A 144179-nucleotide genomic window follows, 5' to 3' on the forward strand; every position below is an offset into this window, starting at 1 on the left:
ACTTCCAGGAGTATAGAGGGTAGCTACAGATAAGAGGGCCATCCTACACGCAACTCTCATTTCATCACACGCAAGATTGCGTCATCTCCTCCATGACTGCGCAGTCATTGGAGTGAGACTGTTTGGGGAAACACCATTTGGGGGAGTTTGGAGCTAGGAGACCATTTGGAGGGTGATTTGAGGAGGATTGCTGGAGTTGGGAGAGTAGAGATTGATAGGATCAATCACAACAATAGAATTTGAAATTGGAGGAGGACCAAGCTGTGAAGGGTCAATTTTTGAAGGTTGGAACCAAGGGAAACTATTTTTGGGTTTTTCTGGGTTTTGGGCAAGGATCACACTCCTAATTTTATATAATTTTCTTGACATGTCTAAAGTGTCAAACAAGGGTCCCAACTCAGCTAGCACCTAGAGGAGCTAAAGGGAATTTGGGCCAAAATTTCGAGGTTAACAATTGGCCAATTCTTTCGTGGGTTATTTTGGGTATTTGGTGGAGAGGCCGGGGCTAATTTCCTGTAATTTTATGAGCACCGAAGGTAAGGTTTCCAACAAAATCTTTGCAGTAGACAACACAATTTCACAAGGGTAGCGCGGGCATCATTGCAGCAGTTATTTGTGCCATCTGGGCTTGACATATTACCACTTGGGCTTGATCACGCTTACCATTGAGGCAAGCCCAGGTGCACCACTTCCACATTATTGTACTTTTCTCCCATATTATAATAAAATGGCTCAGTTATTGGTTATTCCTGAACTTTTTATGGGTGTGCACTGAATGTTTCAATTTTATGGTGTTTTTTTTTTTATTGTTTGCTTTGCATAGCACTATTTTTCCTAGTTTGGAACATTACAGTGGTATAAGAGCATGATCTTGGCCCAACTATGGGAAATTAGCTAGAAGATCATGGAAGATTTAGATATGAGTGCACAGTGACAGGTGAAACCGGAGACAAACCCATGGCTCAAGGGAAATCCAGTATGCAGAAATTATGGGGTAGAATTCATTGGGACGATGAGAGGTTGGCCCAGTTGAGGAGGGTGACATACCAAACCCATATTCACCCTTACAATAGAGACGTTAGAGGTGAGTAGGATGTGGGGGTGCAACCATCTACATCATGTGGGGAAAGTCGACCAGATAAGGGCACTAGATCTCCTGAAAAGGAGCAGGCAAGACAGAGACAATTAGAGTGTGAGACTAGGGGCACTTTTGCTGGTCGAGACCTGGCTTTAGATGTCAGGAGCCTCAGGAGGAGGTTAAGCATGATGGTGAGAGCCCATAAGATGGTGAGGAGCACATCGATATATGCAGTGTGGCGCAAGAGTCACCTTTATGAGAGACCTCTTTGATAACCCCAATTAACACCTTGGTGGAGAGGATAGAGCCTACACACATAGAGCCATCTGTTGAGGGGTTGCCAACCATGGACGAGATGCCAACAATTGCTGAGGTATCTGGAGCTATGACCGAGTTTACAGGTGATAGATGCCCACAACAATTCCACCAGTTTCAGGTCGACCTTCTAGTATTGCAAAGGAAGATCATGTTAGTGTGTGAGGCTATTCTGCAGCAGAAGAGGAGCTGTAGGGCATGAAAGCGGTTTGTGCTAAGTCCATGGCCAAATTGACTTGTGTTGGGGAGTGGTTGGATTCCCTATTGGTACAAATAGAGTGCACATTGGGGCATGAGAGAAGCCCTCTTCGGGCATACATGGACGAGGTTGGAAACACTGTTAGGTTACCTTGTCCCATGGACAGAGAGAGACAGAGCTACCTAGTAAGATTTCATGTATTGACCAGGATAATGAGATGAGACAACTTGAGTTGCACAGGGTGCAACACCCACATGTTGGGGTTGTTCTATGTGCAGGAGTTCGTGCATTCAATCCCTCTCTTGGGGTTGGATGGCAAGAGATTCTGAGTTGGTACCCTGTGGAGTGGGTTATGGAGAGGGTGGTGGACCTGGGTGTAGCTCAGTAGGAGCTTCCAAGCACTGGGGATACCGGCAGCGCAGACTGGCATTGGGTTCCCGGTGGGACTACCTATCATTTCCCAAGTATTCCAATTGACTACCACTAGGATGGTATAGTTGACTTAGCAGTTGAGCATGCACATTCGCTAGGGGAGTCCTAGTTAGCAGCAGTGGCCAACCAGTTTATGCACAAACTCTTTTGGTTGTCTTGGTATGGCATTTGTACACAGGATCATTGGGTGATCAACATACTCTGGTAGGAGTTTGTCAGAGGAGGTGGCATTGGCAGGCCACTAGACGGTGCCTTGTATGGAGCTGGGGATTCTTTGCATTTGTGTGGGACACAGAGGAGCAGAGCAGTGGTGGCATCGTTGTTGACACCTAGGGATATTCACTTCTTGGGTCCCTTAAGGAGGACTTGGAGGGGAGGTCCCCTCATCGGAGAGCATGGTGATGCGACTGTGGAGATGATGATACGGGTTGGATGCGGGCCGACACATATGGACATAGCTTTAGGCCATCTCATTCAGGGAAGGGTAGGAGCACCTAGCGTGGAGAAACGATCTACATATGGGCATGGAGACACATGGGGATGTGTCGTAGTATGTTGGATTGCGCTGTGGAGTGGGAGTGCCTCACATCACATTGAGTACATGGAGGTAGTGACATGTACAGTAACACAGGAGGGACACAAGCCAACACAGGATGGCATAGCCGTAGTTGAGGGTATCCAACCGTGTACAGGGGTAGGCTGCGATGTACAGTGGCATATCCAGGAGTAGTAGGATGATCGGTGGTATGCAGGGGTGTATAGTGCTGCATAGCGAGGTCTGGGAGTGTTGCCTCCAGGGAGACCCTTGGACGGAAACACCAAGCATACCTTTGGGTGTAGTTCACTGAGGATCAACAGGGACACAAATGAGCAATACATGATGGTATACGTGGGGACTCACATACCTGACCCTCTTCTACATCCCTCATTGGCGCAATCGATTTTGCTGTCAACTTTCTACACTCTAGGCATGAGTAGCGGGGGACGAGGAGCTCACCCGAGATATTTGGGTGACACTCAGTGCACCAGGGGGGAGACTTTTCAGCAGTGGCATTGGTTTGGTGCATCAATTCACAACCATAGGTTGGGGGATGATGTGATCATCTGCAAGGGTGGCATATCGTTCATCACTGAGCCTATGTCTAGGGAGCTAGTCATGAGGGAGACATGTGTCACTCTTTTCTCAGGGCATGTCGGGACCAAGCATGAGTAGAGGATACCGGGTACGACTAAGGTAGTTTCCCAGTATGTGTCTGGGATCCAGACCTTATATTAGCACATTATCAAGAGGGCGGATAACAAACCCAGGGGAAATGGTTGGCAGGGACAGGAGGGATCCACATACCTTGAGTCGATTATGAGTATCAAATACCCATCTTTTGGTTGCATTCAGGGATTATCTACTTGGCACACATGGCTTCCAGCGATCATCAACGCTACATAGTGAAGGCACAGGGCATATTAGCATGCATCAGATTAACCCACGATATATGAAGCCTATATATTGATCACATGCAGGGACTAGAGATGAGGCATGGATGGATTCCTGTAGTTGTCAGAGCTATGTTGCAACAACTCCCACTAGGGGATGCAGAGATTCTTTTGATTGATAGATCACTCTATCTCGTGATGGTCGGAGTCATGGTAGAGAGTGGTCTAGTTCACTCTAAGATTGGCTCATGGGGGTACACAATGGCCTTCATCGGATGGCGAGGCATGCTTTCTTTGTGGTTGCATTGGTTCAAAGTTAGATTTAGATGGGTAGACTTTGGCGTCATGGAGATGTTAGGGTAGGATGTGTCTCGCCTCTATCAATATTCCACCATCAAGTTCTTGGAGAGGAGGATACAATGTACGCACGGTGGGCAGTCAGCTAGGGCCAAAGTGGTGCAACGACAACATGGTGGCACCCTTCTATGGCTAGCATGGGACCCAAATATCAGAGTACTAGACAACTCAGCAACCATTAGGGGTTAGTTGGCTGCAACAGGGGGAGGTCACTCAGGTCTTCCTTTGGGCTTTAGCGAGTCACTGATGGCGTGGGGGGCTTTTGGTATTTATACCAAACATGATAGTGAGTGAAGCGAGGGGAGCTTCAGGTGGGACAAGATGGATTGAGATCCTGGTATTGAGGGATTCTTTCATGTCAGGACAATGCAAGGACCTAGGATGACTCAATATCATGTTTGGGACCCCGGTATTACTGATGGTGATAGGGGTAATCAACATACAGAGGAGGCACTTATTCAGGCATTGGTGGAGGATAAGTGATTTTTGGTGCATTAGAGGAACTTGCCAGATGAGGATACCACCTGGGAGGGTGAACACATACGTGAGCATCTGGTGTTGAAGTTGGTTGGCGAAAAACAACATTTGGGAGGGGAGGACTGTAATGTCCCTTCCAAAATTAAATTGTTATAGGTTTATTTATTCTACAATTTCGATACTTTTGGAGGCCATGGGACCCATGTGATTTTTGGAAAATACTTGGGAAGGAAAAAGGGGTCGAAATGTTTAGTTGGCATAGTGTGGGGGCCACCCACATGAGGAAATACGCACCAACTTAGAGGTAAGTTCAAATGACTAAGGAGGGAAAGACAAATTGCTAGTTGGAGGGGGCCCACATTAGAAAAGAGGCCCACGAATTATAAATAGAGGAGGCTCAACCTCATTTGGTATCTTTTGACATATCGAACTCAATCTTAGTTGCTTGAGCTACTTAACTAGGTTACCATGCTGTTTAGCACACGAGTGTCTCCGAGTAGAGATCTCAACCCTTGCTTTGGTGGACTTCAAGTGCCAGCCCTAGAAGGGAGTTCTCTTCATCTATGTTTGTAGCAACAATAGGGAGACAAGTTACAACAACTGTATGTTGAGTACCAGCAGCAGGTGGAGTAACAATAATGCAGGGATTGCACATTCATAGTGTGAGGAACTCGGGGAAGTTGGGGAGACAGGAGCACCCTTCATCATTTTCAGGAGTATACAGGGCAACTACAAACAAGAGGGCCTATCCTACATGCAATTCTCATTTCATCACATGTAAGATTGCATCATCTCCTCCATGACTGCGCAGTCATTGGAGTGAGACTCTTTGGGGCAACACCATCCGAGGGAGTTTGGAGTTGGATGGATGGGAGATCATTTGGAGGGACATTTGAGGAGGATTGCTGGAGTTGGGAGAGCAGAGATTGACATGATCATTCACAACAATAGAATTCGAAATTGGAGGAGGGCCAAATTATGAAGGGTCAATTTTTGAAGGTTGGAACCAAGGGAAACTCTTTCTGGGTTTTGGGCAAGGATCACACTCCTAATTTTATAGAATTTTCTGGGTAGATCTAAGGGGTAAAACAAGGGTCCCAACTCAGCAAGCAACTAGAGGAGCTAAAGGAAATTTGGGCCAAAATTCCGAGGTCAACATTTGGCCAATTCCTTCATGGGTTATTCTAGGTATTTGGTGGAGAGGCCTGGGGTTAATTTCCCATAATTTTCTGAGCACCGAAGGTGGGTTTTCTAGCAACATCTTTGTAATAGACAACACAATTTCACAAGGGCAGTGCTGGGCATCATTGCGACAATTATTTGTGCCATTTGGGCTTGACATATTACCACCTAGGCTTGATCACGCTTGCCATTGAGGCAAGCCCAGGTGAACCACTTCCACATTATTGTACTTTTCTCCTAGATTATAATAAAATGGCTCAGCTGTTGGTTATTCCTGGACTTTTTATGGGTGTGCACTAAATGTTTCAATTTTATTGTGTTGTTTTTATTGTTTGCTTTGCATAACACTTTTTTGCCTAGTTTGGAACATTACACACAACACATTCAAGCTCAAATATTTGGACGGGAGGCTTGAAACCCTACCCGTGAATGGACTAAATCTAAAGCATTATTTTTAATAACAACTACAGATTATTGTTCATGTACATATTGTTTTGATTCTTTTCTTTGTTTGTTTGTTTTGTGTTGTCAGTTCTAGGTGTCATGTCTTTTATGTTCTGTTGCGTTGGTCATTGTACATAAATAAGACATGTGTGTGAAAGTGCATGACCCAAGGACTTTGTAGTGCAATAAAAGAGGAATGTGACAACTTCAACGCTTGGCTATCTGTTTATTCTCCTTCTTTGTTTAGGAAAAATCCATAGGTTGAGTTCAGGACAAATGGAAATTATGATTCGTTTAATAGGAGAACCTATTAGACTCATTCTTATGCTAATGTTTAAAACACTCCACTTGGTATATGTCTACTTGAATGTTAACACTTGTCCAATCTAGTAGAGAAGGGATAAGGGGAAAATCTAAAGCGATCAAACCTAAATCAGAGGTCTTCAAATACTTATCTAAAGGGGAAACCTCCTCTACTCTCAATAATTTGGGATCCTTCTTTCGCCCGTAAAAAATAATAATAAGTGTCAATGCATAATTATACTAAATAAATAAATAAAGGGTGAAAGAAGAGAAAGGCTTCCTACGCAGGGAGGTGAAGCAAGTGACTTCACCGGGGTACTATCTCGGCTCACTGGCAGCGAAGCAATGTTTGTTCTGCTAAAGTGACTCCATCAAGGTACTATCCAGGCCTACTAGCAGTAAAGCAACACCAAATATGAAAAATCATACTCTGAATATCATAAACTTGTCGCGCACATTACCCTTCTCAAATCGAAACGATTGTGATATGGTGTATCTTTATGTGTGTTCAATCAAGTAGAGAAAAGTAAAATGTTATGTGTAAAGATGAGTAAAAAAGGGGAACTTGAGGTAATCAATATTTCCTAAAGGTATAACCCTTAGCTAAAAGTTATTCCCAGAGAGAGAAGCTAAAGTCCACCTAGTGTATCACCAAGTGTTGTCGTTGCTACAACACCCTCCAAAATTTCGCTACATTTGAATTTTGGAGCCTACGTCATTGTTGTATCGAGTGTCACCTTGGTCTTCAAGTGTCGTTTTGTGTTGATTCATATGTTTTGAGTGTTCTTAAGTGTCGTCACATTGATTTGAATATCCTTATATGCATTTCATGGTCACAACACCTTTCTTGTTGTAAAACAACACTTTTGGGGCATAGTTGCACACACTTCACTGTTTATGTTCGGGGAATGTGCATAAAGTGTATTGATGTATATTCATTGTTGGTTATGCTTGTCTAAGTTTCTGCGATGAGTTAGTATGTGTCACACTTGGTTTTATGTTCATAACTCATCTTGACAAATCATCCACACTTAGACTAATTTCGGTTGAAAAGTGAACCCATTAAGGCCAAGAGCGCATGAGCGCACTTTGAAGCCTTTATGAGAGACACTCCGTTGTTCATAAGTGCGCTCTATGCCCTCCGTGAGAGTTGAGTGCACTCTGAAAGCACGAGTCCACTTCGTTGTTTCGAATTGTGCCCTCTAAGAATGACTAAGTCTTCCTAAAGCACACTCCTTCTACTTGAAGAAGTGCACCCTCCTTGAGCGCACTCCTTAGACTCGAAGAAGTGTGCCCTCCTTGAGCATACTCCTTCGGCTTGAAGAATTGCACCCTCCTTGAGCACATTTTCGCATCCTAAAGACTAATCTCAACCCTTCAACCTTCCCCTGTGTGCCATGCGCCCTCCTTGAGCCCTCTTGAGAACATGAGCACACCCCGAACACATGAAGCTCCAACCTTCAGCCTTTGAGAGTGCGCCCTGTGCCCTCCTTCTCTCCCTTGAGTGCATATCACACATGGGAAGCCCAAAGCTTTTGCCTTCATCCTTCAGACCTGCGACATGTGCCCTACCTTGACTGGTTTGCTTTTTAGGGCGCATGAGAGCATCTCGAAGCCTCAAAGCTCCTCATCCTATGTCCTTTAGCCTTTTAGAGTGCACCTTTGCAACCTATAGGTTCCTTTACTATTTTAGGTGCACCGAAAAGGCATGAAGAGTAAAATTTGCATAAAAAACATGGTAGAGTAGGAGATTTTCAGACTGATGGCTTCTTGTCATGAGTGATTGCAGAAAAAGGTATTCTAGGAACCTCATGGTAAACACACACAAGGAAGATCGAGCAAAGTGGATAAACAAAGGAAGCATGAGAAGAACCAGGAACTCACTTGAAATTTGATGATCAAAGTACCATGAAGACTCCAAAATTGAAGACCCTTCGGAGGGTGGAAGCATCATGAGCAGATGATGATGAAAGGTCACTCCTAAAGTTATAAATAGATCCTCATTTCACATGTAAGGGAATTTTAACCTTGGTTTCTCCCATAAGGCGTAAGAGAGATAAGTTAGTACTTTTGGGGAGCAAGTAGTGGCTCCAACGTTCCACTATTGGAGCAAGTGATGTTCATTATATTCATGCATATTTGGACTTTTACTTAATATTTGAAGCCTTGATGGCCAACACGTTTTCATACATGGATTATGGATGTTTGTAAGACTATTATGTGAATGTTCATGGTTCATGTTTGCTTTCACCAATACTAAGGTAGTTGAACTATTTCAGTTATTTTAGTGCTTATTCTATTGAGAATGTGTTGTAATGGTTATAACATTCGTCGCATTCGTGTGGACTATTCTGCTGGATGTTAGACGAAACATTCTTGTTTGTGTGTGTCTTTATTAGGGTGGTACTATTACCTCTCTCTTAGAAGCTCACTTTCTTTCCCCTTTGCGGTAGAAGAACCTTGATGCACTTGGAACTGAACATTCATTAGGCACACTAGCTTGCTTTTCAAAGGCATATATGTGATTATCTCTCTTGTTGACAACTAAAGCCAAGGAAAATATTTAAGTAGATGGAAACCAAGCTATATTCCGGATGGGGCTCCTATCCCAAACTGTGTGAGGTCTAGTTGGGACTGCATATCGGGGAAATCCCCTTGAATGTTGGCAGGTCCAACACTGTCAACAATTGGTTAATTTTGTTTGAAAATAGAGGATTAATGTTTTAGTATTAGGGAAGAGATATTTCCTACAATTCAATTCAAGCACTCATAATTATAGAGAGGGAGAGATTCGAGGAGACCAATACAGACAATAGATTGGTTGTGGAGCACATTGAAGCAGAGCAAAGGAGGTATTCACCCTATAATTATTGAGTTTGTCACATAAGTATAAGTTATAATTGAGGACTTTGTAATCTATAAGTTGCCTTGAAAATATTAGAGTTGAGTAATCCATTTTGAGTTGGAGTTTTCCCATACTAGGTTTCTCCAATATAAATATATGTGTGTGATTGCTTGCATGATTGTGTCTTGAATAAACAATTATAGTCATTGGCAATGTAAAAAACAAAAAAAACAAGAACTAAATAATTAACATAGAATCTGTGTTGGCGAAACATGGGGAATACTACATAGAGAGAAGCATGGAGAATATGATGACTAATTGCATTATAGAAATTCCAGAGCCACACCAACTTAAACAAAGCTATTACATATCAAAACCTAGAGAGGGCCATTCACATTTTTTTAAAGAAGTGTGTATATGCCCAATTACTTAGATGTGATGCATGTATTTTTAGTTATTTTTTTTTTTCATGAAATACACTTATTGGGGAAGCTTATTGAGCACTTCCCCCCATTTCAATGACAACATGTAGGGGTAAACCAAATTCTATAGAAACTTGGGGCTTTGTTAACAATATGCTTGATAAGAGCTAAGTGTGCCATTTGTGGGAATTGAATCTAAGTAGGGAGAATAACACTCTCTTCTCAAAAACCACATAGGCTAAAACCAATTGACGAATGCAATGTATGTATATTGAAAGCTTCACCAAACAAGAAGTTCATTTTTTTTTTTGACAATAAACTTCTTATTACAATTGCAACAGTAATATACCCTTCACCATTTATGGAATATTAAAATAGAATAAGATTGGCTCACAACGCTCTTAAAAGATTCCTTAAGATGATAAGTTTGTAAATAACAATATTTATTTTGGTAAATTTGCATGGGTATTGCATCTTGTCCCAATTGCATGAAACAACCCACTTACACAAGCCAAACAATCCATAATAGGGGAAACATGCATCTTCAAGATGCAATGTTAGTATATTATTTGGATACAATGTATGTATATTTAAACGTCTTTTCTAATATTTTTTGACAAAATGCTTCCTATTATCACCTTGTGGCAATTGTTCCCTTCTCCATCTCAGGATCATTACAATGGAATGTGGTTGACTTACACTACTCTAACGAGATCTCTTGAATTGAGAAACCATAGGTAGGGATATCAATTATGCCAAATTTCCTTAGGACTTGCATCAAGATGCAATGCATGTATATTATTTAGATACAATGTGTACATATTTACAAGTTCGTTAGAGAAGAAGTCCTAATATTTTAGACTCAATGATGTGATTAATCTGAAAGACAATCTCTTTATCAATATGGATCACAAAAGTCTAAGATCTAACAAAATGCTTCCTATTATCACCTTGTGGCAACCATGCCCTTCTCCATTATAGGAGTATTACAATGTAATATAGCCAACTTACAATGCTCTAAAAAGATCTCTTGAATTGAGAATCCATAGGTGGGGATATCTAATTGTCAAATTTTCCCATCATTTGCACTAGGTTTCAATTGCATGAACTAATCTACATGTATGGGTGAGAGAAGCCTATAAGGGGTGAAATGTGTTTATGAAAATTTTGAACATTCTTGCTTTACGAACCAAAAAATGACAAGGTAATCTGCAAAGGACTAAGAATGTCTAAAGAATATTTGAACTTTAAACTTTAACATTGTGAGAGAAATTGAATTTTTAACATTGATGGGTTATGTACCACAAGCTCCTTACCAACTAACATGAGACCCTTTTTTTTGAAACTGGTAAAACCTATCATAACTCAATTGTCAATTAGGCAACCATAACTTATTGTTATTCACAAATGTGAGCTAACTGATTAACATTATTCAAGAAAAACACATGAAATGACACCTTGATGGCCTGTAAAAGACATAATCCCACTCCTTTGGATATTGAACCATTAACCTATTTCCTTATATTTAAAAAAACAATTAAAAACAACTTTAAATCTCTTTCGGGATCTTAAAGATAATTTTAATTAAATAAATCCACACTAAAACCAATATACTATGACTCCAATAAACCCAATATCCTATAACTCCAATATATAAATTCCAATATCATCTAACCCTAGTTCTATACATGAAACTAGATATTAATTGCAATTTAAGGCCTCGTCCAAGTGAAACTAGCCTTAGACCTCATTAAAGACATGCAATTATTACTTTTCTATACGAAGGTTAATATTTTTTAATGAGCGGACAATTCAAGGGTTCAATTTTTTGAATGCGCGGAGAATTAAGGGTTCAAATTTTTGAATGCGGAGAGAATTTAAGGGTTCTCCGATGCCTCAAGGGTTCAATTTTTTTTGAATGCGAGGAGGATTAAGGGTTCTCTGATCACAAACGTTTGAGTAGTTTTGAGCATATGGCAATGGCAAGCCCAATGGGTACCGCGTCAAATCCCATTAGCACCACCGCAGCTGCGCAGTCTACATCGTTGCAGCGCCTCTATCACGTCGAGAAGGTAGCCACTAAATTCACTAAAGTTTTGGCAGCCCGGCTGTATGTATCGGAATAATGGGAATCTTTCTGATTTGTTTGCAGAGGATAGTCCATGCTCTGGAGCTATCTGGAAATGTAATGGAGGAATTTGCAAATGCCTCAGGTCCCAGGTTGGACGCTGTTAATAATCAATGCCGTGAGTTCATGCAGTCCATCAAGGTACACCTTTCTTTGGAATTTTTAACACACGCAGTCCCTGCCAGTTTACTTTATGAAAAAATCACATTCGAAAGTATTTATGCAAAAATCATGTTTCCTCACAAAAATATATATCAATCACCAACAAGCTTTATTTTTGGTCAAACCCTTTTCACTTAAGAGGGTGCAATTCCTTACAATACTAGCTCTACAATAATACAATGACATTAAACAACAAAGTCATCAATGATGGTTATTTATTCCATCAAAGTTACTCAAGTGCAATCGCTAGAGTCCAAAGACTGCATTAGCACAGTGGCCATCATTAACAACACCTGCGCATTAACAGAAAACTAGTGTCACACTTCTGCATTAACATGCAACTAGTGTTTATTATTTATATTCAAACTCACACCATAACGAGGCGATGTCAACCACATTGTTAAGGAACCCGGGTCTTCATCACGGAAGGTCCTCCAACGTACCACCAGACCATAGCCCGGTGGACTAATTGAGAACAGACCCTAGATTCAGTAAAATTGTGTTCTACCTTCGTCTAAGCACTTTAGTGCAAAGGAATTATTATGTGAATTGTAGTGAAAGGAAAGGATAAGAGATTTTAAAGTTTTCGAAACTCTTCCGAGATGCCAAATGCAGTGTATAGAGTATTGTATATCACTTTATTTATCTTATATTTTCTCTTACTTAGACATTTAGCTTCTAGCTAAATACAAAGATCTTTCTCTTTTTGTTTTGTTTTGTTTTAAGCATTGATCGAGGAGTTGCATTTGCAATCATCCTATATATTTACATCGGTTGTACTGTTTAGTCCCATTGACTTATTTTTTGTTGGTTTTCTAGTAGCAAACAAGAGGAGCAATTTTCAAATTGACAACTACTTCCAATGTTTGACTTTGTTAGAGCATTCCAATCATTAAGCAGTTATACTTGAAAATTTCAACCATAAACTTCAGTGGAGCAATAGATCACAATAAGACAATGAAACAAGAGACACCAAAATTTCTTGGGACAAAATCCCACAAGGGGGAAAACCCTGTAATCTTTCCTTATGAGGGAGAGTTCAATTCATCAATTGTACATCAGAATATTCCAGTCAAAATCCTTATCTTTGACCTCAATAATTTCCAAGTCAAAACCAGTCAAAAGAGAGAGAAAAAGTCAACAAATTGATCATAGTCAAAGTTTGCACAAGAGGGCCGAATTTCGGCTTGAGGTTGCTGGTCAAAAGGGCTGAAATTCGGCTTGCAATTCCACAGTCAAACTTTGGTCGAACTGCAATTGTTGACCTATGGTCAACTATCGGTCAATGCCCACAAACAAAGATAGAATCTCGGTCAAAGTACAATCAACAAATCTCAATTTCGGCCTTCAATCCTTCATTCAACGACTTAGTCAAACAACAGAAGTTTGGTAAAGAAAACACTGGTCAATAGAAGTCAAAGCTCGTTGGTCAATGCAAAGATAATCCTTCTTCTTCCTCCTCGCACATGTGAACAAATTTTCTTGATTGGTCGAATGAATAAGATGTGATGATGATGCCAAATGAGGTCAACGGATGCCAATATATATGTGAGTCAAGAGGTGGGTTTTGACCTTGGGGTCAAACCCCTTCAATTGGTGGGGTTGACTTGTCCATTCGAGGCCAACTTGGACAACAAGAAAATAAATCGTTTCTCCTTTGAATTTGATAATGAAAATACTGATCGCAACTACCATTTTTCAACACTCCCTCTTAGTGAGAGAGGTGCTTTTCATTCTCTCTCAATATCAATCTCCCTTACAAATCCATTGGTCTCTCGACGATAACCTAAGGGAGAGATCATAAAATCAAATGTACAAGTTGAAATATGTAACTAGGTTTGGTCTTCATAATGACATATGTAATCATGATTTTATATATTTAATAAAAAGAGAAAAATAAATTTATTATTGTTGTTCTTGAGGCATGAGTTTCATGCTTAAGAAAAATTTATTTTTTAGGTCAAGCACCCATTGAGTGCTTCTAGGCCAATTGAGTCATTCTCATGTATTGAAGACCCATTTGGGCATGCTACATAGTGTAAAAGGAATTTATTTGAGTCAAAGTTGAGTCAAAAGACCCTCCAAGACCTTGTCATGGTGAAAGCAACAAGTCGACCTTCAAAAGAGCAAGTCGACATATTTAGAAGGACAAGTCGGCCTTATTGAGGTCTCAAGAAGACCTATATATATGAGTACTTGGCCTCCTTCAAGAACACACTCACCCAAGCATCAAGAAGTTCGATCAAGCTAGAAGAAGAAGCCTAATACCTAGTGAAGTAAAGGAAGGAAGGGCAAAGCACTTTTTGGGACTGTTTTTGGGCTATATTCCTTAACACTTGTGAAGGTTAGAGCAACATATCGCAACAACAAGTACCGAATTGCAATCATTCCAAGGGAGCTGAATTTTGGGTCAAAGAAAGTCTCTCTAGCAAGCTGAGTTAATAAGGAGAAAGATTCATCTCAAGTGAAGGAGAAATTAGGACAAAATCATTCTCTCACACGTGTCACCTAGGGTTTATGCAGAAGAAACTGTTGGAGATTGAAATTGCAGAAGAATTTGCTGGGAGGTCGAAATTGTAGAAGAATCTGCTAGGGGGTTGAAGTTGTAGAGGTTGCTGAGGTCAAAGTTGCTGGAAGGAACACTCATCAAGGAGGAAAGGTTTGACTTGGTCTTGGAGGGGTCTTGGTCAAGGTCATAGGTCTTGTGATTCGTCAATTAAAGTTCTATAAGAAGAGAAGAATTCTTGTGGGTTTTCCTCTCAAGTTGGAGAGGTTTTGGCCCTAGCTGATCGCCTATATCATGTGTCCTCTTGTCTTATTATTCTTTATGATTTTGTAGTTGTTTGATGAAAATAACACAAAATATAATCAAGTTGAAAAATAAGCTAATTTTCACAAGTAGTTATCAAAGTAAGAGAAATCACCTAATAATCTAGCTGCCTCTAGATTTCTCAACATGGTTTCAGAGCTAAGGTAACAAGGCAATGAAAGGCAACTTAAAGAAGGATACAGAAGGGCTGAAGCACAAGAAGATCATCTGGGAAACATCAAAGGCATCAATCATCAACAAGGACTAACCCTCTCGTCATATTGAAGAAATTAATTAAGGAGCATCAAAGAAGACCTCAAAACCCTAGCTCATTCAAAGAAAGGGTTTTTAATTGAGGCATTTTTGGGAAGCTTACACATTGAACAATCTTCATCACAAAGGAAAGAAGACCACAAGGACCCGACATCCACTCAATCAAAGAAAGACCCTACATTTGAAGCACCTTGGCAAAGCCACCACATTCTACTCTATAATCTGAAGAAGCAAGAAGAGGCGTTGTCATCATCATCAAGGAATCAAGGTGATCTCCCTCTCTTTGAGCCAAGGATCACTTTTGAAGGAAGACATCTTCTAGTACCAACATCATCATCAAAATCAAGAAGGCATCAAGTTGAAGATATCATCGTCAAGGAGTATCTTCACTTAACGAGTAAGTATCTTTATTTCTATGTTTGAATCTATCAAAATGACTTCATTTTGCAAGGAGAGCAACAAATTGGTTGGGTCATCATATTTCCTTGCATGGAAAAAGATGACAGATTTGCTCCTCATAGAAAATGAAGTTGTTGGACATGTTAAGGGTTCAATCACCAAGCCTCCAAAGTAAGAAGACCAAGCTCTAGCTAAGTATATGAAAGGGTAAATAAGGGCTCAAACGATCCTTATAGAATCCGTCAAGGATCCCATCATACCTTATGTGTCAAAGTTGGAGACATCAAAAGAAATCTACGAGAAGTTAGTAGAATTATTCTCCACAAGCACTACTAGAGAAGTCATGTCTTTGAGAACTGAACTATATAAGATGATGGCATCAAAGGAAGAAGGGATAGCCTCATATATTATGAGGGTGTCAGAAATAAGAGACCAAATGCAAGAGTTGGGGGAAATGATGTCTAATAAAGAAATGACCACGGTGGTGCTCAATGCACTACCTGATGAATGCGGCAACTTTGTAACAAGCATCCATGGAAAGTGTTGAGAAATCTAGGGCATGGATAGTTAAAAGATTTCTCTGCTTGATAATTGCTTGTGATATACTTTTATTTCTTAGCTTATAGTGTTTTCTTCATTATGTTTTTATTGTGTTCTTTTCATCAAGACAATTACCAATATGTACAATAAAAGACAAGTGACACAGTATGTAGGCTTGTCAGCCAGGGCCAAAACCTCTCACCTCTTGAGAGGAAAAACCGATCAAAATTATTCTTCTAGATCTTCAATTTATGAGTACCAAGACCATGACAAAGACCCTTGACTCTAGTATCCTCCCATGAACCTTGTGACTAACCTTGATGCTCTGCCTCTTCCCTTTCTTGACTTTCTTCTTGATCTCGAATTGCTCCCCTCGGCTCCTTCTAGAGAAACTCAGTCTCTATCCTTCTCACTGCTTCTTCTCTGCTTCTCCTAGAGAATCCTGGTCTCTATAATCTTGATCTCTAGCTCGGTCACCCGAAACAACTATCCCAAAAGAATCCTTCCTTCGTTGACCTAGAGGAAACTTCTCCTTCTCTATACCCAGAAGAAACTCTTCTTCGCTTGCCCAGAAGAAACTCTCGTTCGATTGCCCAAAAGAAACTCTCCTTTGCTTGCCCAGAAGAAACTCTCCTTCGTAATGTCCAGAAGAATGCTTCTTATCACTTCTTCGCACTTCTTCTTTGTGGCCTCTTCTTCGTACTTCTTCTTCACTGGATGCTTGTTGAGTTGCTTTTCTCTAAGTGAGGCCGAGTGTGGCTATATATACACCTCAACACATGTTCTTTAGGCCAACATGATCACTATTTGTTAGGTCGACTTCTTCTAGCAAGTTCTTCCCTTGTTGTAGGCCGACTTGAAGAGGATAAGTGACAAGGTCTTGGAGGATACTTTACATAGACAAGTTTGACCTTTTACAAAGTGTAACATGAATTCATTACATGACAATGACTCTAATATTTTATGACTAGATGACAAATAATTCCTAAAGACTCTCAATGGGAGTCTTGACTCAAAAATAAAATCTCTTGCTCATGAAATCCATGAAGCAAGCAATACAATAATTTTATTTTTCTTCTTTACATCTCATTACATAAAATCATAGTTACATGTCATTATGAAGATCGAACCTAGTTACACTTTTCAACACTCCCTCTTAACTAGGGAGGTATTCATAATGGTACTTGGTCATTCTCAATTTGAAGAATTTCTCATTAGAAGAATTTAGATTGGTAACTCATTTGTATAACGTCATATCAACCAACACTGTCACATAACAAGGCCTTGACTAACAACTCCATCTCTCCACAAGATCTGAGCTCAATGCTGGTGAGACCAATGATTTATAGACCACTCTCATCATTGTCTCTCTCGGAACTGTTGAAAAGTGTAACTAGGTTCGGTTTTCATGATGACATGTAATTGTGACTTTTGTAAATGATGTAATGAAGAAAATAAAATTATTATTGTAAGCCTTGCTTCATGGGTTTCATGAGCAAGTGATTTTATTTTTTTAGATGGCTCCCATTGAGAGCCTTAGGATTGGTCATTAAAAGTTAAAGAGTGTATGTCATGTATGAAGAACCCTTGAGATATATTAATGTATATGAGTATACAAAATGTCTAGATAGCCCTCCAACGACAAGCACTAGCCATCCTCTTCAAGTCGGCCTCCAAATGAATAAATTAAACTCATGTCGGCTCACAGTTAAAGGGACACATCCCTTCGATAGATCATGTTGGCTTATTTATGGAGACAAACTACTATATATATAAAGCTATGCTCTTCGCATTGACACACAAAAAAATTCGGATTTGTCTCTAAGATTTTCGGATGACAACTACAGTGAGAAGTTCGGTGGTATTTCTGCGATTTCAGAGGACAAAAGGTAGTAAAGGAAAGTTCAGATCTTCACACCTCTTTGAATGTTCTGTTGGGTATTACAGAGATCAATTCAGATCTCTAAACAGAGATGAACTCAGTTGGAAGGAGCAACAAGGAAGTTGATGAAGGGACAACGAAGAAGTCTAATAAATAGTGGCAGTAAGGAAAAATCAGATCGCCTTTGTTTCAGGTTTGTTATTCAGTGAAGAAGGCTACAATTATGTGATAAAGGGAATTCAGATCCCTCTTGAGTACAGTTCGAGTGCCTGGGTTCAGTATAGGAGATGAAACTCGGATAGAGAAGGTAGAGACAACTAGGACATCTTCAGTTCGTTGATGATGACAGTAAGAAGGTCCCACGAGAAGATCTAGATGAGATCTCAGTGATGTCATTGTTTCAATGCTCAGAAGATCAAAGAGGAAAAGGAGTCAAGAGAAGTGAAGACACTCAAGAGGACTTGTGGCTTGGTCTTGGAGTGGATAATAAGTCAAGGGTCTTAGTCTTGGTGTTTGTCAATTGGAATCTCTAGAAGAAGAATTTGTGTGGGTTTTCCTCTCAAAGAGAGAGAGGTTTTGGCCCTGGCTCATAGCCTACATGCTGTGTCTCTTATCTATTTATGTTCATGCATTCGTTACTGTTTGATGAAGAAAAACATTCATAATCTAACAAGAAGAAGATCCTAATCTAAAGGAGTAAAAGGCATTCACAAGCAGTCACTAATAAAAGAGAAATCACCTAATGCTAATGCTTTAGATTTCTCAACATGGTATCAGAGCTAAGGTGCTAAAGTCAAAGGAAGGGCATCTAATCAAAGAGACACTCAAGGATCGAGTTTCAAGAAAGGCATCTAAGCAAGTCGAAGGTTATCAAAGCAAAAGATCAAGATCTACATTGAAGAATAAAACCCTAGATCGAAGAAGCAACAACAAAAGTTTTTGGATCCTCTAGTCATCATCAAGTTATCTACAAGGCAAGGTAGCTCGAAGGACTTTAAAGATGAAGATCACATCATCTTGGAGAAAGTCGAAACCCTAGAAGCAATTCTGATCTGCACTCATTCACTACCAAAGTAGTTGAAGTATCTTGAAAGCAAGAAGGCATTATCATCATCTTCAAAGCTATGAGGCAAGTTCCCTCTCATTGAAGCAAGGATGTTATCCTTGCCCTTGAAGAAGATCATCCAAGGAAGCAACAAAGAAATCCTCATCAATCACCATCATCAAAAGGAGCTAGATCAAAAGGTGTTGTCTTCTTTATTGAAGAAAGGCTTTTTCATTTGGAAGAAGATCATCCAAAAGGGAACACTAATACATCTTCTTCAACCATCATCAAAGTGATCAAGATGAAGATTTCATCTTCACTTGTCAAGTAAGTATCTTTCATTCTTTAATCAAATTTGGTAAAATGACTTCATGTTTGCAAGGAGATCTATAAGTTGGTTAGGTCATCGAAATTCCTTGCATGAAAAAAAATGATAGACATAGTCCTCTAAGAAGGTGAAGTCATTGAACACATCAATGAAAAAGGTCTCCTCTGAATTCATGAAAAGAGATTCTTATGAAAGGACCCCTCATATAACAATATTGGAGACATCAAAGAGATGTATATGATAAGCTTGTAAGGATATTCTCTGAAGATGCGATAAAGAAGGTCACATGACTTAGATCTAATCTACACAAATTGAAGGTATCAAAGAATGAAGGGATATCTTCATAAGATCTCAACTGTGAGATCCGGGAGAGATGATAAGAAGATAATCATCATCGCTTTAAATGCACTAACTGATGAACAAGGTAACAAATGTCCACGAGGATAAGAAAATTACCTCATTCAACAACTTGTGGTTTCTATGCAAGATAAAAGAAGACAAGTTGAAGGTTAACAAACTCAAACATTTGCAAGAAGGAAAGGGAAGTTTGGAAAATTTGTTCATCAGAAAAGAAAGAAGACCATAGCTGAGATTCAATGCTGTGGATGGAAAAATTATGGACATTACAGGAAATATTATCCCAAAGACACAATATCAAAAGAGGAAGAGAAGAAGGCCATATCATCAAAGAAGTGGAGGAAGCTAAAGAGAAGAAGTCCAAGAAAGGAGGAAGTAAGAGATCTCTACTATGACTGAGATAGTCTCCCTCACAAAAGGTCTTGACATAGCTTCTAAATCTTATGTTATGGGATATGGCTATAATAAATAATAAGATGCATCATGGCATCATGGAAGCATTAGAAACAAGAGCTCGTGACATCACCATAGGAAACATGAAGGATGTCTAGAACAAAATCATGGCAGTCAAATATGAAGGATATAGCTCTTGGGAACCTCATTGCAAACTTAAGGAAAGGAAGAAGTCATCCAGGACAAGGCTCATCATACATCAAGTAAAAAAGGAAACATCTGCTGAATAAGGATATGCGAGATCCTTAAGATTCTCTGATGGAATCCTCATTGGAGGATTCACCGATCTAGAGTGGAAGCAAGTGTTTCATCAGAAACTCCAACTTGTGGAATTCATGGATGATGGTATGATGACATAAGAGATGAAGCAGATCAAGGGGTTGAAGATCTTTTCAATCAAGGAAGCTTCTGAAAGAAGCCTAGATGAGCTAAAGGTAAATGAGGTATGTATGCTTATATTCAATACTATAATGTCATGTCGTATGGTTGTAGGTAACATTGATCACTACTTCTATCTTGAGAAGCATGATCAAAGGAAAAGGAACTCCTCCTCTGAAAAGATAAAGAAAGGCATAGGTCACACTAGATGAAATCAACATAATATGTCATCATTTATAGTATGAGGTGGTTGACTACAATTGAGGAACTTTGATTGGAAGCTCCTGGGAATGTAATGTGAAGAAAGGGAGGAAGAAATCGTGAGATATGCAACCATGATAAAGGCAATCAACATCTAAAAGACCAAGAAGATTTGATTGGGAAATCTCCCAGAAAGATATGAAGACTCTGATGGAAGTCGGAAAAAGATGGAGACCCTTGACAATGGATATCTTTGGGAAATATGTCAACATGTATGCAAGATGCTGATGCAAACTGGAAGATGTCACGATGAAAGACCATCACAAGGGTAATTTAAGTGTTCGTCTTTTGCTTTTGAACTAATATTTGGATGGGCTTATGTAGGACTGCCAAAGGGAAGATTTGTGGATGACTTCCAAGAGGACCATATTGAAGAATGTGATATCCTTCTAGAAAATATGGCATGAAAGCAGAATTGCATGAAGCAAAGCCAGATGGAAAAATGACGGATCACTTTTTGATGATACGAGGACATGACTAACTCATGGATGAAAGTGATGGATGGTCTGTGCCCTATGAAGAAGTCCCCGAAAGATGAAGACTCCATGACAAAAGAAATTGATGACATCGAAGAAGAGAGGAGTTCTTCAGGCAGCTGGTTGTTTGACATGAGGAGCTGCTGTAGGTCCCCAATTAAGAGGGAGCCTGGAAAAGAAGTTTCTTACTTGGAAGAAACTTGGAAATTCCTAAGCCAAGAGGCAGCTTAGTACATTCCTTTTGTAGGAATGAGTACATTCCTTATTGGAGTATGGCCTCCCTATTTGAGAGGGAGAAATAGACATGACATTCTGGTCTTCACATGGGAAGACAAAATAGAGGATTGGGTAATCATTTGGCATCCTATGCTCTTTGAGGATGAGATAGGGCATCCAATAGAAGATTAGTTGTGGAGGACCGATATTCTTTGAGGGCTGGGGAGTCCGAGATAAGAATAGCCCTCATGGAACATACCCTGAGTACCTGGGTAGGGGATGTTCCGAGAGAGACAATGATGAGAGTGTCTATGAATCATTGGTCTTGCCAACATTGAGCTCAGATCTTGTGGAGATAAGGAGCTGTTATTCAAGGCCTTACTATGCAACAATGTTGATTGATATGATGCTCTACAAATGAGTTACCAATCAAAAATTCTTCTTATGAGAAATTCTTCAGATTGAGAATGACCAAGTACCATTATGAATACCTCCCTAGTTAAGGAGTGTTGAAAAGTGTAACTAGGTTTGGTCTTCATAATGACATGTAATTGTGACTTTTGTAAATGATGTAATGAAGAAAATAAAATTATTATTGTAATCCTTGCTTAATGGGTTTCATGAGCAAGTGATTTTATTTTTTAGATGGCTCCCATTGAGAGCCTTAAGATTGGTCATTAAAAGTCAAAGAGCCTATGTCATGTATGAATAACCCTTTTTGGGATATATCAATGTATATGAGTATACAAAATGTCTAGATAGCCCTTCAACGACAAGCACTAGCCATCCTCTTCAAGTCAGCCTCGAAATGAATAAATTAAACTCATGTCTTCTCACAGTCAAAGGGACACATCCCTTCGATAGATCATGTCAGCTTATTTATGGAGACAAACTCTACTATATATACAAAGCTAGGCTCTTCGCATTGAAACACAAAAAAATTCGGATCTGTCTCTGAGATTTTCGGATGACAACTACAGTTAGAAGTTCGGTGGTCTTTCTGTGATTTTGGAGGACAAAAGGCAGTAAAGGAAAGTTCATATCTTCGCATCTCTCTAAATGTTCGGTTGGGTATTACAGAGATCAATTTGGATCTCTAAATAGAGATGAACTTAGTTGGAAGGAACAAGAAGGAAGTTAATGAAGGGACAACGAAGAAGTCTAAGCAACCATGGCAGCAAGGAAAAATCGGATCCCCTCTGTTTCAGGTCTCCTACTCGGTGAATAAGGCTACAGTTCTGTGATAAAGGGAATTTAGATCCCTCTTGAGTACAGTTGGGGTGCCTGGGTTCAGTACAGGAGATGAAACTCAAATAGAGAAGGTAGAGACAGCTAGGACATCTTCAGTTTGTTGACGATGACAGTAAGAAGGTCCCTTTAGAAGAGGTCTAGATGAGATCTCAGTAATGTCAATGTTTCAATGCTCAAAAGATCAAAGAGGAAAATTGAGTCAAGAGAAGAGAACACAGTCAAGAGGACTTGTGGCTTGGTCTTGGAGTGGCTAATAGGTCAAGGGTCTTGGTTTTGGTATTCGTCATATGGAATCTCTTGAAGAAGAATTTGTGTAGGTTTTTCTCTCAAAAAATGAGAGGCTTTGGCCTTTGCCCTCTAGCCTACATATTGTGTCTCTTGTCTATTTATGTTCATGCATTGGTTACTGTTTGATGAAGAACACTAATAATCTAACAAGAAGAAGGTCCTAATCTAAAGAAGTAAAAAGCATTCACAACCTGTAACTAATAAAAGAGAAATCACCTAATGCTAATGCCTTAGATTTCTCAATAGGAACATCCCATACCCGGGTACTCAGGATGTGTTCCATGAGGACTATTCTTATCTTAGACTCCCCAACTCTCAAAGAATATCGATCCTCCACGACTACTCTTCTATTGGATGCCCTATCTCATCCTCAAAGAGTATCAGATGCCAAATAATTACCCAATCCTCCATTCTATCTTCCCAGGTGAAGACCAGAATGATGTGTCTATCTCTCCCTCTCAGATAGAGAGGATATATTCCAATAAAGGAATGTACTCATTCCTACAAAAGTAATGTACCTAAGCTCCCTCTTAGCTTAGGAATTTCCAAGTTTCTTCCAAGTAAGAAACTTCTTTTCAAGCTCCCTCTTAACTAGGGACCTACAACAACTCCTCATGTGGAGATCATGGAACACAACTAGTTGCTTGAAGAGTTCCTTCCTTTGATGTCATGAATTTATTCTTCGTTATGGAGTCTTCATCTTTCGGGGACTTCTTCATAGGGCACATACCATCCATCACTTTCATTAATGAGTTAGTCATGTCCTCATTCCTTTCATCAGAAATTGACTCATCAGTTTTTCCATCTGGCTTTGCTTCATGTCATGCTGCTTTCTTCATGCCATATTTTTAGAAGGATCTTACATCCTTCTATATGGTCTTCCTGGAAGTCATCCACAGATCTTCCCTTTGGCAGTCCTACATAAGCCCATCCATATATTAGTTCAAAAATACAAAATGAACACTTAAATCAAAATTACCTTTGTGATGGTCTCTTATCATGACATCTTCCTATAGGTATCAACATCCTGCATGCATGTTGACACATCTCCCAAAGATATCCATTGTCAAGGGTCTCCATCTTTTTCCGACTCTCATCAGAGTCTTCATATCTTTTTGGTAGATATTCCTGTCAACTATTCGTGGTCTCGGATGTTGAATGCCTTCTACCTTTGTTGCATATTTTACGATCTCTTCCTTTCTTTTTACACACTTCATTCCTAGGAGCTTCCAATCAGAGTTTCTTAATTGTAGTCAGCTTCCTCATGATTCATATGAGAACATATTATGTTGATTTCATCTAGTGTGACTTATGCTTTTCTGCAATCTTTTGGAGGAGGAGATCCCCTTTTTATTTGATCATGTTTCCCAAAATGCAACCATATGACGTGACGTTCATAATAATCTAGGTAGGCATACATACCTCATCTTCCTTTGGGTCATCTAGACTTCTTGTAGCAGCTTCCTTTGAACGAACGAGTTTTATCCTGCTTTGCTATTATGTCATCATACCATCCCTTGAATCCCATGAGTTGGAATTCTTGATGAAACACTTGCTTTCTTTCTAGATCGGTGAATCCTCTGATAAGGATTCCATCAAAGAAACTCGAGGATCTTTCATATGCTCACCCAGCATATGTTTCCTTATTGACAATTGTACAATCATCCTAGTCGATGATGTTTCCAAGAGCTCTTATTCTTTAAAATTTATTCCAGACATTGTTTTTTCTTCCCATGTCAAGAGCTCTTCCTTCTAATGCTTCTATCACGATGCTATTTTCTAATCTGATGCATCCTATCTTATTTACACTGCTTCCTATTTATAAATTACAAGTGGAAAGTACCTTCTAGTGAAGAAAATCATCTCAGTCATAGTAGAGATCTTTTACTTCTTCCTTCTTAAGCTTCTTTGTCTCAAGTTCTTTCACTTCCTCAGTAATATGGGCTTCTTCCCTATCTCTCTTGTCCTTCTTATGTTTAGGACAATCTCTTCTATAGTGCCCAAGTTCCTGACATCCATAGCATCTTACCTTAGCCATGTTCTTCCTTTTCTTTTGAGGACCAAACTTTCCAAATTTCCCTTTTCTTTTTGTCACTAATTGATCCCTTTTATCTGATCTTTTGTCACTTTCTTTCTTCAACCTGTCTTCTTCTGCCTTGCATAGAGACCATAATTTGATGAATGGGATAGCTTCCTCTTCTTTAGTAGATATGAGGTTACCTTGTTCATCAGTCAATGCATTTAGAATAACGAAGATCATTTCTTTATCAGATACCATCTCTCCTAGATCTCGTAATTGACCTTTTATTTGAGATGCTTTTGAAAGGCATGAAGATATCCCTTCATCCTTTGACACCTTCAATTTATATAGATCAAATCTAAGTGATATGGTCTTTTCTATCGTGCTTTCAGAGAAAAGTTCTATCAGCTCATCATACATCTCTTTAGATGTCTCCAACTCGGCTTCATAGGAAATGAGAGGAATTTTTGATAGATTCCTTAAGCATCTTTTAAGCCTTTAGATCCCTTTCCATGTATTTAGATAATGCTGGTTATTCGGATGGCTTGGAGACATTTCCATGGACATGATCAATGACTTCATTTACTTCGAGGACTATGTCTATCCTTCTTTTCCATACAAGGAAGTTTGATATCCCAATCAGCTTATGGCTTTCTTTGAAACATGAAGTCATTTTTTACTATATTATATAAGAAAAAGGTACTTACTTGTGAAGATAGAATCTTCAACTTGATAATGATGACGAACTTGTTGCTTCAGATGATCCTTTTAAGAAGGTTCTTACTTCGACGAGGGAAGATTGCCTTCTTTAGGATGATCTTCTTCCAAATGAGATCCTTGCTTCAATAAAGAGAAGATTGCCTTTCGATCTAGCCTTCCTTAGTTTTGAAGATCTTCCACTCCTTTGATGATGTATGAGTGATGATCTTAGAAGTGCTTCTAGGGTTTCAGTCTTTCTTCTTGCTTCCTTCTTGAAGATAATTTCAAGACTCTTGTTAGAGTATATTTCTTCGATCTAGGGTTTTGGTATGATTGAGATCTTGCTTGGTGTTCTTTGACTTGTTTTGATCCTTCTTTGAAGCTCGATTCTCGTGTGTCTACTTGCTTGAATGCCCCTTCTTGACTTCAACACCTTAGCTCTGATACCATATTGAGAAATCTAGGGCATGGATAGTTAAAATATTTCTCTGCTTGATAATTGCTTGTGATATACTTTTATTTCTTAGCTTATATTCTTTTCTTCGTTATGTTATTATTGTGTTCTTTTCATCAATACAATTACCAATATGCACAACAAAAGACAAGTGACACAGTGTGTAGGCTTGTCAGCTAGGGCCAAAACCTCTCACCTCTTGAGAGGAAAACCCGATCAAAATTCTTCTTCTAGATCTTCAATTGATGAGTACCAAGACCATGACAAAGACCCTTGACTCTAGTATCCTCCCAAGAACCTTGTCACTAACCTTGATGCTCTACCCTTTTCCTTTCTCGACTTTCTTCTCGATCTCGAATTGCTCTCCTCGGCTCCTTCTAGAGAAAATCGGTCTCTATCCTTCACATTGCTTCTTCTCTGCTTGTCTTAGAGAATCTTGGTCTCTATGATCTTAATCTCTAGCTCGGTCACCCAAAACAAGTATCCCAGAAGAATCCTTCCTTCGCTGACCCCAGAAGAAACTTCTCCTTCGCTATACCCAAAAGAAACTCTTCTTTGTTTTCCCAGAAGAAACTCTCCTTCGATTGCCCAGAAGAAACTCTCATTCGCTTGCCCAAAAGAAACTCTCCTTCGTAATGTCCAAAAGGATCCTTCTTATCACTTCTTCGCACTTCTTCTTTGTGGCCTCTTCTTTATACTTCTAAGTATGAGAAGAAGAAAAACGCTTTCTCAGAGACAATTTGGTTTGTAATAGATCCAATTGCTCAAGAAAAATCAATAAAAACCACAACAAAGAAAGCATGTTTTCCCTTTTGGGTTTCCTAGGTAGACAAATGTGTAAATTTGTTTGACGTGTTTTTATCTTTAGTGTTTTTATTTTGTTTCTTATAAATTGTTAAGAGACTTTGTATCTCGGTGAAAATAAATTAGGTTTCAGTTTTCAATTGCCTTGTTTTCAGTGATTCACTAAGTAGTTGTAGAGTTTCATGGAAATTTAAAATGGTATAAGAGTAGAGATCAACCTAAAGACCAGTGCCAAGTTGATTAGTTAGTGAGGAGCGCAGATTAGTCATGAAGGCTTGTGCTAGAGTTTTGAACAACGATGCTTTGGATAGTAGGATGGCATTCCAAGGACTAAGGGCAAATCACAGTTTAGAGGGAGCCTCGAAGTTTTGCTCATGGAATGAGCAAATCTCAATGGTGTTGGAGGATAATGGTGGAGAATTTGTGGCAAATGAAATAAATCCACCTCAAGATGCCTAACAATTGATCCAACATAACAAGAATGACACCAAGGCAAGGAGGATCATTCTTGAGGGGGTCAAAGACCATATTATCCCTCATCTCCATGGGAAGAAGACAACATATGAGATGTGGAAAGCCATCTTAGATTTGTATCAGGGTTCCAGTGATGCCAGGAAGCTTGCTCTAAAGGAGAAGCTAAGAAACATTTGGATGAGCAAAGGAGAGCCCATCATCACATATCTTTCCAAGTTCATTTAGGTTCGGGATGAGCTAGGTGGAGTGGGTGTGACTATAGCAGAGAATGACCTTGTGACTCTTGCGCTTCTAGGACTTAATAAGTGTTGGGAGAATTTTTAGGATGTAGTCAATGCAAAGAGAATATTCCCAGCTGGGAAAGGCTATGGTCAGATTGTGTCCAAGAAGAAACCCAGAAAGGGACGAGAGACGGGAGATCAATTACGAGAGAGGATGAGGAGAACTTTGCCATGCCAGGCAAAGGTGGCAAAGCCAAGGGCAAGAAGGGCCAAGTGTTGAGAAATCTAGGCCATTAGCATTAAGTGATTTCTCTTCGATTAGTAACTGCTTGTGAATGCTTTTTACTTCTTTAGATTAGGATCTTCTTCTTCTTAGATTATTAGTGTTCTTTTTCATCAAATAGTAACCAATGCATGAACATAAATAGACAAGAGACACAGAATGTAGGCTATCATCCAAGGCCAAAACCTCTCACTCTTTGAGAGGAAAACCCGCAAAAATTCTTCTTATAGAGATTCCAATTGACAAATACCAAGACCAAGACACTAGTTCTCCTTCTTCCTCTCGGTTCCTCTTTCACTTTGACCTTGAGATCATCTCCTCTAACTGTGGTATATATACCCTCATTCGAATTGTATCCTTCTGCTGTAGCATTGAGACTCTTTCTCAGACATTCGAACCCTTATTACTGTGATATCCTTTCATCATTGATCTGAGTTCCTTATGTACTTTGTCATTGCAACTGTGATCCGAATTCCTTGACCTTCAAAGATCCGAACTTCTTGTGATCCAAGCTTCTATGATCCGAATTTATTACTGCCTTGGTCCACCCGAAAATCTCAGAGATGTATCTGAGCTTCACTGTCCTTTGTCACCCGAAATATCAAAGAGATCCAAATTCTCTTCACTATGTTTATATCCGAAATGTTCACTGTACCCATCTGAGTTCCATCAGAACTTGTCACCGAAAATCTGAGAGAACTATCGAACTTTTTGATTGTAATTACAATCCGAAAATCTCAGAGGAATCCGAACTCTAAACTGTGGAAATGCGAAGTGCCTTCACGCCTATATATAGTTGTTTGCCTATCAATATAAGCTGACATAACATTTCGAATAGATGTGTCTCCATATAAGGTGAGCCAACATGAGTTTCTTATGCATTTGAAGGCCGACACGAAGATGAGGACTAGTGCTCATTGTTGGAGGGCTTCTAGACACTTTTATAGACTCATATACATTGTTATATTCCCAAGAAGGGTTCTTCATACATGACACTGATTCTTTGACTTTAATGACACATCCTAAGGCTCTCAACTAGAGCCATCTAAATAAAATCTCTTGCTCATGAAACCCATGAAGCAAGCCAATAATAATCTTATTTTATTCTTCACATCATTTACAAAAATCATAATTACATGTCATTATGAAAACTGAACCTAGTTACACTTTTCAACACTCCCTCTTAACTAAGGAGGTATACATAATGGTACTTGGTCATTCTCAATTTGAAGAATTTCTCATAAGAAGAGTCTGATTGGTAACCCATTTGTATAGCATCATATCAACCAACATTGTCACATAGCAAGGCCTTGACTAACAACTCTATCCACATGATCAGAGCACAATGTTGGTGAGACCAATGATTCATAGACATCATGATCATTGCCTCTCAAGGTACATACTCCACTTGGGTCCATTGGACTATTCTTATCTTGGGTAGCCAATCCTCAAAGAATATCGGTCCTCCACAACTCTTATTTTGGATGCCCTATCTTATCCTCAAAGAGTATCGGATGCCAAATGATTACCCAATCCTCTATTCTTTCTTCCCAAGTGAAGACAAGAATAATGTGTCTATCTCTCCCTCTCAATTAGGATCAATTCGTAAGCTTCCTCTTGGCTTAGGAATTTCCAAGTTTCTTCCAAGTAAGCAACTTGTTTCAGGTCCCCTCTTAATTAGGGATCTACAACAGCTCCTCAACCAACTGCTTGAAGAGCTCCTTCCTTCGATGTCATGAATTTCTTTGTCAAGGAGTCTTCATCTTTTGTGGCTTCTTCATAGGGCACAGAGCATCCATCACATCCATCCATGGGTCAATCATGTCATTATTCCTTTCATCAGAAAGTGATCCATTAGTCTTCATCTGGCCTTGCTTCATGTCATGCTGCTTCCCTTAGCAGACCTTCATAGACCCATCCAGATATTTGTTCAAAAATAAGAAATAAATGCTTAAATAAAAAATTACCTTTGTGATCATCGTTCATCATGACATCTTCCAGTATGCATCAACATCCCGCATACATGTTGACATATTTCCCAAAGATATTCATTGTCAAGGGTCTCCATCTTTTTCAGACTTCCATCAAAGTCTTCATATCTTTCCGGAAAATTTGCTAGTTAGATCTTCTTGGTCTTTTGGATGTTGATTGCCTTTACCATGGTTGCATATCTCATGATCTCCTCCTTTCTTTCTTCACACATTTCATTCCCATGAGCATCTATTTAGAGTTTCTCAATTGTAATCAACTACCTCATACTTCATATGAGGACATATTATGTTGATTTCATCTTGTGTGACCCATGCCTTCCGGAAACCTTTCATAGGAGGAGATTCCTTTCCTTTGATCCTGCTTCTCAAATCGAGTAGTGATCCATGTTACCTGCAACCATACAACATGAATTTATAATATTGAATACAAACATACATACCTCATTTACCTTTAGGTCATCTAGGCTTCTTTCAGCAACTTCCTTGATTGAAAAGAACTTCAACCCTCTTGAGCTGCTTTATTTCTTATATCGTCATATCATCATCCCATGAATTCCACAAGTTGGAGTTCCTGATGAAACACTTGCTTCCTTTCTAGATTGGAGAACCCTCCGATGAGGATTCCATCAGAGAATCTTGAGGATCTTTCATATCCCTATCTAGTAGATGTATGATGAGCATTGTCCTAGATGACTTCTTCCCTTTCTACCTGAGCTTTAAATGAGGTCCCCAAGAGCTATTTCTTCATAGTTGACTGCCATAGAATTTTGTTCAAGCTGTGCTATCATGAGCTCTTGCTTCTAATGTTTTTCCTCTTTCAACTTGCTCCACTTCTTTGGTGAAATGGAATTCTTTTCTATCTTCCTCGTTATTGCCCTTTTGAGCTTAGGACAACCTTTCCTATAATACTCATAGCATCGAGTCTTAGCTATGATCTTATCTCCTTTTGACAAATGTTTGAATACTTTTTGCCCTCAACCTGTCTTCTCCTATCTTGCATATAGACCACACATTGTTGAATGGGATAGCCTTCTTATCCTCATAGACATTTGTTACCTTGTTCATTAGTTAGTGTATTTGGAACAATGAAGATTCTCTCCCAAATCTTGCAATTGAGATCTTATGAAGATAAACCTTTATCCTTTGATACCTTCAATTTGTGTAGATCAGATCTAAGTGATGTGACCTTCTTTATTGCATCTTCAGAGAATAGTTCTACCGGTTTATCATATGTCTCTTTGATGTCTCCAATCCTGCTATATAGGGAATGACCTTTGATTGATTTTATAAGAATCCCTTTAGCCCCTTGATCCCTTTCCATGTATTCAGATAATGCTTGACCTTCGGATGGTGTGGAGACTTTTCCATTGATATGATCAATGACTTCACTTTCTTCGAGGACTATGTCTATCCTCCTTTTCCATGCAAGGAATTTTGATGACCCAACCAACTTATAGATCTCCTTGCAAAACGAAGCCATTTTACCATTATGAATACCCCCCTAGTTAAGAGGGAGTGTTGAAAAGTGTAACTAGGTTCGGTCTTCATAATGACATGTAATTATGATCTTATGTAATGTGATGTAAAGAAGCAAAATAAATTTATTGTATTGCTTGCTTCATGGGTTTCATGAGCAATATATTTTATTTTTAAGTTGAGACTCCTATTGAGAGTCTTTAGGAATTATTTGTCATCTAGTCATAAAATGATAGAGTCATTGTCATGTAATGAAGTCATGTTACACTTTGTAAAAGGTCAAATTTGTCTATGTAAAGTATCCTCCAAGACCTTGTCACTTATCCTCTTCAAGTCGACCTACAACGATGGAAGAACATGCTAGAAGAAGTCAGCCTAACTACTTGTGATCATGTCGGCCTAAAGGACATGTGATGAAGGGTTGCCACACTCGGCCTCACTTAGAGGCAAGCAACTCGACAAGAAGAAGTGCAAAAAAGAGGTGAAGAAGTAGTACGCAGAAGAAGCTAAAAGAAATGTGCGAAGATAGGTTTCTTTTGAGCAAGCGAAGGAGGATTCTTCTAGGCATAGCGAAGAAGGTTTCTTCTAGGGTCAACGAAGAAGAGTTTCTTCTGAGGCAGCGAAGAAGAGATTCTTTTGGGGCAACAATGGAGATTCTTCTGGGGCAACAAAGGAGATTTCTTCTGGGGCAGCGAAGGAAGGATTCTTCTGTGATACTTGTTTTGGGTAACTGAGATAGAGATCTAGAGACCGAGATTCTCTAAAGGAAGCCAAAGGCCGAGTTTCTCTAGGAGAAGTCGAGAAGGAGCAGTGTGAAGTATAGAGACCGAGTTTCTCTAGAAGGAGTCGAGAAGAGCAGTTCGAGATCAAGAAGAAAATTGAGAAAGGGAAAGGGTAGAGCATCAAGCTTAGTGACAAGGTTCTTGGGAGAATACTAGAGTCAAGGGTCTTTGTCATGGTCTTGGTACTCATCAATTGAAGATATAAAAGAAGGATTTTGATTGGGTTTTCCTCTCAAGAGGTGAGAGGTTTTGGCCTTGGCTGACAAGCCTACACACTGTGCCACTTGGCTTTTATTATGCATATTGGTCAATTGTCTTGATGAAAAGAACACAATAATAACATAATGAACAAAAGACTATAAGCTAAGAAGTAAAAGTATATCACAAGCAATTATCAAGTAGAGAAATCTTTTAACTATTCGTTCCCTAGATTTCTGAACAATTTCCCCTTTCATATACTTTGATAGTGCTTGAGCTTCCTCTTGTGATGGTTTGGAGATTGGACCCTTAACATGTTCAATATCTTCATTCTCTATGAGGATCAAATCTATCCTCTTCTTCCATGCAAAGAAATTTGATGACCCAACCAGTTTGTTGCTTTCCTTTCAGAATGAAGTCATTTTGGTTGTAGATTCAGACGTAAATAGAAAATACTTACTTGTCAAGTGAAGATGCTCCTTGATGATGATATCTTCAACTTGATGCCTTCTTGATGGTGTTGATTATTGAAGATGCCTTGTTAATGATGATTGCTTCCTTGATGAAGTCTTCCTTCTTCAAAGATGACAATACTTCGTCGAGGGAGATGCTCTTCTTCGAAGATGCTAGAGATGAGGTTCTTTCTTCAATGTGAGGGAGATGGCCTTGATTTCTTTGATGATGATGGCAATGCTTCTTCTTGCTTCCTTTGGCTGTAGAAATGTAGAATATGTAGACTTCAAGTTGCTTCAAATATGTAGTCCTTTTTTTTGAGTGGAGGTAGGGTCCTTGAGGTCTTCTTTTCCTAGTGATTATGTAATCCTTGAGATGAATACTCCTTCTTGGTGCTACTTAGTCCTCCCTAATAATTTACTTGTTCTCGACCCTTACGTGTCCTTCTTCAATGATGTGATCTTCACGCTACGTCGTCTTTTTGTTGTAGTCACCTTAGCTTTGATACCATGTTGAGGAATCTAGGGGAAACTAGAATGGGTGATTTCTCTTATGCTTGATAACTGTTTGTGATGTGTTTTTACCTCTGTTTTAAAAATCTGTCGAGCCGACTTCGATTCGGTCGAGCCAACCGAGCCATACCCCCGACTGGTCTTGCTCGGCAGAAAAATCGGTTCGGTGGGCGGTTTGTTACTGAATCGACCTAGCCAGTCACTGATTCGGCCGGTTCGGTAACAAACTGGTCGGCTCGGTTGAGCCCGAGTTAAACCGACCGGTTCGGCCAGTGACGCCCAAACACGCCCAACAAAACTTTTTTTTGGGGGGGGGAACGAACCCCAAAGTTCATTCTAATTGGGTTTTAGGTTATCTTGAAGGCCACTTACCTCTCCCAAGCCTATAAAAGCTACCCAACCCCCTCACATTTCCTCACAACTATCTCATTGCATTTGTGTGAGAATTTGTGAAGAGTTGTGGAGTTTGTTTTTGGAGAAACAATGAGGAGTCTTGGGCAATCATTGGAGCAACAGTGAGGAGCTTCTTGGGCAGCCATTGGAGCAACATTGAGGAGTTGGTTTGTTGGAGCAACATTGAGGAGGCGGTTTGTGCCTAGAGGTATTTTTTTTCACTTCTAAAATCTGTTTTTGCTTGTTTTTTTTTGTGCAAATTTGGAAATTGAAAAAAGTCTTTTTTGTAAAAGAAATGAACATTGAAACGATGTTTTTTTATTTTGTTTTCATTTTCAGATTTTTTTCCTTTCATTTCCAAGTACAAATATCAGAAAATGGCTCCTAGAGTGAAAGATGCTGCTTGGGCATATGCTGAAATGATTGATAATCAAATGCATTGCAAGTTTTATCATAGAAAAATTAAGGGGGGTGGAGGGGGCATTCATAGGTTGAAACAACACTTGGCTGGTGTTAGAGGCCAATTTACTACATGTGAAGCACTATCAACACAAATTGGGGAGATTAGGAAGGAGTTGCTAGATAACTTTGAGAAGTTTGAGCAAGAAAAAGTTAGGCAAAAAGAAATAGAGGCCGAAATTGGGAGGAAGAGGAGTATACAACAAATGATGGCTGCCAACCCCAATTTTGATTACAAGGGCTCTTCACCTATCCCTTGCATTGATGCATCCAACCCCTTTCGCTATGTTCCTCCCTCTTTGGAGACTATTCAAGAAAAGGGTAAGGGTAAAATGAAAAAGAAGGGTGATATCAAAAGTTATTTCACACCCTCCTCTCCATCAAATGCACATGGTCCTAAAGCTAATAGAAGCCATATGCAACCCACTTTAGATGACCATTAGAAGAAAGAATTGAGAGAGGCTGCCTGTGATTACATAGCTAGATGGTGGTATGATTCTGATATCCCCTTCAATGCTTCTCATTCACCATATTATGAACCTATGTTTGATGCCGTATTCGCTACTGGAAAGGGCTTCAAAGGCCCTACTATGCATGAGTTATCTCTTTTGCAAAAAGAAGTTTCCTCCATTGATGAGTATTTGAAAGATTTTAAAAGCTCATGGGCAAAAATAGGATGTATCATCATGTCAGATGGATGCACTGATCAAAGGAACGTACCATCATAAACTTTCTTATCTTTTTCCCACAGGGAACCATGTTTCTAAAATCAGTTGATGCATCTGATAGGGTGAAAGATGCACACTTGATGTTTCAGTGTTTGGATGAGGTTGTTGAAGAGGTGGGGGTGGCTAATGTTGTTCAAATCATCATAGATAATGTCTCTGACTATGTTCTTTCTAGTAAAATGTTATAGGAAAAACAAAACCATCTTTTGGACCCCATGTGCTGCACATTGCATAGACCTCATGCTTGAGGATATTGGCAAAATAGATTGGGTCAAGAACACTGTAGAGCATGCCAAAAACATAACAAAATATATCTACAATCACTCATGGTTTTTGAGCTTGATGAGGAAACACACAGGGTGTAGGGATATTATTAGGCCTGCCATCACTAGATTTGCAACTAATTTTTTGACATTGCAATCTATGCTTTCCCAACATAGAAACTTGCAAAGGGTGTTCTATAGTGAGGAATGGAATGAATGTTAATGGTCTCGCAAACAAGATGGCAAAGTTGTGAGAAAGAAAGTTAATGAAGAAATATTTTGGAAAAAGGCAAGAGAGATTGTGAAGGTTGCTGAGCCATTGGTTAAGGTGTTGCGGTTGGTGGATGGGGAAAAATTGGCTATGGGCTTCACTTATGAGGCTATGGATCAAGCAAAGGAGCAAATAAAAGCAGTATACAAGGATAGAGTGGCTAAGTATGGGTCCATTTGGGAAATCATTGATCAAAGATGGAACAATCAACTCCATTGCCCTATACATGTAGTTCGGTTTTTTCCTGAACCCATGGTATCATTATAAAGTTCTGGAGGCAGAAGCTTTGACTTGGGAGGTCATAGATGGATTGATTGATTGTATTGATTGCATGGTCCCTAAGGAGAGTGATCAGCTGGAGATACACCGACATATCATTTGTTTCAGCAGAGTCACAAGTACCTTTGGAAAGAACCTAGCAAGGATTGCAAGAGAAGCAGATGAGCCAGTAAACAAAAATTTCAAATTTCAAATTCTTATTTTGTTAAATTGTTTATAATTTGAAAGTTGGATATAATTTGTTGAGCTAACTCATTACACTAGTATGTTTTTTGTAGCACAATGGTGGGAGGCTTTTGGTAGCCATTTTCCTCAATTGCAGAAGTTTGCAATCTGTATTTTGAGTCAAGCTTGCAGTGCTACTGGGTGTGAGCGCAATTGGTCTGTCTTTGAGAGGATTCACACGAAGAAGAGAAACCATTTGGAACAAAAATGGTTAAATGATCTAGTCTATGTCCAATACAACCTCTGACTAAAACGTAACCAATTGTTGAACAAAAGACTTGATACAGATCCCATTGTGTTGGAAGATATTGATCCAACATCAAATTGGGTAGTGGAGAGTGATCCAACAGAGTTTGATTCTGATGTGGATATTCACCTTGATTTGGATTTACATATGGAGGCATTAGTTGAACCTAAGGTTCAGTTGAATGCAAATCCACTTGTATCAGGCCTAGCTCCAAGTCCTCCAGTTGCAGGCACTTCCTCTACTCAGCCACGACGAAAGCGCATATCTCGTCTATCTCAGCGTGCAGCTGCTGCGCCTGCTAGTGCTACTACTTCTACAATTGCAGTTGGAGATGGTGATGATGAGGAGGAGGAGCCATGGGTTTCCCTGTCTGACTCTGATTCAGAGTCTGAGCTAGATGATGTTGGCTTCTCTAGCAGTAGCCAATAGTATTGGTGACTAGTGATGTTTTACAATTTACTTTTGTTGTAGAGGCCATTTAGAGCATCCTTGGTTATGTGTTTTTGTTTTCATCTCTATATCATGTATGTATTGGACATTGCACTGGGTGCCATTTTGATATAATGGATATATTCATGAGACTACTTTGATCATATGTTGCCTTGTCTCTATATTATAATGCTTTGTGTTTAGAAACATGAATGAAAATCTTTAAACTTATTTTTTTCATAAAAAAATAAATATTTAATATATTTTTTACAACGACCTAGTCTTTGAAATCAAACCGGCCAAGTCGATACCGAGTCAGAGTCACAGTCGGAGACGACCCTCGGCCAGTTCTGAAACTGAGTCTGAGTTTTAACATGTTGAGTCCAATTGGCTTGAAAACTTTTCCACCCGCTTGTGTAATATGATGATTTTCACCTAGATTGAGGCTTCCAATCTATCCAAATCTATCGCTGAACTCCTACCATGTTGTGTCTGTCTGTTGTTGCTCCTAATGAAGACAAGGCAACATAAACTAGTGAATTTTCGTGGGCGTCGACATAGGAGCAATTGCGACTGCTAATTCTGTCAGACTTTTCAATTTTCAGGTGTTGGAGCATGGTCCCTTTGGTAAGGTTTGCCAAAGCAATCCCACAAGCTGAGGATAATTTTGTTTCTTATTTCGTTGCCTCTGAGCTTAATTGGGATTTGAAGGAGCTTGATCATTGAATAATTATTAAGCTCATAGCTCCTCTTGTACCTTCCCTGCTCCTGCACCATATTTTGCCTCTTACGCACGGGTATGTTGACCTTCTACAATCCTGAATAATGCTCATCGTTTTTGCACGAGAATCCTTGGATTAGGCATCCGTTTCTCTTGTGCCATTTCATTGCCAGTGGCTACATACCTCCACGAAGTTGAAGGAAGATGCGTTGACGCACAGATATCTCGAGGGGGTTTGCATTGTTTGCCCTTCAATCAACCTCTCTAAGTTTTCTGTTGTTGCATGCCAAACGAAACCAACACTTACTTCCTTGTACCATTGTCATATAATACTGTTTATGGAACTGGGACCTCCCTCAAGGTTCCATTCACTCCCATTCTTTTGGATGGCAAGTTTGCTTGCAGAATTGCCAATGAGTTCTCATAGCACATGCTTAGCGTGAAAACTAGCAAAGGAGGATCTCGCTTTGAAAACGATCAGCCATAAAGTCATTATGAATCATTGCCAAAAGTTGGATAGAAGTTGATCCATTAAAAGAATCTGAGAATCATTCGTTGTCATCAATAAAATAGAGAGCGATTATAATGTTCCCTATTGATTAATTATTGCCCAAGGGAGGACGGAGTAGCCTATCCAACCCGGTAGGCTATAGTCTTTGATAAAGGGGGAAACCCATTATCCAATATTTTAGGGCAACATTGGGTAAATTTGGGGTAGTTGGGGCAAAAAGCCCGAATTAGGGGCTGACTTGTAACCTCTCTCATTATAATAAGGAGAAAACCCTCCATAAAGAATCTATAAATAAGAGAGAAATAGACTTATTTTCTAATCATTGATTTTGAGTTGAGGCTTTGAGGGTTTTGAGACCCCTTTTCCCTTGATTAGTTTTGGTGGAGATGATCCCACTCTAGCTAGTCTTCTTCCCTTTCTCTATCCTATTGAAGCTTAATATTCTGAGGCAATTCTTATTTGGTTTTGGCAAAGGAAGGATGTAATTCTTTGTGGTTGTTTTATGTGGCACTGAGGATCATATCTTGAAGTAGTGACGACTAGTTTGTGGGTACGCTGAGGCAGTGAAGCTTTACGTGACCACCGAAAGTATGATCAAAATGCCAAGGTTTATTTTTGTGGTTATTTCGAGGCAACAAAGGTTATATTGGTCACCAAAGTCTTGGTTCAATGTTAGTGAAGAAGTGGGAAACCTTAGCAAGGGTAGTGCAGGTCATCTAAGGCACGATTAAGGCTAGTTCCCTTTCCTATAGCCATTTCACAGGGGTGTGCCTTCCTCAGTCCCTTCCTGAAGCAATGACACCCTTAAATGTTATTGCGTGGCAAACGTGGATTCCTAAGTGCACAAACAGGGTTGTGGATCATTTGATATAGGCAACGAGAGCTATTTATAGTGCGAAGAACCTTGGGAGGCATGCGACCTACCTTCTCCCGAGGATTCGTTTATAACGATTCAGTCTTGGGAAGTCGAGGACGAAATTGGCCAGAAAGTTAGGTTGGCATCAACAATCAAGGCAGCTGACTGCGTATTACTTCGTTAGCAGAGTCAGTGGAAGTCAAGGCTAAGTTGTTACATAGGATACATGTTGTAAGTGTTGGTGAATTGGAATTATTGTTGGAGGTTTAATTATTGCAATCATAGCTAAATTGCTAGGGTTATGCTGCAAGGATTGTCACTGATACGAGATCAGACCCTTTTGATATAATAACTTTGGAAGGAATTGCTAAATTGGTAATGATGTGAATTATTGAAATCTCCTGTTCATTGCATTATTGTGTAATCTATATTATCTTTGCTTGAAGTTGAAGAATAATGTGAAGTTAGTAGAGTTTATCTTGTGACTTTAAAATCTTAAGGGCGAAATGTTGATTTGGGGTAGCATCGGATGTGATCTAGCCATGAAAATTGGTGGAGAGGCTAAGGCACATGAAATCTCCAATACTCAGGAAGGGTTTGGGCAGATTCTAAACAGTTTGGGAGATATTAAAATAATTAATATTTTTAATGGAGTCCCTAAGTCTAAACTTAGGGGAAATAAAATATTAATGTGAATTAATATAAAACTGTGTTTTAATGGTCCAAAAGTCATGGATCAAGCCAGATCTAATCTTAGTCGTTGATTAGGGACATAATCTCGGCCATTGCTTTGTCAACGAGAAAAGTATAAGAGGAGGCTTGAGGGTCACTTGGATAACACACTGAAGGAGACCAGTCAGTTCAATTTTTGGAGCGGGGTTAGCTGAGGAATTGGAACTAGTGGTCTGGTGAGCAGTCAAGAGGCAGCAAGTACGGAACGGAGAGACGGAATTAGTCGTTGGAGACCAGCGTTGAGGCAGGAGAGGCAGACGCAGGGCATTTCAGGGAGACGCAGAGGCAACAGGAGACTGCACAGTCACTAGCAGGGCCTGCGTGGGTAACGTAGAGAGGCCCAGGGCTGACGCAGTCAAGCAAAGGCTGACTCAGAGTGTATGGGAGCCATGCAGAGGTCAGCCAAGCTGACGCTGGGACTGGGAGAGGTGCTGGGGAATTTTTCTCTATGTGGGTAAACCAGTTTGGCACCCTGTTGTACTGAAGCACTGTTGAATAATAAAATCCTCCCTTGCTGCACTGGTTTTCCCACATTGGGTTTTTCCGGTAACTGTTGTCCAAAATCACTGTGTCGATGTGTTGATTCTTGTGCATGTATTTGTTTCTGTATTACGGTGTGATATCTGCAGCAAAATTTATTTTAATGTTTATTGAAGGAATTTCATAAATAACTTATTGAAGAATAAGTAGGAAAAGTAAATCAGTTGTTGCAGTGATAGAATTTTCACATGGTATTAGAGCGAGTAATCAGAGACAGGAAAGGAAAATCAATTATGGGTCGAGACCACGATGCAGAGGCATCCGAGTCAGGGGACTCGCACAAATTTTTAGAAGATTGCACAAGAGAAAGAGACTTCGATTTCTCTATGTTGGCTTCCAGGTTGGAAGAAGTGGCTTGTATGACTAGTTCTGCATCATCAGAAGTGTGGTATATAGACAGTGGAGCCTCGTGGCATATGACGGGAATCAGGGAATGTTTCTTAGAATATTGAGAAGAGAAGATAAACTTTCAGATCACCATGGGGAACAAGGTAAAGTGTACTCCAATAGGGAAGGGTACCATAGTTTTTCAAACAGAATCAGGAGAACGGTTCTGTGCTACAAATGTGCTGCATGTACCACGATTGGGGATGAACTTACTTTCCGTGTCGCAACTTCAAGTCAAGGGCTATGATGTCTACTTCATCAAGGAGAAGGTATACGTCAAACACGTGAGCTGGAAAATGAAAGTGCAGATCGGGATCAAAAGTAATAGGTTGTATCTATTACAACTAGAATCACCAATGGCACTAATAGGCAGTCATGGAGACAAGGACTTGAACGAACTATGGCACAGAAGAATGGGACATTTGCACCATGGAGCTCTGAGAATTCTCAGGAGCACTGTAACAGGAGTTCCGGATCTGAGTACGGAACGAGACGATGTATGTAGGGGATGTGCTCGAGGAAAGTATGCCAAGGCAACATTTCCTAGCAGTAAACACAGGGCCAAGAGTGTACTAGGATTGATACACTAAGATATCTGCGGACCTATGTCCGTCAAAGCTCTCAGTGGTGCCGAGTATTTCCTTAACTTCATTGATGACCACTCAAGGAAAACTTGGATTTATTTTCTGAAAACCAAGGACGAGGTTTTCTTTCGATTCAAGGAGTTCAAGATTCTGGTGGAGAATCTGATTGGGAAGAAAATAAAAGTTTTGCGCTCAGATAATGGTGGAGAGTATGTCGATAAGGAATTCACTGATTTTTGCGCTAAGGAGGGCAATAGAAGAGAGTGGACAACTCCCTACAATTCAGAGCAGAATGGAGTAGCAGAAAGAAAGAACAAGACTATTGTAGAAGCAGCTAGGGCCATGATGTATGATCAGAATATGCCAAAATTCTTGTGGCGGAAGCATGCAACACAACAGTGTATGTTTAGAATGTTGAAATTTGGTACCGGAGGACAGGTGGTTCCCTTAGGCTTTGATCTTTGGCCTAGGGAAAAGTGTCCAAAAGAATTTAATTTTTCTCCTAAAGTGACTTTATAATTTTATAAAGTTAAATCTAATTTAAAAGTGACTTTAAGTGATAAAGTTATTAAGTCTAATTTTAAAGTGACTTTTATAAAGTCAATGAAAAATTAGAAAGGAAAAGTGACTTTGGAAATAAATGACTAAGTGGGTCTTTATTAAAGTGGGGTGAATTAAAAAATAGAAAGTGAGATTTAAATGAGCATTTAATCTCAACCATTGATCTAAATCTATTTCAGCCATTGGATTTAGAGATCACCCAAAAGTCACTTGGATCACCCAAAAGTCACTTGGAGTTATATTAAAGGAGGAAAAGGAGGAAAAGGTCATTCATTCTTTCATGAGCAGATTGGGAGAAGGAGAGCAAGAGAGCAAGAGAGATTTCTGAGCAGGAAAGAGAAGGAGACAACAGCTTGGCACACATTCCAAGGCAGCAGTTGAGCAGATTTGTACAGCTGATTCAGCACATAGTGAAAGGCAGATTTTTGCACAAAAATCGAGGAGCAGTTTGCTGATTTTTTTGCACACAAAACGGAGGTCGTACAGCATTTATTGCTGTCCTGTTTGCTGTAATTTCCAGATTGCTGTGAGGCACGGGAAATGAGATAAGTTGTAAATTTGCTTGCTGATTTTTTGCTGAATAATTCTCACTGTAAAAAGACAATTTTCAGAAATAAAGAAGAGCTCTCAAACTGGTTTTCCCCAAGAGTTGTAGGGGGTTTTTCCAGGGTCAAGTTGACCAAAAATATCAGTGTTTTAATGTGTTTTAATGGCTGTTTTTAATTGCTGATTTTTATTTCTGCAATTTCCAGCATTCTGAAAAATTTCCAGAATTTGTGTTTTCAACCATATTTATTTTTTTCAGTCTGTTAAATGTATGGTTATGGGAATGGGCATTTAACTACATGGGAGAAATAAGGTGAAACTGAAAACTGGGGTGGGAAAACAGAAATTTTTACATGGTATCAGAGCTTGAGTGCTGAAGGGCAGTTTGGGACAGCAAAAGGAAAAATTACAGTTGCTGATTTTTCACTCAGAAAATTCCAGCAAGCTGATTTTTTCATAAACAACAGTTTTATCTTTACTACAGCAGTGCTATTTTTCAGTTTTAGGACAGCAGGATGTCATTGGGATTGAGGGTGGAGGATAGGCTGGATGGGCATATAAATTACAGCGTTTGGAAGGAGAGAATGCAGAGTATCTTTGAGGAGGCAGAAGTCTGAGATATCATGGTGCATACCGCACAGAACCCTGTTGTTGTGCCCACTGATGTTACTCAGTTGGCTGAGTATAAAAAGAAGAACAATAAGGGTAAGAGGCTGATTCTAGACGGAATCAAAGACCATTGCATTCCTCATGTGAGAGGAAAGAGCAATGCCCATGAGATGTGGACAGCATTGTCCAATCTCTACCAGAGTACCAATGAGAACCGGAAGATGGTCCTGAAGGAGAAGCTGAAGAACATTAAGATGGGTAATGATAGTGCAGCTGGATATTTCACAAAGATTACCAATGTGAGAGATGAGTTGGCAGCGATTGGAGAGGCCATTCCATCCACTGAGTTGGTGCGTATTGCAGTGAATGGCCTCCCCCGTTCATGGTTGAACTTTGCTGATGGGGTTTGTGCACGTGAGACCCTTCCCACATGGGAGAGGTTTTGGGATGATTGTATTCAAACAGAGATCAGGAAAGGACAGCTTGGGGCAGCCAAGCCAGTTGAGCAGGATGATGACGTAGCACTGGTGGCAGGAGGCAAGAAAGGCAAAGGGAAGAAGCAGGCTTCCACAAGCGGTGGTGGGGGCAAAGGCAAAGGTAAAGGTAAACAGGGGAACACACAGAAGGACTATTCCAAGGTGAAGTGTTGGAATTGTCAGAAGATGGGACACTATGCAGTTGTGTGTCCGGAGAAGAAGAAGAAGAAGGGGAAGAACCAGGATGTGGCAGCTTCAGCTGAGATTGAGGACTTTGCGGGTCGTTTTGACCGGGAGTTTGCGTTCACTACATGTGAGTCCTCTAGTGCAGGATCACCTGCCACACAGGTTCAGAGGGAGCATGCTTTTCCCTCGATTAGCGGAGCATCTACAGGTATTTGGTATGTGGACAGTGGGGCTTCACATCACATGACAGGAGTCCATGAGTACTTCTCAGAGCTTTCAGAGAGTGGCACTGATATTGAGGTAGTACTCGGTGATGACAGAGTTGTTAGAGCAGTCGGGGTGGGGACAGTGACATTTCAGAGGGAGTCCAAACCTCCCTTGAAGGTGTCAGAGGTTCTTTATGTGCCAGGGATGAGGAAGAACCTCATATCCGTCTCAGCTTTGGAGGACAGAGGATATGACGTACTGTTCAGGGGAGGACAGGTGTTGATGTATCCCAGGGACACTCCAGCTGATTCAGCTAGAGTGATAGGTGTACGCCATGCAAAGGTGTACAAGTTTGCATTTCAGCCCTTTTTGGCATTGAGCAGTAGTACCGACAGCAGAGCTAGCAGTTCTGAGCTGTGTGAGATTTGGCACCGCAGGATGGGACATATGTATCATGGAGCCTTGAAGACATTGCGGGAGATCACTACAGGTGTGCCAGATTTCAGTACTGATCACTTTGATACTTGCAGAGGTTGTGCGATGGGCAAATTTGCCAAATCCCCTTTTCCCAGCAGTGACAGCAGAGCGACGGGGATACTTGATTTGATTCATTCCGATGTGAGCGGTCGGATGTCTCATGTTTCCTTGAGTGGGTATGAGTACTATGTTTTATTCATTGATGATCACTCCAGGAGGACCTGGATTTATTTCTTGAAGACCAAGAGTGAGGTCTTCAAGCGGTTTCAGGAGTTCAGAGCTCTTGTGGAGACACAGACAGGCCGAAAGATCAAGTCCTTGAGGTCGGACAATGGAGGAGAGTACACCCTTGGAGAGTTTGTTGACTATTGTGCGGAGGCAGGCATTAGGAGGGAGTTCACTGTTCCTTATAACCCCCAGCAGAACGAGGTTGCGGAGAGGAAGAACAGATCCATCATAGAGGCTGCCAAAGCTATGTTACATGATCAGGGGTTGCCATTGTTCTTGTGGGCAGAGGCCTGCAACACAGCTGTTTACTTGCAGAACAGGAGTCCGCATCGTGCCTTGGGGCACATGACTCCGGAGGAGGCTTTCTCTGGGAAGAAGCCTGATCTTGGTCATCTTCATATCTTTGGATGCATTACATACTCCTATATACCCAAGGAGAAGAGGACCAAACTAGAGCCCACCGCAGAGAAGGGTATCTTTGTGGGCTACAGTGAGACCTCAAAGGCCTTTCGGATTTACATTCCTGCACAGAGGAGAGTTGTTGTCAGACGGGATGTGAAGTTCGAGGAGGACAGGGCCTTTAGGAGGTCACGGGAGTTAGAGTATCTGGATCAGCCAGACCCTCAGCAGCAGTTGAGTCAATCGCAGGGATCCAGGGGGCAGGGATCAGGAGGATCCGGAGGTACATCTATGAGGATGTCAGGTCCGTCAGTGAGCAGTGGCTCATCGAGCTAGAGGGGTGGTGCTCCGGGCAGCATGCAGAGCAGTTCACAGAGCAGTTCACTAGGGAGTCCACTGATGGACAGTTCACACGGTACCTCAGCTTCTACAGGTTCAGGTGCAGGCAGGAGGACAGCAGACAGACAGTCAGGAGTTCAGGCTACTGATGATGATGAGGAGGAGGAGTTTCATTCTCCGGTGGAAGAAGTGCGCTCAGGGAAGAGGAAGCCCAAGTGGCTTCAGGACACCTTGAGAGATGCCACATCTGTTGCTGAGCCGAAGAGGCCGGTCAGAGAGAGTAGACCACCTGAGAGGTTTTGTAGTTATATGGCGATGGTTACCAGCATCCTTGACTCTGAGCCTTCTAGCTATGAGGAGGCAGCTAGCCAGTAGGTCTGGAGAGAGGCCATGCAGGAGGAGTATTCTTCTATCATGAAGAATGATGTTTGGGAGGTGGTGCCGAGGCCTGAGGGCAAATCCGTGGTTACTTCCAGATGGCTTTACAAGGTAAAGCATGCTGCAGATGGCAGCATTGAGAAATTCAAAGCGAGGTTTGTGGCTAGAGGGTTCTCCCAGGTAGAGGGAGTTGATTATGAGGAGACCTTCGCTCCCGTGGCTCGATATACTTCGATCCGCTCCATTATATCGATAGCAGCAGAGATGGGTTGGAAGATCCACCAGATGGATGTGAAGACCGCATTTCTCAATGGCTTCATACAGGAGGAGGTGTACATTGAGCAGCCACAGGGCTTTGAGGTGCATGGGAAGGAGTCCCATGTGTGCAGATTGAAGAAGGCCCTTTATGGCCTGAAGCAAGCTCCCAGAGCTTGGTACTCCAGGATAGATGCATACTTGCAGGGGATGGGTTTCACAAAGAGTGAGACAGATCCGAACCTTTACTTTATTGTGATTGGTGAGGAGCCTCTCATTCTGGTGCTGTATGTGGATGACTTGATCATTACAGGTGCAGAGAGACTCATAGAGCACTGCAAGAGAGATCTTGCAGCGGAGTTTGAGATGAAGGACATCGGCTTGATGCATTACTTTTTGGGTTTGGAGGTGTGGCAGGAGGAGGGGCATTTCTTCCTGGGGCAGGGGAAGTATATTGTGGACATCCTTAGCAGATTCCACATGGAGGATTGTAGACCCATGTCGACACCGATGATCACCAATTGGAAGAAGCTTCATGCTTCGGATTCCGAGTTGGTGGATCCCACATTGTACAGGCAGCTGATTGGTTCCTTGATGTATTTGGTCAACACTAGACCAGATATCTGTTTTGCAGTCAACACGATGAGTCAGTTTATGTGTGAGCCTAGGAAGGTTCACTGGGTGGCTGCAAAACACATTTTGCGGTACTTGCAGGGGACAGTGGATTATGGTCTGGACTACAGGCAGGGAGATGGAGTGAGATTGGCAGGATACACTGATTCTGATTGGGCAGGTTGTGCTTATGATAGGAAGAGCACTTCAGGGTGTTGTTTTGGGTTGGGTTCAGCAGTAGTGTCATGGTTCAGCCGGAAGCAGCAGTCAGTAGCACTGAGTTCAGCGGAAGCAGAGTATATGGCAGCCAGTCTAGCTAGTTGTGAGGCCATCTGGCTTCGCAAGATGTTGTTTGGCTTATTTGGTCAGCCGTTGAGACCTTCAGTGATTTACTGTGATAATCAGAGTTGCATTAAACTCACGGAGAATCCAGTATTTCATGACAGGTCAAAGCATATCGGGATCAGATATCATTTCATCAGAGACTATGTTCAGAAGGGAGCTGTGAAGCTTGAGTATATTTCCACTGATGAGCAGGTTGCAGATATCCTTACCAAAGCCTTACCACGGGGCAAGCATGTCTACTTCAGAGACAAGATGGGTGTGGTGAGGAACACCTTCCTCGGTAAGAGGGAGTGTTGAAATTTGGTACCGGAGGACAGGTGGTTCCCTTAGGCTTTGATCTTTGGCCTAGGGAAAAGTGTCCAAAAGAATTTAATTTTTCTCCTAAAGTGACTTTATAATTTTATAAAGTTAAATCTAATTTAAAAGTGACTTTAAGTGATAAAGTTATTAAGTCTAATTTTAAAGTGACTTTTATAAAGTCAATGAAAAATTAGAAAGGAAAAGTGACTTTGGAAATAAATGACTAAGTGGGTCTTTATTAAAGTGGGGTGAATTAAAAAATAGAAAGTGAGATTTAAATGAGCATTTAATCTCAACCATTGATCTAAATCTATTTCAGCCATTGGATTTAGAGATCACCCAAAAGTCACTTGGATCACCCAAAAGTCACTTGGAGTTATATTAAAGGAGGAAAAGGAGGAAAAGGTCATTCATTCTTTCATGAGCAGATTGGGAGAAGGAGAGCAAGAGAGCAAGAGAGATTTCTGAGCAGGAAGGAGAAGGAGACAGCAGCTTGGCACACATTCCAAGGCAGCAGTTGAGCAGATTTGTACAGCTGATTCAGCACATAGTGAAAGGCAGATTTTTGCTCAAAAATCGAGGAGCAGTTTGCTGATTTTTCTGCACACAAAACGGAGGTCGTACAACATTTATTGCTGTCCTGTTTGCTGTAATTTCTAGATTGCTGTGAGGCACGGGAAAGGAGATAAGTTGTAAATTTGCTTGCTGATTTTTTGCTGAATAATTCTCACTGTAAAAAGACAATTTTCAGAAATAAAGAAGAGCTCTCAAACTGGTTTTCCCCAAGAGTTGTAGGGGGTTTTTCCAGGGTCAAGTTGACAAAAAATATCAGTGTTTTAATGGCTGTTTTTAATTGCTGATTTTTATTTCTGCAATTTCCAGCATTCTGAAAAATTTCCAGAATTTGTGTTTTCAACCATATTTATTTTTTTCAGTCTGTTAAATGTATGGTTATGGGAATGGGCATTTAACTACATGGGAGAAATAAGGTGAAACTGAAAACCGGGGTGGGAAAACAGAAATTTTTACATAGAACAAGACTCTTCATCGGGCGTTGGGCAAGATTACTCTAGAGAAAGTTTTCACAGGGAAGACACCTGAAGTCAGTCATTTTAGGATATTTGGGAGTTTAGCATATTGCCGCATACCCGAAGAAAAGATGAAGAAGCTGGATCAAACTGTGGAAAAGGGATATCTGGTGGTATATAGCGAGAACGCTAAGGCATACAAAATCTATCTTCCAGGGAGCAGGAAGGTAGTAGTTCGACGAGATGTAAAGTTCATGGAGCACATGGTTTTTAGAAAATCACGTGAAATGCCTTCCGAGGAGCAGTCGAAAGAGGAGCCGCTGGTTAAGCCTCTTCAACCAACGGAAGTAAAGAATTCTTCCTCGGGTCAGGAAGATTCTCAGGATGAGGAGGAGGAGCTAACAGAAGCACCTGCTGGCAGAGGAAGAACTAGCAGGGAACTTCATCAGATTCTGCGAGATGCAGAGGACTTCATTGGTGCGCCAAGAAACAATAAGAGGGAGCGAAAACAACCAGATAGATATCAGGCATTAGTAGCTCAGGATGGAGAGCCTGCCAGTTTCAAGGAGGCAACTCAACATCGGGTTTGGCTAGACACGATGGTAGAGGAGTACAACTCCATAATGGTGAACGATGTCTGGAAGGTGGTGCCAAGGCCTCAAGACAGATCAGTGGTAGGTTTAAGATGGATCTACAAGATCAAATACACTGCATACGATAATGTTGAGAAATACAAGGCGAGGTTTATGGCTAAGGGGTATGCTCAAAAGGATGGAATTGATTACGAGGGGACCTTCGCCCCGGTAGCTAGGTATACATCTATTGGGACCGTGATATCTCTTGCAGCTCAGATGGGATGGGAGATTCAATAGATGGATGTCAAAACGACATTTCTGAATGGGGTAATAGAAGAAGAGGTATGCATAGAAGAACTAGAGGGCTTTGAGACTCATGAGAAGAAGTCTCATGTATGCAGATTGAAGAAAGCCTTGGGACCGAGAGCATGGTATGGACGAATAGATGGCTACTTGTAGAAGATGGGATTTGTCAAGAGTGATGCGGATCCGAATCTCTACCATCTGGTTTTAGAGAACGAGCCGCTAATCTTAGTATTGTATGTGGATGATCTTTTTTTGATAGGATCATCCAGGCTCATTGGGGACTGCAAGAAGAATCTAGCCACAGAATTCGATATGAAGGATTTGGGACGAATGCATTACTTCCTAGGGTCGGAAGTTTGGCAGCAAAAGGGAGAAATCTTCCTTGGGCAAGGGAGGTATGCTACAAAAATCCTGAAAAAATTCGGGATGGAGGACTGTAGACCCATGGCTACGCCAATGATCACCAATTGGAAGAAGATTGATGCATCAAAAGACAAGGATGTTGATCCCACCCTATACAAGCAGCTCATAGGGTCCCTGATGTATCTGGTCAATACAAGGCCAGATATTTGCTACGCTGTCAACACCCTCAGTCAGTTCATGGTGGAACCGAAGAGGGCACACTGGGCAGCAGCCAAACACGTTCTTAGGTATTTACAGGGAACAATCGATTATGGACTTTTGTACACCAAAGGTAAGGATATCAGTTTGAGTGGATTTACTGCTGCAGATTGGGCAGGAAGTTCAGTGGATCGGAAAGGTACCTCTGGGTACGTTATAACATTGGATCAGGAATGATCTCTTGGTGCAGTAGGAAATAGAAGCCCGTGGCTCTGAGTTCATCTGAGCAGAATATATGGTGACAAGCACAACTTCATGTGAGGCCATATGGCTTATAAAACTGCTTGTGAACCTATTCAGAAGGAATATGGAGGCGATCAGGATCATGTGCGATAATCAAAGTTGTATCAAGCTCTCTGAGAATCCAGTGTTTCATGATAGGTCGAAGCATATTGATATCCGATGTCACTTTGTCAGGGACTGTGTCCAATGAGGAGCTGTATAGTTGAGCTACACTCCCATAGGAGAACAGGCGGCGGACATCCTCACCAAGGCCCTTGGAAGGACAAAGTTTGACTACTTCAAGGAAAAGATGGGGATTGTAAAGAACCCGTTTCAGTAGCAAAAATGGGAGTGATAATGACACGAATGCAGAGGGAGTTGTAGTGTGGATGCAGTGTTGGGAGAAAGGACCAGCAACAACATGGATGCAGAGGGAGTTGTCGTACAGATGCAACAGTGGCAGTGGCAGAGCCATGGGCAATAGTGCAGAGGATGTTGAGTAGGGAAGCTTAGCATCAACACAAGGACCAATGCCAGATGATTAGGGTGACACTTAGTAAGGAGTATTGCTAGAGCACAGTCTTCGCTAAGAGGGAGTGTTGATTTGGGGTAGCATCGGATGTGCTTTAGCCACGAAAATTGGTGGAGAGGTTAAGGCGCATGAGATCTCCAATAGTCAGAAAGGGTTTGGGTAGATTCTAAACAGTTTGGGAGATATTAAAATAATTAATATTTTTAATGGAGTCCTGAAGTCTAAACTCAGGGAAAATAAAATATTAATGTGAATTAATGTAAAACTGTGTTAGAATGGTCCAAAAGTCATGGATCAAGCCAGATCTAATCTTATCCGTTGATTAGGGACTTAATCTCGGCTATTGATTTGTCAACGAGAAAAGTATAAGAGGAGGCTTGAGGGTCACTTGGAGAACACACTGAGGAAGACCAGTCAGTTCAATTTCCGGAGCGGGGTTAGCTAAGGAATTGGGACTAGTGGTCTGGTGAGCATTCAGGAGGCAGCTAGTACAAAACAGAGAGATGGGATTAGCCACTAGAGATCAACGTTGAGGCAGGGGAGGCAGGCGCAGGGCATTTTAGGTAGATGCAAAGGCAACAGGAGATTGCGCAGTCACTAGCTGGGCCTGCGTGGGTGACGCAAAGAGGCCCAAGGCTGACATAGTCAAGCAGGGGCTGACGTAGAGTGTCTGGGAGCCACGTAGAGGTCAGCCAAGCTGATGCTGGGACTGGGAGAGGTGCTGGAGAATTTTTCTCTTCGCGGGTAAGCCAGTTTGGCATGCTGTTGTATTGAAGAACTGCTGAAAAATAAAATCCTCCCTTGCTACACCAGTTTTTCCACATTGGGTTTTTCCGGGGACTGTTGTCCAAAATAACTGTGTCAATGTGTTGATTCTTGTGCATGTATTTGTTTCTGTATTACGGTGTGATATTTGCAGCAAAATTTATTTTAATGTTTATTGAAGGAATTTCATAAATAACTTATTGAAGAATAAGTAGGAAAAGTAAATTAGTTGTTGCAGTGATAAAATTTTTACACAAAAATCCCCTTGGGACATTACAGTGGTATCAGAGCTATGCATCCTTCTTGCTTGTGAGTATATGAGCCTAATACAACATCTGCATCACCCATTGGAATGACAAGCATTGGACTAATCAATACATATTCGCCCATTGTTAGATTGATATTATGGCACTTCCCTCGGCGATTTATAGTTCCTCCATTTGCAACCATCACTTGACATTTTGGTGCTGGGTATAAAAGGCAATTCAAATCCTTGGCTATCTTACAATGAATAAAATTATGAGTACTGCCTGAATCAGTGAGCACTATTAAATATTTCTTCTTGATATATCCTTCTATCTTGAGAGTTTGAGGAGTAGTAATTCTCTCCAATGCATTACAAGGTATGGTCGGATTCATTTCTTCATTTTCAGCCTCTGAGGTTGGTTCTTGGTGTGTATTCTTTTCTTTTGATGTTTCTTGTTCCTTTTCTTTCTCCTCTTCACAATCTATGTAAAATAATTTCTTGTCAGCACACTTATGACCTTTAATGTATTTGCTATCACAACTGTAACAAATTCCTTTTGCTCTTTTTTCCTCTAGTTGTTGTGGTGTCAACCTTGTTGGTTGTGGGAAGCTAGGAGCGACAACATTTCCATCTCTATAGTTGTGAGTGGTAGTCTTCCTTGTTGCCATAATTTTGCTTTCAACTTTTCTTGTCACCTTGAATGCGTTCTCCAATGACTTAAGTTCCCAAAGGCGAACCTCATGCTGGATGTTATCCTTTAAAGTCCCTATGAAGACATTAATCATATGCTCCTATGGAATATTAGTTACCTTGATATTCAATCTCTGGAAGTCCTCAATGTGCTCCCCAACTAAACCCTTTTGTTTGAGATTTATCATTTGGCTAAAGAAGGTATTGTTCTTTGTATCCTCATAATGTGCTATCAATTCCTCTGTAAAATTGTCCAAGTGACTAGTGCTTTACGAGAACAAAGCCATCGATACCATACAAATTGATTGGGTTCTAAATATAAAGATGCAATGCATACCTTTTGTGTGTGTTGCATGTCATGTAGATCATAGAACTGCTCCATTTGTAATATCCATGTTACCAAAACCTTACCATCAAACTTTCACATATCGATCTTTGAAATGTGGTTAGTCTTCAACCCACTGTTGGAGTCTCAAAAATCATAATTCATATTCCTTTTGTCCTCATCCTTATTTCTAGGGAATACCTTGTCACCACTACGAAGCCTTTCTTGCAACAATTTTGTCAAACCTTCCTTCAACCCTTCCAACTTGACATTCATTATCGCTTCCATGCTTGCTTTTAAACCATTCTTCAAAACTCCCATGTCTCGTTTTGTTATTGCTTTTAAACCATCTAATTCATTTTTGGTTGCTCTTTGCGAGAGTGAAATTTGTTGCACATGGTCTCATAATTTTGATATATCATGTTGCATTTCTTCCTCTTCTTTAGGCGTCATAGTAGAGATTTTTGTTGGTTTGCTGGATGTATTCATTTTCTTGTTGTGAGGCATATTGGAGCCAAATAATGATATCTTTTTTCTTGCTTTTTGGAGCTTTATCTTAAAACTTTTGTATCTCTGTAATTTCAGCCTCCCAAGGTCTGAAACTTCATCTTGCGGTAGCTTTTTGAGTCTTCTTTCCAACCCCACAAGTTAGACCGAAATTGGATTCTTCAAGGGAAGGTTATACCAAATCTCCCAAGATGACCTGATTATGGACTGGTTTAGGTTGTATTGAAACAAATAAGGTACTTTATCTCCTTCCATAAAGACTGATAGACTAGCTACTATTCCTACTATCAAGACTATTCCTACTAGAGATCCTAATGAACTAATTCATTTCTCTAAACAATCCCTTACTCTCTGCCTTACCATTAGGCTGGCAAGACAGATAAGAGAGACTTTGGAATAAAGACAGTAAGCGGCACAGTGGCAACACTGCCTTCAAGGTTGGTTGTTGGTAGGATATCAGACCTACAAAGGTGGCAATAGAAGCTGGCAAGAACTGGGTTGTACAGAACTGGGTCAAACTAGTACAGATAGGGGTGAACCAAAAGAATTGAGTGGCAACCAACAGAGTGAAACCGAACAACAGATTAGAGCAGTTAGATAAGCGCTATGGGAGAAACCCCCAGATTAGGGCTAATGAGAGAGGCGGGAAGGAATAACCGTACAGAAGCTATTGAGTTCAACCAAAAGATAGGGTGGTTAGAAAAGCTATTGAGTTCAACTGATGAAGGGAAATAATCTAGCTAGAAAAACCAAAGTAAATGAAGCTTTACGTCAAGTGAACCAAAGGGTATACATACCGCGGTCTTAGTCCCTTCCTCTCCTTATCAGTCCAATTACTCTACAGACGGAGGAAGCTACTCTAGTCTAAAGTGAAATTAGTACAACTACTATCAAGACTAAGGCTTGTAGTAGAGCTTGTAGTATCATGCAGTGGAATAGATTCTAGAAAATATTTGCATTTGCTGTTTTCATTTAGCAAAACCTCCTTTTTAGAGGGGCCGAGGAAACACAGCTCATCGCGGTACTCAAAGTCATCTTTTTATTACTTCAATAGGCCATTTCATGAACTTTCCCTATAACAGGCAGGATCACGTCGATTGCCTTTAGGTTCAGCGGGAACCTCGCTGTTTGCTATATTTATGACAGGCTTCTATCAACCTTGACAACTTATTGCTTACACCTGCCTGCTGATCCTACTTGCTGCCTTGCCGATGGTAGGTCTCCTGCTTACTTACGCTAGGGATCGAACAACTCAAGTACACAGTCATGCGCCATACTCACAGTCTTTACTAGAACCTCTGCTCAGTCTAGAAGCTCTAGTCATAGAATCACCTCTAGTCATAGAACCTCTAGTCTTTGCCAGTTGTCATTGCCGACAGCTAGCAGTCATAGCAAGTCGATCACAGCCAGGAGTAGCCTTAAGGGCATAGCCAAGTAGGTCCTATTCGATGCTGCCAATCAGAGCCGGCAGTAAATCTTAGTCGATCATTGCTGATAGCCGCTAGTAGCCGGTAGTCCTAACCAGGAGTCATAGACGATAGACAAGAGCTGGTTGCTTGTTGCTTGTTGCCGGTAGCTGGTAGTCCTTTTGCCAGGAGTCCTCGCCGATCATAGACAGAAGGTCATTGCCCCAAAAATAGATAGATGGGGGTCAGCCGAGAGTCAAGCATAGCCAGAAGGTAATTGCCAGCCGGTCTCATTTCCACCCAGCCGATAGCCTCATTGCCAGTCAGAGCCAACCAGTCATTGCCGAGTTGTTATAGCCAATTGTCAGTGGTCATTGTCAGCCGATCATCATCGCTGGGCTGGGATCATGGGCTGGGATGGACGAACAAGGATGAACGCTACGGAACATTTGAATGGACCTACATCCGCTGACCTATACCGCGGAACAATGGAATGTTCCTACCTGGGCTAGATTGAAGGAATGACGATGCTTACTTACATTGATTCACAATTCGAGGATCATATGCTACAGACAAGTGGCTATACAATTTCTTACAGAACTGAAAGCCAAGTCCACTATAATGCAATCAGTGAATTAGTACTGCTTTCATTACTTGCTTCGTTGCTTGCCGTCGGTTCGGGGGGAGCACCGACCTGCCTAGTTTGAACGATCTTTGAACGATCGCCAGATTCAAGAGATTGCCCATGTTCCCAACAGATGAGATTGAGCCATTGGGGCATGCTTGTTTACTTATGAGCATATCGATATTGATTGGATTGATTGCCTACCAGATTCGGCATTGAACAACTTCTAATTGCCCATTTTGGTCTAATAACAACTCGTTTTGATCGGGTCGGATGGAATATCTATTATTCTCATCGGGGCACATAAATGCATTTTCTTATTTAGTCAGAATGCCATTTCAGTAACTTGACCTAATGGATTGTCTTTGGAGCCATCCATGTTGGTTACTTAACGAGCATAACTACAGCAGGGCAGTCCATGCAGCTTCATGCTTGGACTAAGATAGTCTCTTAAGGCTGCCATTGACTAATCGAGAAGAAATCTATACATCAATACATAGAGATACATATGATACTCGCATATCTACGTGATACTCGATCCCGTGAAATCCATAAACGAGAAAGAAACATATGCTTTTAGGTTATGCGCCTTTGTTTGGCCCAGGCAATAAGTTGAGTTGGAACAAATTGACAACAACAAAACCTTCTCATTTGCTGGTTTTTTCTATTCAAATCTCCGAGCGAACTTGTACGGACTGCCACGTGTCACTATACCGACCTTCGGCCTTGAAATTCGTCCCAAAAAAACTACAATCAGTGCACTTTCAGTCACTTCTTCCGAATTCAAATCTGGTGCTCGAAGATAATGTTATGATGTTTTTCCCTAGGTCACCTGTTTGAGACTGAATTCTAGAGCATGCAAAAACCTTGAATTCCTTGGACTATATCTCCGAAAATATAGTGAACCAAGATCTGAAATTTTTACACGAAGGTCACCAAGATTTCGACTCCACGTGGTAAAATTTTTAGCTTCTGAAGCCTCGCATAAAAAAAGTTATAGCAAAAATGCCAAAATGACTTGTTTGAAGCATCAAAACTCTATTATCCAAAGCTCTGATACCAAATGTTATGTAACCATATTACAAAAAAAGAAGAAAAGAAGGTTTAACAACTTGAAAATAAGCCTCTTCGAGGGGGAAACCTCCTTTTACATCACGTAAATGAACAATTCTTGGATGATTCAAATGACAAGACCTCCTTGGTATATATAAGTCTAAGGGGTCAAAATATAATTAGGGCCTACATAACAATAATAATATAAGGGCACAACAATAAAAATAGTGGCCTTCTATGGGGCACATCGATAACAATGTGGGGGGTACACTAGTATTATAAGGACCTAACAATGTTACAATCAGAAGGAAGAGGATTACCCTCAGTTTAGATATGGAGGGTAGGGGAGGACAAGGAGAATAGGATCCTAGTAACCTCTTGCACCCGATAATCCAAGGAAAACAATAAATAGCGCAAATGTTAATGCAAGGGCAACAACAGATAGCTTAGGGACAACAACAAATGACGCAACTCATTGCCCAGGTCTTGGGAAATCAAAACAACACATGTAACCATGTTGCTAATGGTTTGAATGTTGGTAAGAGGACTTGTGCTGAAGGGAGCAACAACCATAATCATGGCTCTTTCATTATCTTTGCACATGCTAATGCAGGGGCAACTAGTGGAGGAAATCATACACCCTTACTCCCTCAATTTTTAAATAGTCAAACAACAACAACCCAAGGGACAACAAAACATAATGGGCTCTTTGATGAATATTTTTGGAGTATGTTGCACTAGGGGAAAATATACAGGCAACCATGTCTTTTCAAGAGTATAACAACATCAAATATAAGAATGGACCCTGGGGACAACATAATCTTGATCTGATGCGCAAGGTAGGTCAACTATCCATTCCCTCTTTTGATGGATCATCTAAATGGTCAACAAGGGCTTGGATACAAAAGTTGGATACCTATTTCCAACTTAATCCAATGTTGGAAGTAGACGCTATCAAATTTGCCACATTACACTTGGAAGGGAGGCACATGAACGGTGGTACCATGGACTGGTCACCCTGGGGCACTCTAGCATAACCTCTTATATGGACTTCACCCAAAGATGGATATAACGTTTGACTGGAAGGATCTTGATATACACTTTAGAGAGCTAGCACAAGTTATGCAGATTGGGTTTCCAGAGTCCTACATCTCAGAATTCTAGTAGCTAGCAGTCATGGTGACAGATATTTCTGAGTAGAGGTTGGTTATGCTCTCCGTAGAGGGTTTAGCCAAATTACTGCATGGGTGGGTCAAGGCTTTCAAACCTACCACATTGCATGATGCCATCATTAAGACACAAGATATGGGAGATGCAACACCAAAGGTGAAATCTCCTCACAAACCACTAATCCCTCTGAAGGACAAGGACAAGAAGTCATCTCAGAAAGATAGGACCAGGAAAGATCGGCTGGATGAAGAGACTTGAAACGAGTTCAGAAGGAAGAAACTTTGTTTCACTTGCAAGGAGCCATGGGAACTTGGTCATCGATGTTTGGGAAAGGGAAAGATTCACTACATTGAAGTATGCATTTACTGAGGATTTTTATGTGATAGCACTGGTAGATACCAATGTGGCGCTAAGAGTACAATAGTTGTACTCGATTGGAAGATTCATATTGAACTACTAAGTGATGGAAATGGAATTTTGAGACTAAAATGGCAGCAAGGTAGTATTAAGAGGCATGGCAAATGGTGGCCCTCGAGTTGTAACAGCTAAGCAAATGGAGGTCATACATAACCTTGAAGAGGTAACTTGTATAGCAGCTTGTATGAGGGAAAACCCCAGGTTGTCAAGTAGCATCCTGCAAGCTTATGAGTTGGAATGCAAGAACGTTGGATTTGGCATATGCACCCTCATGTAAGATTGGAGAGCCCATCTCTTAGTTGAGTACTCCAAAAATAAGTTTGCATGCGAATTGATGAACGGTCTCATCCAAGATGACAGGTACATGGTAGAAGACAAGATCATCTTCTATCAAGACTAGATATATTTTTTCCTTGTATCTATACTGAGGGAAAGGTTCCTTAGGACTGAATATGGTAGATCAACTGAAGTCACGTTGGAGTCCTTCCTTCAATTCAAGGATTGCACAACAGTGAATATGGAGCAGGCATTTTGTAGAAGTAGGTTGGACACTGTTAAGAGGGACCATAAAAGAAAGCAGATTACAAAAGTATATTTTCCTGAAGTTCATGGCAGTCCTATAAAAGGAGGAAGCACAAGATATGTTGGCTATAAGAAACGTCTTAAAGAGCGTGGAAAAAGGTATGGCAATAGGAAGTTCAATGATTTTCTAACATTTGTGATCGCCATTAATGAGCAGTTTCCTGGGACCCTTCGTCAATTTGTCAACAAACTGGAATTTTGCTGTAAATGTTATGAATTTTAGAGATGTTAAAACCAATGTTATCAGAACTGAACCGGTGATCGAACCGAAAAACCTTGTGGACTGGGTACCGATCAAAACCAGTTTACCAAAAACACATAAAATATTCATATTTTAAAGAAAAACGTATATATATATATATATATATATATATATATATTCATGTGCATCCATATGAATCCAAACCATTTATATACAAATATGCAAAGGTTTTCATTTACATAGCATGTAAGGGCGCAACCATTTATATACAAATATGCAAAGGTTTTCATTTACATAGCATGTAAGGGCGCACATAACCAAAATAGCATCGACTGTAATCCATCTTTGAATCGAAAATACATCAACAAATAGGCTATAGATGGCCTCTAGCATCCAAAAAAAATCGTGCTACAACAAATGCCTACATATCATCAAAATCATATCCTATATTGGGGTTTTCGCCATCAATATAACCATTTAGGCATTAAAATAAGATAGAAAAAATGTAGCATTTCATGTCAAGATTTTGTTTGAGTGATGGGTCATTTTTAGTAGAGTCATGGTAGAGGAGTTCGACAACCAATGCCACTATCATCAAGGTACATAGAGGGCTTGGTGCTTGTTGACCCTGTCGACTGCACTTACAAGTCAGTGAGAAAAGCCTTCAACCCCAGAAGGTGTGGTTGGTGGCAGGGAACTCAGAGAAGGGGCTATCATACTAATCTTGATTCTTTCCGTTTGAGCTATCTCCTAGGTTAGCTAAGGGGGGTGGTCCCTAATGAAAAGTTAAGTTAAAAATGATGTGAGTTTCTAGGAGAATTGTTAGAGTTAAAATAAATGATCTCTTTAAGATTTATAAGCAAAAACTGCTATGATTAATAACCATCATAAGATAAGCATGAAATACATAAACAACCAGTGCTTTCCAAGTATTTGCTCTTTAAGAAATGAAATTGTATTTTGCTTAAAATGAAGTGAAATGCTTTCAAATGGAAAGCCAAAATAACCCTGAAAAGTGAAACAATAAATTGTTAGCACAAGATATTATAAATGCTTTCAAGATGAATAAGTCTACAAATCAAAGCATGGAAACTATCTTGCTCAAACGTATACAAAAAAACCTCAAATGTTAGACCAAGATGACAACATGCGATTAAGTTTGCAACCCAAAATAATAGTACTTGAAAGTGAAATCAACCATTCATGACAATATGCAATTAAACCAAAAGATGAGTCAATTTCCAAGTACAAGAAAATTAAACTTGTTGCAAAATTAAAAGAAATTACAATGCTTGCATCCAAAGTGCCCCTTGAAATAAGATTTGCATGTGAGACTTTAAACCAAAGCAAATGTGATTGAATGTTGTTCTTGGTTCATTTTATTTAAATAGTGCTAAGGCAAAGTTACAATTGAACTCTAGTCCTCAGACCTCATCCTCGCCCAAATATTTGGATCAGTGCCTTCCAAGTATTTGCTCTTTAAGAAATGAAATTGTTTTTACTTAAAATGAAGTGAAATTCTTTCAAATGGAAAGCCAAAATAACCCTGAAAAGTGAAACAATAAATTGTTAGCACAAGATATTATAAATGCTTTCAAGATGAATAAGTCTACAAATCAAAGCATGGAAACTCTTGCTCAAATGGATACAAAAAAACTCAAATGTTAGGCCAAGATGACAACATGCAATTAAGTTTGCAACCCAAAATAATAGTACTTGAAAGTGAAATCAACCATTCATGACAATATGCAATTAAACCAAAAGATGAGTCAATTTCCAAGTACAAGAAAATTAAACTTGTTGCAAAATTAAAAGAAATTACAATGCTTGCATCCAAAGTGCCTCTTGAAATAAGATTTGCATGTGAGACTTTAAACCAAAGCAAATGTGATGGAATGTTGTTCTTGGTTCATTTTATTTGATTAGTGCTAAGGCAAAGTTACAATTGAACTCTAGTCCCCAGACCTCATTTTCACGCAAATATTTGGATCTCACAATGAGGAGTCAATAGAGGTAGAGGGTCCCTAAAAGTCTATTCAACCAACTTAAGTTGGAGGTAAGTTTTAGTGAGGCTTGGGGCCTTCCTATACTAAAATGCCTAGATGAAGTGCAAATTGTGTTAATTCCCCAAATTAAACTAATGCTTCATGCAAACGCCTCAAAGAGAAATAGTTTGCAAAACTTGAGAGGCTAGAATGTAAATAAACTCATATGTGTTTGCACCTTTGAATGGAAAATAAATAAGTAAAATGGAATAAATTTCTTTAAACTACAATTGTTTCAAATATATGATAGTGCTCCAATAGTTTTCATGACATATAACATATATTGACCAAATAGTGAAGCGTATACTTGAAGAAATTATTAAACAATTAAAACTTGCCAAAGTATGAAGTGTTTACACATAAGATGAGATTTTCTCAAGTTTACAATTTGGAAGCCTATGCATGTGGGAATTTAAATACAAGATTAGTAAAAAATTGCATGTGGAGTGAAATGTGTTGATTTTGAGTATGCACAATATGAAATTAAAAACTAGAAAGCTAAGAAAAACTAAAAGCAAGATTAGGCCACCCACAAGAATCCCTCCTCTAAATGAAGAAGGGGGATGCCATGGGAAAAATCACAAGCTCCTTCCAACAAATTTTTTATTATTTTTTATTAGTGCTTAAAGTGGGTAAAAATGCCTCTAAGAGGGCAGCTCACAATACGAAAGAGATCTTTACAAAGATGAGACTCTAGCAAAGCTAGACTCTCCCCAAAAATATAACAAAAACAAACTTGAAGATGGAAAAAACTCTCCAAAAGAAATTCACAAGGCTCAAAAGGCCCACGGCCTAGATGAGTTTGCAACCCTCTCCCAAGTGCTTATGGCCTTTTTAGAAATCAGTCTTGGGATAGCGTGAGGGGGTCTTGCATACACACAAGTGAGTAGTTTTCCAAAGCTTCTCCTCAAACTCCTTGCTGCCCAATGCTCAAGCCTATGGGTCGCAAATCACAAAAAAAATACCAATTGTCAGTGTGAAATTAGGAAAAAGAAACTAAAACTAAACTTAGAATTGAATTTACAAAGAACTAGCTCAAGTATTGGGAGTGAACCCCCATACTTGCATAGCTTTACAAATGACTCTTGAATAGGAGATATAACTTTGAAAGAACTAGAATCAAAGAAGAATTTTGAATTTTAAATGGATGATCAAGTAGCTATAAAGTAAGAAAACTCCATTTTGTTCTTTGTTGGATGGAAAATTTGAAGCGAAAAAATGGCTGAGTCTTGGATCGTTGTTGACTCTAGGAGTGAGTTGATCTAATTGAGATTTATTCCACTTCTAGATGGATTCCTGCACACAATACAAAAGATCTTTCCTACACACTTGAACACTTATTAGTTTTCACAAGATTAGAGCAATATAATGAATAAGATAAACCAAACATTCCTCCTAAAATGAATTGGCAAACTTATCCCTAGATTCTAGAATACTACTCTAAATCAATGATATGTGCAAGATAGCTTGCACACATCAATCCAAGTAAGATGACAAATATAAACTAATATTAATTCAATATGTGAAATAAATTAAACACAATAGCAATAGCATGAAATGACATCACCTCATAACGCTGAGAGAACACCAGTCAGATAGTCCCAAAGTCTTGATTGTATTAAAAAAAATATGCAAGTACAAAATGACAGAGTTTCCTCAATCCCAATAGCTTATTACATGATACAATATGAGAGCATATAGCCTCATTATATAGAGAGTTGGGAGTAAATCCCAAGGAAGAAGCATGTGAGAACTGAACTTGGAGCAAATCCCAAGGAAAGATAAATCAAGTTCGATGTGGAGAAGATAGAGATATCAAAGCAAAATCGAATTCCATATCTGCACATCAAGGGAATCGAATTCCATAAATGGCATAGTATACTCATCCATGTGTGAATCCAAGTACTGTGATGACTCCAGTCAACAAACGCAAACTCGAACTAAGTGATGCCACATATGTAGATGATCCCCAAATAGCTCTGTGTGTAGGTTTCTTGGAACTGCGTGATTTCTCCATGTGCAACTCGTATTCTGGCCAAGTGAACTCGTAATCCTTAAGAGTGGAGTGCTAAGAGTAGAAGAACCTGAGATAACTGTGAGATGAGGCCCCACCTAATCTTCAGTCCAAATATACCATAGAATACTCCTTCAGTGCATGAGCTCTAATAAATTCGATTTTCCACATGTGCAATTGTTGCTTTATCTCTGGGAAATTCGATTTTATGAAATAATGGTGTATCTATGATGTAGTGTGCTCAATTATCTTCCACATGTCTATTGACTCAAATCTTTGACTTAGGATAATTTCCAATTCATTTCCACGTTATTCTACCACATGGAATAATTTATTTCTCTCTATTTTATTTAATCCTAGCCTAATTAAATGCCACAATTTCCACTAAATTTAGGAAATGTGGGTTTTGAGGGTCCAAAACACATTATTAACCCTTCAAAGTGTCATAGTTGAAAGTTGAGGGTGAGGTGTAATTTTGATTACTCATACCCCATACAACTTCTCTAGACTACACTTATTACAATTTAAATACAATTTATTGCAATTTTTGACCTGCGGGAAATCTAAAAAATAAAAAAATAACTACCTAGACCTAACCAAATTCCACGAATTTTTTGTGTGAGCTAGTATGGTAATATACATCGACTCTAGACACTAAGATGTGTTAGGGGCTCAACCTTCAAACCGTCACCCCGACTTTGGGATAAAAAGTGAGTGAAAAAACCCATAAAATTATCTCTCTGAAAAAGAAGGGATAATTAACCAGATAAAAAAACACTCCAAGGTGTACTTGTTTGCTGATCGAGTCCCAACATCCTAGGCCTGTTACAGATTCAAAAAACTCATCATTATTAGTATCACTTATTACAATTCTCCACAAGATGTGGAACCTGGGTACAAGAAAGATGATGAGAAGATAGTAGAGTTAAAAAACTCTATTGACTGATGATATCTGATGGTACAAGTGTCCTATGGATCATCCTTGGGCATGGAGTCTTTATATAATCATCAAGTGCCATTCCAGTGGTCAACAATGCTCTTTATTAAATACTAGCTCCTTATCCTCGTACTTGACAAAATCCAATGGAAACGTTGCAATCCCCCAACCCTGAAATCCCAAAAAACTATTAAGTCTACTGGATTTTGAGTGAAATCTAAAATTCTACTTTCTCTATATGAAATAAAATGAGGTTGGAACCACTCTCAAACATCCCGAGTCATTTCATGGTAATGTTACTTTAAGAATTTAACATTACCATGAATTGCATAGCAATACTAGGGTCATAGGCTTGAATATTAGGCTGATCTAGGGGATAGTACGAAGTGTGCCAACTAACTAAAGAAAGACAATTTTTTTTGCACAAAACCGGTCTTGAACCGGCCGGTTCGGATAGGTTTTGCTCGAACCGGTTTTGTTACGATAACATTGGTTAAAACTTACGCCCATAAGGACACTTATGGATGACTGTGTGGGGAGCCAATTATCAGCTTCACTCAGACCACTTAATACAATGTCCACGCAGAGCCCTATGCATCATATTCATGAAAGAAGTCACGTGCCAAAGATGGAAGTAGGCAGCTACACATTACTTAAATTTTCTGAGGCTAATAAACATGAAAGGACTCTGACAAAATTGCATGTAAGACAGGCAGGCCAGGGGATGAGAAAGATGGCTAAAACAAGAGGAACTGAAGTGCAGGAACAGTTTTTAAAACATTTGTTTGCATATGTTTTTCAGAATGTCCTAGCGGCTGATAAACCAAGGCTGGGTGTTGATTATAGAGTCCCTTCTGACATAAAATTGATCAACATCAATATGGGCAATTTGAAATGCTTGACTACAGAAGCTGTAATAGGGTTGCTCAATGCTGCCTAAGGGTGATCATTGCCAGCAGGTGAAAAACACAATCTGGTCCAACAGTAGCTATCATTCAGTCCCAAAGGAAGGAGGTTCTATAGAGGCTGGTAAAGAATATGCGCCCCAGATGATTGATGAAGGATATGATAGTGATGACACTGTTAGAACAAGAAAAATGGAGGCTGAAAATGCAGTGTTGAAAACAGAATTTACTTCAGCAGTAGCATATGGTTGTACTTTTGACCCAGAATTCACCTATGAATTGGTGAATGAAAGCAGTGACTATTGTATGGTGGCATCTCCAACCAACATTATGATTATTGGGCTGCAAGAAATAAAAAAGGGTGATGGTATGGCAGCTGTAAGTATTGAAGGAAGTTTTTAATTCTTCAAAATTGAAGGAAAAATTATGCAGCACCTGAACATGCAATTGCTCAAGGACAAGCAATGTCAGGAAGGAGGGGCTCTAATGTTCCCTATTTATTAATTTCCCAAGGGAGGACAAAGTAGCCTATCCAACCCCATAGGCTGTAGTCTTTGATAAAGGGGGAACCCATTATCCAATGTTTTGGGGCAACATTGGGTTAATTTAGGGTAGTTGGGGCAAAAAGCCTGAATAAGGGGCTAAACTTGTAACCCCATTCATTTTAATAAGGAGAGAAGCCCCCATAAGGAATCTATAAATAAGAGAGATAGAATCATTTTCTCATCATTGATTTGGATTGCAATATCTCCGTTTTTTCTAACTGAGGCTCTAAGGGTTTTAAGACCCCTTTTCCCTTGATTAGTTTCAGTGGAGATGATCCCACCCTAGCTAAGTGTTCTTCCCTTTCTCTATCCTGTTGAAGCTTAATATGCTGAGGCAATTCTTATCTGGTTTTGGCAAAGGATGGATGTAATTCTCTGTGTTTATTTTCTGTGGCACTGAGGATCATATCCTGAAGCAATGAAGGCTACTTTGTGGATACCGAGGCAGCGAAGGTTTACTTGACCACCGAAAGTCTGATCAAGCTGCAAAGGGCTATTTCTGTGGTTATTGCGAGACCGCAAAGGTTATATTGGTCACCAAAGTCCAGGTTCAAGGTCAGAAAAGAAGCAGGAAACCTTAGCAAGGGTAGCACAGGTCGTCAAGGGCACGGCTGAGGACAGTTCGCTTTCCTGTAGCCATTTCAGGGCAACACGCCTTCCTCAGACCCTTCTTGAATGAGTGGCACCCTTAAAGGTTATTGCATGGCAAACGTGTATTCCTAAATGCACAAACAGGGTTGCAGATCATCTGTGACAGGCAGCGGGAACTGTCTGCAGCGCAGAGAACCCTGGGAGGCATGTGGCCTACCTTTTGCTAAGGATTCATTGATAATAATTCAGTCTTGGGAAGCCAAGGACAGAATTGGGCAGAAAGCTAGGTTGGCATCAGCAATCAAGGCAGCGGATTGTGTATTACTTGGTTAGCAGAGTCAATAGAAGTCAAGGCTAAGCTGTTACATAGGATACATGCTGCAAGTGTTGCTGAATTGGAATTATTGTTTCATGTTTGATTATTGCAATCACACATAAATTGCTAGGGTTATGCTGCCACGATTGTCACTGACATGAGATCAGACCTTTTGATATAATAGCATTGTAAGGAACTGCTAAACTGATAATGATGTGAATTATTGAAATCTACTGTTGATTGTATTATTGTGTAACCTAGATTATCTCTGCCTGAATGTGGCATGATTTCCTGAATAATGATAATAAACTCCATACTGAATGTGACATTCTCCAAAACTCCTCATGCTTGGCTGTTTCTAGATCCATTCTCTCTCTTGAGAATAGTGATAAAAATTTAAAACAGCACAATGGATCTCTTCAAAGTCTGGGCACTCATCAAAATAGTGAAAAGGTTCACAAATCTGTTTGAATGCCACTTGGCTTCCTTTGTGGGGCAACACTCCTCAACCAATATAACAAAACCCTCTCAAATCATGGATCTCCTTTAAGAATGTGCAATAAAACCTTGAATGAAGGGTGTTCCTCTGCTTGACTTCCAACCTGGTGCCATAGACGGTCGATCAGGATAATTGAAAACCCCTAAGGTTCGTATTAACGTGTATGTGTATTGAAAGGTTATTGTTTATTGGGGTTGTGTTTGTGCAGGATCTTTCCATGATAAAGTACGAATTTTTGGAAGCATGCTTGACTGATAGATATATATCTAATTTATAGGGAGAGATGTAAGCATCTGAGGCCGAGTGCTTGATGCTATCAATGATAACAAATCTGATAACAAATGCAGTTTCATACCTTATCAAAATAGAGCACTGTGGAATCACCAAGGTGAGCTGTCATTGCCTTCAGAATGATGCTTGTCTCACCTCATAAGCTCATAGTCTTCACAATTTGTAAAGAACAAGGTCTTTGTTCTTCTAATGGAGTCACCAAGTTGAGAAAGATTCTTAAAAATGAACATTCATTTAATGTTGTAGCTGATCTACAAATGTCTTCAGGGAAATGGACATTGTCCCCATTAGCGGCACCAAAATGTTATCACACAAACTCATACTTCTTGAGATAAATTCTTAAAGCTGAAATACAGTTTTGGTGTAACTAAGAGGAAGGCCACTATCACCTCACCAATCCTTTTCTTCACTTTAGGCCATCTTTTCCCTGGCTCAAGGGGGGCTTACCTAGTGTAAGATTTGATAACATTTAGGGTGATGTGTTTTAAAGTGATATAAGAGATAAATCCAGCAAAAATGGCATTTTGAAAGGATTAAGAGAATACAATGATGGGAATACTGGGGAACTAATGCCTTTACATTGGGTATATAGGGTCAAATAAAGTTTCTCATTTAGATTAGTATAAGTGAAACTGAAGTGATAATTATGGCATTCCACTACAAACCCTAAAAGATCATTCTAGTTGCTTATTAAATTTCAAGAAGAGCAAGGGAAAAATTCTCCACTAGAATTGCTCCAACATCTTTGAGAAGGGATCTATCTAATAAGGTAGAAGTGGGCGCACTACCACCATTAGAGAAGTACACCACATTTACAACCATGCAAGATAAAATACCACAAAGAAATGAAGAGACCACTTACTCATCAAATCACAGACAAAGCCATTTGTCCATTGAACATCCATTCATTGAGAAGCATCCACAAAATAACACCTTTATGAGGGTGCTCTAGCTAGCCATCCATTGCAGAAAGAAGATAAAAGTTTCCAACAAACTTTTCTAAAATGCTAAGGGATTTCCCCTCTAATCCAACCGAACACAATTGTGGAAGTGCATCTTTATTTATAGAGAGGTCTTCAACTTGCTTACAATAAAATATTATTATCTCAAAGTGAGATCCACAAATTTAACCTAAGAAGATGTAAAACATACTTCTCTCCTACTAACTATTCTAAAATACAATTAAAATAAAGTGGTCAAGCCATATGTATAATAACCTAACCCAAACAACCCCAAAAGAGAGAGGCATGTCCAGAGTCTATAAATGAGGGAAGAAAATAGCTCTAAGGTGGAAAGTCCAACCTCGGAAGGCTCTCCAAGGGATGAGTAATCAATAAACTCGACCAATTATGCAAGTAAATTACCCAATTTCCTAACCAATTCCTTGAATGTGGAACGACACCGTCAATAATGATAACAAACTCCTTATTGAATGGGACATTTCTCCAAATATATTTAAACGACTCATGCTTCGCTGTTTCGAGATCCATTTTCTCTCTTGAGAATAATTATAAGAAGTTAAAACAATGCAACACATCTCCTCAAAATCTGTGCACTCATCAAAATAGTGAAAAGGTTCACAAATCTATTTTGAATGCTGAAGCAACAAAACTGTAGATTTGTAAGTAATATTTTTATTAATATAATAAAATGTATGAGTGATATTGAATGTTACAATGAGGCCCTGCTTATATACCTAGGCAGGTGTCCTTTCATGATTGGGCATGTTTTTTAGACATGCCTTTTCACTTAATTAATGACTATTTAAGATAATCATTATTTTGATTATTGTTATTTACATTTATTTATATTTATATAATTTATATTCGTAACATTGCCCCTTCCTTCAAAAGCTTTGTCCTCAAAGCTTTAATGCTAACAATTTTCTTCACGTTGTGTTTGTCATCTTGATATATATAATTCGTCAATCGTCTCGACATGTAGCTCGTCAGTAATATTCCCTTGGATTCCCTCTTTTTTAAATTAAATAATAATAACATTTTTTTAAAATAATATATATATATATGTATATATATATATATATATATATATATATATATATATATATTATTTTAAAGTTAATTAAATTAATTAAATTGTAACTTTGTAATATATCGACTTTATAATTAAATCATGGCACGGGTTACTCAACCAGCGCACCTTATGATTTAAAAACATATCGTTGCCTGATGTGATTGATGGTCACGCTGTTTGACCGATTCAGTGATTAAGCGTGGAGGGTGGCCTAGCGGATAGGAGCAGTGGCGGACAGAAGTCACAGTGCAGGGTCCACAGTTTTGACACGGAGTTGCCTGTTGACCGTGGCACACAAAACTGTTCGCTGGGGTTCGATGACATGCGTGTTGGGGCAGGATATGCAGTCGAAGGGTGACGACAGAGACAGGGTGTGTTGGAGTCGCAGTAGGGGTTGTTGGGGTGCGGAGCGGACATGCGCAATGGCTGGGTGAGGACACAATGGGGGATGGAATATGGCATAGTGGCAGTGCAGAGGGGACGTCAGCCGTTGGGGTATGAAAACTGGTCGAAAGCAGACAGGGGGAAGCGATGGTCCAGCAGACGGTGGAAGGCACGACAACATTTGTGAGAATATAATAAAAAAATGTTGAGAATTACTCGTGTGCCATATTTCTCACACATAGCAAGAATGGAGCATACTTCTTCATTAGTGTAAATCAAAACTGTTGGATTGATCGTAGGACCAGAAATATAAAGCCATGGTCTTTTTACAAATCTGAAGTGTTGTTCAGCTATCTTATCAGTCAGTTTGAATTTACTGTTAATACTTGTCGGAACACTAACAATATTTTCTTTCTAGAATTCAGCTGTGTTAACATAATTTCCATTGCAACCAGTAAGAAAGCATAATGTTCCGCCCTCTTGAATGTAGACTAGTACTAACTTGGTGAACAAAGCCAGGGGGCTATCACCAAGGAAAATTTCCTTACATTGCTATGGTGGAAATCCATATTTGGTTTTAACTAAATCCTTAATACCTAGTCCAAGATTAGCCTCAACATCTGTAATATTTTGTCTTGAAAAACTTTCAAATACCGCTTCTTTCACAAAAGAGGGAATTGTAAGAGCAGTTTGATCTAGGTCCATATGAATTACATCCACGTCCTTCAGGTTGGGGTTTGAAAGTTCTACTTTATTGAGAACCGTAATAGTAGAATTTGCTACCCCATTCATGTTAGCTCTAGGTCCATATGAATTACATCCACGTCCTTCAGGTTGGGGTTTGAAAGTTCTACTTTATTGAGAACCGTAATAGTAGAATCTGCTACCCCATTCATGTTAGCTAACTTTTCCTTTGTACATAACCTCTTTGCAGTTTGATGGCGATCTGGAAGCTGAAAAGTTAGAAGCTCATGGAAAAGACAACCATAATAATACTGGCTAAATAGAGTAGTTCGACTCTGTAACAACTCCATAGTCTTTGCTAAGGCAGTAAGGATCTCTTCACTTTCAGAGATTATGAAGGCAACCTCCAGGTTTAAGTAGGCCCGATTCTTGACGAGCCCACAAAAAATCGCTGCATGTGAGGGTAGTCTATTTGTTGCTAGATATTTCAATATCCCATTTTTACTAGGTAAACTAGACAATTCAAGATGATTGGACATATCCAAGAAAATGCGACAACCGATTTGTCGGGTTTCATCAAGAAGTTTTTGCCTCAAAATCTGTGATACCTGTTACTACAATCTGTGGCTTCAACTTCCTTATCAATTCAATCATCAGATCAGATCTATGCGGTGCTTTTATTACAGTCATCACTTCAGAAGAACACTCTGCATTTGCTTGTTTCTCAATTGCCAAAGAAGTAAGCCACCTGTTGGGCAAGTTCCCTGTAAGATTTTCATTGACCATTACAAGTTTTAGTGAAAACAGTCGCAAAGCATTTTCAGTTGCCACAGACCTCAGTGGAAATATGACAATGTTCTTCCTCAACTACATAACAATGTTGATAAGGTTACAAACATTGTTTTTGCTAGGACGACCTTGAATGCTATCAAATAATTCAACCATGAAGATCTTATTCTTGATGGCCCAATAAAATGCTTGTTGGCAAAAGCTTAATGTGCAGCGCACAGTAACTTCCTTTTTGTTATGATATTGTTCATCTTCTTGTTTCTCAAGATAGTCCTCATCCACATCATCTTCATTTGGATCATCATCTTGATCTATATCATTCTCATCCACATCAAGACTAGCTTCATTTGGATCCTCATCTTGATCTATATCAGCTTCATCGGAATCATCATCTTGATCTAGATCATCCTCATCCACAACAAGATCAACTTCATCTGGATCATCATCTTGATCATTTTCTGCAACATCTTCATCTTCAACATTATAATCATCTACTGCTTCATCTTCTTCACCATCTTGATTGATATCATTTTCATATTCATCATTATCTATTACATCTTCATTTTCATTATCATCATTTTGATCAAAATCTTCTTCTCCTGCTTCACCTTGTTTCGTTTCTTCGCTGTCGCTATTATCTTCCTTATTACGGATTTCTGCGTAACTTTTCTTTAGACATGCTGTAACTTCTGCACATGATTTTTTTAATCGCTGTTATGCTTCTTGAATTTTACTAAACTGCTCAATGAATTCAGGGCGAAAACTTAACGACATATTGTGCGGCGGATAACGTTCAAAGACTTGCATGGCTTTGATACCACTGAAGCAACAACACTGTAGCTTGTTGACTTTAAATGTAAAATACACAAATGTATTTGTAAGTAATATTTTTATTAATATGATAAAATGTACAAGTGATATTGAATGTTACAATGAGGCCCTGCTTATATACCTAGGCAGGTGTCCTTTCATGATTGGGCATGTCTTTTTGACACGCCTTTTCACTTAACTAATGACTATTTAATATAATCATTATTTTGATTATTTATTATTTACATTTATTTATATTTATATAATTTATATTTGTAACAAATGCCACTTGACTTCATGGGGTAGCACTCAAATCAATATAATAAAACCCTCTCAAATCATGGATCTCCTGAAGAATGTGCAATAAAACCTTGAATGAAGCGTTATCCTCTTCTTGATCTCCAATCTCAAATAGTAGACTTAAGCCATAGATGGTCCAACCTTCCCTTCCATCATTAATTACACCTTGAAAGCACACAACTGAGCACTCGAAATAATTGCCATTTCTTCTTTATGTGGTTAAGGCATTCTTCCAAAGGTCAACTTACAAATATGCAGGTAACCTTTCAACTGCTTTAAAGAGTGCATCTTCAGAACAACCCAAAATTCTCCCTCCTTATTTGTAATAACTGCAAAACTCCAGCAATACTAACTACTAACACAAGTCCATACTCGAATACTAATCGACGCAAACTTGCAAGCCTTCTTTTACAGATCTGGCAGAAACCAACCCAACATAAATCACTGGCATAGCTTTGAAAATCATGAGTGAAATGACTTTTTGTGGCATGAATTCAAGCTTCCATCTTAAAGGTCTTGAAGACTTGTAACTGGGGGGTCAATACACAATTATATTGCAATTGATGACATAGAAATTCCACTAAATTGAATGATTTTATTCTGATTAAGTCCAATGCATCTCCATGAAACCATTCTTTGCAGTGTTCACAATACAATATAGATAAGCTTCAGGTTGTATCTTTCTCTGTACCAAAATCCTATCCACACTGGGATAATTTTGTACTGTAGTACTTGCATCAAATGACTGAGCTCCATTTGTGTTTCTCAACTTTGTACCTCAAATGATCATTTTCTCAATTGGCTTGAAATTGTGGTACTCATAACATGTAGAATTGCACTTGGATCCATCTAGCTAATCAGTAGCTACTGTCCATCCCTGCATATGCAACCCTTGCACAAAATGGTGAATAACGCATACCTCAATGAAGAAAATTTGCTTGCCTCTCAAAACGAAACCCGCATGTATTGGTGAATGAAGGCAAGGCCTCTTGTAGCTCCATTACAAGATGGAAAAGGGAGTGCCTATTTGAATTAAACTAGGCCAGTGACAATTGTGTATCTATGGGCACATTGAAGAACTAGCAAATGCTTCAACAAATGAATATAATTGTGTTAGCCTCATACTCACATAAACAATCAATAAGTCCAAGTATTCACAAAATAATAAAATTATGAAATTATTAATCATGAAAGTAGACTTACTCTAGAAGTCTACGTATGACCAAAGATGAGGATAATGAGAGAAGTTAGGGATGAAATCACACAAAATCAACTAAGATATTTGTGGAGATATTCATGGAGATATTGTGGAGAAAGTTATGGAGAAGGTTCAACCAATTAGCCAAATTGGTAATTTGTTATGAGAACCTCATTTATATAATATGAGGCCTCATTTGTGTGAATCATGTACCAATATCATCGTTATTTTTTTGAATATACAATCAGGCATAAAAGCTTTTTCCGCCAAAGATTTTTGTCTTTAATATTTTATTTTCTTTTCATTTATTATTTTCAAATCGTTTAGTATGTGTGAACAGGTTGCCCTCATTTAAATATTCGACACTTATATGCAAATTCATGCATGCACCTCTAAAAAATAAGTTGCAAATATTAGTTACCATTAGAGAGGTGATACTATTGCCTTGGTTCAAGTGGGTATTGTTTATGCAAGTCGCTACGTAGTTAACAAGTATTATATGTTAGCTTCAAAAACCAGTGTGACTATGTAATTGTTGTCAGACCAGGAGGTAACTTCTCAAATGTAATCGTATTATTCATTCAGGTTGTTCATTATTATATACAAGAGGGAGTGACTGTTCAGTTCATCTCTCGACGACTCTCCATTTTCTCTATTATTTATTTACACTAATTACAGTTCTTCACCCAATCCATATGATTAGGTGTCAACAATTGTTACCCCCTAGGCAAAACATATATTTAGCATAAGTGTCTTATGTTTCTTCACTAATATATCTTATTGCCAAATGGGTGTCTAATTGTTGAAATGTGTAACTAGGTTCGGTCTTCATAATATTCTATGTACTATAGATTTCTTGTATTTGATGTAAAAGACAAAAAATTTATTATTGTTATTTTATAGCATGGGTTTTATGCTCAAGGTCAATTTGTTTTAGGTCAAAGCTAATGTTCCACCAAGTCTCCGGGACGGGGAGACGCGGGTGCGGGGAGACGCACAAAGGGGACGTGTGGGAGTACCCTCAAATTTTAGGGAAATTTAGGGGAGACGGGGGGACGTCGAGGTATATATAATATAATTTTTCATTATATATATGTATATAATTTTGAAAATTTCATGTTCATATTCATTGTTCAATAATGATTCATGAAAGCATATTAAATAGATTAATTAGTAATAGTAATACCAATACATTGAAATTTCAAATTTGATCCATACATAAAATTTAAATTCATAATTGAATCAAATAATAACATATTGTAATTGAATCTTGGTCCGTCCTCATCTTTCATGAATTGATACATACATCATTCATATGACATACTCATTATAATGTTCTAAATGCTAATTCGTCAAGATTCAATACCATAAGATTCAATAATAAAATTCAATATGAAATATTCAAATACAATGTACATTGATCCATATCATTCATCATTCATCAATCATCATTCTATAATTTACATTGAATCATTGATTTAAAAATTAAATTGAAAATTGAAAATTCTGAATTCATCATTCATCATTCTAGTCTTCTAGATTCTAAATTGAACACTAAATTAAAATTTTCAATTTATATAACTCAAAGTTTCAAACTCAAAAATAGTTAAGAGTGAAGAGTCGGTCATCAATATCTAGTGTCACAACTCAAATGTTAAAACTTAAAAGTAAAACTGAAAAGTAAAAATGGAAAATGAACACTGAAAATAAAATCAACTTCAAGGACTCAATCTCAATGATTGGTCCTCTACATCCATCTGTTGCATGAAGTCATCAGGAACATCAATGGGAATGTCATTATCTGAGTCAGAGTCACTCTCTTGAGTAACCAATGGAACTCCAACCAAACCATGCTGCAACTCATCTGGTCCATCCTCATCATCTATCTGTGCACTATCCTCTGGATCCACATCCCATCGTGTCGCTGGTCCCCTCCGATACTCTAGTGTCTTCCTATGTGCAAAACGTAGAGAACTGTGCACTGCAACTAGCTTCTCTGCTCTCCTAGAGGAAAGTCTATTCCTCTTGATAGAGTGGATGAAGCTATATGTGGACCAATTCCTCTCTGCTGCAGAGGAACTAGCAATCTGAGACAATAAGCGAATAGCAAGTTGTTGGATCTTTGGAGCCTCGTCCCCATGCATGGTCCACCAACCAATGGGGTCAGTCTGGCCTAAATCATTGCGATCTTCCCTTGCATCAGGCTTGTTGAAGGGACCATCGAGACTTGAAAATTGCATCCATTGTCTCCTAATGGTTCTCCCTTCTTCTGAACTATACATCTTTGTAATCGCTGCTCGAAATCCTTTTCTGACCTCTGGATCTTCAATGGGAAGAATTCTACCACTTCTTGCCACATACCATTGTGGGTTGAGTGCATATGCCGCCATGTGCAAAGGTGTATTCATTCGATCCCAACTACGTTGAATAATGGGTCGAATCTGAGTCGTATAGAACTCTAAGGAAGGATCTTTCTCACGAATGGCCACCCTTACTTGATTCAACATACTATCAAAAGTCTCATAGATTTCTCCAAGAGCAGGAGAATCCGTGTCAGTGTAGTGAATGACCTCAACTACAGGACGTAAGAGTGACACCAAATAACCACAATCTGTCCACCAATCATTATCCAATATCTGAATCCTGATTTTCTTCCCTTCCTGTGTCTTGGATTCTGCCCATCTGTTCCAATCTGGAGTCACAACCATGGCCTGCAATGCTGACTGCACCTCCAACATCCTCTCTAATAAAAGAAAAGAACTAGCATATCTGGTATCGGTAGGCTTGAGGAATTCCTTCCTCGCATGAGACCTGTACATGGCTAAAGAGGTGTGGTGATTGGAAATAAACATTTGCACATTTCTTGCAGCTGTCACCAAGTTAGATACCCACTCAATTTTGCCAATGTCTTTCAATGCATTATTGAGTGCATGCACACAACAAGGGGTCCATAAAATATGTTTGTATTTACTCTCAATCATTAATCCTGTTGATCTACACACTGTTGCTGCATCTGTCACAACCTGTACAACATTTGTAGAGCCAACCTCCTCTATAGCATCACGAAGAAGCTCAAATTGGAACACTGCATCTTTGCGCTTTCCAGAACAATCAATCTCTAAGAAAGAAAGGCCCCTCTCAGCAAGTGACTATGATGTTGATAAGTGGACGTTTGGCAATGTCTGTCCACCCATCCATAACAATAGAACAACCTTCCCTCACCCATGTCTGCCTCAAAGTTTCCTTTTGCACATTAATATTGGCCACTTGCCTTTCTAATATCACTGTCCTCAACTTATGTTCACCTGGGGGCACATATGAGGGTCTTGCTGTTGCAATTGCCTTGACCATCTCCTTGTAGTAAGGAGAATGACTAACATGGAAAGGAATTCCATTGGCATCATCTGTATCATCACGGTTCAACTTACTGTACATCCCTGCAAGAGTTGGTCCCACAGCACAAGAGCGGGAACCCTTAGTCCCAATAGGAAATGGTGGAGGCATATCTTTCTTTGATTTTCTTTTTGAGCTTGTGGCTTCATTAAAATTTTCTTGAGGTGGGCCATGAAATTTTTGCTTGAGAACATGCCCTTTGCATCTGCTGCCATTTTCATTCTCAAGAGCTCTGATTTTTGCAGCAGTGTTAAATGTGAACATATGCTAACCCCTTTGCCACCTACACCCAAAAGATGCATCCTGAGATGACTATAACTCCCAGCCCAAGAATGGGCACAAATGTTGCATTTCCAATGGCGTGTCCCACCTCTTGTGCTTCCTGGTTTTGGTTGGGTTGAAGAGCCAGTGATTTTGGTAGCATATAGCAAAAGAGGTTTGCTTGGATTGAATGTCCCCTTTGCATATTCTGCCAATGACTTTGATGGGGTTGGAGTCGTTGAAATGACATCAGCACTAGCTGTACTACTGACATGGGTTTCATTCCTTGTTGATGGCGTTTCAGTTTGAAGAGGACTTCTTGTTTCAGTTTGAGGATCATATTCATTTTCAGTTTCACTGTCACTGCCACTTTGGTTGCTGTCACTCATTTTGCAAATAGTTTATTTTGCAGATTTTGTATTATTTAATGCCCTGCAAGAAGGGTTTCAAAATCTAAAATTTAAAACCATTGATAATTTATAAAAGTTTAAAACTGAATCACTGATAATTTAATAAATTTATAACACTGAGTAACCAATTTATAAAACTGATAATTTAATAAATTATAATTTTAAATTTATAAAACAGAATACTTCTAAGTTCACAGCAATTAAAATTCTTAATTTTTATTTTTTATTACTACTGGTATTGCTTAAAAAAATTTAAACGGTGAATTTAACAAACAATTTAAATTTTATAGTTCTGAGTTTTTAAAAAATAAAATTAAACAGTGAATTTGACAAACAATTTACAGTTTTGAGTTTTTTAATTTTGAATGCCATGTAAATGATAAAACTTTAACATTGAAACATGAAATTAAAAAAAAAAAATTGCAGCCAAACTCACTGTGTACAGTCTGGAGCAGCTGCGTGGATTCTGGACGGGTCCTGAGCAGCGGCGTGGTCCTGAGGGCTGGTGGACGCGGGGATGGGTAGTCGAGCTGCTAGTAGCCCAACACTCTGCAAATGCGTGGAACAACGTTACAGGCTTACAGCAAAGCTGCCGGCTGCGTGGAGGGCGCTGGTATAGCAGCAATGCTGCCGGCTGCGTGGAGGGTTTGGTGGAACCGTGAAATAAACACCCACCTAGCAAGCAGAGGTTGAACCCATGTTTTAAAGAGACAAACAGCACAGGGAAATCCGAAAAACAGTTTAATAATAATAATGCATGGCCTGAATCGGATTAAAATTTAGAAGGTAGATAAAATGTTAAGAGACTGGCATAGTAGATTGCAAAACAAAAATTACCAGCAGGCCGTTTCAGCTGTCGGCTGCGTGGAGGGCTGGTGGAACCGTGGTTGACTGTCTCACACCCAACGATCAAAGCATGTATGCCCAACAACAATTATAAATATGGTTTCGGTCACACTGAATTACTCGACCCTCCTATGTGATGCAGAAATTCAGCCTTGCAACCTTCTGCACTTCGTCCTTAAGTCTGGAAGAATTGGATTACGCTGATATGCTGCCGACTGCGTGGAGCAGCAAGGTAACCAGTTGGCAGTAACCACTGCAAGTTTGGAACGTAACTGCTAAGTGCTAACAGCAAGCCGCTGCGTGGAGAAGAGGGAGGATAAGGCGTGAGCTGAAGCTCTGAGGCTCTCGTGGGCGCAATGGGAGTAGATGGAAGAAAAAAATGCATTGAGGTAAGAGCATAATGAATGGCGGCAGAATGAAAAGTAGAGTTAACCCTAACTTTTCAATGTTCATGTAATTTTTTATTTGTAATTGTTAATTTAGTTTATTTTTATTTTTTATTTTCTTTTAATAAATTAATTTTCATTTTTTTATTTTTATTTTTATTTTTATTTTTTGTTTATAAAGGGTAATTAGACAAAAATGAAGGGGGGACGCCTAGAAGAACCCTGTTTTCGGGGGGACGCCCAGAAGAACCCCATTTTCGAGGGGGACGCCCAGAAGTACCCCTTTCGGGGAGTTGAGTCTCCCACACTGGGGAAACACACCCCCTTGCGTCTCCCCGAGTCTCCCCAAAAGGGGGACGTGGGGAAACGCACCCCCGAGAGTCTCCCCATCCCGGGTGCATGGGGTGCGCGCACCCCACCCTGGGGGACGCGTCCCCGTGGAACACTGGTCAAAGCACCCATTGTGTGCTTCTAGGGTTTTGTCATAGAGTCAAGAAGGAATAAGAGTCATTGTCATATGTAATAGACCTTATTGGGCATCTTGTATCAAGTCAAAAGAATTTATTTAAGTCAATATTGTGTCAAATGTCCCTCCAAGACCAAGTTGGCCTGCAAGAGAACAAGTCGGCCTCATGAAGGGTAATTCGACCTCCTAAGAAGCCTATTTATAAGAACTCAATCCCATTTGAAGGACCATCCAAAGCAAGTTCGATCATAAGGAGAAGAACAAGAAAGAAGAGCAAAGAGCAAGTCAAGGACTAGAAGATAACATATTTGAAAGTTTGGGTCAATCTCTCTCACATGTGTGAAGGAGAAGCTAGGGTTTCTGCAGCATCAAGGAAGGAATTTCAGATCTACAAGGAAGGATGAAATCAGTGGTCAAAGGGCAAGACATTTCATCCAATTGTCTAAGAAAGAATAAGCAAGTCAAGCGAAGGAGTAAGGAGGCCTAAAATAGCCTATCTATCCCATGTGCAAAGTTGCACTTGCTGCAGAAGGGTTGAAAAGTTGCAGATCTGCAGTGAAGGTTGAAATTGTTGCTGGGGGATGAAGTTGTTGGAAGGTCAAAGTTTGTTGCTGGAAGCTGTGCAAGGAAAGCTCATCAAGAAGGAAGGTTGACTTGGTCTTGGAGGTGTCTCTATCTTGGGTCTAGAAGGTCTTGGAATTCATCATTTGAAGATTCTATAAGAAGAGAAGAATTACTTGTGGGTTTTCCTCTCTAGGAGAGGTTTTGGCCCTGGCTAACAACCTATATCTGGTGTCTATTGTGTTCTATTGATCTTCATTTATTTGGTAGTTGTTTGATGATTAGAAAACAATAATAATCAAGAAAAGAAGAAGTTAATACCAATAATAACTACGAGTTGAAGAAAGAATACCACAAGCTGTTATCAAAGTAGAGAGAAGTCACACCAAAGCTAGCTGCCCTAGATTTCTCAACACTAATGTCATCTTATAAGTGTTACCATTGTGAAGTTCATTCAGATCACCACATCTCACGAATGGAGAGGATTGTCATTTGTGTCATCTTCAGGAGATTGATGTTAGAAAATCAGAAAGGCAGAAAGATACTCTTATGTTCTTATTACCTTTCTTATGTTCTTCTTTTTATCTTTGTTTCATCAAGCCATTATCAAAACAAAACATGAAGATTAGGGACACCAAATGTAGGCGGACAACTAGGGCTAAAACTCCTATATAGGGGAAAACCTAGTCAAGAACTCTTCTTTCATTTATTCAAATTGGGATGGACCAAGACCGTAGACCAACAGACCTTCCTCCTTCACCAAGTCAAACTTCCAATGAGATACTACAACCTTCAATAGTCTCTTCTTGTCTAGCAACTATAGCCCAACATCAACCCAGAAATTTCGGCCCCAGCTTCATCAGCAACTTCAGAATTTTGGCCTTCCTAGAAATTGCAGAATTTCGGCCCTTCCAGCAGCTCCACAACTTCACACGTGTGAGAGAAAGAGAGAGAATTTCGACTTCTTATGCTTGTGAGAGACCTTCTTTTTCGCTATCCTCTTTCCTCTTCTTCCATGAAATTCACACTTTTTCTTAGCCCAAAAACTGTAGATCGAACTTGTTGCAAGTGAGTGACAAATGAGGTTGAGTTGTTGCTTTTATATAGTGGTTCTGTTGCCCAATTTAGGTCGACTTGTCCATTTTTGAGGTTGACATGGTGGAGGATGCCTAATTGACCTAATTTAGAATAAAATAATTTTCTTCTTTGACAAATAAATCCCAAGAAGGGTTCTTTACATTATGACAAGGACAAAGACACTTGACATAAACCTTAGAAGCCTGCAATGGAGGCTTTGACCTAAAAATAATTGACCCAAGCATGAAACCCATGCTTTAATAAGTTAATTTATTTAATAATAAAATTTCTTTTTCTTTCTTTTGATGAATATATTACATCATGACTCAAGTACAATTATGAAGACTAACGCTAGTTACATTCTTCAACACTCCCTCTTAACTAGGGAGGTATTCATAATTACCTATCTTTATGGAGGTACATGGAAGATCTCCAAAATGAACTACGAAGGGTTCTGACACACTCAGTGCCTCAGTCTAGATACCTAACCAGGGTAATCTTTTCAGGTGGGACTAAGATGGACTAAAGCTTTTAGCCAGTCTAGGTACCATCAGGCATACTAACTAACCATCAACTCAGGGATCTAGGTGCGTATCCAAGGTCAGAGCTCCAGGACCAATGCCACCCTCCCTGTTCAGGATCTAGACATCAAACACACATAGGCCGACCAAATGTCCTCGCACGCTGTTGGAAAGTGTAACTAGGTTTGGTCTTCATACTGACATGCGTAATTATGATTTTATGTAATTGGTAAAAAGGAGAAAAATAAATTATTATTGTAATGCTTGTCTCATGGGTTTCATAAGCAAGAAATTTTCTTTTTAGTATGACTCCCATTGAGAGTTCTTAGGATTGTTCATGAAGTCTAATTGAGTCAATTTCATGTATGAAGGACCCTTCTTTGGCATGTTACATCTTATACGAGTCATTTTATAAGTGTGTAAGCCCTCCAAAACCAAGCACGAAACCTCTCCTTGAAGTCAACTACGAAATGGAGAATATAACTTACTTAATGGACATGTCGGCTCTCATGTACTCATGTCGACTCATATACAAGGGCAAACTACTATAAATAGGCTGCTCGGATTTCATATTTGTTACAGAATTTCGAAAAATTTAGGTTTGAAGTGCGAAGGTACTACAATAATTATAGGAGTGCGAAAGTGCAGCAGAAAGGACAATAGTGCGAAGGTACTAGGATAGTAGTGCGAAGGTATAAGGACAATAGTGCGAAGGTATAAGGACAGTAGCGTGAAGGTGCAACAATACAACAAGTGCGAGGTACAATAGTTTGAAGTTAAGTAGTATGAAGGTGACAATGAAGGATCTAACAAAGAGAGGAAAAGATACAAAATATTCCAGCATTAGTTTTGGGACTATTTTGGGCTAAGGGTTTTCTGAAGTGTAGTGCTGAACCAGAAATTCTCAAGAGTAGCCAAGAAGAACGAAGAAGCAGTGGTTTGATAATTGCAGGAAGAATGTCATCAAGGAGGATTTGTGTCTTGGTCTTGGAGGGGAAAATAGGTCAAGGGCCTTGGTCTTGGTATTCGTCAATTGGAATCTCTATAAGAAGAAGAATTTGTTTGGGTTTTCCTTTGAAAGAGTGAGCTTTTGGCCCTGGATGATAGCCTATATTTTGTGTCTCTTGTCTCTTTATGGTTTATGCATGGGTAACTGTTTGATGAAGAAGAACACTAATACACTAAGTAAAAGAAGATCCTAATCTAAAGAAGTAAAAAGCAATCACAAGCAGTTACTAATAGGAGAGGAATCACTTAATCTCTATGCCCTAGATTTCTCAACACAAGCATCTGCCATTAGATCCTTCATCTCTCCCTAATAAAGTAGATATATCTATTTGTCCAAGAATGCTCCTAGAGTGTTCAACCTGTTTATGGAGAGACAAGCACAAACCCCAATTACTAATACACTTTCAAATATACATACAAGTAAATACAAACCTTCGGGGTCTTCAATCATCTTGATGCCACTTATATCAAGTCATAAGCTTTTCTTCTTTCATTTCTTCAATAGCACCAAGACATCCTCAATACATTGTAGTACTTTCATTCATTCTTCAGTTTCTTCTTCAAGATATCCATTCATGACTATTATAATACGCCCTCCCTCTTAATTTGGGGAGATCAACATGAAAGAACCTATCGTGACTTCATTTCTTTTTACAACATCAAGGCCATCTTGATCATCTTCATTCTTCATCATTTTTACCAATATGATCAAGTCAACTTTACTTACGAGTATCTCCAACATCTTGAAGATTATGTACCTGCACAACTTAAACAACAAGTACAACCAAATACAAAAGCAGGTAGTTAACTATATCAGAATCATGTCAATACAATAATGGAAGCATTAAACTTTAGAAATCAAATACCTAAACTTAGTTAGTTTCATAATCAACAAGAAACACACTTCTAAACTTCAACTGCTTTCTAGGGTTTTGTTACAAATCCTAGACTACAACATAAAGTGACTTAATCAAGAATTGAGTCTCATTATATCTAGGGCTTCAATATTATTTTCAGAGATATATGACAAATTCTACTATGATCCATTACAAACCCTAGATTCCATCTTAGAGACACAAATCCTTAGCTATCAACAATTCAATCAATTAACAATTCTACTATACATTTTAGACTCTACTAGGGTTTGTTGCAAACCCTAGATTTTATCATCATATCAGAAACAATATCATCATATCTTAGAATATCAAACTTCTACTAGGGCTTTGTTACAAACCCTGGAATTGACAAACTATCAACAATTAGGTTAGCATACTCACACATGTCACATACAAATCTAGGAATTCATGCACTAACATTTCTCATCAATGCCTCCTAGGTAAATCTAAGACACAAACATCAAAGCATCGAAGAACAATACTTTCATTTAGATTAGGGTTTCGATCATATAGACGAATATATACCTAGGGTTTCATTCCTAGGACATCATCTTACCTAATATAAGGGTCTTGCTTATAAACCCTAATTTACCAAACCCTTAAGATCTAGGGCTTCAATACAGCAAACCCTAAAGGACTAGGGTTTCCATCAAAACCCTAAACATCAAAAGAACACTATTTTCTAGATTTCATCAATAACCCTAAGTAGACTATGGTTTCACAAATATTGATATACCATTAGGTTAGGGTTTTCCAGTGAACCTTTTAGGGTTCCACAAAAATGATAATATAATGAGGGTAGATTCAATATAATGATTAATCACCCTAACAATAATCTTTGTGATTCAAAAACCTAGACATAACGATGTCACTAATGTAAAGCAGATTTAAAAAGAAGAATGACCGTACCTTTTGAATGAAGAGAAATTTATAACAAAGCTTATAGTTTAAGAGATACCTCGAGTTGTTCCTTAACAAACCTTGTATGAAATCAATTCTTGAAGGACTTCCTTTGCAACTTAACTTCTTTCATGCTTCAAGTTTATCCACTAAAGTCTCCTCCATAACTTTTGTGTATTCTGCAGGCTTTCCTAACCAATGAAAATATAAAGAAAAGGTTATTAGCATACAATACAAACACATCTTGATAAGAGAGGGAAACCAAAAATAAAAGATAAGACAAGGAGTAAGATACTTATCTTTGGTAAAATGGTGAGGGCTCCCTCTTAATCCAATCTCGAGGGATACCTACAACTTTACAAAAATGAAAAATGTTCTAACAAGATATGTAAGACCTATAAACTTTAGAAATTAAAACATAAAGGAAAACAATAAATATAAAAGATTAAGAGGGCTATGTGAGAGAGAGAAGACTTAGTAGTATAAGTCCTTGACTTCTAATTCTTCAATCTTATTCTTCTTAGGTGGATCTTCGTTAGCAACATTCGCATGTTCCCTCTTTCTCTTCTTATTTCTTGGATTCTCTAGACAATGGCTTTTGTAGTGACCCATCTTGTGATAGTTGTAACATTCAATCTTGGATAGGGCCACTTTCTTCTTTGGTCCTTTGAACTTCTTGAAGGTTCCCTTTTGTTGAAGGAAATGTAACTAGGTTCGGTCTTCATAAATGTAATTTTGATATTTGTATTTATTCAAGAAAAGAGAAATTATTTCTATAATATTTGTCAATGAGTTTCTTCTTATTGAAAATAGGTCAAGCACATTTTAAAGTGCTTCTAGAAAGTCAAAGTCAAAATGTAATTATGATGAGACCCTTTGAGGGCATGCTACATCATGAATGTCAATGTACAAGGTCATGGGAACACCTCCAAGACAAGTCAAATCCTCTCCTAGCATCAACGAAGTCTCCAAGTAGCAAAATAATGAAGAAAAGATGAATTATAGCGAAACTGTCAAGTCGGCCTAATAGACAGTCAAGTCGGCTTGAAGAGGAGGGACAAACCTCTATTTATAGAGGCTATCCACTCCTCAAAAGCACAACGAATTCTCTTTGAAATCAGCGAGGGTATAAGGCAGGAAAAAGAGTACTAAGGAGGACGAAGAAAGCCAAGGTAAAAGGTTTACAAGGGCAACAAGCAAGGAGGAAGAACAATGAATAAGAAGAGACATTTTCTAGGGTTTCTGCAGCCACACGTGCGAAGATAAAGGAGGCTTCCTGCGGTCATTATAGCAGTAACAAGTATCTTGGTTTTGGGCTAAGAAACAAGGACCATAAGGCCTCCCCAACCAGCGAAGAAGGAAAAGACAACGAGGAGAAGGAGATTGTTTTAGGGTTTCTATCCACACGTGCAACAAATAAACCCTTGCAATTGACAGCAGAAGAAGGCAACAACATTTGATGTGTATCTAGGCCTACAAGGTATCCAAAGGAAAGCGAAGAAGACTCTCTCTATAACAAAGTAAAGAAGCCCTAATGTTCTAGGGTTTTCTATCTTAGACAAGCAGCAAAAGAAGGACGAAGTGCTAAGGAGCAAAGTGTCGGAAGACAGAGGTCCATGTGCCGGAAGTTATAGTGCAGAAAGAGGAAGGATTTGACTTGTGCTTGGAGGATATCCTAGTCAAGGGTCCGGGGTTTGGCAGTTGTTCAAATAAGAAGCTTCAATAAGAGAAAACTTACCAAGGGCTTTCCCCTCAAAAGTGGAGAGGTTTTGTCCCTGGCAGAGAGCCAAACTTTGTGTTCTTGTTATTTTGTTTTGGTAACAGTTTGATGAAGTACACACATATGCACTAATAATAAGAAGAAGAAGCATAAGCTAACAAGAAAAGTAAAAAGACTCCACAAATTGTTATCAAGTAACGAAGAATCACACTACACTACTTTGCCCTAGATTCTTCAACACCTTCTTCTTGTGATGAGCATAATAGGCATTCGAGGTGTTTTCTTCTTCCTCCTTGTTGTTTACTAACAATATTTTAGCTTCTTCTTAACTACATGCATTCCACATTTGTTGAAATGTTGGAGTATCCTTCCAATTGTTAAGTCCTAATACAAAGGCACTCCAAGATTTTGGTAGTCTTAGAAGGGCAATAATTACGAGCTCCTTTTTTTGGGACAACTTTATCTATTGCTTGGAGTTCATCTCTAATTCTAGATATCCTTATAAAATATGATGAAATGTTATCATCATTTGTCATCTTAATAGTTCTTAGCTCATTCTTGAGGCTTGCTATTTGACCAATGTTCTTGATTGCGAATAACTTGGAGAGATGCTCATACATTCCTTGAGCGGAATTTATGTTGGATATGTATGGAATTAGGTTATCCTTAACTCCATCCACTATTAGGTTCATTGCAATAATTTTGATTTCTCTAAACTTTGCTTTCTCTGCATCACTTGATTCATTAGTAGGCTTCTTGATTTTCTTGGAATGAGTTCCAACTTTGCTCGTTTCAAGAATGAGGTCTATCCTCTTTTTCCAGGCCATGTAGTTGGAGGCTATGTCACACGGTTCGAGTTCGAGTTCGAGTTCGACAACGATTAAGTTCGATTCGAGTTCGAATTTTCCAATCAGGTTCGAATGAGGTTCGGCATTAGGTTCGACTATACATATTTTTCAATATATATATATATATATATATATATATATATATGACAAAATAATAGAAAATTCAAAATCAATCCATAAACACATGAACACAAATCCTTATTAGTAAACATACATCAATAATGTAATCATTCTAAACATACATGTACCCCTAAACCCCCACAAAGTGTACAATGGGAAATGTGAATTCAGCTAGGTTCTGAGCACCAATTATGGAGATGGCAGAACTATGCAAATGGCAGGTAGGAGGACCATGTAGATGGCAGTGGCACCAGTTTAACCTTTTCAAGACACCGCAGAGTAGGACTATGTAGATGGAAGATGGCACCATTGCTACTTTCTCTGGACACACCAACATATTCATATAATAACTAAGGAAATTTGCTGAGCATAAATCTCTGAATATTTGCTAGCATTACTTCAATTCAGAATTGAAAATTATTCATAATTATTTATGAAGTACATCTTTTGAGTCACATATGAGATACATCTTTTAACTAAGATATGAGTGAATATAATGTCAGAGATGCCAAGGTCAGAGGCCAAATAAGACTTCCAATTTTTTTATTGACTAAACTAGTATGTGATATGCTATCGAAAAAATGAAATAACAAACTAATACTTTGAGTTAATTGTTTTTAATCGCTGTAAACGGCTTATATTTCAAAGCATATCGATTACCATAGTCACGATGTGACAGTGAAAGCAAAACTGCCGTTGCAAGCTGTGCTTGCTTCTGCTGCCTACAAGCTTCGGTTGTCAGGGTGTACTCGAGAGAAAACGCGTTTGTGGCTCAGTTTAAACTTTAATGTCGACGACAACGATTCGGCTAAAAAAATTAAAAAAATGTCGCGTGATGTCATTAACAGTCAATACCATTCACCGACATTTTAAAATCATTGTGATGGACAAGCCAACTAGTCGTCAGAATCTTTCCGTGCTTTCGAAGGCAATGTGACCGTGTTCATGGTGGTGCAAGGAGCCACGATGTTGATTCTGTACCAAAAAAATTCAACGGTTTAAACTTTAATACAACACCCTGCGAACATATTCTTCCAACTCTGAAAGAGATAGCGAGAGGGTATGCGGCCCGCTGTTTTCCTTCGAAAACCGTCCAGGAAAACCCTCCCGAAAACCATCGAACTTCAAAAAATTACATCAGGTTCGTTCAGGTTCGATCCGGTTCGTTCAGGTTCGAATTCGTCTTTAGGTTCGATTTGAGGTTCGGCTTTCAGGTTCGCCGAACCTGAACGAACCTTAATTTTTTTTACAGGTTCGGCGAATTTCGAACCTGAAGGTTCAGGTTCGCCGAACCCTGTGACTTAGGTTGGAGGTTCCTTCTAACTGTTTTCTCCCTTATTGAGTTTGTCATAGTTCTCGTAAATAGTAGGCTTGTCTCTTTATTTGATTCTTTTCCTTAATGACTTTTCTTTGATATCCTTTAACTTAATAAATATTCGACTTGCCTTTTTCCTTCTTCACCTTAGCTCCGATACCATGTTAGAAAATCAGAAAGGCAGAAAGATACTCTTATGTTCTTATTAACTTTCTTATGTTCTTTTTATCTTTGTTTCACCAAGCAATTATCAAAACAAAACATGAAGATCAGGGATACCAGATGTAGGTGGATAGCCAAGGCTAAAACCCCTATATGGGGGAAAACCTATTCAAGGACTCTTCCTTCAGTAATTCACATTGAGATGGACCAAGACCCTAGACTAACAGACCTTCCTCCTCCATCAAGTCAGCCTTCGAATGAGATACTGCAACCTTATAGTCTCTTCTTGTCTAATAGCTATAGTCCATTGTCAACCCAGAAATTTCAGCCGTAGCTCCACTAGCAGCTTCAGAATTTCGACCTTCCTAGCAAGTGTAGAATTTCGGCCCTTCTAGCAGCTTCACAACTTCACACGTGTGAGAGGAAAAGAGAGAATTTCGACTTCTTATGTTTGTGAGTGACCTCCTTTTTCGCTGTCCTTTATCTTCTTCTTGCTTAAAATTCACACTTTTTCTAAGCCCATAAACTGTAGATCGAACTTGTTGTGAGTGAGTGACAAATGAGGTCGAGTTGCTGCCTTTACACAGTGGTTCTGCCACCCAATTTAGGTCGACTTGTCCAGTTTTGAGGCCGACTTTGTGGAGGAGGCCTAATTGACCTATTTTAGAATAAAATAATTTTCTTCTTTGACAGATAAATCCTAAGAAGGGTTCTTTACATTATGACAAGGACAAAGACACTTGACATAAACCCTAGAAGCTTGTAATGTAGGCTTTGACCTAAAAATAATTGACCCAAGCATGAAACCCATGCTTTAATAAGTCAATTTATTTAATAATAAAATTTCTTTTTCTTTCTTTTGATAAATATATTAAATATATTACATCACGACTCAAGTACAATTATGAAGATCGACACTAGTTACATTCTTCAACAATTGAGACCGAGGACTACTTTGTCTTCAAATGTCTCATATATTGTGAGATCTGAGAGAGATATCACTACCTATTTCGCGAATCTAGAGGGTCTCTTGTGCCCGCCTTTCTCTCTCCCAATCCAAATTTTGTAATTTTATGAATATGCGAGTTGATCCCTCATAGACGTGAGACCTCGTGGATCCTTTCCAAAAATTGTGCCACTAGGTTCATCACCTCTTTTTTCCATCTTAGCTTAGTCATCAAAGGTACTAAGCACCATGCAAAATTACCAACAATGGATGCAAATGTCATCAAATCTGAGTTAACTCACATACTCTTACTTAATTGGTGGACATGTCACCTCCACAAGGTCAAGAGGCTATCCCCATTCCTTGTGTGGTGCTTGCCCTCAATGTAGGTTGAGTAGCCAAACACCCTGTTGTCGCGCAGATTGACACGACAACGCTCAGACCGGGGGCTGTCACTCTGATCCCCGATCCCTTCGTTTAAGCCTGTCTCTCGCGGCTAAGGGGGGTAGACCCTGTGAGATGATGAAGACCAACTGTCGACCAGCTGGTTGGGAGACACGGTAGGATAAGCATTAGATGGATTCAGAAGTTTAAAGACCAGTGCCTTGTGGAGTAAATGTTTAATCGTTTGATTACTAGATGCTGCAGAAATATGATCTCATTAGGAGTAATCATTTATCATCGAAGCCTGAGCTAAAATTAACCTTTATCAAATGCGAGAAAAATGCTTAACGACTTAGTGATACTCCAGCAAATTAAGATTTTGGGAGATAAAGTGCTTTGAATAATAATAACAAGAGACCACATTCATGCAATTAACCATCAGATGAAAATTTGAATCTGATTAAACACCAATTCCCACGTTAAAATTTTCAACCTCAGCATAAAAGATGAAACATAGGTAATTCCCGAGCCAAGACTGAAACTGTCAAAAAATATCCCACAATATTTTTTTTATCTTTTTTAATTTTTTTTTTTTTTATAAAACAAAATAAAATTTTAAAACTAAACAGAAGAACCTAGACTAAAAACAAAACTCAAAATTTAAAATTTAAATCCTAAAGTCAATATATATATATATATATAAAACTAAGCCTAAATTTTTTTATAAATAAATCTTTTTTTCATTTTTATTTTTTATTTTTCATATTATAAAAATGAAAATTAAAAAATCTAAAATTTATAAAACTTTAAACTTAAAATTCTAAATATAACTTAACAAATCTTAACTCTAAAATTAAATTACGCAAATGTATAAACCTAAATCTAAAACAAAGCTTGGGTGTAAACCAAAAACCTAAAAAAATAAAATCAAAATCAAATTTAAAAAGAAAATATAACGATATCGAATTCACTGTTTTACAAACAAACATGAAACTATACAAATGAAAAAAAAAAGGGCGAGGTGAAAAAAAAAGATAAAAAAAATATTGTGGGATATTTTTTGACAGTTTCAGTCTTGGCTCGGGAATTACCTATGTTTCATCTTTTATGCTGAGGTTGAAAATTTTAACGTGGGAATTGGTGTTTAATCTGATTCAAATTTTCATCTGATGGTTAATTGCATGAATGTGGTCTCTTGTTATTATTATTCAAAGCACTTTATCTCCCAAAATCTTAATTTGCTGGAGTATCACTAAGTCGTTAAGCATTTTTCTCGCATTTGATAAAGGTTAATTTTAGCTCAGGCTTCGATGATAAATGATTACTACTAATGAGATCATATTTCTGCAGCATCTGGTAATCAAACGATTAAACATTTACTCCACAAGGCACTGGTCTTTAAACTTCTGAATCCATCTAGTGCTTATCCTACCGTGTCTCCCAACCAGCTGGTCGACAGTTGGTCTTCATCATCTCACAGGGTCTACCCCCCTTAGCCGCGGGAGACAGGCTTAAACGAAGGGATCGGGGATCAGAGTGACAGCCCCCGGTCTGAGCGTTGTCGTGTCAATCTGCGCGACAACACACCCATTGCTAGCTTTTCCTTTTTGGCCCTGGATGATGTGAGATTTTTGGTGGATCACTCCTGGGTGCCTCCCAAGTTCACCCAGTTGAGCCCTCTCAGCGTTGGTATTTCCTCGGAGGACAGTATCAAATTTTGCATTGGCTCCTTCATAATATTAGATGATAACAAGGACACTTCTACTCCATCGTCTACATGTATGATGTACCTTTATCTCTATCTCTAAGGTTGCTTGTTTCCTAGGTTCGTCTTTTCAGTTCACCTTTTCTCATGTACTTATATTCTTTTCTTGGACATTTATATGCATTTTTTCATGTTTTATTATTTAGAAGTGATCTTGACTCTCCCATAGAACAATGTTATCTCATATTTTATAGTCCCATTGACTTATTATTTGGTAATTTATGGACATGACTAAAACTATCTAATCTTCTCTAATTCAAAATCTATTCCAACGATATATGATATTACACACTTTTGTTAAAGATCAAGACAATTATGATTTCCTAAAGTTTGCTCATTGTTTATTGTTTCTTAGAGGCATGGCCATATATTAGGGTAATTCAAGATTTATGTAATCATGGGTCATGTCTTTTGGCTTTTGTATCTCCCTCAAATAAATCATTTTCCAAGAGCAAGCATGTCATATCGCAGGATTTGAACTTGGGTTGGGGAGGAAAAACATTCTCTTTGACACTTGAGCTACACGAAATTGACAATTTTATTATTATTTATTTATTTATATATTTTTCTATGTGGTTCACGGTCCCTGAATATTGGTGACCGCTATGTCCATGGAATATTGTACCAAGCAGATCCACTCGAAGGTATCATTTCGTGTCAGCTCAACCATGGAGCTCAACCCCGGAGAGTGTCGAGAGAATTGAACTTGTGGTCTCTCAATAGCAGAGGTGATTTAACAATGAGAACTCAACCAATTGAGCTAACCCTTGGGGCTAATTTTATTATTATTATTATGGTTTTTTTTTTTTTTTTTTTTTTTTTTTTTTTTTATGTTACACCTAAACTTTTATCTCATTTTAGTTTATTAATGTTATAGATGTTACGAAATTACAATACACATCTTGTGCATATTGGCTGTAGAGTGCACCTCACTTTCTCAATGCAATACGCCAAAATGTATACTAATCATCATGATAGTCTTGGTGTTGTGTTTTCACACATTTTCTTATTTTTGACTTTGTTTAAAGTTCACATTATCACCCATTGGCACATTAGTTGGTCATTATTTTTGTATTCTTGAGTTTTTTTTGTGGATGTGGTTCATGGTGTAGAATTTCCATGCAATTCTGCAACTGCTACTATGAACAATCTGAAACTAATTTCTTTTCATATAGACACAAAATTTGTCTACTTATTTTGTAGCGGAATAGGAACAAAAATAAACACAGTCACACAATAATCAAGACACAAAATTATCTAGGGAGCCCAACCGGGAAAACCCTCTTCTTGTTTGAGAATTTTATTGATAGGAAATTTAGAGCAATGGATCGCTTACAATACAACTCTGTCTCAATAGAGACCAATCTGATTTCTCTGCTACAACTAAGCTTGAAACACTTGCAAGTAACCTTGATCTTGCTCCCTGAAATCTTGTGCACTTCTGGAGGCCTATTACTTTGCTCGAAAATCCCTTTTTTCTAGAGCAATAAGTGCTCCTATTAAATAGGGATGCTTCCTATTTCTGAACACATTCCTTACAATAATTCATCTCCTTAAATGATTCGCACAAGCTTGTTGAGAAATCTAGGGCATTAGCATTAGGGGATTTCTCTTTTATTAGTGACTGCTTGGGAATGCTTTTTACTTCTTTAGATTAGGATCTTCTTCTTATTAGATTATTAGTGTTCTTCTTCATCAAATAGTAACTAAAGCATGAACATAAATAAACAAGAAACACATTATGTCGGCTATGAGCAAGGGCCAAAACCTCTCACTCTTTGAGAGGAAAACCTGCACAAATTCTTCTTCAAGAGATTCCAATTGACGAATACCAGACCAAGACCCTTGACCTATTAGCCACTCCAAGACCAAGACACGGGCTCTCAAGACAGTCAACCTTCCTCTCAACTTATCTTCCATCTCGACCTTCTTTGATCCATAACACACAAACTGAGATCATCTTTTTCATAGCAATGAACTGTCATTTCACTGTCTCCATCCATATGAACTTCAGAGATACATCTAACTGTCTCTTATTCTATGGTCCGAATTCTGGGAGAGATCTGAACTTCATATTTTACTGTGATCACCCTTGAGACATATCCTTGTAGCCTTCATTATCTGAATTCATTTCAGTACTGGAGATCTGAACTTTTGTTTATCCTATCCGAAAACTTCAGAGAAATATGTTCTTACGGTCCCTAGATAGATCATCGCTTTCCCTTAGATGTCTCTTCAACCCCCATTTGAACTTACTTCCATACTGTGGTGTATACGAACTTATTACTGTCTTCAAGAATCTCAGAAATCTGAACTTGCTTTCTGCGAAATCTCAGAGATACACGAAATCTGAACTGCGCTAATGCGAAGAGCCTAGGCTCCTTTATATAGTAATTCATCAATATAATTATGAGCCGACTTGATCATGGAATGGACGTGGCTCCTTGAGTGAGACGACACGAGTTATTTTCTTTGATTTAAGGCTGACTTGAAGAGGAGTATTAGTGCTTGTCGTTGGAGGGCGATTTGACAATGCTATTGACTCAAATACATTTGACACATGCCCAAGAAGGGCTCTTTGTACATGACATTGTCCCTTTGACTTAAATGACAAATCCTAAAGCTCTCAATGGGAGCCATCTAAAATAAAATCACTTGCTCATGAAACCCAGGAGGCAAGGCTTACAATAATGATTTTATTTTCTTCATTACATCATTTACAAAAGTCACAATTACATGTCATTATGAAGACCGAAGCTAGTTAGATTTTACAACACTCCCTCTTAACTAGGGAGGTATTCATAATGGTACTTGGTCATTCTCAATTTCAAGAATTTCTCATAAGAAGAATTTCAGATTGGTAACTCATTTGTATAACATCATAAACCAGCATTGTTACATAGCAAGGCCTTGACTAACAACTCCTTATCTCCACAAGATCTGAGCTCAATGCTGGCGAGACCAATGATTTATAGACACCCTCATCATTGTCCTTCTGGGAACATCCTTGGCCAGGTACTCATGGTGTGTTCCATGAGGACTATTCTTATCTTGGACTCCCAATCCTCAAAGAATATTGATCCTCCACGACTACTCTTCTATTGGATGCCCTATCTCATCCTCCAAGAGTATCAGATGCCAAATGATTACCCAATCCTCCATTCTGTCTTCCCAGGTGAAGACTAGAATGACATGTCTATATCTCCCTCTCAAATAGGGAGGACATATTCTAATAAAGGAATGTACTCATTCCTACCAAAAAGGAATTTACCTAAGCTCCCTCTTGGTTTAGGAATTTCTGAGTCTCTTCCAAGTTAGAAACTTCTTTTCAGGCTCCCTCTTAACTAGGGACATAGAACAGCTCCATGTCTTCATTTCATTAGAAAGTGATCTATCAGATTTCCATCTAGATTTGCTTCATGTCATTCTGCTTTCATGCCATATTTTCTAGAAGGATCTTATATCCTTCAATATGGTTTTCCTGGAAGTCATCCATAGATCTTCCCTTTAGCAATCTTACATAAGCCCATCCAGGTATTAGTTCAAAAATACGAAATGAACACTTAAATAAAAAATTACCTTTGTGATTGTCTTTTATCATGACATCTTTGTGTAGGTATCAACATCCTGCATACATGTTGACACATCTCCCAAAGATATCCATTGTCAAGGGTCTCCATCTTTTCCAGACTTCCATCAGAGTCTTCATATCCTTCTGGGAGATTTCCTAGTCAAATCTTCTTAGTATTTTGGATGTTGATTGCCTTTATCATGGTTGCATATCTCACGATCTATTCCTTACTCACTTCACACATTCCATTCCCAGGAGATTCCAATCAGAGTTCCTTAATTGTAGTCAACCACCTCATACTTTATATGAGGACATATTATGTTGATTTTTATCTATTGTGATCTATATGCCTTCCTGCATCCTTTCAAAGGAGGAGATCTTTTTCCCTTGATCATGCTTCTCAAGATAGAAGTAGTGATCCATGTTATGTGCAACCATATGAATGACATTCTAATATTTAAATACAAGCATACACACCTCATTTACCTTTAGGTCATCTAGGCTTCATTCAACAACTTCCTTGATTGAAAAGATCTTCAACCCCTTGATTTGCTTCATACCTCATGTCATCATACCATCATCCCATGAACTCCACAAGTTGGAGTTCCCGATGAAACACTTGCTTCCTCTCTAGGTCGATGAACCCTCTGATTAGGATTCCATCAGAGAATCTTAAGGATCTTGCATATCCCTATCCATCAGATGTTTCCTTTTTGACTTGATGTATAATGAGCCTTGCCCTAGATGAATTCTTCCTTTTCTTAAGTTTGCAATGAGGTTCCCAAGAGTTATATCCTTCATATTTGACTTCCATGGATTTTGTTCTAGACATCCTTCATGTTTCCTATGGTGGTGTCACGAGCTCTTGTTTCTAATGCTTCCATGATGCCAAGATGCATCTTATCATTTATTATAGCCATATCTTATAAGATTTAGGAGCTATGTCGAGACCTTTTGTGAGGGCGACTATCTCAGTCATAGTAGAGATCTCTTATTTCCTCTTTTCTTGGATTTCTTCTCTTCAACGTCCTCCACTTCTTCGGCGATATGGGCTTCTTCTCCTTTTGATATTGCCCCTTTAGGACAATCTTTCCTGTAATGTCCATAATTTTACATCCATAGCATTGAATCTCAGCGATGCTCTTCTTTCTTTTCTGAGGACCAAAAATTTCCAAACTTCCTTTCCTTCCTGCAAATGTTTGAGTCCTTTAGCCGTCAACATTTTTTCCCTCAACTTGTCTTCTTCTATCTTGCATATAAATCACAAGTTGTCGAATGAGGTAACTTTCTTATCCCTATGGACATTTGTTACCTTGTTCATTAGTTAGTGCGTTTAGAACAAAGATGATTATCTTCTTATCATCTCTCCCAGATCTCGCAGTTGAGATCTTATGAAGATATCCCTTCATTCTTTGATACCTTCAATTTTATGTAGATCATATCTAAGCCATGTGACCTTTATCGCATCTTCAGAGAATATTCTTACGAGCTTATCATATATATCTCTTTGATGTCTCCAATATTGCTATATGAGGGGACCTTTCAGAAGAATCCCTTTCCATGAATTTAGTGGAGACCTTTCAGAAGAATCCCTTTCCATGAATTCAGAGGAGACCTTTTTCATTGATGTGTTCAATGACTTCACTTTCTTTGAGGACTATGTCTATCCTCCTTTTTCATGCAAGGAATTTTGATGACCCAACCAACTTATAGATCTCCTTGCAAACACGAAGTCATTTTACCAAATTTAATTATAGAATGAAAGATACTTACTTGACAAGTGAAGATGAAATCTTCACCTTGATCACTTTGATGATGGTTGAAGATGTATTAGGGCTCCCTCTTGGATGATCTTCTTCCAAATGAAAAATCCTTTCTTCAATAAAGAAGATTGCTCCTTTTTGATGAGGATGATTTGTTGCTTCCTCAGATGATCTTCTTCAAGGACAAGGAGAGGATCCTTGCTTGCTTTATAACCTTGAAGATGATGACAATGCCTTCTAGCCTTCAAGATACTTCGACTTCTTCGGTAGTGAATGAGTGCAAATTAGAATTGCTTCTAGGGTTTCGGCTTTCTCCAAGATGAGTGATCTTTGTCTTTAAAGTTCTTCGAGCTACCTTGCCATGTAGCTTGATGATGACTAGAGGATCCAAGAACTTTTGCAGTTGTAGACAACTTCTTCGATCTAGGGTTTTATTCTTCAATGTAGATCTTGATCTTTTTCTTTGATAACCTTTGACTTGCTTAGATGCCTTTCTTGAAACTCGATCCTTGAGTGTCTCTTTGATTAGATGCCCTTCCTTTGACTTTAGCACCTTAGCTTTGATACCATGTTGAGAAATCTAGGGCATTAGCATTAAGTGATTTCTCTCTTATTAGTGATTGCTTGTGAATGCTTTTTACTTCTTTAGATGAGGATCTTCTTCTTATTAGATTACTAATGTTCTTCTTCATCAAACAGTAACTAATGCATGAACATAAATAGACAAGAGACACAACATGTAGGCTATGAGCTAGGGCCAAAACCTCTCACTCTTTGAGAGGAAAACCCGCACAAATTCTTCTTCTAGAGATTCCAATTGACGAATACCAAGACCAAGACCCTTGATCTATTAGCCACTCTAAGACCAAGACATAGGCTCTCAATACAGTCAACCTTCTTCTCAACTCTTCTTCCATCTTGACATTCTTCGATCCATAGCACACAAACTGAGATCATCTCTGTCATAGCAACGAACTGTCATGTCACTCTCTCCATCTATACGAACTTCAAAGATACATCTAACTGTCTCTTATTCTGTGGTCCGAATTCTGGGAGAGATCCAAACTTCATATTTTACTGTGATCACCCTTGAGACATATCCTTGTAGCATTCATTATCCGAATTCATTTCAGTACTTGAGATCTGAACATCTGTTTAGCCTATCCAAGAACTTCAGAGAAATATGTTCTTGCTGTCCCTAGACAGATCCTCGCTTTCTATACTGTGGTGTATACGAACTTATTACTTTCTTCAAGAATCTCAGAAATCCGAACTTGCTTTCTTCGAAATCTTAGAGATACACGAAAGCTGAACTATGCTAATACGAAGAGCCTAGCCTCCTTTATATAGTAATTCGTCCATATAATTATGAGCCGACTTGATCATTGAATGGATGTGTCTCCTTGAGTGAGCCGACATGAGTTATTTTCTCTGATTTAAGGCCGACTTGAAGAGGAGTATTAGTGCTTGTCATTGGAGGGCTATTTGACAATGCTATTGACTCAAATACATTTGACACATGCCCAAGAAGGGCTCTTCATACATGACATTGACTCTTTGACTTAAATGACAAATCCTAAAAGCTCTCAATGGGAGCCATCTAAAATAAAATCACTTGCTCATGAAACCCATGAGGCTAGGCTTACAATAATAATTTTATTTTCTTCATTACATCATTTACAAAAATCACAATTATATGTCATTATGAAGACCGAACCTTGTTACAATTTATTACAAAGCTCCTCTTGGCAACATTTCTCTCACAAGCTCACACACAAACTAGTGTATACAATTATGATTACAATTGTGCCTTCGCTCCTTTTAAAGCAATCAATTCGAATGGCTAAAGTGAGCAAGTCTTATTTTTAGGAAAATTATTTTTTGTGACTAATGAGTTAACTGAGTTGAACTAACTCATGCAACTTGTCTCATCTCAATTCTAGAACGTGAGATTCAGTGACTTGTCATTTTCCCAAACTAACTCGCAGTAGAAGAAATTGTCCTAACTTATAGGAATCATCTCCTAATTTATGGGAATTGATTCCCAGCTTATAGGAATTCGAGCATGCTAAGGAAGAACTCGTTGAGGTCCTTTTGATTAAGGCACAAATCAAGGAACCTTTCTCGCTACTATTTTCAACACTCCCTCTTAGTGAGGAAGGTGCTTCTGGAAGAACCTCGTCCACCTAGATCTGTGTCCAACACTACCATGTTCTCTGTTGCTACAACTGCTCTCTCTGAACTAGAAGACTTTCCTGCTTTCTTCTGCGGAACCTGGTCTGAAGACCCTGTTCTTTCCAACCATTCTCTGTGAGTCCATCACTTCTCTATTCTGAGAACTTCCTGCTTTGCTGCTCAAGGCTGCTCCCTCTAAAAGCATGCATCTCCAGATCCACAATCTGCCACTATCAACGATCACAACTCCTTTTGTGTCACTGAACTTTGGCTCATTGATCTGCCTACTAGCAACCCTCTTGCTCCATTAAGATATCTGTTGATTGGGTCTTCTGGAACTTCCCTCTTATCAACCATATGCCTTCTTTCATCAGTTGAACTAGGGCTCCCAAATTCTGTCTCCTAACAGTCCATGTCTCCTTCCATGAATACTGTTACTTGAGGTTTTCAACAAGGCTGCCTACTTGTCAAGATTCTGCTGCTCCAGAATGCTGCTCCTAGGGCATAACGGATCTGCCCTCATATTATGACAAATCAACCCTTTTGTCACCACTCCTTAGGGCTTACAAAACTGCCCACATAGTCACTCCTTGACTGATCTAGGGCACATACAACTGCTGTTCAACACACAATGAACATAACTACAATACACCATCTATATCCTTGTTCTTAGGGCTACTACCAACCACTAACAGTCCTCTAATAATCTGTTCTTAGGCTGATCAATACTGCTGTTTAAACTCCTATGAACAGACTCCCAAGTCAACAAATTTGCTTCCTTCTTCACCACAAGATAGCTCCTACACTTTCTGCCCTATATGCCTTACTGTTCACACCTGGAAACACGCTTCGGGACAAAAATTTGAAAATTGTTCTTACTTGAAAAAACCCTCAACTAGGGTATATGATCTGTTGTCCTAAACCTTCAGACAACCCTCCATCACCTAGAAGAGTCATTCCTTTGCCCTTTCAAGATGCCAATTCTTGCAATTTGAAAGTCACGATTCTGGGCATCGCTTTCTAAGATTTTCGGCCTTCTATTAGGGCACCTGTACAAACCACATGTCTGCCATAATACGACCTGGCCAGACCTCCAAACTCCTGCTCAAACCTCATGCTTAGGATTCTGAACTTGCTTGTTGATCCTTTAAGGTTATGTGGCCCTCTTCCTGCAACAGACTAGGCCTTATGACCTTTTAGTACATACCTTACAGGGGTCTTGGCCCTCTCCTTAAGTTCTGAACAACGACAACCCAATTCACAGAGATTTGACTTGCATTCTTGTGTCCAAAACCTCATCCAATCACTCACAGCAACTCCTTCTACTCAGCCAAAATAGATCTTAAGAGAGCAAAACCAACCTCATCCTTCTCCAAACATTTGGTGTGACTCCTTAGGTCTTGGGCCTCATAGATTGCCTCTCTTCTCTTGGATGAATGCACTAGGATGGATAATCAGCTTGGTGCTGGTTTAATTCTGTACTTGCTGTAATACCATGTAGAATTTCTACGAAATTCTGCACCTGCTAATATGAACAATCTGAAACTAATTTCTTTTCATATAGACACATAGTTCCTCTACTTATTTTGCAGCGGAATAGGAATAGAAATAAACACAGTCACATAATAATCAAGACACAATTTTCTAGAGAACCCAACTGGGAAAACCCTCTGCTTGCTTGAGAATTTTATTGATAGGATCTTTATAGCAATGGATCGCTTACAATACGACTCTATCTCAATAGAAACCAATTTGATTTCTCTGCTAGAACTAAGCTTGAAACACCTACAAGTAACCTTGATCTTGCTCTCTGAATTCTTGCACACTTTTGGAGGCCTATTACTCACCTCGAAAATCCCTATTTTCTAGCGCAATAGGTGCTCCTATTAATAGAAATGCTCCCTATTTCCTACTGCATTCCATGCAAGAATTCATCTCTTTCAATAATTCGCACAAGCTCCTCTTGGCAGCGTTTCTATTACAAGCTCACACAAGCTCCTCTTGGCAGCCTTTCTCTCACAAGCTCACACACAAGCTAGTTCATACAATTATGATTACAATTGTGTCTTCGCTTCTCCTTTTAAAGCAATTCGGATGGCTAAAGTTAGCAAGTCTTAGTTTTAGGAAAGTTATGTTTTTGTGTTTGATGAGTTAACTGAGTTGAATTGACTCATGCAACTCGTCTCATCTCAATTCTAGAACTTGAGATTCAGTCACTTGTCCTTTTCCCAAATTAACTTGCACTAGAAGACAAGAGACTCGACCTTCCACTTCAACACATTACTTAACTGCTTCTTAACTTGTCCTAACTTTTAGGAACTCATCCTTAATTATAGGAACTCGTCCTAATTTGTATGGACTTATCCTAAATCTTAGGAATTCGTCCTAACTCATAGGAATTAGCTCCTAACTTATTGATTCCTAACTTATAGGAATTCAAGCATGCTAAGGAAGAACTCGTTGAAGTTCCTTTGATTAAGGCACAAATGATGGAGCTTTTCTCACTACTATTTTCAACACACGGACTCTGGAGATCGGTTATCGCTATGTCCACGAAAACATTGTTTGGGCAGATCCACCCAAATGGATCACTTCCTGCTGGCTCATTAACGAAGCATATCCTCGAGATTGTCAAGGAGTTTTGACCTCGTGACCTCTAAATAGCGAGGTGCTTTAATGAGGGGAACTCGACCATTGAGCTAACCCTCCATGCTTTTTTATTCTTGAGTTATTTTAGTTTTCTAGAGATATAACTGTAGCCTTTAAGCTTCTTGACAACTCTCTATTGCAGGGTTCATTATCCTAATTCTTTTCGAGGAAACACACAAACCAATTTTCTAATTGTCGTAAATGTTCTTGTTCTATCCTTAACATGTTGGTTCTCTAGCTGATTTTAATTGCATAATTCGTTGTATGAATCAATGTTGCAAACATCAACATTGGGATAAAATTGGAAAGGGTCTTGTTACCCACCAAAATGGGTAACTGTATAGGAGAAAACATTTCTCCTATTATTGACAGGCAACTGGTCAACCATGCAACCAACAACCCCTGACAACCACAACATTAGCTGATTATATGCCATACTTCTTCGCCACTTGCATCAACCATATGCTTCTCACCCATACGACATGAGCACATGGACGAAGTTGGGCTTCTTATCAAAAGGTACTTTAATATGTTGCAATCAGGTGCTTATGCTTGTTTGTATTTGAGCATTTGATATGGATTATGGTGTGACCTAGAAGGAGCGGTTTTGATCGTGATCTTTTTCTCTTACCTTAAATGGGGGGTTGATCTTTGATCCTAGTCCAGTGGGACCTCCCCTAATGGTCTAATGGGTATATGAGGGGCACTACTTGGGAAACCCTAATTGAGATAACATAGTTCCATCTATCCCTATGTCATACTTAACACTTTCAATCATACATTACATGCCCTTATCTCACATCCATTCTTTAGGTTCAACTGACCATTGGTTCTTTGTGATTTGACACCCAAACATCTACATACTTGGGTAGGGCCTGGAAACTTTGCCCTGAAATAGAAAGAGCATACCATGGCCACAAAAGAAAATTAAAAGAAAGAATGTCAAAATGCAAACGTTGGCTGGGACATACAAATTAGAATGTGGGAAAAAGCCTAGCATGAGCTCTACCTCACTCATTATGGCCATCACCCGGTTCTTGAGCACATGTTGCTCCACTACATCATAAAAAGATACCCTCGCATGTCCCAAACCCTATGAGCGAGAAATTGACTCATCATTAAGGGGTAATACAACCGTTATACATTCAAAACAAGATCTAACCCTTGAGCTATGAGTAGTAATACAAAGGAAAATCAAGAAAAAGTAAAAGGCACACAACAGGGGTAGAAAAAAAGGCTGAGTTGATATCTCATGCATCCACAATTGCTCTCTCCTCACATCTATACACTTAGGATGTGGATCCCCATCAACTAGTCCCTTTGACCATGGCACTTGGCCATGAAGCCTTATCCCCTCCGTATCATCATTATTATTCACTAACACCTATTAATTGAAGGGTGGACTAAGGAAATGCCACTTTCCCTTAGGGGTTGGAAACACCTAATAGGGTTGTCATTTAGCCACTCCTACCTAGGGAGGAAACACCGTTGTGAGCTCAAGGCCCTGATTTTGGAAGGGAATCCTTATTTGAAGTATTGAATAGCCCATTACATTCAAGCTTGGTTCACTTAGATGCAATAATGATTTTTGTCCCTAATGACTGGTTGCTTTCACTAGAATTTGTGTTTTGATTGTCAGGTGGTTTAGCAACCCATGTATGGGGCACCTTTCCATAGGTACCCAGGCCATTAGAGAAGTATATTGGCACTAACAGGTGAAGCGTTGAGAGCCTTAGACCTCCTAGCAACAACAACATGTTACACATGACCTTGGGCACCTCCTGCACCCAAGACGTTTTGCCACTTTGCATTGGATTTGATGATTCTTTAGGATGATAGACCTAGACCCAACGTGCCCCCAAGCCGACCTTAGCACCTTATGAGGGATGGAATCTGATTCAGGGACCAGATGAGGATGGCCTCGCCCTCAGAGACTTGGGAGGGCTAGTAGCACTTGGAAAGCCTTCAATGCTAGAGTAGAGATGGGCATTATGACCCGTTGGAGACCACTTTGTGGTGCCCCAATTGGATTTTGGGACCACAAAGAGCCATTGAGGTGAATTTGAGGGCCAACCCTCAAATCATGATTTTTACATACTACTGTACCACATTGGACACCTCATGGCGCTTGGAGATTCCACTTGGAACTTATTTTATTCATGATGTTGGCCCTAGAAGGCTAGCGGCTCACACATGTGGGCTTATTTTGCACTTTTGATCAAAAGTTAGTGGGTTGGCTTGTAACCCAAGGGTTTCTTGTGATTTAACTTGTTAGTTGGGGCTTTTAGGCTAATATTATGACTCATCCTCCTCGTGTGAATAGAGGAGAGGGCTTTCATTTCATTCATCATCACTTGGACTATTTCAGCCCTCGTTAGGAGAATTTTGGTCTCTTGTATCTTTGGAGAGATGTGATATATGGAGAATATTGTTTATTGGAGCTCTTGTCTTGTCCTTGGAGAAGTTATCTTGGATTAATGAATGGATTGTTCATGCATTTTATCTTGTAAGTGAGCCTTTTATTGATGAAATTTTGATCTTATGTCTAATGTATGGAATGTGTTGGTTATCTAGAGTTTTTCTATTGGAAGAATTATTGTTGAAGATTAATTGCATAGAATCTAGATATCATCATTGTATGCATTACTCATGAATGAAATGTTAACGGTAGTCCCCTTAGTGAACTTTTGAATTAACTCTTCCAAGTGAATATTGATCCCTCACAAAGGTAATAATTAGGGTTTTGTGCTAGGGCATCAAAATATTGTTACTCCTTTGCAAGATTTGGCTAATCTATCAATCCCATAGACTCCATCAACCCAAGGACTAGGCACTGGTCTTGTCTAATAGTTGATCAACCTTTATCCTATCCATAAATTGATTTTCTCTCTCCTAATATCTCTATTTTCAGCCCTCTTAAGGACAAGTGACCTCATCTAGGGCTTACTGCGAATTTGTCTATAAGGGGAGTTTTTGGCATTACAAGGATTCAACATCAAGAGTAGAAATGGTTGCCTCAAAATCATTTGTCTTCGTGGCTAGTCTCTCCACTTTTCTCCATAATTCTTTTTGCCCTAGCTATTTTTCCCTAGATGTTGAAAAGTGTAACTAGGTTTGGTATTCATAAAGACGTGTAATTGATGAAAAGAAGAAAAATAAAATTATTATTGTAATGCTTGTCTCATGGGTTTCATGAGCAAGGAATTTTATTTTAGTGATGGCTCCCATTGTGAGCCTTTAGGATTTGTCATCTAGTCATAAAAGTCAATTTGAGTCTATGTCATGTATGAAGGACCCTTCTTGGGCATGTTACATTTTGTATGAGTCATTAGATAAGTATAAATAGCCCTCCAAGACTTGTCACAAGTCCTCCTCCAAGTCGGCCTGCAAAAGGAAATGAAGATGGCTCTAGAAAGACATGTTGGCCTAGTCTTGAAGTAATGTCGGCCTATTGTACATGGACAAACCACTATATATAGAGGTTCTTGACCTCACTTGAAGGAGAGCAGAACAAGCATCTGAAATAGAAAAGAAGTGCGAAGGAAGCAACCTATATTCCAGCGAAGAAGTGGAGGAAGAGTAGCCGCAATATCTTGGACCTGTTTTGGATGATTCCTCCCACATGTGCAAAGAAGAGGAGTACAGTCTGCAGTAAAAGGAAGTTGAATTGTTACAACTGTGTTTCAAGACCGAATCAAGGAAGAAAAGAAGATAATCATTAGGCTGAGTTGTAGTAGAACGTTCTTCTATCCAAGCGAAGGAGATCAAGATATAAAACGAGGTCAAGTGCTGCAACTAGGGTTTCTAAAGGAGGGCCGAAAGGAGCAGATCTGATCTAAGGGCCGAAATCTGAAGATTAGCTAAGGAAGGTGGGAGGAGGAAGGAGTTTGACTATCATTGACTCAAGGAAGCAGAAGTTAAATAAGGAAGCCTTGTGACTTGGTCTTGGAGTGGCAAATAGGTCAAGGGTCTTGGTCTTGGTATTTGTCAATTGGAATCTCTATAAGAAGAAGAATTTGTTCGGGTTTTCCTCTCAAGAGTGAGAGGTTTTGGCCTTGGCTGATAGCCTATATTCTGTGTCTCTTGTCTCTTTATGGTTTATGCTTGGTAATTGTTTGATGAAGAATAACATTATAATAACATAAGTAAAAGAAGATCCTAATCAAGAAGTAAAAAGCATTCACAAGCAGTTATCTAAAGAAGAGAAATCACTTAATATTGATGCCCTAGATTTCTCAACAGGAGAAACCCTAGTTTGGTTAAGCTTCTACTTGAGGGCTTCTTGAAGGTTTCATGTGCTATTGTCTTGCTAGAATACATTGTTGGAAACCTTTTCTTGGTACCTTGACCTTAAACCATTCCATTTTACACAGTATTACTCAAGCCCTAGGTCTAGTGTGACTTAGATTGGCCTCTCTAAGGGATGTGAATTGCCTCCTCCTCATTGTTTGAGCCTTGTACTTAGGTTGTGACATCCTTTGGAAGCCTATTGTGTCACCTTAAACCTAAAAGCCTAGAACTATCTCTTGTAGGTGACCTAATACTGGGACACCTCCCATTGGTGAAAATCTATAAAGAGCATTTAAAAAAAAACAAAAATCTATAAAGAGCAGGGGGTATTGGCTATCGTGATAGTGGGCCACTACCTCATTGTTGTCACTTGGTCTAGTGTTTGCCTTGTAGGATACCCCTCTACAAAACTTGCTAAATTTTGCCTCAACATGTCCAAAAAACCAAAAAATTGTAAAAATCAAGAAAATATCAGTAAAATCAGTGAACATCGGCAAAATTAAGATACCACCAAAATATCGATAAAAATTGGCAAACATTGGCTAGGCGAAAAAATAGTGATTTCGTGATAAAATCGGGATGTTTGCAACACTGCTGTGCATTGGGCTGCAGACACATCCCATGATGTTCACCGTCCTTTATAACTTAAATAATACTGGCTGGATGTCTTCTGCTTGCGTGTATAGGCTGTAATGGCTTATGTTTGCCTGTTCTATTTTTGTTTCAGATACTGATATAATTGCCGCCTTGTCCTTTCCTTTGGCAGTCTTGTCAGTTGGTTGCTTAGCATAATTTCCAATTTCATTCTGTGAGATGCAGACTATTGTGTGGGTCCCATGTTGGTAAACTGAAATGGATAATAGTTGAAATCCTGATAAATTCAAATTTAGTCACTAATTAGACGCTAAGAAATTGTGCCTGGGACAACCATTTCTGCACTGTTTTTATTCATAATACTTCTGTAGTTGATTTTAGAATCTACAATATGAGTAAGTCAGTATTCCCATTGGATGATACAACCTTTTTCCCCTAGTGTGGGAAGGCATTTGATATTCTTAGATATAAAAAGGCTTTTGAGTAATAATAAAATACACTATTGGTGATAGTCTTGCATTAGTTGGAATGTTTTTTTTATTAGATAGGACAATTTTTTTGTTGCTTCTGGGAAAGAGCTTTTAATTTATTCATGGCTGTGCTTTTGGTTCAACTAGGACATCCAAGTGACACTGAGGGAGGAAATCAAGAACATGTGTGAATACCGTCCATTTGAGTATTGTGACTATGCTTCTCGTACAGCCGCTGAAATTAGTTGCAAGAAACTTGATTGTGTAACTGGGCAGTTGGATGACATGGAAGAAACCATCAATCAATACAATGGGAAATGATTGGTAATATCTTAGGTTGCACTGATCCATAATGATTTTGTCCCTGCTTCATTTGTTTTAATATTTTGAATATAATGTTACGTTATGCATATCATGTGATGCTTTTTGGGGAATGGAAGTCATTTTATAACAAAGCTAGTGATTCCGACAAAATTTAACTGGTTACTACATGTTTATAGTATATAAGATCTACATACTTATGCCTAATTATGTTCGTGTCACATCATATTGATAGTAAGTTGTGGGTGGAGAATGGTTTCTTTGGCAAGTGGCATGCTATCTAATACCATACTACATGAGCAAATTCACTTGGATGAAGGCTTGGATATCAGCAACCACAAGGAAAACATATCCTTCAGTCAGTGATTTTGTCTCCTGTTGATTGAGTGGAAAAATTGTCCTATATCTATAAAATTCTGATAGAAATTTTATCCTCTGCAAAAGTAAAATTGAGTAAACTTGTTATATTCCTTTATTTATTTAGTACCGGATTTTGAGTTCATAGTTTCAACTTTTAGCAACAATAATTGTTTGGCTAGAAGTCAACTAGTATGTTTTGTAGTGTTCTCGCTCAACTGTATTGGCACTGTGACTTTTGTTTGAAGAACTACTAGCTTTATGAAGATAGCATGAATGCTGGAGGACATCTTTGTTTCAAAACCATATGATGAAAACTATTAGGGTATTTTGATTATCAAAACCCATTTCACATATTGTAGATGATTTTATATCCGAGAGAGATGTGGTGATTAGGTTGTTTGCATGAAGATAATGTAATGCCCTTTATGTTTATTCCCTCATCAGGGCTTAAGCCTTGGATATATCCCCTGAGAATGATGTATATATCACGTTAGGTTTTCATGGATGTTCAGGTTGTGACCGTTGTTTTGAAATTTGGTTTCCTTGTACAGAGCAGCATAAGCAGATCATCTTTTTTCTCTAATGTGTCTATTTGCTTTTGTTACTCCGTTTCTCTTGCCAATGAATATACAGACAAACAAAAGGAGTGGCATCCTCCTGCTGGTTAATAATTTCATTTATATCTCATTCTTGTTTTGACTTCACCAATCCTCGGCAGGTGCCATTCAACTGCAATTTCTCTTGATATGTGCCAATCCTATAACGAAGCACTAAGTAATTTGCTTGGTAATGGAAACATGCAAACAATCAGTTAACAGATTCCAATCACTTGTAATTAATAAACTGATATTTCTGTAAATATGTCCCTTGCATTCTAATTAAATAACTTGGAATTAAAACAACAACCTTGCGTTCAAGGCACATATGTAGAAATAAGATTATCCAAAGATGGTTTTATAGTTAGAGAAAAAGAATAATAAGATGATTCAAAGATTGTTTTATGGTTAGAGAAAAAGAGAACATAATTAGAAAGTATGTTGAATGCATTTATTGCATAGAAAGAAAGTGTCTTTGCGTGTCTAGGTCATCAATGCAATGATCACACTGTTTAGAAATTGCACTTACATTGTAGTCCTGACTGGACTGTCAATTTGCATGTCAAGTTCAATGGAAGATGGGCTTCAATTTTACACTTGGTTCCATTCCCATCCAACATGGATTAGGTCTTGTTTCCTTCTCGGGCTCCATTTATATTAACCCAAGGGGCATTTAGATAAACAACATTTAAACCTGCAAGCACAATGGGATATGGGCTTCAATTTTGCACTTGGTTCCTTTCACATCCAATGCAGATTAGGTCTTATTTCCTTCTCGAGCTTCATTTATATTAACCCAAGGGGCATTTAGATAAACAACATCTAAATCAAATCTTTGGATTAAGTTGTAGAGTTACATAAAGTGATGACTTGGGTACCATTTATCAAGGCTTTATATATAGATATATTCACAGGTATAAAGTTGTATATTCCATGTGAGGAATATACATACACTATCAATATTGTCAATATCCATCATGTCGCTTGTGGGAATTGAACTTGGGTGGGGAGGATTGCGTTCCTTCCTCACAACCACTCAAGATAACCACAATATATATATATATATATATATCTCCAATTATGTTTTCTCTATATGCTCTCTAACTATTAAGATAAGCTAAGTATGTTAAGATAAACATAGAGGGAATTTTACAAAAAAGGGGCTTCACATGTATCTGTTGGTTTTTCAAAGGACTTCTAATATATGATTTCTTAAGTTAATCTTTATTGTGTTCACATCAATCATAAAACAATTACAAAAAATCTCAACAATATAAACAATAAATGACAGTAGGATTGTAAAGAGATAGCCAAACACATGAGACACATAATTTTACCCTAGGAAAAACCACTTGGGGGAAAAGCCTAGCAACCTTTTCCTTGGAGAAATTATTGAGTTCAACAAGAGATACATCTAATCCTTCTAGTCAAAATGAATGTCACACTGACCAACAAGAGAGCCCTGGTCAAACTTGGTCAAACTGCCCTCTTATCAAGTCATATAGCTGCCCAAAAGACTCGGTCTAGTTTGCTTTGTTAGGGCGAAATTTCGACTTTCTTCTGCACCCAAATAAACTTGGACCTGTTGCCAGATACGCCTAGAAACTTTGCGACACGTGCGAGGTCAACAAAGAGAGAAGATGTTAGATTTGTCTTCGTCCTTCTTGTCCTTTACTCCATTGCTTAGATCAAAAGATACTATGTCTTGTGTGTGTGGTCGAATGGTGCCAAGAGGTGGAGGTTAAATATCATATATATAGACTTCTTAGAAGGCCAAATGGGTGCCACAACAAGTTGGGCCGACTTCATCATGTTGAGGGTCAACTTGACTTTCTTGGTGCCAAAATATTCAAATTTAAAAAGTCAAATTCTTTCTTTTGAAAATGACATGAAGAACATGCCTTGAATTTAATATTATTTGGAGGGCTAAAATAGTAATTATGAAGACTGACCATAGCTACAAAAATCAACACTCCCTCTTAGCTAGGGAGGTATTCATAATGACTTCATCAGATGTTCTCTTGTTGAATAATTTCTCTAGGAAAATGTTGAATGAGCTAGCTATGTTGATGTATCTATCCACTAACTGTAGAAAGCATCCTGCATCAACATCATGCTCAACAAGTTGTCACTTGGAGCCATTCACCAATTATCCAAGTCGTCACTTGGAACCTAGTCAACACCTGTGACCTATGGTGAAACCCTAGGCTATTACCATTCCTGCATGTTAATTGAATGGTAACTCTCCTGCTTGATGCTAGAGGCACTCACTCGCCCACTTGGGGAGCACTTTGGGCCTTGATGCTCTCTGGGCCATTCTTCCTAGCCACATTTTGTGGCCCCTGGTCAATACTTTGACCTATCTATATTTTGACCTAGGGAGAATGTTTGCCCCTTGATGCAACAACATCAACACTCCCTCTAACCGAGGAAAACATTCTCAACCACTCCGGCTTGTCCCTGAAGTATACAAACTTCTCAAGCTTGTCCCTGAAGTATACAAACTTCTCAAGCTTGTCCCTGAAGTGTACAAACTTCTCAAGCTTGTCCCTGAAGTGTACAAACTTGTTCCTGAAGTATGTAGACTTCGCCCTGGGACAAAGGCTTTGTGAGAATGTCAACAACCTGCTCGAATGTAGAAATGCATTGGAGGCTCACTAATTTTTGTACCATGTCTTAGTGCTTTATTTCCATATGCTTCGACCTGTCATCATGGTCGTATCCTCCACTCGATCAAACAATCCCGTGAGCAGTTACTTACTCCACATTGTTTCACAAGTCACTAAACTAACTACAATATACTCAAGCCTCTGCGGTCTTGAGTGCGATAGATGTCTTGCTAAGCAGAATCCAAATTGAATCATCATCTTGATGTGCTCTTCCTGTCTTCAACACTCTTTTCCCAATCTAAATTTGTATATCCCTGCAGCTGTACTTCTTAATTCACATCTAATTGTACCATGCAGGTACCCAACACATGCCACAACCACTTTATGGTCACTCTGATTGGGTGCTTCCTCTGACACCGAAACAAATCCTGTTGTGGTTGTTGGAAATACTGGGGGGGGGTGAATCAATATTCCTTTTCAGTTGTTACTTTTACCAGTTAGATCACTTATAATTAGGACACAAAATGAATAATAAGAATAAATACTTTTATTAATCTCAATAAATCAAGTACAATATTTGTGTAGGGCTCCAACCTTAGATGAAGACACCAATCTTCAATCTCCCAAGCTCCAACTTGTATTTTGCCAAGCACTGACTTGGACTTCCCAAGGCGCCAACCTTGTCACTTTGAGACGCCAACCTTTAGGGCTCCAACCCTATTTCTGGTACAGGCACCAACCTAGTCTCCTATCCTCTAGGGCTCCAACCTTATCTTCCAAGGCACCAACCTTGTCTTTTTGAGGCTCCAACCTCTTGAGCTCAACCCTTAGCTTTACTTTGTCAAGATATGTTTGGTTATACTTCACGTCTTCCAATGTCTTCTTCAACGAGCCCTCTCAATCTTCAACTACGCCTTCACTTAGTCTCCACGTCACATTATCAATGACTACCTTGTTCTTCACATGAAGGTGTCACCACTGCTCTTCATGTCACCCAAACAAAATTCTCCAAGGTCACCTCATGATGGTTTCAATGCATCATGGTCTTCAATGATCTCCACAAATCTTCAATATGTTGCTTCACAAAGTTCTCCAACTTTGCCCTATTTTGTTCTCAAGAGAAGACTTCAACAAGCTCTATTTGTCCAATCCCAATAAATCAACACTTCGACCACGACAATTATGACAACTTTGACCACGACAACTACAACAGCTTCGACCACGACAACTACAGCAACTTCGACCACGGAAACTACAACAGCTTCGACCACGATAACTATGACAACTTCGACCATAGCAACTATGACAACTTCGACTATGCAGCTTCGACCACGGCAATTATGGCAGCTTCGACCATGGCAACTATGATCGCTTCGACCACGACAACTACGACAATTTTGACCACGATTTTATGCCCAAACAGAATTATCCTTTTTTTTTTGTCCTAAACAATACTCTCCTTGTTCTCCTCGGCCTTCTGTCTTCTTCTGTACTTCGTATCTCTGAATTCTTGCCGGAATTGCTAATCAAAATGAAGTGTTTAGACGTCTATTTATATATATTTCGTTTATAACTGAAGGGACACATCTATTTGAAGTGAGGTAGACTTGTATGACTAAGTGTAGGTCGGCTCACTACTAAAAATAATTTCCTTAACTTAAAAATTTAATATCTCACAAAGTATTGGGAGTTTCAGGGCAAATAAAGGCTCGTTAGAAAGAGGAAAAAATCCTCTTTAAGAGGGTCTAGGATCCATTTTGAAAGGATGCTTCCAAGGTGTCCAAAATAATTTGTCTTTGTGACTGTCCTTAAATTTTATGCATAAAAAGTTTGGGACAACATGAGGAATGTTTGGGACAACATGGCTTCTTCATTCTTTGGCTTGTTCATTGTTATCAATGTTATCATAGAATCATAGAGTCATTATGTAGGGGTGCAACATCCATGTAGCATGACACATCAACAATGTCATCATATACTAGTGCAGTCATAGTGCAACATCATTATGAGAACTCCAAAATAATCTTCCAACCATCAAATGATCTCCAACCATGTTATTAAGACCACATCAAGTGCCATCATCAATTGTGGTGATTCATCAAGAGTATGTCTTCATCAAATGTAGTCCTCCATATGTCATCAAGGGCTTCTAAATACTTGGCACTTCTTAAGACTTCTTCATTAGTGACTTGACATATTAATTGATGACATTCTTATCAAACAAGAGTTATGACATCATCATCTAGAACCAAGCATCTATTGTCTTCAACCTTATCATCTCATTCTAGGGTTTCATGATATTCATTAGGCATCTCAAGAATATTTGCCATCTCGGCTAATGAAATATTGTCATCAATGACAACATTGATTAACAGTGGCAATCCTGTTTGCTCCCTTAGGTTTTTGCCATACTTCTAATTCTAAGAAGTATAGTATCCAACAAAGATCGTTCATCTCGAACTCAAAGGTCAACTCTCTCTAACATTGAAGTAGGGCTTGGCAACTCCCTCTATCACAGAAGCAAATCCTTTTGCCACTGCTGCTCCCTCTATCACATGATTCCTTCTGCTCTCGTCAGAAACAAGTCATATAATAACAAGATCAACCAAGACTCACCAGATATCCATCAAACCAAGAATACCATGCCCGAGGTTCATACAAAGCCTTCTTTAGTATGCAATCATGAGACTTCTTCTCATGTACCTCAAAGCCCTGAGGTAGCTCTATGTACACTTCTTCTTCCTCAATTACTCCATTGAGGAAAGTGATCTCCGCATCCACCTGGTGTAATTTTCAAAGCAATAATAATAGTTCTAATAGAAGTGTACCTGACAATTGGAGTAAATGTCTTGTCATAGTCTTCTCCCTCTTTCTAGGAGAATCCTCAAATCTCGCTTTGTACTTCTCTATGTTGCCATCTACTGCATACTTGTAGATCTACTTGGAATTCACCATTGACCTTCCTCAAGTATCGACAATCTTCATTATGGCATCCTTCAAATTTGTTGGCCTGCGTGCTCCCTCTCAATTAGGAGCTCTTCTGGTTATCAGGGACTGTTCTAAATGTCAATACAACTTCACCCTCTTAAACACAAATCATACTAGGAGAGTCCTCTTGTCATAAGCTTTGCTTCATACTTCCCAATGCTTTCAACTGCTGCCAAAGCCTTGGCAACCTTTACGATGTACTTGCAACTCTCACTAGGAGGTCGTGGAAGAAATGATTATGACCCAGAAAAAAGAAACAACGACAAGAGGCTAACTAATAATAAAGCAATAATAATCAAGGGTGAGAGATATAAAATACTTATCTTTGAGGATTGAAAGGAATTTGCCAACTCTCTCTTGATCCTTGCCTTCTTTGAAGAAATCACAACAATCCATCTGCAAACTTATCATCAACCTCGTCCTCATTATTAACATGATGTCATTTCCTCCTTGCATGAGTTAGGTTTTTCTTCTTTCAATGGAAACATGGATCTAGGTCTAGCTCTAGGGTTTTATTTACAAACCCTAAGCTTTTCTTATCTAAGCCTTCTAGTATGCTAGGGTTTGCAAACCCTAGATCTCCAATTTTTATCTACACCTTTATCATATGCAAGATTTCTTCCAAATCCAAATGCCTAAAACCATAAAATCCCTTGCGCCTTTACATATGTGATGAAATCCATCATTGTCATCAATCAATCAAGGACATGTCAGGGTTAATAGTCCATTACAACATATCTTTTCCAACATAACCTCAACTAGCAGTATATGCATGGCATCTTTCAAGGTTCACAACATCCTGCTTCTGAACACACTCTGAAATGTAATGCAACATTTCCAAAGGAAACATAGGTCCTCAAAAACTTCAATCCAATATATCTCACTTCAAGTTGCCAAATATTCTTGGCACATGTATAGGAATTTTGCATATTTCATCCCTTACATTAGTGACATGCTTGAATAGCTTCATGTGTAGTTACACAAGATACATTTTGAGAGAAATCTTCCTTCAAGCCTTATCGGACTATGGATTAGCCACAACCCCAAAATCTTCAAATAATCATATTGGTTTGAGAGGTAGTGACCTTGCAACATCTTCCTGAATAATAGTATGCAACATCCATACTTGTCCTATTGGCTCAACCAATCTTATGACAATACTGCTTGCTCATGTTCATTCCTTCCGAAGTTCCATTTGTGAATGAATGCCTAGAATTTGACTTCAAGTTCTAGCCAACCAATGATCAAGTCAAGCAATATAAGGCTCTTTCCCTGCTCAAATGAATGTAGTTGCGACCTATCAATAGAAAGAGATCACATCCATAAAGAGTAATAATTCTTAGCTTGCCAAGCAATGATAATCACACCCATAATTTCTCTTGCTCTCGACTTGCTAATCAAAGAGAAATCTTGCCTAGAAATGCCACGAGTCTCAGTTAAGAAATGCAAGGAATTTCGCCTATAATTTCACTTTGTCAAACAAGGATGATCTCATCCAATAATATAAACTATATCGGTTTACCAGATAAAAGAAATCATGCCTAGGAATAAGGTGTACTTAGCTTGATCTTGGAGAAAGAATTCAACCTCCAATTAGCATTCTTGATCTTCTTGCAAACTACTTCAAATGATGTCTTCATGTTTTCTCTTTGATTACAACAATAGTAGGAACATTTGAAGTATCTTCAAAGAATTATCATTTGCACGTTTTGTCCATAATTTCTAAGGCAGCACTGATTTGAATTGTCAAGAGTTTGAGTTCCCTTGGGATGCAATCTAATATACCTAGTTCTTGAGGGTTTTCGGCCGTAATTAATCTTCTTGAGGACAATCCTGAGTCCCTTAGTCTCCCGCACCCAGCTTCTGAGGCCTTTTCGGCCTACCTGAGATTCAGACTGAGGCCTTTCAACGTTCTGATTATTTTGTCCCATTGAGGCTTTACCTCAAATATTTTTGACCCTGTCTAATCATGACCTGAGGTCTCTCTTCCTATCTATGACTTCCGGTCCTTCATCAATGGGAGATAGAGGCTTGGATTTGTTTTGACCAATAGACATATAACTTGATTACTTCTAGGGCAGATTTCCTTAGTTCAATGAGGATTCTACTTAAGAATCTTGGTTTTCTTCAAGACTTGGTAAGGCTTCTCTTTCACCCAAGCTTTGATTCCATGTTGATTTTTCAAAGGTCATCTAATATGATAATTACTTTTTATTATTTCTTAAGTTAATCTTTCTTGTGTTCACATTCACCATAAAGCAATTAGACATGAGATCTCAATAGTAGAAATAATAAATGGCAGTAGGATCATAAAGAGACATCCAATCACATGAGATACATATTTTTTCCCTGGGAAAACCCACGTGGGGGAAAAACCCAACAACCGTTTCGTTAGAGAAATTATTCAATTCAACAAGAGATACCTCTAATTGTTCTAGTCAAAATAAATGTCAAATTGAATAGCAAGAAAACCTTGGCCAAACTTGGTCAAAATGCCCTCTTATCAATTCATATAGTTGCCCAGAAGACTCGGCTCGGTCTTCTCTGTTAGGGACAAATTTCGGCCTTCTTTTGCATCTAGAGAAACTCAGATCTGCTGCTAGATATGCCCAAAAACTCGGCCACATGTGCGAGGCCAATAGAGAGAAGATGTTGGATTTGTCTTCATCCTTCTTGTCCTTTACTCCTTTGGTTAGATCAAAAGATACAATGTCTTGTGAGCGTGGTCAAATGGTTCCAAGAGGAGGAGGTTGAATCTCATATATATAGACTTCTTAGGAGGTCAAATGGGTGCCACAAAAAGCTAGGCCGACTTGATCATGTGGAGGGCTTACTCAATTTTCTTAGTGCCAAAATGTTCAAATGTTCAAATTTAAAATTCTTTCTTTTGAAAATGGCATGAAGGAACATGCCTTGAATTTAATATTATTTGGAAGGCTAAAATAATAATTATGAACACTGACCATAGCTACAAAAATCAACAATATCCACCACTATTTAGAAGTCCTTAGGATGTAGAAAGTAAAAACAAGTAATAATAATCAATAACATATTACTAGGCCAATTGGCCCACACAATTAGTAAAGTGGAAATTGTAAACTAATTAATGGAGGGAATCATACTTGCATTGGGAAATAGACCATCTATGCAATTGGGTGTGATCCCCATCTAGTGTTGGTGCTAGGTTTATATGATGGGTTTGCACCCCTCATTCCTTGCTCAACTATGAGAGGTTTCTTTGCTTCAAAAATGGCTATGACCATTTATGGGTGATATCTTCTTGTGGTGGAGGTTATTTGTGATAGCTTTCTTCCCCTCCATGAAGAACCCATTAGGCACGTTGGCATGTCCTCCCTTTAGATTTTTGCCATGGTGAGAACACATTAAGAAGGAAAGGTCGTTGGCAAGAGGCCCTTTGCACATAGTGCAAGGTGTCTCTCCCCTTATAATTCTGTTTTTTGGTGAAAGTGCAACACACCCATCTCTACCTATTGAACTACAATAATCTGCAAGTGAAGGCTTGCATAGATTAGAGAACTCTTGTACCAAGAAAATCATTTACTTGGTTTGGTTTTCTTGAATAAAGTTTTATTTCATATTTTTTGAATAAATAAGACTTCTATTCTAATGAGTTATCACATTGCGTTAAACTCAATGACCCAATGAAGACTTTTCCATAAGAGATCATCTTTCTAGGATACATACTAACACAACAATTGATTACAAAATTTGGATACCCATTCCTAGATTGATTGAGTAAACTTACAAACCAAACAAGTGAATCAAGGTCTTGTTTTTACCAAGATTAAAATTTCTACAAGACCATCCCCCATTGAATGAGTCTTTGGCCTAAAGCCAATCCCCTAAGAATCCATGACCAAGTGGCAAAGAAAGCTTTCCTTGGCTTAAACAAAGGGTTTCAGACTTCTAATGTTCGAAGAGAAAGTTTTCTTGCATTGATTTGGGCCCTAACTTGTTCATTCCAGGGTCCAGGATATGCTTTTGATATAATCACATATAACCATCAACAACCCTATGTTTTGTTATAAATCTATTTTTTTATTAGGCCACATGACCTTGAAGGCCTAGTTTGATCTTAAGATTATCACGAAATAATTCCTTTAAGTGCCCCATGATTTACTTAAATGATTGTCAAGTATATTTTGGAGTTTAAGACTGCTTATGTAGCTAATCGTAGGGTTGAAATCAAAGACCATAATGGCCTTATTAATGCCTTTTTTAAATAGGGAAAGGGATAAGAACTAGGTGTTCTCAACAAGAGATTGACCTTTATGGAGCAACATTAGGGATTGCCATAGGAAATGATCATTAAATATGTGCTTGAATTGAGTGTATCCTTTTGCTATGAGCTTTTGCTTAACACCTTAAGTTCTTTATATATTGTTGGTCACATAGTGCCTTTAATTTTCACTTGAGTTGGGGGAATAATCAGATTATGGAGTTTAAGGCACTGTTGCCAACTAGGTTTTGATAAGCCATATAGTTTCTATTTGAAACATTTCAAGCTTCCTTTACCTAGAGTGCTTGAATAATCTATTTGGCATGTATGATCGGAGTTTGGGCATTAGTCTTGACTATCAAGGCAACACAAAGTTCAATGTATTATGTGGAAACCTTTTCCCCATTAGTGTTGGCCCACACGAAGTTACACTAATAGGCACTAGTTGAGGGAACCCAAGAAAAGGAATAGTAGACATGCATAGCCATGAATACTTTGGAGCAAATTTGGAACCTTTTTCCTAGAGTCACATGGTTGGAATTCCATTTAGTGATCCATTTTTCCATTCTAAATAATGACATTATGGAGTCCTTCCTAAGGCACTCAAAAAGCAAACAAGGTCCCCCCAAAACTGAAAGCCGTAAGGGTAGCTTTAGTTGGCTTTGTATGTTGTATGTGGATGTGAATTGTTGTTGCCTTGTGTAAAGGTTCTTCAAAGGACTTAGGGGGATGGTGATTATGCACTTAATAGGGACAACATGTCATTTGGTGTTGTTGCTAACCTTGCAAGTTGATGGGATCCTTCATGCATTGGAAACAATGTAGTGTCAAGATCTGAGGATGAGTAAGTTAATTCTAGAATGACACAACAATGGGATTCTTGTTGGTCCCTTGACCTACCTTATTGCACAAAATTTGACTTTGTTGAAAGACATAAGTGTACTATCTTAACAACATGATATAGATTGTTTATTTGTCTTAAGTGCCAGGGTCTCCAAGTTCTAGAGTGAACACAAACCCTCATCTTTAAAGAGGGACAATCAGTCAATCCCATAAACACTATAAAAGTAGAGCCTCCACACATCGATTTGTTAGAAAACACTCGAGGCATAAGAATTGGGGATAACTTCGTTATTGTAATAAGCTGAATAATAAAATCTGTAACTCACATGGTGACCACCACCAATGAGGCAAAACCTTGGACATCTAGGAGTATGGTTTAGATTTGTTCCCCCCCAAACACAAAATGTTTGACCACAAAGACCACCTACTAACCACCAATGTGGCCTCTAGCCACCTATTAAGTGTGCACTTTAAAGGAATTTAATGGCTAGTAAGATTACAAGTTGGGTTACACCAAGAAGACATGGTGGTAAGTTAATTACAACATCCTCCCTTGCGCTAGACTTGGGGGGCATTACAAGTTATCCCCACCTAAAGGAAACTTTGGTCATCCCAAGGAGAGCATGAAACTTGAAAAAATTTGGTCTTTGTCATATGTTCGTTGGAGATGCCTACTCTTTGCACCTTTGTCCAACAATACTACCTCTGAATAATCTAATCATGTAGTAGTTGTTGAATATAATGTTGACAAGCCTTGATATATTTGGTTTTCAATGGTGAGCACTTCGAATTGCACCTTTATTCTCACATTAAACGATAGTTGTTCCTAATGAAATCCAAGCTCCTCTAATTGTTCCAATTCCTATGGCTTCTTGCCTAATCGCGACCACTCTATACACAACCTTATTGGAAGAAAGTGAAATCTTAAATTGCTTCATGCTTGACCATGCAATGGGAACCAAGATAGGAAAGTAGGCATGATCAAAGGCGAACGTTTTCTCATCCTGATTTCCAACCCATTGTGAATCAATATATCCAACTAAATTCCCCTAACCCCCATAAGAGTAATGCATACCAAATTGGTATGTACTCTTAATATATATCTCAAAATAATGTTTCTTATAAGTCGATGACTTCCCTTTGGTCCTTGCATATATCTAGAAATAAGATGAACTACAAGGGTGATGTCCAGTTGACTATAAATGAGAAATAAGAAACTGCCAACACGTTAATACATAGTGGCATCCAATGGTGACAAAACACATTTGATAGTGAATTCAAGCCTAGTCTAAAAAGGGATACGACAAGATTTGTGGTCCTACATGAAAAGCCTTTTTACAAGGTCAAAGGCATACTTGGCTACAAAATGTAGTACCATCACCTTATTGCAAACTTGAATCTCGAGAAAGTAATAAAAAAGACCCATATCAATGATTTCACAAGTGCTCATGCGGTTCTCCTTTATGTTAAGACTACTTGTTGTGAGAATCAAGTCGTTTACGTAAAGGATAGGGATTGAGATGTCTCCATTGATAAGGTTGAAAAAAAGGGTGAAGTTTAGAATAGGAATTGCTGAAACCACTAGAAAGAGTTTATCTATCTTCTTATGCGAATGCTTGCTTCAACCATACAAATGTTTTTTCAACTTTTTTCTTTTTCCTTTTTTCAAGGAAGACTTCTTGAACTTGTAGAGTTTAGAAATATTTTCCTCAAGAGGACCATGATATTGTTGCATTTAGATCTTCGCATGAAGATCCCCATCAAGGAAAGTTGATTTCACTTCCATTTGGTGATTCTTGTAGAAATTTTGAAAATCTACTTTTTAAAACACTAAAGAAATTTCACCACATTTGCTAAAGGTTTTCCTAATCTATTGATGGAACAATCAACATTATGATTGAATCTGAAATATATATTATAGCATCAAAATACTTACTTTTTTTCCAACGTAATCACTATGTAAGATTAAGAAAATAAACATTGAAAATGGTTATTTGAAGGAGAGAAGATTCACGACCCTTGTGGGCACAATTTACATCTATCAAATTTGAAAATTACTTTCGTTACAACAGATTTATTGCATCGATAAACTGATTTCGAGTTTCTTCCTAGCATGCTAAATCCAATAACATATCAATGAAGCTATCTTAATAAATCAACATACAAATTCAGCCAAGAAATCACTTGTGAATAATGAGAATACAAGTTTGATTTTTACATGTGCACCATACAAATTTGGACAACAATGATAAACTTTATTACATCATAAATGAAGATACAATACAACACATTAGCTCATCCCAAGATGGTGCATGTTTCTAGAGCGTATCTAACCAAGGGTACTGTAATTGCTACCAAACCCTAGTTAGGGCATTCACCATCAACAATGAACCCTAACCAACAATACCACAACATGGCAAGGCATCTTGCCTTTGCTTTCTTAGTGCATCAAAATATCTATAAGAAGTTAGGATCGCACCAATAAGTCCACCTTTGAATCTCCTGTTTGCATCACCCAAGTCTTCAAAGGAGTTTCATAAGCTTGCATCACATGAGCTCCATTAACATCAAGCACTTCTAGTCTTCTTTATGGTTTCATGCCTTAAACCTTAGGTTTTGATCACACTAAGATCTTAACCCCAATGCTTCAAGTATTTTCTAGGGTTTATATCACACACACTATAGCTCAACAAGTCTTTAGCTTAAGCCTTTCAACTTTTGCATCACATTGAGCACAAGGATTATAAGACAAGTAAATTAAAAGGATGCAAATATTCTAATAACTATGTTATCTTTTTATGCAAAGATACTCTCCATTTATATAAGATACACGAGGAGACTAATAATAGAAAGGGGATTTAGTCCATAAGCAACCTAATCTAAGCCACTAGAGTAGGTCCATATATGGCTCGTTCCTCTCCAAGGTGTACACATGTTGTAAGGTAGTTGGTTTCCACCTCCTATGTTGTGCACTCTCCAAGCTAAGGTTTTGCATGTCAAGTGCTTTCCATCTAAAGGCTGTATGCTACTCCACATGTGTATTGAGTCCATAATATCCTCCAACTTGTGCACTCTCTATTGTTCCTCAAGATACTCTTAGCTAGGGAACTATGCCAAGGCATCCTATAGAGACTAAAAACCTCTCTACTTTAAGCGAATACGAAAGAATCTAATAGCCACAAGGGGTATCCCTCAATCTAAAAGATTATTTCAAAGCATTCAAGGTTAGATTGTTTGTTTGATTTAAAGAGGTTGAGAAAGATCTATTAAAAATAATGGTAGAGTAGAGCATGCAATTTCTTTATAAACTTCAAACACCATGATCTCATTTATTAAGCACAGTAATAAATAAAGATGGTAGGTTCATAAGACTTAAAAGATCATTAGGGGAATTTAGAGGTAAAAAATGAGTCTCGAAACAAAAAATGTACTAAGAAAATTAACTTTTAAAGATCCAATAAGATTCAAGATGATGGTCATCCCCAGGGGTAAATATTTTGGATGGAAAATAATAAAACTACCTTTTTAAATTGTATTTATGGCTTATCTTCTTGTGGATTTACTCAAATGTGAACTGTAGACACTCGTTGGATGCGGAATTAAATTCCACATCCAACGGGTATGCACTTGACATACTTCTGAGTAGACCCACATCGAAAAAATTGAAAACATGAAAAAAGTGTGTTTCAACATGTTTTTTCTTGTATTTTCATTTTTTTTTTTGTTTTTCCAATATGGGTGTACTCGGAAGTATGTTGAGTGGGTACTCATTGGATGTGGAATTTAAATTTGCTTTCAATGAGTGTTTACACTTAACATTTTAGTAGATATATAAGGAGATAAACCAAAAATAAAAGAAAAAAATAGCTTTCTTCTTTTTCTTTAAAAATTCAAAACTCTTATTTTATTATTTTAACTATTATTTTATTATTTTCCTTAGGAGGCCCATTTTAGACCTCAAAATTATTTTAATGAACACTTTTCTTTGACTCATTAGAATGGTAGTCATTACTACCAAAGACAACAATGAATTGAATAAGCATTAGAGAGAAATGACACTCCCCAATATACTCAAATAGAAAGAAAATATATTGGGCATTTGTTAGAATGAATCTAGTGGTTTAAACAATAGAAAATAAAACTTCATATCGAAGAGCATTAACATTATGTATACAAAATGGTACAATAATAAATACATGCAATTATCCAAGTATTTCAAGAATCATCCATACTCATAATCTTTTGCAAAAATTTGACAAATTGTAAAATTTTGACAGAGGACATAAATAACAAGTTTCTAGAATTGGTAACATTGCTTCAATTTAAATTCAAAAGGTGTAGTTACGCACAAAAATTGAGAGAGCCTTAAATATTTTATTGCAAGACTAGATGAAGATAAGTTTTGCTATTCAAGTTTATAGATAACTAAAGGGCATAGCTTCAACGAAATTGAAATAAATACACATATTAAGAATACAAATTGATAAACAAGGGGTGAATCAAGTTAGGATTATGAAAACTACAACGAAAGCCCTTATCTAATAATTTTCAATTCAAGTTCATTTCTTAAGGTGATCTACAAACTGGAAGTCTGGTATCCTTCACAAGAAATGTTGATCTACAAATTGGAAGTCTTGTGTCCTTCCCAAGAAATGTTGATCCCTTGGAATGCCTTCCTTCTTTACTTTCCCCCATGGGTTCCAATTGACACTTGATCTTGATAACCATATTTCCAAAATAGATGGAAGTCGAAAATAATTAGGGTTCACACCACAATGATCTCATCCTTATCTAAGAACATGGAGGTAAACACCACTTTCAAAAATCTTTGACCCCTCTTTTAGTTCCTTCATCTCTTGTTTATTGATGACATGGAACTATACTAAGCAGTGGTTGAATTTTTGAATTAGAATCTTGCTATGTTTGTCAACTCATCCCCTATAGGATAGTTAAACTCAACCATTTTCGTAAAAGACATGTATAACTATATGAATAAATTAAAAGATATTGGAGGCTGATTTTGGCGTAAGTATATAACAACAATTATAATTTAAAATTAGAAAACAATTTATCTACAATATGCTCCACTTTCAAGTGGCCAATTATATCCTAGAATTTTTTTATATTGTTCTTTTGAGTCAATAGTGTCCACCGTTCACCTCCACACAATATAGTCTCTCATCTTTCATCCTTGGAGGCAAACTTGGCTTATATAAAGGATCAAATTCATTTTTAAAGGCTTTGCTAGCGTGGTTAATGGTATTGCATTTGTTTTGAGCTACTTGAATAAAAAATTTCTTTGTATTAACTATCCCAACATTCCTTATCATCATTGTTCAATTGGTTACTCTGGGAAGAGATAATTGATGTTGAGGCTTACTATTCAAAATATTAATAACATCATCTAGTATTAGAGCCTTCTTCTCAAATTTTGACCGCATTTTATTGATTTCAAGTTGTACATGTTGTCTTAGAGTTTCATTTTGTTGTAACAAGTCAAACAAATTCTAAATTGGTTTGTTGTGACATTAATCTGATTCGAGATTAAATGCTCCGCTCTAATCAAATACTTTTTACTTGCCATCTACTTCATAACTTCATTAATGGATTTCTTTAGTGTTTTAGTCATTTGATAATTTTCAACCGTTAATTTATCCTTCTCAAATAATTGTTGCCAACAACTCTTTATCAAAACTTTTTGTTGTTGTTCTATAGATGATCTTAATTCAGTTTTTTCAATTTCTTTCAATTTGCAGCATGCTCCTAAACTCAAAATTTTTATTGGGAAGCTTACAAAACTTACTCTTCAAAGGGTGATACTTTTCCACATTTTTTATCATGCATATCATGTTTTTGGATATGCTTCATCCTTAGCTTGGATAATTGTTGGATCATAACCTAGTTATCTGCTATTGTTGCTATCTATTTGACATTCAAATTATTAGTTAGGAGTGCCAATCAATAGTTTTGGTCTTTCAACTTGGACATTTTATCAACCAACTATTATTTTTCTTCTTGGGCTGTCATCAATTGTTGTCTGAATGTGTTCAACATCAAAATGTTTTAGCTTGAACTTGATAGAATTTATTTACAGGTTTGTCTTTCACTAAAAAAGAAATAAAAAATAAAGTGGTGGCCTTACAAGTTTGTCTTTCACTAATGCTTTCACAACTACATCATTCTGATCTATTGCCAAGGCCACCACTTTATTTTTAAGATATTGTTTTCGATTAGTGTATCTCTGTTATTTCTTGCTTGAGTTGCATCACTAACTTGGTGACCATTTTTTGGAGTTTTCCCACATCAATTATAATATGTAACAATTTTGCGGACACCATATCACTAGTTTCTCTATGGCACTCTATTTTATCAATCACATGGATTTTGTTTAGATTCGATTTAATCCTAGTGACATCATAGTCATGAGTTTTAATTTTAGTTTTTCCCACATCATATTCACTCCTGGTAATCTTTGGTTGTAAGACAATCATATCAAATACTCCTTTCTTATAATCAATTGATGTTAACAGTTTGGGGATTGTTGGTCCTTTGTTAAAGGTTTTAGGATATAAAACATTCCTTGACATTCTAGACTGCTTTTAAATCGAAACCATCATAGGAAATATATATGTATCAACCCCTAATAGGATTTTCTAAGTTTTTACTTTAGAGAATCCTTCTTCATTTATAACTTCTTTCATAACATCTTTTGAAGTAAGCGTTGTTGAAACATGTGTGACATTGATTATAGGGCCTTTATGCATTTGTTTATCGAAATCTTGCTCTAGAAGTGGTTCAACTTCATTCACGTTTGCCTCCTAAACAAGGATTATTATGTTAGAAGAATGAGTTGTCTTTGGGGCCTTTTATGTTTGTTTTTTCTTTTTCAATTCAAGCAATTGAATCTTCAAGTCCAATTTTTTTTTGAACAAGCTTACTTGATTGATTTGTGATAAGCTTGTTTGGTTCTCTTCCTTTTGATTAGGAAAAATGTCCCACCAACCGTTAAGGGGTCTCCCCGGTGAGAAGTCCTAATTAGATGTCACACCGTTTGGGATAGGAGTCCCATTCATTATGTGGGCCCGACTGCCACCATGTATGTTTTGCTCCTGACTGTCAAATGTGGAGATATTAGAGTGAGGGCAAGAAATAATTGCCCGTAAAATGGGAATCAGGTGAACCCACGATTGACAATTTGCAGAACATGATACAAGAATTTAACCAAAAAAAATAAGAAGAAGCATGCCTCAAGAAGGGTTAGTGAGCTAAAACCATCTCAAACTACACGAACAATAAAGTGCCAGAAGTTAATTGCAAATAAGTTCACAATAATTTATCGACATAGCATGAAACAAGAAAGCGAAGATTCAAAGCAAACATGCAAGCCATAATCCACGAGTTATTTCATTAACATATTTCCCACATGAAAGCACACATACAAGCACAATGTAAATACATGATAACCAATACAACCACCATGAAGATGCATGAGCCAAAAGTAAAGAAATTCTCATTGTCCATGTTGCAAATTCAAGTACATATTCAACAAGTCCATCAAAGCTTGGTAGTGGAACATGGGATGCTCATACCATCTTTCCAATAAAAATCCTAGCCTCACTAGAACTCACCCTACTAGCTGCCAAGAGTTGAGTGCCTATAGCTTCTTAAGCACAAAACAACTATCTAAAGCTAGCCCTAACTCAAGTGATAAAGTCCCTTACAAATGAGATATGGGGTTATATATTATAGAAATGAAGTGACTTTTCACCTACCCTCATGACTCTTGGACTTCATAGATGGTTTTCTAACATTTATCATTTTCAAATTTATAAAAAAAATCATATTTACACTATGACAATAGAAATGTGATGGATGAGGTCATTATATGCGTTATTTCTCCCTTTCCATGTAAGGCACTCCTTCTTCTATGTTGTTGTCCTAAGAGGATAAGCTTTTTAACAATGTTGGACCCTGTGGTCGTGGTTCTTGTACGAATTAACAAGAAATTCCCAAAATTCATATGTGATGTTCTCAAGGTAAGTCATGCTCATCAAGGGTTTGAAGTAATGCTCTTAGGTTCCTTTAAAGTGGTTGCACAGATCTTCATATAATTATCATTCCTTATCCTTGGGATATTTATCCTTTAGCCATGTCATTAAATGCCTCTTGTCCTTTTCTATCAAAGGCATCATTTAAGTTGGGAAATATGGCCTTTAACCATCAAACACATGCTACACTGGGTGTACCTTGTTGCTGGTAATGTTGGCATTTTAATCATGTTATTCAAAATTAGGGCCATAGGTGGTGCTATTGTCATTGTTTGTGCATTAAGGGTTCTTTCAACATCATCAACAATCAAATTTTTAGCCTCGACACCTTTCATAGTACCAACAAGTAATTGCATTTGTTGATATAAAAATGACTATGCCTTTGCATAACCCACATAACTATGATGCCCCCTTCTGCGACCAAATTGTAAAACCTTCTATCGACCAAAATTTCCATTCTCCTTTTGACAAAGCATATCAGATTGACTCTATTAGTAAATCTGTCCTTAGAAAAAGACACCTTCCCTTCCATTTTAACATATATAATCATTCGCTGTAGGTCCCTTCATTATTATGTCAAGCAACAAAAGATTTATTGGTTACCATAAGAGGCTTGAGAATGTGATCAACATAGCACATTAGAAGGCTTTAGTGCAGCAACAGGATTTCACCTGACAACCAGAATCTATCAATATCGATGGTCTATGGTGGTGCAGGATGCTTCAGGGATAACTGAGATAAAGTTTACACCATGTCTCTAAAATAAATTGCTACTAGAAACTTTTGGTCCCAAATTGAATCAAAACATGAGTAAAAGGATGACTATAATCTGCCCTGAATTTATTTAATCTTTCTAGCTACAATGTTTCATCATGTCGCTCTTGAAATTGTGCAAAATCCTGCCACAAATGCAGGTTTCATTTGACTTGCAAAAACCTTGAAAAGCACATTCTAAACTTGATCTGTCAACATTAGATCACCTTTCTTGGCTACAAGCTTTTCGATGAAACTAGTTCCAAGACTGTTAACATCAACAATTACATTGTCCATCTTGCCTTAAGCTATGGATTTACCTTGTCTTCTATCCCTAAGTATTCCCTAGGGGCCATGGACATTTTTCTTCAACAAATGCTTCAATGGACTTTTCTTCCATGAGCGCTATATCACATTTTCTATTGACCCCTATAAATAAAGGATGGTAACACATTTAGCTGATTTAAGACTAGCTTACACATATTCATCTTTTCATGGGAATTCCTTCATTGCTTCATACTATTGCAACTCATCTTGTTCTTATCACCTTTGGTTGATAAACGAAGGATGTTAATGTTGAAATTTCTAAGTTTGTCACATTAGAAATTCCTACTGCATTATCTGGTTTATTTCACCTACTTGTTTATTCCATTAACAAGTTATTATTACATATAAATATTGAAAATAAACACAAATGCAGCCTGAACTCATATACAGATCAACAACTGAAATACTGAGACAAACACATAAGGGACACCGTTATTTTTGGACAATTGTCCTCAGAAAAACCCAATGCAGGAAAACCTGTGCAATAGTTCTGAGGATTTTATTATTATGCAGATTCTTGAGTACAACTAGGGTGCTAAAATGGCTCACCCAATAGAGATTGTTACACAACAGTAATACCTCTTCTCGGAGACAGATATTTAGCTTCTCATCTCTCGTCTTCCCCACGAAAATCCTTTTGGCGCTTCTCCTAGGCTCTGCGTCAGCCCTTCTAGCCTCAGTGTAGCTCTTGAACCCTATGCATCAGCCTTCTGCCTCTCTGCATCAGCTCTTTGGCCTTCTGTGTCACCCACGCATGCCCCTCAGCCTCTGCGCAGTCTCTAGTTGCCTTTGCGTGGCTCCTGTTGCCTCTGTGTAGCTCTGGCTACCTCTGCGTGGCTCCTGTTGCCTCTGTGTAGCTCTGGTTGCCTCTGCGTCAACCACTTCAGTCACTGTGCTGACCCTCAGGCACTATCTCTACCTCTCTGCTATGTACTCACTGCCCCTCGCTGCAACAAATCACTTGTTTGAATTTCTCAACAAACCCCTCTCCAGAAAATCGAACTGATTGATCAATCTTGGTGTATCTCCAACTGATCCTCAAGCCTCCTCTTATACTTTTCTTGTTGAGTCTGTTAGGGTCCTATAATAATAGGATTCATAATTTTGAATTGGCTATGGTTAGTCTTGTAATATTGTACATACTTTGGCTTTCTGCAAAATGTTTTCCCATATTAAAAATAAAAAATGTAAAGAGGGTATGTCCTAAAATAAAGGACTAAAAGAAAGAAAAAGATAAAAAAAGTATAAGATATGAACCCCACAAAAGAGATCAAAATAGATTATGAAAGTGTGCAAATTTAAATGCCACTCCTTTTTCACTTTAATTTCCAAAATAATATTGTGTGCAGCTTGTAAAAAATGCCACAAATCTATGATGGTCAAAGTAGTTTAAACTTGATTCATTCATGCTTTAAATTTCATGTTAATAGATAGAGAATAAAGATCTAGCCAAACTGTTTAATATTGGCAGATCAATAGTTAGGTAGAGAATAATAATGAGCTCATCAATTTAGTTTGAGCCATTGGAAGTTATAAGGTTAGGATTAGATAGTTTGTTTACCAAAGAAAAAGAAATGAAGGGTCAGCAAGCTCAAATGCACCCAATGAATGAAGAGAAAATGCTAGGGTAAATAAAGAGTAGGTAGAAGAAGTTTTGGAAATGCACAAAGTTGCTAGCTCAAATGCACTTTCATCATATTTGATCCTTCATTCATGCTTTAAATTTCATGTTAATAGATAGAGAATAAAGATCTAGCCAAACTGTTTAATATTGGCAGATCAATAGTTAGGTAGAGAATAATAATGAGCTCATCAATTTAGTTTGAGCCATTGGAAGTTATAAGGTTAGAATTAGATAGTTTGTTTACCAAAGAAAAAGAAATGAAGGGTCAGCAAGCTCAAATGCACCCAATGAATGAAGAGAAAATGCTAGGGTAAATAAAGAGTAGGTAGAAGAAGTTTTGGAAATGCACAAAGTTGCTAGCTCAAATGCACTTTCATCATATTTGATCCTATGTTTTATGTGCAGGAGGGATTATTAAAGGCAAAGGTCAATTCACTAATTTCCCCTCATTTCACTAAACCCCTTTATTAATTTCCCTTCAATTCACTAATAAAGAAAGAAAAAGATAAAAAAAGTATAAGATATGAACCCCACAAAAGAGATCAAAATAGATTATGAAAGTGTGCAAATTTAAATGCCACTCCTTTTTCACTTTAATTTCCAAAATAATATTGTGTGCAGCTTGTAAAAAATGCCACAAATCTATGATGGTCAAAGTAGTTTAAACTTGATTCATTCATGCTTTAAATTTCATGTTAATAGACAGAGAATAAAGATCTAGCCAAACTGTTTAATATTGGCAGATCAATAGTTAGGTAGAGAATAATAATGAGCTCATCAATTTAGTTTGAGCCATTGGAAGTTATAAGGTTAGAATTAGATAGTTTGTTTACCAAAGAAAAAGAAATGAAGGGTCAGCAAGCTCAAATGCACCCAATGAATGAAGAGAAAATGCTAGGGTAAATAAAGAGTAGGTAGAAGAAGTTTTGGAAATGCACAAAGTTGCTAGCTCAAATGCACTTTCATCATATTTGATCCTTCATTCATGCTTTAAATTTCATGTTAATAGATAGAGAATAAAGATCTAGCCAAACTGTTTAATATTGGCAGATCAATAGTTAGGTAGAGAATAATAATGAGCTCATCAATTTAGTTTGAGCCATTGGAAGTTATAAGGTTAGAATTAGATAGTTTGTTTACCAAAGAAAAAGAAATGAAGGGTTAGCAAGCTCAAATGCACCCAATGAATGAAGAGAAAATGCTAGGGTAAATAAAGAGTAGGTAGAAGAAGTTTTGGAAATGCACAAAGTTGCTAGCTCAAATGCACTTTCATCATATTTGATCCTATGTTTTATGTGCAGGAGGAATTATTAAAGGCAAAGGTCAATTCACTAATTTCCCCTCATTTCACTAAACCCCTTTATTAATTTCCCTTCATTATTTTTCATTTTCAAAAGAGGTATTTTCCCTTGTAAAAATATCCCCTCCCCTTCATTCCACTTTCCCCCTTATTTCATTCCATTTCCCCTTCCCAAAACCCCTTACCCTAGTGTGAAACCCATTCCCATCACAAATAATACCCCCCTTTATTAATTTCCCTTTTTCCCTTAAAAACCCACTAAAACCCCTTTATCCTAAGTTTGAAAGGTTAAATGTGTCGGGCCCCATTAAAAACCCTCCCTGATACCCTTTAAACTTAACCCCTATGTTATTTTTCTAACCCATAGTCCCACTGTATATATTTAACCCCCCATTTTTATAATTCCTTGATACCCTATTAACCCATCTCATATATCAAAATCCCCTAATTACTTTCTAATTAATTACATTTTATTGTAATTAAATCCAACCCCACTCCGCAACTCCACCCTCGCAGCGTCGCCACACGATAGCCCTCCGACATTCCACCTCCAGATCTAACGGCCCATATCCATATCGCGTGCTCCCATCGTCCAACACTTAAAATCCCAAAAGCACGCGAGATTCGCAGTTTCGACGGATCGCTATTTCGCTACGTGGCAGTGCCACGTTGTATCGCGTGCTCTTGAAAAATACCGCCCTCCACCCAAAAGCGGTGCGATATGGCATAAAACCGCCTCCCCACGTAAAAGCAAACTGCTCACTGTTCATTCGTTAATCCCGCGCCAAAATTTAACCATTGTTAGTTAAAATCCGAAAAAGCCCCCTTTTCACTCTTTTCACTGATTTTTCGTTGCAAACGCCTCTGTTAACCAATTCCAATGCTCGGAAACCCTATTCAACCATTTTCAACCCATTTACAACCTGAAGACCCTGTAGATTCCAAATTGAAGCAGCACACAGACAATTCAAGCTTCAGAAACCTCTGTTGCTACCATACAACCCTGATTGCACACCAAATCTCTGTTTTCCAGGTATTCTTGAAAGAACCAGAACGACCCTCTATTTAAAGCTCTGCACAGTAATTAATGAAAGGTTAATTGATTAAATTAATTAAAAGACCCTGCCAAACTAGAATAAACCCACTGTGCATCCAAAGGCCCTTTTTCTACAGATTATATTCGCCCTTCCTACTGTTCCAGAGCCCCTAAGCTTACTCCTAAGCCATAGAAAGAATAATTCAATAGAATAAACCAAATTATGGCTTCCCAAAGCATTCTGAGTGAAAAACCCCTACAAACCCCTCACCTGGACATTGACCACCTCCCATTGGCAGACAAAGATTTCCAAATTAAAGACACATCTACCTCTAGCCACCTATTAAAGCTCCACTGCTGGAGTAAAGATAAATTCCTGAACCAGAATGATGACATTCATCTATGGGAATCAAATTTGCCCAAATACTTGTTCCCACAGGTATACTTGTTCCCAAAAATCATCCACTTCTGCCAAGCTTGCTATATCCCAAGTCAAAGAGCCATAGTCTCTCCTGACCAACATATTTTATTTACAATCACTGCTGAGTCCATAAATCAAATGCTGCAGATCCAGCCAAGCCCAAATGAGACCCCATTTTCCATTGAAGCCTTACTTGAACTTTACATCAAGTTGGACCTTCCTAAGAGGGCTCAAATCTTTTAGACTTTCATCCTAGAGGAGTCTCATATTCCTACAGACAATCCTCCATACTTTGCCACCATTTTCTCTAAAAAGGCTAGACAAATTATAACCATGCTGTCTTGTATCCTTGGGTATACTACCGATGAATTTGTAGATGAACCTGTACTTGCTTTCCTTTCTATTTTTTTCCCAGGCAAGCCTCCAACAACAGTCTTCAATTTTGCCCAGTTCTTGGCAGACATAATCCATGATCAATTGATCAGGTTGCCAAATGAAAGAGTATTTAAATACTCTTCAGTGTTGTTCCACATGTTTTTATATTTTCAGTCAGATAGGTTTCCAGTCAATATCCAGAAGTTGGATACTAAGGGCCATCCTAGATCAGTCATCTTTTGGACACCCTTAATCCAAAAGTATTCCACTATTTTCAGTTACAAAGAGTTCATTGATTCCTTTGTGCATCCAGTTGTAAATATGCTAACCAGTAGCAATCAACCCAGGATCAGTGATGAGATAAAAAGAGTTTTGCAATTATCTAAGAACAATAGAGTAGGAGACTGGTATCTATACCAGGACCACACAGAAATCAGGATATATGGATGCCAACTCACTCCCTACAAGCTGCCTAGATATCTCTCCATGAGAATATTTGCATTAGAATATTTCAGGCAGATCATAAACTCAGATGATGTCAATTTTCTGTTAGCTAGGAAGAAAACACAGTTTAAGATAAAAAACCAGCTGGACCCTTTTATTTGTAATAATAGGGAAGTTGGATAAGAAGCAGACAAAATTTTACAACAAATGAATTTCAGGAGCAGTTTCATGTGGCAGTATGACCCTAATGGAGTCATAAACAAATTGAGATTCAAATTCAAATTAAGCCCTTTTATGCATGAATCCAGGCTAGACATTGAAAAATATGCCAACCAGTCAGAGTGGTTGGAAAATACCCTAATAGATGTGGAAAAGTAGATAGATACTAGTTCCTTTTTTCATATTCAAACCTTATAGGAACAAATGGGTATTAGTCCCATTCTACAAACTCCAGCCATGTAGGACAGAAATGTAAAAAGAACCAGGGAAGAAGGCTCTAGCTCTGAAATGGATACTACAAATGATAGGTTTGAAATAATGTACAGGAACAAGCCCAAGCTTAATCCTGTAAATGAGCAAGAGGAGACCATTGAGACAATTCAAATCATTGATAGTGAGATAGTGGTTAAAAAGAATACAGCTCCAACAGTTTTAGAGGAAACTCATCAACCTTCCACCTCAAATACTCAGATTATTGAAAAACAACTTAGTATTGAAGTCTCTTCGTCCAGTAAACCAGTGGATAAAGAGAAAGATATAAAAGAGAAGTACAAAGAAATCAAGTTGAGGAATGAGGCATTGAAGGCTGAAACATATGCCCAATACTTCAAACAGACACCTGACAATCAGAATAGATTAATGTCAGCCTTTGACATTAAAACTGGTAAAATGCAAATGACCTTTTTGCAGCCTACAGTCCAGCAGCCTAGATCGTCAACAGACTACAGGAAGACAGAGTTTGAAGTTTTGGCTAGGGATGTTCACCCTATTGATCAAATTGAATTCCATAAGAAGGCAGGTGAAATGATATACTCAACAATGACCAACAAGGCCATGAGTGTTCAAAAGCTTCAAAACTCTCTAGACAACATCACAACACAGTTTAAGCTAGAGAAAACATCATCACAGGCAAAAGATAACATAATCAAGTCATTAGAAGACTTGGTAATTGAAATTGGATATAATCCAAATGATATCAAGGCTGCAGAAAAACTAATAAAGAAGAAAAATGAGGATATTGCTGCTTTAAAGAAGCAACTGAAGTTACCCTCTTCTGAACATCCACAGACCAAGGAGGTCCTAGAAAGCCAAACCTAGAAAGATGAGATGATGGACCTCATTCTCCAGCTAAATGCTCAATTAAAAGAAATGGAGAAGGAATTGGATGAGTTAATACAGCTGAAACAAGCTAGCCTTGAGACATCCACTGTCACTGCTATTCCTACAGTTACAACAGTTCCTTCAATTTTGGCAGCTTCATTGGCCCCAACAACTCCACTAGCTACAACACTTCCAGCTTCAACAACAACAAAATCAACAGTAGCAGCAGTTCATCTTAGTGATGAAGCAGCTAAACAGGTCAAAGCCATGGAGGACATGTCCATTTAGACCACTGAAATAAATAGAATTAAAGAACAGATAAAAAGTCTAGAGGATGAGAAGAAACTGACTCAAGTCATTCATAAAAATGAAGTACATAAGTCAAACAGGTTGACTGAGAGGATAAAGAACTTAGAAAATGAATTAACATTGAAGGAGCCACTTGCCCAAGCAAAAGAGTAGCTATGGGCCAATATCATTGACTCTGCCAATGATATTTGGCCATCTATACAAGTTATTTTTGAACAAAATGATTTAGTCAAAGAGGCTGGTGAAGCAATTCAAAGGGTTAAGACCGAACTTGGAAATATGCCAGAGGAAGCCTCAAGAATAATCCAATTCCTTAACTCAAAGAATAAATATGAATTGCAGGAGCTTGGCATAGCTGACAGAACTAGCACTATACTAGAGGTGAAGAAGGTAATCACCAAGAGGAACTTAATGATGCAGGTTGAGGACAAATGCGAAACCATGGAGCTAGCTATAGGCAGGTTCATGGTCAAATTTGATGTTTTGAGATAGAAAGGTATGCCTAATCCATTGGTAATAAATGATAGGTTAATGCCACATGAAGAATATGATAAAAGAATCAGAGAAGTGGCAAAGGAGCCAACCAATAATTCCTCTATGAAAGGGATGCCTACATGAAAGGTTCTTTACCAAACTTTTGAGAACCTCTTTTACCTCCAGCATGAGGTAAAACATCTTTTTGTAAACAAGCCCACCTTTGCAAAATACACAGAAGCTGATGAAGTCTACAGAAGAATGGTAAATATTAAATTACCAGATACAAAGACTTGGGAAAAATTAAATGATTTACTGTGAAAATGCAAGGTAAACAATGGATACAGAGCAATGAAAGAAAAGCAGCAGATCAACTAAGTCAAAGAGTATCAGATGAAAGAGTATCAATCAAAAGGCAAAGTAAAAGAACAGTCAGCGTGGCAGAAAAACAACCAAAGAGAAAAAGCAACTTAATATCAAAGAAGAGTTAGCAGTAAACAATAAAAGAGGGACAACTTGCATTAGTCTTGCATGAAGATATTTCTGTTTCCTTGAATATTTCCTAAATCAATTTAGGATATTTTGTAATAATTTTTTGTATAAATACTTCATAATTCGAAGTATAGGGTGTGGATTGCTAAACATTTCTATAGTTGTATTGATCTGAAACCTAAGGGTCCATTGTACCATTTTTCAAGTCAGCAAACTGGAATGAGTAGTAAAGGCATTGCATTACATGATTCATGTGTTGGGCCACTGCAGTGAAGTATTTTCTGTTTGTCAAATTGTTATCTTCTTAAATGTTTCACATACTTGCATGCTATCTAAATTGAATGAAATAACTGGAATATTATTACAGAATTTGTTTAAGTACACTTTGTCTTGAACAATTATTCATTTTCATGTTTTCTTCTTATATCTAGAGTAGGGAATCAATCCTTCATTGATCCCTAGTTTCGATTGAATTTCATCATTTCCCTCATTATCTAGTTTGAGGAATCCTCAATTTCTCCTTGACCCCGATTGAAAACCACTTCACCATCCAGCCTAAAAAATCTGAATTTACTCAGCTACCTTGACCTGTGAACACTATCTTTAGAACCTAATTTAGTCTTGTTTTCTTGACACTTGACCCCATAGTCCAATGGTAAAGGACATCCCTCTATCCATCTAAGTCAGTAATTCCACCACCAAATCAAAGTCAAAACCCAATCAAGCTTAAATAACTAGCCTAAAATCAATTAACTTAGCAAAGTTACATCATAAAGAGAGAGCCCTCTCTAAGCATTAGAAAGGCTAGATCCTGATCTCAAAAGTAGGTTTGTGGTTACCTCTAATATTTCTTTTGACACAAGATAACAACCCCAAGGAAATTTTAGAGTGATAACAGTCTTCAATGACTGAGATTAAGTCTCTAATCAACGACTAAGATTAGATTTGGCTTGATCCATGTCATTTAGAACATTCTCACCCAGTTTTATATTAATACCCATTAATATTTTAATTTTTCCTAAGTTTAGACTTAGGAACCCCATTAAAAATATTAATTATTTTAATATCTCTCCAACCAGGTGGAATTTCCCAAACCATTTTTGGGTCTTGGAGATATTATGTGCCTTAGCCTCTCCACCAATTTTCATGGCTAGAGCACATTTGATGTTACCACAAATCAACACTCCCTCTTAGTGAGGAATGTGCTCTAGTAATGCTCCACCACTGAACATCACACTAGTCCTTCCATATAGGTACCTATGTTGATGTTGGGCTTGCTGTCCTACAACCACTGCACTGCTGCTTCCTGTACTGCTGCCCACGGCTCTGCCACTGCCACTGCTACATCTGTACTGCAACTCCCTCTCAACATGCTGCATCATGCTCCCCATAACACTGCCACTGCTAACTATTGCACTGCAATACGGTTACCAACAAGTAAGTAACTGATCTACCCAAATTGTGACATCCTTGTCAATTCGGAAGCGTCTTGATGCTGAAGCTACCTCTATTACTATCCCGTGCTCCCTCTTCTTCCTCTGCGCTACTACAACCACCTCTGTACCTCTCGCACTGCTGCAACCACCTATGTGCCTCTCGCACTGCTGCAACAAACCTCTCCACTCTAGCACCGCCTTGTCGCTCCATCACATCTTGCTTCTACCCGACATCTGTCATCCTGCTACTGTTGTTAAGGGCTCCTGTAGCCGGATATGATCCAGGAGTTTGGGTTCCTCAAGGATCTTGCCCTCCTTCTGTAGTCCTCTCAACTACAACACTATGTCTCCCCACCTCTTCTCTAGAGGTGCATGAGCACTCATGGCACCATCGTCATCAGTGTTGACTTCTTTCTTTGCCTTAGTCGGAGTTGCCTTGATGTCAGAAACCTCTCCCTTTTTCTTCTTCCTCTTCCCCTATTGTCCTGCAGATGTTAGAGCTGCATCCTCCTCCTCTTTCTTGATTCGACCTCCTTTGCCACTACTCCCTGCCTTGGTCAATCGTCTAATCTCTTCTTGGCGAAGAGCTGCCCACATCTCTTCCTATCCTGGAATATTAGCTCTGCCCAAAGTGCTTTGGAAAAATGTCTCCTACTCCTCGAAGACTGCATTCAGGGTGGTCCTCACCATGAACTCTTGATCCGACATGGCCCCTATGGAAGTAAGCTGGTCCCGAATCTCCTACAATCTGAGGAGGTATAGATCTATATTCTCCCCCTTCTGCATCTGATACGATCACAACTGATTCTTTAATAACATCTTCCGCTGCACGGAATTTCCTGATACAATGTGGTCAAAGTATCCCACATCTCCTTTGCTGTGTTCTTTTTAGCAATATGTGGTACGACATGATCCTTGACGCCATCAAGGATTATGCACTTTGCCCCCGCCATCACATCCTGATACTTTTCATTATTAGCTAGATTGACTAGGATAGCCATGGTTGTCAAGGCGACGCCCTTGATGCGATGTCTATCTAGGACTGCCAGGATCTTGGCCTTCCAAATGACAAACTTGGAAGCTCCGTCCAACTTGTCCTAATCCCTCAGCCCATTCACTGCCATCTCTGCTCGTCTTTTGGACTCCCTTTGAGTTTTGACTTCCCTCCTGGAAATATTCCTCTAAGCCCTGATTTCCCTGTTGGAAATATTCCCGTCAACTGTCGAACCGCTCCTCTCCAATCCTCTTTGCAAATACAACTCAGATATGGATTTCTTGGCCAGAAATCCGTTAAGGCAGAGACTCCCTCTACCTTGGTTCTGTTCATTTAGGTACTGTTCTGCTTCAGCAGCACCCCACCAGCTTCCCAATCCACAATCCCCCCACAGTTCCCTAGGCCCCGACAACTAAAGAAATTGAGCCTTCCAACTCTGCACAATCTCGACAAGGGCTGAATCACTCCTTTGGTCAACTGCGTCAAGCCTACCTGGATGAGTAGGATGGTGTGGCTCTTCATGAGCCTCTTCTGCCTCTCTCTGCCTCTGCACTGGCCCTCTCTCTGGCTCAAAATGATGACGCATGCCCTCCGCGTCACTCCTTCTCTACCACCTTCTGCTTAGGAGCAACTCTGTCTCTTGGGACAACTGCTACTAGTGCAAATTTCTGATATCTCTGATGCCTTTAATCCTCTTGTGATCTGCAATGCTCTAATACCATGTTGAAATTTCTAAGTATGACACGTTAGAAATCCCTACTGCATTATCTAGTTTATTTCATCTACTTGTTTATTCCATTAACAAGTTATTTATACATATAAATACTGAAAATAAACACAAATGCAACCTTAACTCATATACAGATCAGTAACCGAAATACTGAGACAAACATACAAGGGACACCGTTATTTTTGGATAATCGTCCTTGGAGAAACCCAATGTGGGAAAACCTGTGCAACAGTTCTGAGGGTTTTATTGTTATGCAGATTCTTGACTACAACTAGGGTGCCGAAATGGCTCACCCAACATATATTGTTACACGACAGTAATACCTCTTCTCGGAGACAAATATTCAGCTTCTCAGCTCTAGTCTGCCCCACGAAAATCCTTCCGACGCTTCTCCTAGGCTCTACATCAACCCTGCTAGCCTCAGCATAGCCCTTGAACCCTCTGCGTCAGCCTTCTGCCTCTCTGCGTCAACTCTCTGGCCTTTTGCATCACCCATGCAAGCCCCTTAGCCTCTGCACAGTCTCTAGCTGCCTATGCGTGGCTCCTACTGCCTCTACGTAGCTCTGGCTGCCTCTGCGTCAACATCTTCAGTCACAGTGCTGACCCTTAGGCACTATCTTTGCCTCTCTGCTATGTACTCACTGCCCCTCGCTGCAACAGATCACTTGTTCGAATTTTCTCAGCAAACCCCGCTCCGGAAAATCGAACTGACTGATCAATTTTGGTGTATCTCCAACTAATCCTCAAGCCTCCTCTTATACTTTTTCTGTTGAGTTTTCAATGGTCGAGATTAAGTCTCTAATCAACGAATAAAATTAGAATTGGCTTGATCCATGTCATTTAGAACAATTTCACCTAGTTTTATATTAATACCCATTAATATTTTAATTTTCCTCAGTTTAGACTTAGGAACCCCATTAAAAATATTAATTATTTTAATATCTCTCCAACTGGGTGAAATTTTCCCAAACCATTTATGGGTCTTGGAGATCTTATGTGCCTTAGCTTATCCACCAATTTTCATGGCTAGAGCACATCCGATGCTACCACAAATCAAGAGTTGAAGGAATTGGTGTAATCATTCAATTGTTATTTTCATTGGTGTTTTTTCTACTTCTCTGCTTTCTGCAATATCAAGTCTCCTGTCATGGATACAACTACAATTTAATTTTCCATTTATTCTTCCACCTTCGGCATGCATGTATGTAATGCCAAAAATTTCACTGGTCTTCCTTTGCAAGTTCAGCCATAATCTTTCCATCAAGATGTTAATAATTTCGCCAGGTGAAGACCACACTATCTTATTTGGCTTTGGTGGAACATATGGAACCTCAACTGGTGCTTGAGCACACTTTTCCTTTTCTTCCTTTTGTGGTTATCTTGGAGTCTTCATACAGTCTGATCATTGGGAATTTCACTTTGCTTGCATTGCAGAATTAATATGGAATCATCCTTTAAGAGCCGCTTATAATGTAGATCGTCCCTCTTATTTGGTTATAGCTTCGTCCAAAAGCCTGGACATACAGAAGGCACTCATAAGTACAAAGACAAAATAATTTACAACTAAATAAATGGACATGGAAAAATACAACTGCAAGGTCCTTTTGCAAAATGAATGAATTCAAAATGTCATAAACCTCTAATGTCAAGGGTGAAGCAGGACAGGCCTGCACATGCGATGTGCCTCTTAAACATATTGCAATTGTAGCTTTGATGATAACTAAATGATTAAAAGGGTTTTGACTAGTTCAAGCCAAAGGGATATTTGTTAAGACCTTGAAAAGCGCACGAGGACCCAAAATTTAGATATATAGGCTAAAATTTTGGGTATTGTTGTAGTGCCTACAAAAATTGGCATACCACTAGTAGGATCCGACATCTCTACAAATGTCCCTACAAAATAACGAGTCTTGTTAATAGAGAAAGAAAGTATTGAATTAGATACTGTGGGTACCACTTGGGCTATTTGACCTTTTACAGATATGCCACTCATTTGTTTCCTCTTTTAGGTCCTGTTAGTATTTACACGCTAAAACAAGAGCTCAAAATTTAAGTCTTCGACATTGATATAAAGAATATGATAAAGGTCTAATTGTATTCAGAAATTTAAAGTGAGTTTTTAGTGTTGCTTCATTGCCAACATGCCTGTTCAGTACCTCGATGAAGTCACTCAAGAAATCACAAGCATTGCTTCATTTCTAATAAGCTTGTTCAGTACCTCGACGAAGTTGCTTGCATCACCTCTCTGTGCAGGAAGCCTTTCTCAATCCTTTACCCTCTATTTAATTAATTTTTCTTTTGCATGCACATTGGCATCATTTATTAGGCGTTTATTGTGCTAGGGTGGATCAAGGATCCTGACTTATTTTACGGGAAAAAGAGGTTGTTCCTTGTTTTTAGAAACTAAAGGATTTTTTTGACATAGATTTGTTCCCATAACATGCTTCCACATCTCATCTTAAGCGGGTAGTGAAAACATACCATGAAATATTTAGGACCATGCTAGACACATGGTTCATGTTACAGGTATTGGTCATATGCACTTATTAGGGTTTCCCACGAGCATCTGTTCATATTTTCCTCATTAATGAGTTAAAATCATAGGAAGCATGTTTGGGACATAGTTTTAATAATTGGATCTATGACAGGTTGCTTCTTGGAGCAACCATCAAAGCCACACAACCCTTTTATTAGGGTTTCAACATTAGGGCAAAGTGACCAAAGAAGCTCTTCTAGGGTTTCAATATGATCAAAGAGGCACAAGATAAGCTCTTCATGACACCAAAGGTTTGTAAGGATCATGCATAAAACACAACTTAGATGAAAGTGTGAAGTCTCACGCAGTGCCATGCAACATAGTGAACACATGCAATGCTAGGTAAACAACCAGTGTATGCTATGCAAAGAAGAGATAATGTTAAGTGCTAAATGAATGCATGGTGCAATGCAATGAACAAAATTACATGTAATAAAGGAAATAAGTGCGGTGCAATGCAATGTGATGCATGAAAAATCAGTCAACAACGACAACCAAAAGAGCCATGCAATGCTTATGCAAACAATTCCTACATGTGATACATTCAAGAGTAATGTAGGAAAATGACTACTAGATAAGTGCATAATGTAATGAAATGAACAAAACTACTTGCAATAAAGAAAATACAACAAAATCATGTCTAAAGCCTAACTAGTCTAAACCTAAAACCCTAACAAGTAAGCCTTAATTAGTCTAAACCTAAAACCCTAATTTAACTAGAGAGGAGAACGAGTCATGTGAAGTCGAACTTCTAGTGCAACCAACACATCTATTCTTGACCTACAAATACAAATAAGTCAACGATTAAAACTAGTATAAAGTATTGTGCAAAACCAATGATACTTCTAAATCATGCACAAGAGCAAGAAAGTCGTGCATGTTGTTAGGAAAACGTGCCATAAAAGATTGTTCTAATCAAGCCACAACTCCATCATGATAAGAAAAATGATAAACTTGAAAACCCTAAAAGTATCTAAAAAATGAGCATTCATCTGGCGAAACTGTGAAAGGAGAAGAATCTAGTGTGGGAAGCCTAATTTGATCCCATTCAAGGATTTTGTTAAGGACGCGAGGACCTGACATAACCATCAACGAGAGCTGAAGTGCATAATTGACCTGACAAACCTCTGAACCATCAAATGGTATATCATCAAATATCGATAGCTTCATAAGATCAACATATGAATGCATACAATCAACATTAGATATGGCATCAAAATCATTATTGGCTATATTGCTAATTTGATCAGATATTCTAGTATTGACAAATTGGTTACCTGAGGCATAATATTCTTATGGCCTTAAAAATGCAGATGAATCAATTGGATGAGTTTCATGAAAAAGATGAGTCATGTGACTTCTTCCCTCACATTTAGTGGATTACCAATCGGAAGAGAGATGGGCAATATTCTTATTCTTTTCCTCTTCCAAAGGTAAGGTAGTACCAACTTGCACCTGATCACAATCTGCACAAGTTAGGTGAGAATCTGAAGGATTTGAAACAATTGTCGGTATACTATCTCTAGCAAAAAAATTAGAGTACAAGGGGTGGTCCATAACAACTGATAGAAGATGAAAAGACTCTTTCGAAGAAACATTACTCAGATCAGACTTTCAAAAATGCGCTTTCATTTGGCGGGATGATACTGATAAGAGAATCTCGTGAGGAAACCCTAATATGACTTGGTTCATGGATTTCATCAGGATCATAAGAACCTAACATAACGATCAACAAAAGCTGAAGTGTCTCAATTTCTTGACAAGTCCCTAAACTTTCAAAATGTGGATTATCAAATTTTGGTGGCTTAGTGAGGTCAACAAGTGAATATGCACAACTATCATCAAAGGCATTAGCGAATATGTGACAACTGTTAAAACCACTAATTTGATCATATTTTGCATCTAACACATGAGACTATTCAAGGATTAAGAATGAGGACGAATTGACTAGAGGAATTTCTTGAACTGTTAGAAATGTAAAATCTACTTCTGCACCTGTTAAAGACTGCAAATTATAAAGGTCATGAACCAAGGATTCAATGTTTTCATCTTTTGATTGTGAGGCAACACCATCAAGTACCTGATTGCAATCAAATCAATGGGATAAATATCTAAAGGATTTAGAGAAATTGTTGGTTTAGAAAACCCATGAAATAAATTAGGGTACCCTGTGTAATGTGTTAAGGATGAAGAAAGATGAAATGAGTCAGGCGAAGAAACTGTTGAAGAATGTAACTAGTGTCGCTCTTCATAATTGTATTTAATGAAAAAATATTTTGAAGCATGGGTTTCATGCTATTTTATTTATTTTCTAGGTCAAAGCCTCCATTGAAGGCTTCTAGGTTTTGTCATGAGTCAATAAAGTCATTGTCATTTTTATTAGACCATTCTTGGACTTTTGTATCATGTAAAAAATAATTATTTTTGAGTCAAAAGTTTCATTTGTCACCTCCACACCAAGTCGACTCTCTCCTCATGAAGTCAACTTGGATTACGACTATTCAACCCAATAGAAGGAGTATATATAGAAAGGTAGCTCGACTCATTTGAAACACAAACTCAACAAGTTCGATCTACAAGAGAAAGAGGTAGAAAAGAAGAGCGAAGTTGAGGAGAAACAATGAAGAAGCTAGGGAAGACAAGAACTGAGTTTTTGGGCATCTCTCTCTGACAAGTACAAAGCTACTGGACTGAAGCTGGGGCTGAAATTTCTAAATCGATTGCAGGTCTGAAATTCTGACGTTGGGGGTCGAAATTTTGGATTGAAGCAACATCTAAGAAGCTAAGACTTGGATACTTTGGTAGGGATCATCTACTGGAAGGAAGGGGTGATTTGTTGATTAGAGGAGGTCTTTGTCTAGGTCTAAAGGGTCTTGGATTGTCTCATCTTGATTTGAATCTACTAGTGGAAGAGTTGGATTGGGTTTTCCCCTTAGAGGGGTTTTTCCTTAGTTGAGTGCCTACTCCTTGTGTCTCTTATTCTTGTGATCTTCATATACATTTAATTTGGTAATTGCTCGATGAAAGACAATCTAGAATAGAAGTAAAATAAGCCAACATAAATCACAAGTAATTATCAAGGAGGAATCAAACCCTAATTCCTATAAGCATTGATTTCTTAACATGGTATCAGAGCTATGGTGAAAGAAGGACTAGTTGAAGATCACTTTGTTGGATATCAATTGAAGGAAGGAAAATAAATATTGGAAGAAAATATCACTCTCTCAATGGTAAACTATTTGAAGATGGTACTCAATATCATGAAGATTGTAGGTAGTGGGGTTGGAAGGATCATCTACAATCTATCTAGGAGATTCAAGAGTGAAGGATTCTTGGTTGCACTTATAGGTACACTTGACGATGACAATGCATGGATCATTAATAGCGGAGCCTCAAGACATATGACAATAGAAAGTGGACAACTTCATACTCTATCAAGAGAATCATCATCACATGCAATGGAGCTTGGAAATAACTTCAACTATGCAGTCAAAGGCCTTGGATCTACATCATTGAAGCTAGAAAGTGCAGAAAATCTACATCTCAACAACATCCTCTATGTCCCAAGTTTGAAAAAGAATTTACTTTCCATTTCTTGTTTGGAAGATAAAGGAGATAGGGTTGCTTTTGTAGATGGTAAAGTTTTGGTTTGGGGAAAGGATTTAAGTATTGAAAATGAAAAGGTTATTGGTGCTAATTTGGTAGCTCAGTGATAAATTCTAACCATGGGACGAGATTCCTATTTTTGAGAGGACCAATTTTGACTATTAAAGTGCTCAATTTGGACAAGGGAATGTGTATTTTTGAATTAAGCCCCAAATGTGCATATTTGATCAGGTTAGACGAAAAT

The 144179-nt window shown here is 38.6% G+C and overlaps 1 protein-coding gene across 2 annotated transcripts; it reads left to right on the forward strand.

The window, feature by feature from the left end:
- The first annotated feature begins 11249 nt into the window (after nt 1-11249).
- LOC149140012 (mediator of RNA polymerase II transcription subunit 11) lies at nt 11250-106984 on the forward strand. Of its 2 annotated transcripts, XM_089448969.1 has the most exons (4): nt 11250-11557; nt 11638-11754; nt 105901-106077; nt 106310-106984. In XM_089448969.1, exons 1-3 carry the CDS (start codon nt 11459-11461, stop codon nt 106072-106074), a joined length of 390 nt encoding a protein of 129 aa, XP_089305095.1. In that variant the 5' UTR covers nt 11250-11458; the 3' UTR covers nt 106075-106077; nt 106310-106984. The 2 variants fall into 2 exon arrangements, with proteins under 2 accessions (XP_089305095.1, XP_089305094.1); XM_089448968.1 differs by having other exon boundaries at nt 11251-11557; nt 105901-106984.
- Nucleotides 106985-144179: the final 37195 nt, after the last annotated feature.

The sequence above is a fragment of the Pinus tabuliformis genome, chromosome X, assembly GCF_031772625.1.
Source record: "Pinus tabuliformis cultivar Carrire ecotype Pingquan chromosome X, CPIR1, whole genome shotgun sequence".
NCBI classification, from domain to species: domain Eukaryota; kingdom Viridiplantae; phylum Streptophyta; class Pinopsida; order Pinales; family Pinaceae; genus Pinus; species Pinus tabuliformis.

What these genes read in the sequence shown, in the direction of transcription:
- LOC149140012 (XM_089448969.1), top strand. Translation starts at nt 11,459, where the DNA reads ATGGCAATGGCAAGCCCAATGGGTACCGCGTCAAATCCCATTAGCACC. An exon ending in GCCTCTATCACGTCGAGAAG is followed by an intron (nt 11,558 to 11,637) that starts GTAGCCACTAAA and finishes ATTTGTTTGCAG; the next exon opens with AGGATAGTCCATGCTCTGGA. An exon ending in AGTTCATGCAGTCCATCAAG is followed by an intron (nt 11,755 to 105,900) that starts GTACACCTTTCT and finishes TGGTTCAACTAG; the next exon opens with GACATCCAAGTGACACTGAG.